Source organism: Heloderma suspectum, chromosome 13, assembly GCF_057233095.1.
Source record: "Heloderma suspectum isolate Gila_16-S chromosome 13, 16-S_ref, whole genome shotgun sequence".
Classification (NCBI taxonomy): domain Eukaryota; kingdom Metazoa; phylum Chordata; class Lepidosauria; order Squamata; family Helodermatidae; genus Heloderma; species Heloderma suspectum.
The window spans coordinates 22,692,454-22,836,632 of NC_139470.1; the positions used below are offsets into that span (position 1 = coordinate 22,692,454).

The 144,179-nt window shown below is 44.6% G+C and overlaps 1 protein-coding gene across 2 annotated transcripts; it reads left to right on the forward strand.

Annotated features, from left to right (window-relative positions):
- The first annotated feature begins 32,213 nt into the window (after window positions 1–32,213).
- Window positions 32,214–121,261, forward strand: TBX5 (T-box transcription factor 5). Of its 2 annotated transcripts, none has more exons than XM_084820298.1 (8): window positions 32,214–32,363; window positions 37,143–37,237; window positions 47,127–47,246; window positions 51,708–51,855; window positions 75,331–75,483; window positions 82,329–82,420; window positions 97,344–97,570; window positions 120,196–121,254. In XM_084820298.1, exons 1-8 carry the CDS (start codon window positions 32,214–32,216, stop codon window positions 120,780–120,782), a joined length of 1,572 nt encoding a protein of 523 aa, XP_084676424.1. In that variant the 3' UTR covers window positions 120,783–121,254. The 2 variants fall into 2 exon arrangements, with proteins under 2 accessions (XP_084676424.1, XP_084676425.1); XM_084820299.1 differs by lacking the exon at window positions 32,214–32,363 and adding an exon at window positions 36,612–36,835 and having other exon boundaries at window positions 120,196–121,261.
- Window positions 121,262–144,179: the final 22,918 nt, after the last annotated feature.

Genomic DNA, 144,179 nt, shown 5'->3' on the forward strand with positions numbered 1-144,179 from the left:
ATCGAGTGAGCATTCTTTCTTTGGGCCCGATTCACACATGCAAGCACATTGATTTTTCGACACAGACTGTACGTCCAGGTTGTAATCCTGTACACACTGACCTGGAAGCAAATTCTGAGTGAGGCTTACTTCTCAGTTGCCATGTATGAGATTGCGCCGTTAAGGACTGGTGGGTGAACGTGTGAACTGATTCCATGTGTGTGTGTGTGGGGGGGGGGGGTTCTGAGATGACCTGAAATTTCACACATGAAACTCCTCACTTGGATGTATGGTGCTCTTCCTTTGACTCAACTGTGTGTTGGTGTAGGAAGAGAACCGTTTCCATTAGAGGCAAATAAAAATTGCACGTGGGCCGCTACAATCCCAAGTAGGATTGACTATATTATGACAGGGTTGGGATAAATAATGCCTACCCGAAGAGCTGGATACTAGTGGATAGTATCCAGTGTTAGTTCGATGTAGAGTAGATCTGTTAAAATGAATGGGACTTAAATTAGGCACGACTAACTTAAGTTTCATTAATTTCAATGGGTCTACTCTATGCAGAACTAACATTGGCTACTACCCGTTGTTTACCAATCCTGTCGTTTCTCACTGCTGTTATGGCAATCGTTGTAGAAGTATAGAGTGCTGAACCCGCTCTCCCCCATATGGACAGTTTTGGGACCCCAACACAGCGCTATCCATATGTTTTGGACTACATATCCCATCAGCCTCAGCCAGCATGGCCCAATGGCCAGGCATGCTGGGAGTTGTAGTCTAAAACATCTGGAGGGCGCCACATCGGGGAAGAATCAATCCTAAGCATTATTAGCTCCTTCCACACGATTAATTCTTTATCTCGGTGAAATTTTGTATTCCAGTATGTCTGTGGTGTTGGGGTTTCAGTTCTTGTGAGACAACCCCAACCTCCTTCAGTGGTTCCGCTTCATCTGAGCCAGGTCTCTCCAGGGCTTCGCTGGGGGACTGGATTTCATGCCAGCCTTGGACTGTAAACTCCTCGAGGCAGGGACCTGGCTTAAAGCACCATGCACACTTATGGAACTAGAATAATATTATTATTAATAAGAATGATGGTGGTGATGACTTTCTTCAAGAAGGAAAAACTCTTTTGACCGAGTACAAGGGTCTCCCTCTTTAATGAGTAACCTCAGTAAACTAATTCCAACCCACAGACGCCCATGCCATCTGATGGTGTGAGGTTTTGACTTCCAGGGAGTCGAGAACTCCGGAACTTTTCTTCTTCTTCATCATTTTAGAAATCGCACCCCTGAAATATAGCATCTTTCTAGGCATTTGGAAGGGGTAAGTTCTAACCCTCTGCAAATTTGCACGCCAGACCAACCTGCGCTCGCTCGCGCTCTCTCCCTTTGCAGCTTTCCTGGAAAGTCTTGTAGCATTCTTTTCCGAATATAGCAACCCAGGCTGCGACCTCCCCCCCCCCGCTCCCCCCTATACAAACAAGCAAAGCCCACCGATCAGCAATCATGAAGCTAATAGTAATCCCAGCCATCGTCAATGGCATCAAAGAGCCATCAGTCCGGGCCAAATTAGGGGCTTCGATACTGCGACGTGCCTGTCATTTTTATGACCTCGGTCGGTGAGCTCGTTCCATCTTCCCTTCCAACACGCACACACGAGGCTTTATGATGCCGTGCTCGGGCAAAGCCAGCTGTTGATAGCTATGTAGAACCAATTTAGAATCAGGCTTGAGTTTTCCCTTGTAAACCGACCAAGAGAGGCAGCTTCCTATTCGGTGTGGGGAGGAGGAACAGGTTGAACGAGCGGCAGGAAAATCGGGTCGTCGAGGACAACGGGGCGCGGGGCTGGAGAATCTCCTTTCCCAACAACCCAGGGTTGCAATCTGACTGTCGTCCCCCCAAAAAGAGAGTTTTGGGGTTTTTTTTAAGAAGGTTCCAGTCCAGTCGGTGAAAGTGTGTGTGTATGAGACACAGAGGGGGGCGGGATAATTAGGATCGCACCAGATTTTGAAGGAGGTGAGGGCGTGGAGGGCTGTTTCTCTTTTTTTTAAGGGTGGTGTATGGAGCCGGGGGTGGTTTTTTGTTTGTTTGCTTTTTCCCAAGTTCAGATTCCATTTTCAAATTTATGTACGAGCTTCATCTGCAGCCTTCCAGAAAAGGCCTTTTTGGACCGCTGGACCCCATCCCATGTTGTGTGGAGAAAAGCGAGTACAGGGAGACATGACAGAGGTGTATGAAATTATGGATGGTGTGGGGAATGTGGATAGGGAGACATTTTTCTCCCTCTCGCATAATACTAGAACCCAGTGGGGTCATCCCATGAAGCTGTCTGGTGAGAGATTCAGGACAGATAAAAGGAAGGACTTCTTTGCACAGTGCATAGTTAAACTGTGGAACTTACTTCCACAGGATGTAGTGATGGCCGCCAATTTGGATGGCTTTAAAAGGGGATTGGACAAATTCCTGGAGGAGAAGGCTATCAATGGCTACTAGTCCTGATGGCTATATGCTGCCTCCAGTATCAGAGGCAGTATGCCTATGCGCACCAGTTGGTGGTGGAGAACATGGGAGGGAGGGTGCTGTTGCTGCCTTGTCCTGCGTCTGGGTTTCACATTGACAGCTGGTTGGCCACTGTGTGAACAGAATGCTGGACTAGATGGACCCAGCATGGCTCTTCTTATGTTCAGTGAGGCTGACTCCCAAGGAATAATGCTTAGTTTTGCAGCCCTGTGGTTTCCATTCATTTCTTTTGGGGGCCCATTCGTTTCTGTTTTTACGTCCTGTCCAAGACTTTGGACGCAGAGAACGTGAACAGCAAAGGGAGCCGAATCAGGTTCGCTCCTTAATAATTCCCACTGGCAGTTACACCCAAGTTGTAAAGGGGTTAGGAAGACTGGGGCTATTCGAGAAGGGTTGTGAGTTGTGGAGAGAGCTTTTGGCAATTGGACAGCTGAGACATGACCCCCCTCAGCTCTGAAGGTCATGATCTCTCAGCCTTGCCTACCAACCTACCTCACAGAGTTATTGTGAGGATAAAGTAGGAGTGGGAACTCTGTAGGCTGCCTTGGAGGAAAGGCACGGGTACGAATGTTGTGTGTGTGTGTGTGTCTGTGTGTGAATTATACATGATCCTGGTTTAAATATTGCCTCTGTCATGAACTCAACAGGCGGCCTTGGGCAAATTTTAATCCTCTACCTGCAATATTGGGACATTAATACTGATCGCTCTACCTTATAGGGCTGTTGTATGAACCGCTTTGGACGTTCGCTATATTTATACATTCTAACCATCATAGATTTTATGCTACATTGGTGAAAACACCTTTCAATTATTGCCTCAAAACCATTGGCCTGTTTTCGATGGATTTGGCTTCGGAGAGGGGACTTGACATGAATAAAACAAGCTTCATTATACCGAAAGGGCAAGCAGGGAACTTGTTGCTGGGACCTGTGCAAGAACATCTTTCTCAGCTCCAAGTTACTTCAATATAACTTATGCAGGAGAACTTCCCGCTGGCTTGTCTCCCGCACCACCCCTTCAATCACCTCTCAGTCCACCGATTCCAGATTGCCAGTAGAACTTTCTTTCCAGTAATAGATTTCAATTAGCCATCAATGCGTTTCTCGTTTATAGACATTTTAAAAAAAGCAAAATCCCATCTGTTGAACTACTTTAAGAAAGAGAAGTAACCAGGGTCTCAGTCATTAAATATGTGGTGATGGCGTGGCTATGTGAGAAATGTAAGTGTTAGACCAGCAGAGTCACCCTAAATCCATGCAAAGCAGCAAAAAAAACAAAACAAACAAACAAAAAACCTTATTACAGGGAGTCCAATATGTTCACAGTAAATGAATGCAAGCAGCAATTCTATATGAAATTTAATACGTGGTTTAAAAGGTCCAGTGTCCAAATTTTCTTCTTACTGAACAATCCTGTACAATGTTCCCCATATTCTATCTATCCATATTCTATCTATTTACAGTGTGTGTGTGTGTGTGTGTGTGTGTGTGTATGTGTAGTGTTGCGAAGGAAGGAGAGCCCCACCCGCTTCTCCTGACGAGAAACTGGCCAGAGCAAGTTGCAGAGGGTGGTAGTTGTGTTCGTCTGTTCGTTGCAACCCAAAAAACACATTTCAATTGGTCTACTCGGAGTGGGTCTAAGACTGGATACTCCCTAAAGAACCTCGTGGCAACCTTAAAGGAGGACCAATGACTAGAGTCCACTCCACGACGAAATGCGTTACGAGGTTACAGTTCTAGGCACCCATGACTACTTAGGAGTAAGCGCCAGTGAACACAAAGGGTAAAATCCAACAGAAGTCCTACTTGGAGTAGACTCATTGAAATGAATGGGGCATCAGTTAGCCATGACTGACCTAACTATCATTCATTCAATGGGTCTGCTCTAAGTAAGACTTGAGTTGGATTTTACCCAGAGGGACTTTTGCGTGACCACGCATAGAATCCCCAACGGAGAATCGCCCCGTAAAGTGTCAGAACCCCCATCAAACTCTACATTGAGAGGGGCTCGATCGAGCTTCGCCGAAATCGGGGCTTGTGTGGTGTGGCTTCCAAGGAGCCACGGAGATTGTATCCATCACCGCGAATTTCTGAACCTCCTCTTTTTTAACGGAGTTGCTAGGATTTCTACAGAAAGTTTGGCAGTTAATTTCGTCTGGGATCGGGGGTGGGGGGCCTTCTTAGTATGCAGAACAGGCAAATAGAACCAGGAGAAGTTTCTAGAAAAGCGATCCGCTTTCCTTCCTGACACGCCAGGTCAAAACAAAAGGAATAAGTAGGGGTGGGGGTGGGCTCTTTTTCTTTCAACGAGGCTTCCTAGTTCGTCCATAGGGCGGGGGTGGGGGAGAAGGGAGCCGACCTGAAGGCGCAGATCGCCTTAAAATGCACGAGCTTTTTCTGCACCCAGGTTATGCTTTCGAACTGAACGGGGACTTGGGGACCGGCGGGGGGTTGGGGTCGAGGGAGAGGAGCCGATTTTCGACACTGCACGAAAATCTTTCGGAAAGTTTTTTTTATGGTGGTGATGGGGAGAAATTTTAGGATGCAAATTCCTCGACGACTACCTTCTTATTATAAGCAGATTAAGGGCAGTTACGTTAACTCCGCAGGTTAAAGGAGTTTGCAATTTCTCGGAGGCTTTTTGGGGGGCGGGGGGAGGTTTTCTTCCCCTCCTCCTCTTCCCCTTCCTCAAATTTCAACCCACGGAATCTTCCCCTGGCTGGCAAAAATCGATGGCCATTGCGGGACAGGAGTTGAGGGGGTTGGTGGTGGAGGGGGCGGGAAACGGCGATTTCCCTTTTAAGTTGCGTCTGGTTTCTAGTGATTAAATTTTTCCTGATGTGTACCGGACTTATGGACAAGTGATGGAGAACACGCCATCGGGCGCCCAGCAAGGGCCTCCAGTGAGGACCCTCCAAGTCTTTTAATCCTGGAGATGCTGGAGGGAGAGGAGAGAAGAGAACGGGGGGGGGGGGAGAGACACACATCCTAGCAGCCCCCCCTCTGCTTGCCCCTATCTTTCGATGGGGAATTCTTTTCCCCCACCCCTTCTCATTTACCCAGCATTTCCTGCTAAAGTCGTAAACTTTATTTGATTTACAGTGATTCAATGAACTTGCTTAAGCTAACATGTGTTCCGTCTTGTTCCACTGAACCATTAAAACAACAGCGAAAGAAAAAAGAAAAGAAAAAAGAAAGACCAGCCACCAGAGATTCGGGCGCCCCCTCAATCCGTTATATTTTGAAGATGCTTTTAATGCGATTCAATCATTAATTGTCGTCGAGGCCCCTGGCCAGAAGCGATAACGAAACAAAACGCATACAAAGACCTTCGGAATTGAGGAAGTTGGGGGGTTGTAGAGTTTTGGGGTTTGGCCACAACGGAGCTTTTAATCCTCTCTCTCTCTCTCTCTCTCTCTCTCTTTCTTTCTTTTCTTTTCGGTAACCCCTAATTGCTTACTCATTTGGAAATGTGAGTCAAACTCAAACAGATGGAAAATAAACAACTAGTCAGATATGCCTAGTCTTTCTACACACAAATACAGAAGGCCAGGAGTGCAAACCTAAGTTTCAGAAAGGGGGGGGGGAGGGGTTTGATTCAGGACAAGGTTTAAAGGACCTTCCTTACCGTTAGATCCAGACCCAGTTATACTTATACATCCATTTTTCATTTATTACATTTCCATACTGCCCAATAGTCAAAGCTCTCTTGGTGGTTTAACAAAGATTTTAAAAACCTTAAAATGCAATATTGTACTATATATATATATAGATAGATAGATATAGATATAGATATGCATACAAACATGGAACCATGCACACATATATCAATGTTAAAATACAGCCATTCAAATGGGACTTCCCATTGATTTCAGTGGGCCTACTTGGCGTATGACTAAATCTGGATCCAAGCATTAGAATATTGCACTAATATTACACACACACACACACACACTAACAGCACAGCTACTGATGAGGATGGAAGCCAGAACGTTTAGCTTAAAATATATTTTCAATACTCTGTTGTTCTATCATATATATATATATATATATATATATATATGGTTACTGGTCTGTGACCATAATTTTATACACACACAAGCACACACACACACACACACACACACATATAAACAGACAACACATGCACACACATCAGTTTTAGAATACACCTATTGAAATGGGACTTCACATTAATTTCAGGGTGTCTACTCTGCATGTGACTGATTCTGAATCCACCCCTTAGATATATTCAAAATTGATCTGCAACTAATGTAACAGTAGTAGTAGTAACGTTTAAGTGAGGCAGTCAGGTATGGTTAGGTTTATACATAGTCATTTGTGCTGATGGATGTAATATAATAACCAGATCTATTTGAGCTCCTCAGAAGTAATTACAAGTAGTCTGAAAGGGCAGAGGACGTCTCTCCCACCCTCCTCCAATGGCTCCCACCTTTTTGCACAATACACATTCACCTAAACAAATGCTCTTTGGCATGTAAGTGTCTAGGGGCCTGGTCTATGCATACTTACTTGGGATTTCAGCTGCAATCCCATGCACACTTTTTCTAGGATTAAGTCTCCTGAAGGTGGGTGGGACAGTCTTCTGAGTAGACATGCCTAGGATAGCACTGTAAGTCCCATTACACTGAGTGGGAGTTACTTCTGAGTAGATACACCTGTGATTGGAGTGTAGCTTTAGGATGCCTTCTTCTGCAATCCTATACACACTTACGTAGGAATAAATCCCACTGAATTCAGTGGGCTCACTCCTGAGTGGACATGCATGGGATTGCACTGTAAGGATTCTTCCCTAAATGTACATGGCTGTTCTTGGTCTGATTTTATTTTTTTAAAGCCATATGTATTTCCAAGCAAATTCCAGTAAATTCCAAAGGAAAGGTATGCATGTATTTATTAAATGTATATCCCACCTCTCCACAAGAAGGTGCCCAAGGCCCCAAACAACAAGATGAACACCAACTAAATTAACAGCACAGTTGTGTGCATGTCTACTCAGGAGTAGACTTAACACTCATTGTGTTAAGTGGCACTTGCACCTAGATGATGCATGTATAGGATTTGCAGCCTTAACTTCCACATTTTACTGCTTAGTTTGTCAATCTGAGACTTGGAAGCAAATGTATTAAAACCTTCAAGCTTGAACACAACCCTAACCTAAGGAGTTAGGTTCCATCCCAATGGCAGTTACTTCCCAGTAAGCATGCCTAGGATTATACGCTTCCTGTTTGCTGTGCGACAGTGGCCTCCCTTTTGAGTAAGGTAAGTCTTGGTAGGGAGATGGCTGGTTAAATTCCTCCATAGGGTTTTGAGAGCCTTGCTTTAAACCATCCTCCTGTGCAGAACAATTTCACTTGCTTGGAAAAGGCTATTATCATCATTATCATCATCAACAACAACAACATTTCTATATTTCTCCATAGCTGAAGCTCTCTATAAACTGCCCAGAGAGCTTAAAAACCATTAAAAAAATACAGTATACAAAGTTTAAAAACCACTGACATAAAAACACACAAACAGACAGTGTATACAGATACAACATATATATATAAATGATCATAACTATAACTATGTAAGACAAATCCAGGACCTGATTAAAACTTATCATATGCTGCCGAATGCCTTAGAAAAGAGAAAAGCCTTAAACTGGTGTTAAAAGATAATAATGTTGGTGCTTGGTGAGCCTCATCAGGGACATCATTCCAGAATTGGGGGGCCACCACCAGGAAGGCCCTCTCCCTTGTTGCCACCATTCAAGCCTCCCTTAGAGGAGGCACCCAGAGGAGGACCTTAGATGCTGAGCATAGTGTATGGGTAGGTTCATGGAGATTAGGGCAAGTTCTTTAGATGGAATTATTTTCTTTAATTAGAGGGGATAGGGGGGAGTCAGACTTCATCCTACTGAAACTCAGCTCTCCTAGATCTCTTTAAGCACATGCTTAATTTTCTCTTTTTCTGACAGTGAGAGTTTATTTATTTTTTATTTATTAGTAATACTTATATGCCGCTTAATATCTAACCAAGACTTTTAAAAGTGGTGTGATTCTCTGCTAGATCAAGGAGGTCAGATGAACAGATCAAGCTGTAACCTCCTTTCCATGCTGCTGCCAATGAGTGCCTGGAGAGATGAGCTGTATTTTTCCATTTTAATTTTATAAGCTAGTTTCTAGAACCTCCTGCAACCTGGCAACCTCTGGATTTGTTGCCCTACAGTTCCTATCATCCCCATTCCTGAGGGGGCCAGGCTGGGGAAGGCTCAGAGAAGCATGCAGGCCAGATTCTACCCGATTGCCCACTAAGTGCAAACCTGTGCATATTTTCTCAGAAGTAAGCCCCACCCTGTTCAGTGGTGTTTACTTCCAGAAAAATGTGCACAGAGTTCTACATCCCTCTCCTAACTTGGAGCATCTGTTTTGTTCCGTTAGTTGGTTTTACTTTGGATTGCGTGGTGTGGTTTTGTTTCGTTTAATGTTTTGCTGTTATAATTTCCCACATCACGCAGCTGGTAGCCATTCTGCTTAGGGACCTTGTCTCATGTACTGAGACTCCGTGAGCAAAACTGGAGGCATAGAGAAGTGTGTGTGTGTGTGTGTGCACGCTCTTCCTTTCTCTGTTTCTCACTTATTTATCTTATCTCCAACCTCCCTTTACTGTTCTTGCTTTCAACCAGCTGGTGGAAAAATACAACCATATATCACATAAAGCAGATGACGTTCTGAAAATATTTAATTGAGACAAGCAGAGTGCTGCCTCCACATTCCCAACAGCAACAACAACAGTAGTAGTAGTAGTAGTAGTGGTGGTGGTGGTGGTGGTGGTGGTGGTGGTGATGATAATGTTTTAAAAAACATAGTTGGTACTTGGAACCTTTTAAAGTGATGGCCTGATCTAAAAGATATCCAGAAGATATTTTTAAAGAACAGAAAAGTGTGTGTGTGTGTGAGAGAGAGAGAGAGACAGAGAGAGAGAGAGAGAGAGAGAGAGAGAGAGGCAGACACACACAGAGAGAGATTAGCGCTAATCTTACTCCATCCCATTTTCACAATCTTTTTTTTTTAAGTCTGCAACTTTTACCACTCCAGTATTATAGTGTTTACTTCCCATCAGATTCATTCAGAGTTGATCAGTATTAGTATTAGTATTATTTATTGTTAATTAGTTAATACGAATACTCTATTAAGAGCGGAGGACAGGAAGGCCTGGCGTGCTATGGTCCATGACACAACTTAACGACTGAACAACAAGATACTGCTATTTGTTGCTGGTACTGCTGTTAAACATTGTTGCTGGTTTTATTGTTGGCTTTTATTGTTTTTATGTTTTTTTCACTTTTAATATTATAACTTTTTTTGTGTATTTTATTGCTGTAAGCCGCCTTGGGAGAGCTTCTGCCCTGAAAGGCGGCAAATAAATATTTTTAATAAATAAAAAAAATAAATTTATTAGAGTACCACAAGTATGAATCATGGGATTAAATTGACACAGGTCAGAATTAAGATTGCCAGGAGAATTATCAACAACCTCAGATATGCAGACGATACCACCCTAATGGCAGAAAGTGAAGAGGATCTAAAGAGCCTCTTGTTGAGGGTGAAAGTGGAGAGTGCAAAAACTGGTTTGAAACTCAACATTCAAAAAACGAAGATCATGGCATCTGGCCCCATCACTTCCTGGCATATAGAAGGGGAAGAAATGGAAGCAGTGACAGATTTTATTTTCTTGGGCTCCAAGACGGTGACTGTAGCCATGAAATTAAAAGACGCTTGCTCCTTGGGAGGAAAGCTATGGCAAACCTAGACAGCATAGTAAGAAGCAGAGACATCACCTTGCACATAATCAAAGCTATGGTTTTCCCAGTGGTAACGTATGGCTGTGAGAGCTGGACTATAAGGAAGGCTGAGTGCTGAAGAATTGATGCTTTCGAACTGTGGTGCTGGAGAAGACTCTTACTGAGTTCCCTGGACTTCAAGGAGGTCAAATTGGTCAATCCTAAAGGAAATCAACCCTGACTGCTCATTGGAAGGACAGATACTGAAGATGAAGCTCAAATATTTTGGCCACCTAATGCAAAGAGAAAACTCCCTGGAAAAGACCCTAATGCTGGGAAAGATTGAAAGCAAAAGGAGAAGGGGATGGCAGAGGATGAGATGGCTAGATAGCATCACTGATGCAATGAATATGAACTTGAGCACGCTCCGCTCCGGGAGAGAGCGCAGGACAGGAAGGCCTGGTGTGCTATGGTCCATGGGGTCACGAAGAGTCGGACATGATTTAACGACTGAACAACAACAAAAATGCTATCCTATGCTTGCTTATTTGGAAGAATTTTAATCTCACTCAGAAGAGCCTTGGAATCCACTAACCTAAATACTGGGACACAATCCATTTGGAAGTTCTTCTGCACAAACCCCACTGGAATTAAGTATGTCACACTATCAGGGATCGGGTAGTTTGCAGCCTCATCCTAAATATCTTTCCTCAAAAGTAAGTCCCAGATTTGTGAACTAGTAGATTGACAAAGTGCAATCCTATGCTTGTCTACTCAGAAGTAAGTCCCATTGAATTCAATGGCACTTACTCCCAGGCAAGTGTCTATATGACATAGATCAGGGGATGGGCAACTTGTGGCCTTCCAGATGTTTTGACCTACAACTTCCAGTATCTCTCACCATTGGTTATGCTGGCTAGGGCTGATGGGAGTTGTAGTCCAACATATTTGGAGAGCCGGATGTTGCCCATCCCTGATATAGACCCTGTAGCAGCCAACAACAACCTGGTGCCCTTCAGATGTTTTGGACTTCAGCTCCCATCAGCACCTGCCAGCATGGCCAATGGGCAGAAATTCTGGGAGCTGTGGTCCAAAACATCTTGAAAGGACCAGGCTGGGGAGGGATTGCGGTGGTAATTAGTCTGTAATAGCAAAAAATATCAAATATGTTTGCAGCATGACCTTTTTTAGGCAGATGGATGAAGTAGGCTGCAACTTAAAAGAGGTAGATTGGGTCCTGTAAACTGGGATCTACCAAGAATTGGCTTATTAAATGTTATTAATAATCATTATTATTAATAGGTAAGTGGAACCTCCTTTTATAATGACAAGACACCTCTGAATTGAACAAACAGTGGGGAAATCACAAGCTGTGCTTATATTATAGTATAATATGATATAAAAGTCCATCTCCACAGGTGAATTTGAAATCAATGGCAAAAATGTGAAAGATGTGTTCCTAATTCTAGGGCTGGGTTCACACACTCATCTCCATCACAGTACACCCGATGTCTGGCAGCTGCACAGTTGTGAGTTGTCTTGAGTCCCTTGAAGCACCTCTTTGGAGGTTGAGGAGATACAAATGTTCTGTTTGTGATGTTACACCCATGGTGGTGGTCCATGGGAAGTCCGCATGTGATGATGTATAGCCATACGATGATGAATGCATGTGTGAACAAAGGCCTTGATAATGGATGAAGGGATGGATGGATGGATGGATGGATGGATGGATTAATGAATGAAAAAAAAGAAAAGAAAAGGCCCCTGAAGGTCTTCAAGCAGTGGCTGGAAAGCCACTTCTTGGGGATGATCTAGACTAGTTCTGGATTTCCCACATTGAGCAAGGGGTTGGACAATCTACAAGGACCACTTTGGATTCTCTGCTGCCCCAGAGGGTGACAAGGCTAGATCTAATGCAGCCTTTCCCAACCTGGTGCCCTCAACACATGTTGGACTACAACTCCCAGCATGTCCTAGCCAACAGAGGAGGCTGGGGAATTCTGGGAGTTGTAGTCCAACACATCTGGAGGGCACCAGGTTGGGGGAAGGCAGTTCTGATGGTTTTAAGTTACAGGACGGTAGATTTCCATTGAACACTAGCAGTTTGAGAAGCTGCGATGGACTTCAGCCCTGGATTTAATGGACTTCTCCTCTTTAAATTGGAGAATCATAGACCTGGGGCTAAGCATAGGCAGAAAGTGTCTGGCTTCACTAGAGCCAATTTAAAATGTGGTAAGCCAGTCCCGCTGTGTTTGGGGGCCCTCCTGCTTCATCTGCTAAGTGTCGAGAGGGCTTTGCTTGCTTTTGAGCACTGAGCTGCTGGCTGTTGGAGACAGCATGTTGGGCTAAATAAATGTTGTACAGTGTTCATGCAAGGCCCAGAGCAGCAGGCCTAAATGCCTTTATATTCTGTTGAACGCCACAGCATTTCCTTCTAAACAGGGCCATGACCTATGTAGTGCAATCCTATGTCTGAACAGACACTCATAGGATTGTGCTGCAAATCCCACTGAATACAGTGGAACTTATCCCTCCTGATAAATATGCATAGGGCTGCCTTGTAGCTAGAAATAATAGAATAGAATTAATATAGAATAAAATAGAATTAATATAATGTACAATAGTCCATCCCCACTGGTGATTTCCTCCCTTGAAATCAATGGCTAAAATGTGGTAGACATGTTCCCAATTCTAGGGCTTGGTTCACATGCTCACCCCTACCAAAGTAATCCAGATGTCTGACAAGCGCACAGGTGTGAGCTAACATGAGCCCCTTTGCTCAACAGGACAGCATCCTCTTGGAGGTTGAGGAGATATGAATGCGAATGCTCTGTCTGTGGCACTACATCCGTGGTGGTGGTCCACTCGCCCGTGGAAGTTGTCATGTGATCATGCATAGCCATACAATGATTAATGCATGTGTGAACCAGTCCTGGATGGATGGATGGATGGATGGGAAAAAAAAGAGAGAGACTTGGTGTGATCTGTTCTTTCCCGAAACAATTTGCTCTTGAAGTGTTGGGTAGTCTCCAATGTTAGTCCTACTTAGAGTAGACCCATTGAGATGAAGGAAAAACATGCATCAGTAATAATGGGTAGCCTCCAATGTTAGTCCTACTTAGAGTAGACCCACTGAGATGAAGGAAAAACATGCATCAGTAATAATGGGTAGTCTCCAATGTTAGTCCTACTTAGAGTAGGCCCATTGAGATGAAGGAAAAACATGCATCAGTAATAATGGGTAGCCTCCAATGTTAGTCCTACTTAGAGTAGGCCCACTGAGATGAAGGAAAAACATGCATCAGTAATAATGGGTAGTCTCCAATGTTAGTCCTACTTAGAGTAGGCCCACTGAGATGAAGGAAAAACATGCATCAGTAATAATGGGTAGCCTCCAATGTTAGTCCTACTTAGAGTAGGCCCACTGAGATGAAGGAAAAACATGCATCAGTAATAATGGGTAGTCTCCAATGTTAGTCCTACTTAGAGTAGGCCCATTGAGATGAAGGAAAAACATGCATCAGTAATAATGGATAGCCTCCAATGTTAGTCCTACTTAGAGTAGGCCCACTGAGATGAAGGAAAAACATGCATCAGTAATAATGGGTAGTCTCCAATGTTAGTTATGACTTAGAGTAAACCTATTGAAATGAATGGGACTTAGGTTAGACATGACTTAGAATAGACCCATTGAGATGAATGGGACTTAGGCATTAGGTGAGGATTAACCGAAATCCCATTCATTTCAGTGGGGCTACTCTACGTAGGACTAACATTGGAGACTACCCATTATTACTTATTAGGCATATTTTGTCACCAGTGGTCATGACGCTTTGGCGTAAGAACGAGAAAGCCCGGTCTCTGCCCCTAGCAGCTTTCATTACGGTGTGAAAGCCGCCTTAGGAGGAGACAGAAGGTGGGCTGGGGAAGAAAACAAGGGGGGCAGCGAAGTTCCCAAGGGAACCCTTCAGTTACATGTATGATGTACGTAGGTTACTTTCAGCCCCTTCTGGGCTGTGTAAGAAGGGGGCAAATAGGCATACCTTTTCAGGGGCCCTTTCTTTTGAACTGAATTATTAGGGGGGTTGCCGTTGCGGTTCACCCCCTGGCCTTCCAAGGTCATTGCAAGAGAGATCGCTTTCTTGAAAGGAAAAGGGGCACCAAGGCTTTCGCCCCTTCTTCTGCGTCCCCAGAGAAGGAACCTTATCTTGGTTCGTTTTCCCTTTGAGGTGGAGGTCAGACGCTGATTGACGGGATGTTTAGCCATTGGAGATTAGGGCGGCTATTCTGGCGTCAATAGCAGCGCCCTTGTCCATTCAGTAATTGATCAAGGAAGGTGTGTGAATAAGAAGGAAAGGGAACTTCGGCCTGGGAAATGATTTTATTTTTTATTTTCAAATTTAGCCCCAAGACAGCTCAGTTCACAGCCGGTTGAAAACGAAGAAATGGTGGCATCTTTCGTTCTTTTCATCTCTGTATCTCTCAGTAGCCAGAGGTCCCTATTTGCCCCCTAGCGTCGAAATAAGCAGGCTCTCGAGTAAAGCAGAACTCTTCGGCGACCGCAATGGGTGTTCCTGGAGGCTGGGTTGTAACGAAGAGTCCAGCGTCATCCGGAAGCTAGCATGGGTCTTTGTGAAGCTGCGGAAGGTTCAATAAATGACAACATCGCTTCAAATAGATCCATCCATAAATCCATCCATCTATCTATCTATCTATCTCCTTGGGCCCATACACATCTATAACCTATCAAAATGTTGGCTGAATATTAAAAGTATGGCACATAATTCTCTGAGTAGATGGAAGACCATTGGATTCGTCTGGGGCCACTGTGCCCCAAGTGAAAAAGGATGTACAGCCCAATGTTATGTATGTTCAGTCAAAAGTAAATACCACCGCATTTGATGGGGCTGACTTTAGGACTGAAGCCTCTTAACTAATAAATACCTTTTTATTAGCGCAGTACCCATTCACAACTAGTTACTGGGTGATCTTTGTACCTCCAGTCTGGTGCCTTTCAGATCTATGGAACGGCAACTATCACCCTCCCCAGCCAGCATGATCAATGGGAGTTGTAGTCCAATTTATCTAGAGGGCATCAGGTTGAGGGAGGCTGTTTTGCTCTTTCCCCATGGAGTCCCAGTGTTCTGTTGCGTTTGCATCGGGGTAATAGGGAGTTCATACTGCAAACAGGTGAGAGATCAGCAACCTGAGCCAGGTTTTACATCTCGCACAATACAGGTGATTAGCTTTTCCTGGATTGTGCCCCTTTAAGATGCAGGCGAGAGGGCTGGTTTGAATAAACCCAAGCAAACCCTCTCCTAGCATGTAGAAAATTAGCATGTTGGCTAGGCTCACTGAAATGCTAGTTGTCTAACTACAGGGAGATATCCCCCCCCCCCCACACACACACACGGGAGCGTTCAAACAAGCACCTCTTCAGCTTGGAGAATTAAATTGGGGGGGGGAATTACCCCTTTATTCACCCAAACTATTATAGTCTTGGAGCCCAAAGAGAGATTAATTTAAATATGTCTCTAGCAGCTACGTTTATTATTTTTACTCTAGAGTAGGTGCAGCGGGCGGGGGGGGGCAGACCCAGATCTTAACACCCCACACCTCCCACGCTATGGTCCTGATCCCTATGGGGGCCCTGTGTTTACTCTGGAGTAAAACTGAAAGCGGGGAGGACGTAGCTCCTAGACACGCATTTCAAGTAATGTCTGTATTTGCCCCTTCGCGTTCGTTATGCTCTCTAAAACACGTGGGTAGGTGGACTTCCCAGTTTAAATTGAGCTTCGGGATTGCCTTTGGAGCGTTCTAGTAAATTGGGTGAGTTTAACGCCCCCCCCCCCCGCATTTTTGCCCTTCTAGGGCAAAGTTCCAAGGGAACTGGACAAGGTATGATTCCAAATTGCTCCCTTTCAGCTCTCACCCCTCATGGAGGAGGTCCAGAAACGTAGCTAGGTGCTTCTGAAAAAGTCCTCCCTCCCTCCCTCCGTAGATACAATACGTTCTTTCTAAAACGCAGGCAGGTTTAGTCTGGGCTGTTTGGGTTTCAATTTCGTACAACTCTTGGGTGGAGGGGGAGATTAATGGACTGCAAGAAGAGAGGAAAATCTATATATTAAATGGGGTTTTCATCTAAGAAAAATAAAAAGCACCTGAACCAGGCATAATAAAAAACATAGATATATATTTTTTATTTTTTTTAAAAAAAAGTGTCCACCTGTGACTCCAGAAGTCGGAGGGGGGGGGGGGAATCAAACTATCCTAGACTTTTTATTCCACAGCAACCAATAATAATAATAATAATAATAATATCAAAACCCTTGCAGGGCGGGGGCTTGGATTAGGCATTACATTGGGGGTGGGGAGCAGGAAAAGAAAGAGAAATTTCGTTTGCTCTGAAGAATCTGGACAGCCTTCAAAGCGACGACTGACATCAAACTGCCCAGGTATGTGGGGGGGGGGGGGAATCCAAATCGCAGCTGCCTCTTTTAATTTGGACCTCCACCTCGACCTAGAAAACAACAACCACAACCAAGATTTCTCTGTGAAAACCGGATCCAGTTACAGTTAGTCGTGTGACTAGAGCAGCGAATCTATGAACGTTTATCTGGGAGTGAGTCATTGAATATATTGGGACTTCCTTTCTAGTAAGGAGGCATCATAAATATCAATGGGACAAGTTGTCTAACACAGTCCTGTTGATTTCAGTACGCCATTTGTAGTATAAATCGACCTTTCTAAAATCTCCTGCAATCCTATATCTGTTTACCTGGGAGTAAATCCCACTGAATTCAATAGGGCTTACTTAGAAGTAGACACACAAGACTGTACTGCTCCTAAGGGACTTGAGGGTTGCAGCTCACGTCAGGGCTGATCTGAACTGGATTGAAACAGCTGCCTATGTGCTGAGACTGTGTATGTGCATGTATAATCTCACCTCGGATTTCAATGTGGTAAACATAAATATCACCACATAAAGACTATACTTGAAAGTTTGAAGGGAAAAATTCCGGAGGCCTTGATTCTTTGTAGTGAAGTTGGTCCCAATGGTTTGAATTGAATTTATTTCCAAGTGAGGAAATTGCAGTCATGTACTCCTTTATTTAGGAGTAGGCCTCCCTTTCTGCCAAGTAAATATATAGGCTTCGGGTCCATGGAATACTGAAAACTGCAGCCCTTCCCTTTTTGTTTCCGAGCAGTCCTAAAATTTCACTCACTCACCTCAGTAGTTCAAGAAAATATATTCAAGATCCTCGGAGGGGGGGAGATGGGGGGGCTTATTCAAACTTCTTTTGTACACTTACTTAGAGGTGAGTTTCATTGAAATCCATGGGACTTGGTTCCCATTAAATTCTGAGTAGAATATTTCCTTGTATTTAAAGGCTGTGCATGGAAGCCCTTGTGTAAATACGTGTCAATTAAATAGTGGGAACTTTAATTAGTGGGTTCCAGGCAAAGTAATATTGGCTGAATATGGGAGGCGCCCCCCCCCCACACACACACACACACGCACACACTTCCCTTTCCTCAGCCTTGATTTTACAGGCAGGATTTGTTCTTTTCTTGAAGAAAAAAGCGAGAGAGAGAAGAAACATTTAAAGAAAGCTTTTCTGTGTTACTATTGGAGACTTTCTCTAGTTGATGGCTTGCTTGAATTAAGTCTCCGATGCTTTACTATCTAGTATTTTGATGATACGATCCTTGCGTTTTCTATGGCTGGAAGATGAGTTTGAATACTAGGTGGAATAAATAAACCTACAGTCAGGTCTAGTCAAAATTCGTTTAACTCCCCCCGCCACACACACACACACACACACACACAAGGGACGGTTCAAGGAGATTGGAAAGAAGGAGATGTTCTTTGCCAAAAAGAAGGCTTGTAGTAGTAGTAGTAGTAGTATTTTAAAAAAATCAGAAACAAGGTTAGGAAGAAACGGAAAGTTATAAACGGAAAGTGCAAACGTCAACCTGTTGCATTAAGTGACAATATTCCCACTGATTGTAACAGATGTGGGCGCCCCTCCCGGCTCCACACACACACACACAGGACGCAATCCTATGCATGTTTGGACATAAACGGGTCCTACAACTCCCACCATTCTCCAACTACCATGGCTGTCTGGGGCATGCTGGGAATTGTAGGACTCCCCCCCCCTCTCAACATGCGTAGGACCGTGCGCTTAATGTCTCTATTGTGCATCTCTATATATTTAAATTGTATGGGTGGGATGCGCACCCCATTTTCACTGATCCGCTCCTTCATCCTAGCCTAATCACACTAACATAGATGTTTCCACCGATTTCACTAGAACAATTCATTTCTAAGTCACAGGATAGACCGACAGAAAATTCAGCAAACCAGGCATCTGCCTGTTGCATTTGTATACCGTGCAACTGGGGCCGCTCTGGATAACTTGAGCTCGGATTTGCAGCATCCAATAATTGGTGCTTAGGATCGGGAATATTCTGTGTAGAATGCTCAGGTCCGTTCTTGCGCAGAAACGCTGCAATCCAAGTTTACTGGGAAATTAATCCCGTTGATTTAAAAACAAAAGCAAAAAGCCACAGCCAACTATGTAGCACTACAGGTAAATAATTTTAGGAACCAATCCTATACACACCTACCAGGGAGTGAATTCCTTTGATTTAGTGGTTCGAAGTGTCGCAGTGCACGAGAGGATCTACTCGGAAGCAAGTCCAACGGATTCCAACGAGGTCGATGTGCAAGTAAGTCTGATTTAGGTTCCAGCATTACAAGAAAACCAAGAACAACCGTCAGCTATCACAGCACAGGAATGTACAGTGAGGGAGGTTAAAAGGGAGTCGGATGAGTATTCAATCCTACACATAGTTAGTCAGAAGTAAGCCCGATTAAGTTCAAAGAGGCTTACTCCCAAATAAATATGCAAAGGAATCCGACCTAAGAGAAGGAAACTACATTCTCATTAGATGCCTTGTTTCATTTTTGTGTTTCTTGGGACATTTGCTTCTAAATATATATTTTGCCTCAAGGGCAAAGAAAGGGTATGTATTTTCCCTGGGATATTTTCTATTTAAAAAAAAAAAAATTCAGTCATTTTAGTTCTTTAACTGAACGTCCGAGTTTAACCTCACACACACAATTTACTAAGAACTACGTTTAATTATTCCCCAGTGAATATCAATTGGAAAATAATATATAGATATATAAATTGCAGGAAGCCATGATGATCCGTTAGCGGGAAAGACATTTTTAAAAAGTAGGAGTACGGTAACAACTAAAACTTCACAAAATAATGACCAACCTATACATTTTACACAAAAGGCTGTATGTCTAACCACACTTAGTTAGGGAGTAAGTCCCACTGAACTTAGAGAGAATTACTTACGAGTAAGCATGCATGTATATTGGACTGAATAACTATGAAAGCAGTCGTCCAAAGAACAGCTTCTCTTGTAGCCAATGGATCAGCTCTAAAGTAAATGCTTTGAGGTCTGCAACACATTGATGTCTTTTTAGGGAGAATACATAAACTAATAGTATGACCCTAAAAAATTTTTTTTTTACTTCAACAGGGCTTACTTCCGAGTAGGTGTGTTTAGGTGCAATTCTATGCATGTTTATTATGCATGTTTACCCAGTTGAGTTCAATGGGACTTACTCCCAGGTAAGTGAATACAGAATTCCAGCCTTTACTGTACAGGTATTTTCGTAAGTAATAAGAAACTGCATATTATGGATTGTATTATAGTTTCTGTGTATGCATATTCATTATGTTCTTCCACAAGTTTACAAAATGGCTCAGGGAGAGGGGGGGATCATTAATTTCTTTTAATTTTTGTGGCATCATGATCCACCTTTCTAGGCAGTTAAAAAAAAAAAAGTGTTAATTTCCAGACAAACTGGAGCTTGTTTTTGAAATCAAGTGAAAAATAAAGTTCCTACAAAGAGGCTCCCCTGAGAAACAGCAAATCTCCATATTTGCATCAACCCCAGTGCCAGGGTATGTATTGTGGCATACCACATATAGAAGACTAGGAAATCCCCATTGACTTTGTTTTGTGTTGAGAATCACGCAGCCTAGTCCTCTATTTCATTGTAAAGTCTACTCAAGTAGTATTTCAAAAACATACTTCTGAGCCTTTATTCAAATTCTCAGCCAGTTTACGAGGCGCAACAGAAACCCTCGCGGGCTCAGAGAGAATGGCTCGGGATCTAGCCAAGAACACAAGAGACGTTAAAGCGCAAAGGGGGTTCGGAAAGGAGGAGTCCGACATGGGTTCGGGTGCGTAGAGGAGGAGAGGGACCCTTCTTTCTTTCTTACCTCCCTGCTAGATCCCGAAGCGTGCTTTTCCACAGTGGTTTTCCACAGTCTTCCGGTGGGCATTGACAGATCTCTTCCTATTGCCTTTTTGCGCTCTCTCCCCCGCTCCCTCTCCAGCCACCATGTCTTCATTTCTGTAGGGCAGACACAGTATTTTAGCAAGTGCCAATACGTTTTGAACGGGTGCAAAATTGCACAAACCTGCAAAATAGCAGCAGCAGAGGATGATATTATGTAACAAACTTAAAGAACATCTCTAACAACGTGGATAGCCTAGTCGCATAACTCACTACACTATCCATCGAGCATCAGTAATACGGATACTCTCGTTGAAGAAGCAAAGGCTAACTCTTTGAAAGAAAAACTACATTCCATTTGTTTTGAACTGCCACCTTGCTGCCCCTAACTACCACCAGATTATGAAAGATGGTTACCCTATTATATCCTATTGGGCTCGTTTAACGGAAGCCAGTAATTCTCCACCATGCATCCCGGTCGCAAAACCACCAAACTTCCGTGAATTATTAGAGAAGCAGTTAAATAGTGGATCACAAGGGGTAAGTCATCTGGTCGCATTACGTGCAGTTACCTACATTTCTTTTGTAGTAAGAGCACACTCACTAACTAAACATTTCATTAGACAATCGTTACATTATATTAGACTTGCACTGCCACTAATGCAATTTCTTTAACTGAATGAAGAAGAAGAACATGGAATATGTAGGAGAAACTACAACGGACCCAAGAACAAGATTCCATAACTACAAATCTGTAATTCTTACTAAAAGAACAACAGAACAGCTTGTTGCAAGACATTTTGACTCACCTGCACACAGTCTCTGAGATTTACAATTGTGTCCAATTGAACAACAACAACAAAAAGGACACGGACATGTTTGACAGAAAGGAAATCTTCCTGATCTACAGACTCAGAACTCTTGATCCACATGGCCTTAACTCGAAGGACAATTCATAAGCTTTATACCGCTCACACTTCCGTTTTTGTCTTTGTTTTCTTTCTTCTGAGGAATTTTCGTCTTCTAGCATTCCAGACTGTATCCATTTAACATCGCAGCTACTGATGAGGGTGATGAAGACGAAACTTTTAGCACTAAATATATTTTGAGATTACTGGGTTCTTAGTCAAACCTATCTTTCTTATAAATTATTTTAAAAAGATGGATAGATATACACACATAAACACACACACACACACACACGAGCGTATATATATATATATATATGGATCCACTGTGACTTCATCCATAGTGGATCCAGGGCCTCAGCTTTGCTGTTGTGCTGCTTTACATCTCTTCACACACACACACATAAACATACTATAATATAGGTGCATGCATACATTATGTGTGTGTCATTCCGCACACTCTAAACATTCATTGGCAGTAAATTTGGGAAGGGAAAGAGAAGAGGTTAGGAGGTCACTCTTTCCCCACAGTCAAGCACAAACACGTGTGTGTGTGTGTGTGTGTGTGTGTGCTGGAGTGAGAGACAGAGACGACGGCTCCCGACATTTCAAACCTGTGCCGATCGCCCCTGCACGCTGTAGTTCCCCGTTTTCCTCCGCCGCCTCCTACTGCACAGAACGAGGCCAAGCGCTAAGATCAGGCCGTTCAAGCGTATGGCAATTGCGTTCTCGCGGTCTGACAGTTGGACCGGTATCTCGTCCACGGGAATCTGACTTTTCCCCCCCCTCCCCCTCCATCTACCCACTCTTTGCCTGTTTACACGTGACTCTCCCCCCTCCTCCTTCCAAGAGGGCTGCATTCTTTTGCATTGCACCCCGCCAAAAAAAAAAAAAAGGAAGAAGGGAAAACTGACGGATGGGGCTTTAAAGCAGAAGAACGCAAATTAACCTTCCATTACCGCTGCACTCAAGCATGACAAAAGAGGCCAGTTTGCGTGTGTGGTGACGTTTTCCTGTCCTATAGGTGCAGGCACTGCTGAGATAGCTGCGATCGCCTCGAACCCGCTTTATTTTATTGGAGTATGGCTGGTAATAAGCAGTAATATTTAATTTGCTGGAGACCACAAATCGGTCGCTAGCCGGGAGCCTCGCTTTGACAGATACCGTACGGCGCCTCGGACGGGAGATCTCTCTCCCCACCCCCGTCCGGACTGGATCTTTTGGTCCCTCGATCTGGAAAAGGCAAATCCATTCGCGGCGCCCGGAGGTCCTCTTCCGAGACTTTGCGAAGCCAATTTGGATTTCAGAAGGTGAGAGAGTACATTTGGCAGGATTTGAGACAGGGTGTGGGCGGGGTGGTTTGTTTAGGTTTGGGTTTGGGTTTTAATTAGTTTTGAAGTGCTGTGGGCCGATGCTGGGTTGATGATCGAGCTCTACGAATCGAGCGGTCCGGCCAAAATGAAGCGCTTTGAAGTTCTAGCGATTTCAGTGGAGGACGCGATTCCAGCACGTGCTGGAATCCTGTCGAAACGGAGGGCACTGGGATTGCTTAATTTTGGCTGGGTCGTTTCTATAGATCCAGGGTTTGTTTCTCTTACTGGGGGGGGGGGGAATGGGGGAGCCCTTTGTAGAATTAGTGGGATTTAAGGGCTGTCTTCCTGTTGCACACATGTTTACACAGTTTAAATAGCAATATTTATGTTCTCTTTCTCTGTGTGTATGTGTGTACATTACTCATGCGCGCTCACATACACACACACACACATCCCTATATGTGTAATGCAGTATGGGGGGGGTATACATATAAACATACAGTGTGTGTAAGTGCACGAGTAGTATATGAGGAACTACACACACTCACACACGCTGGATCGAGCCAACTTTATTTCTCACCGGTTGGGGGACAGTATTTGGCCTCAATTCATTCTTTCGCCTGTGTGTACATATGTATATACACATATACAAGCATCCGTTTTCAACAGAAAGTACAATTCTATCTGTTTATCTGCACAAGTTGTAGACTTTGGACAAAGTTAGGGAAAAACAGGGAAAGTTGCAAGAGCAGAGAAGAAACTTTCAAAATAGTAATAATAATAAATAATAATTAATAGGAGAATACTTTGTGTACTGAAAATGTGCTGCAGAAACAACACAGTAAAACAAAACAGTCGAAGTGTAAGCTTTCTGCATGTTGCTTAGCCAATGAAGAGGGCAAGAAAGGAAAGGGAGAGTTTGTGGGGGGGGGGGCGGGCAGACTGGTTTTGTTTCTACATCAGCTCTCCTTTGAGTGCATAAATGTACCCATCTGTTGCTGGGAATTGGGAAACAAATAGCCTTGAGTTTCAGCAGAACATACTTAAAACGAACCTCATATCCATGGCATTTACCTTCAACTCAATGTGTCCATTAGGCCAAATTCCCGGTTTGGTTTCTAACATGGATTTACACATTTACAATTTATTCTCTCTCCCTCTTTCTCCCTCTGTAATGGATTTTGCCTTCCAAAGACAGCATGTAGCTCAGATTTTTCTCACACAATCCTGAACACACTTAACTGAGAGTAAGCTCCATTGACTACAGTGGGACTTACTTCCAAGTAAATGAGCACAGGATTGTGCTGTTAGCCAAGGGACAGATTGCATGATGTGTATATGACAGTGCATTCTATGGTAGAACGGAAGGGTGTGTGTGTGTGCACACATAGAGACATGCACACAACATTTATGCACAGAGATATACACACAATTATTTAATGGATGTATATATGGAAGGGCATGTATGCTATATGAACAGTACAAGCATACAGTACATGCATATGTCCTATATGAATAATGTGGATTGTGCCTATGATGCAGGGATGTGTAACACATACTACAAATGATGGAAGTTAATAGGAAGTGTTCATAATATGTATAATCTAACACATTATAGAAGGCTGGGGAAAATGTGTGTGCCTGTGTAAGCGTTTGTGTTTATTCATAATATAGCCCAGTGTGTGCATATTCCACACGTTACACATGCTGATTTTTATTTTATTTTTTGCCTTGCATAACAAGGTAATTGTGCTGCTTGCATTGCTACTGCAGCTTTTAAAAAGGAAAGAAACCACTCGGGGGAAGAATTTGGGTAAAATCCAACGTTCAGTCCTACTTAAAAGTAGACCCATTGAAATGAATGGGATGTAACATGTGCAATGACTAACCTAAGTTCCATTCATTTCAACAGGTCTGCTCTAAGTAGGACTTATGTTGGATTCTACCCTTTGTAACCTGGCGCTAGCGAACTACAGCAGACACGCCAGAGAGATAATAGCCCAGGAGTTTTTGCTTATCCCTTTCTTTCACTTCCCAGCTTGAAAAGCAATCCAGCTACAATTTATGCCTTGCTTCAGGAGTGGACAGACTTTCAGGCTCACTCTGGGTTGATTTTTTCTTTCTTTTTAAATTGGCAGTAGAATACCAGGATCCACTAACTGGAGCCTGCTGCAAAAGAGAAATAAATAAAATAAATAAATAAATCGGAACCTTGGAATTTGTTTGGAGTGCCCAAACTGAACAGAGATCATAGCCCTTCAACACACACACAAATCCACTCCTGGTTAACCCCAGGTTCCTTTCGTCTCAGCAGGATAACTGGGGCGCGCGCGCGGGGGTGTCATTGCATGCTGCTGTTATTGTGAAACAGTAGTCCTTGTTAGTCTATTGCAAATCCTTTGCACGTCTTCCACCTTTCTGCCCGCCTCTGCCATAGTAGTTGAACTTGCGAGTGTTTGGGGTCTCAGAGTTATGAAGAGAAGTGGTCCAGAGCGCCATCCTAGGGAACTCTACTCAGAAGTAGGCTGAGTTCAATGGGGCTTACTCCCAAGTGGATACCCGCTTACTCCCAGGTATCCTATGCACACTTACCTTGGAGGAAGTCCCATGAATTCAGTCGGAATTATTTCTGAGTTTCAAAATAACAAAACAAAACACCAAAGGGTTTTGTGGCACCAGAAAGACTAACGCATTTATCTGGGCATACGCTTTCGTGGTTCACTTCATAATATGCATCTGATCAGAAGTCGCATCTGATAAAGTGGTCTCTAGTCCAGGAAAGCTTATATCAAAATAGATGCGTTAGTCTTTAAGGTACCACAAGACACGTTGTTGTTTTTGCTGGAATAGACTAATACGGCTGCTCTCTGGAACTTGTTTCTTCTGGATAGACACCCATAGGATTGCGCAGTACGGTTGCAATCCTATATCCACTGACCTAGAAGTCAGCCCCATGGAACTCAACTGGACATACTCAGTAGACCTGCATACGATTAAACAGTCGGTTATCTTCAAATTCCACAAAACAAAACAACGCAATATCAAGAAAGTGAAAGGAGAACCCAAGAGATCCTTTATCCAAACCGTAATAATAAAAACAAAAACTGAGCATCACCAACCTGGCTCTCTTCAGACTCCAGAACGCGACAGGGACGCTGTTTATCCTGCTTTGACCTATTCAACTTTACCCTCGAAATAATACATTTAAAAAAAAAAGGAGAAAAAAAGAAGAATGAGAAAAAGAAAAGGGAAAGTTTGAGGCAGGGAAGCACAAGGCAGATAAAACACACACATCCTCGGGCTGCTTTGACGGCTTGATTATTTTGAGTATAGTCGCTTCTCGGAGCTTGTGTGCGTGCGTATATGTGTGTGGATGAGAGAGAGAGAGAGAGAGAGAGAGAGAGAGATTCATCCTATACATCCCGTCTGCTTGTATATAAGTGGGTGGTAGAAAAGGATAAAAGGGACGATTCTCTCTCTCTGGGGATTCATCATCATTATCATTATTATTATTAATATTATTATTGAAAAAGAAACTTTGTAATAAAAATAAGTATCGCCTTTGAAAACCAGAAAAGAGTGCCTTTGGTCCCCCCTCTTTTCCTCACCCGCTCTCAACAAGGCCCAAGAACGAGCCAAAGAATGACATTGTGCGATTTGGTTGGACACCCCCTCCCCAATACGTACATACTCTTTTTGTTCCCTGAACAAATCGCAGGGGTGGTGTTGGGGTTGGGGGTTGGAGACGGGAAGCCCTGGGTGTATGGTTTGTGTTAGAAGAGCCAACGGTCTCTGGGGGGGGGAGCGGGGGGGGAGACAGCGAAGAGCGAGACAGAGTGTGTCGGGGTGGGGAGGGAGAGGGAGAAAGAGAAGATTTCTCAAGCTTTGAATTTTTCTTTCTGGTTAGAAGATGGATAGGAGAGGGAGTGGGAGGGGAGGGACGAGGAAAAGGAGGGAGTAAAAAAAAAAAGGAGGGAGGGAAGGAATAGTCGATCGTGTCTTTGTGCCTCGTTTGCCTGCAAGGAAAAAAAAATAGGCTGGAAAAGGAGAGGAAGGAGGTTTGATGTAGGGAGAGCGAGAGAGAGCTTCCAGTCGCAGCATCGCAGCTGCCTTCGCCTCCGCGCACTCGACTGGAGACTGGCTGCTCTATCCGCCTCGACTGATCTCTCTCTCTCTCTCTCTCTCTCCCCCCCCCCCGCCCCACCGAGCTGAGAAAGCTAACCTGCTCCAGGAGGCAGTACAGCCATCGCTTCCTTCCTTCCTTCCCTCACCCACCCACCCCTCAAACTTCGTCCTCCCTCTCCTTGGATTTTGCTGTGCGCCTTTGGGATTTGTAAGGCCGAGGAAAGAAGCAACCCCCCCTCATTTTGGGGAGGGGGCCTGCTGGAGGGCCTTGCTCGCCTTTGCTCCCCCCGCCCTTCGGACAGCAAGGAGCTGTGTACGCAAAGAAAAGAGAGAGAAAGAGGAGGGCGGCCAACAGCCTGGCGGTTTCAGAGAGCGGGAGAGGGGGGGGGGGCTCCCGCTTCGTCTTGACATTTCATTGATGCCTTCTTGAGGAAAGGGGTCTTTTTTGGGGGGGGGCACCGCCGAGAAAGAAAGAGACAAGGAGATGGCTGCTGCTGTTGCTTCCCCTGCTGCTGCCGCGGCGAGGCTGGCGCTGTGAGCTCCGAGGAGAAGGGGATGCGGTGACCGCACGGATCTGGGCACGGAGAAGGTAAACGGAGTCTCTCCTCCGGAGCGCGCAACCCGGAGCGAGCCAGGGGTTCACGGGAAGGGGAGGTACGACGTGGATCTGTGCTCGCGCGTGTGTGCGCGTGAGAGAGAGATGGATTCCACTTATCCAAAGAACAAGGCCCCAATAATATGATTGCCAGCTCGTGTTTTGTTTTGGAGCCTTGGGCAGAGAGTCCAAGATGGCCCGTGGATCTTGGCGTTGCGGGGAGCGATCCAGGTTCCCTGAGTTGTGTGCCTGGGCTGTGGGAGAATACAGCCGCACAGAGACACAGACACACACCCCGGCCCGCTTTTCCTTCCTTCTCCGCAGCGCCTGGCGGAGCCTTTGCGCCGCGCGCCGCTGGCTAGGCGGGCTGCATTTTTCATCCAGCCTCTGTCGCGCGGCCTGGTTCTGTCAAGGAGGATTGTCTCTGCAAGGCTCTCGGAGGGTGGGTGCGGGGAGAAAGCGGGGGGTCCTTCCTGGTGCTCCCCCCCACAGCTCAGCTATTGCTCCTTCATGACACCCCCTCCCCTCCCAATCTACCGCGAGCCTTCTGCGTAATGATGTGGCAAAGGAGAGATGGGCGGCGAAAAGAGCGATTTCATCTTCCCGGAGACGCATTCGCCCTCTTCCAGGCTGCCTCGTCTCGCGGTTGTTTTGTTCGCCAAGACCGGCTTTGCCCCTTTTCCCAGCGCCGAGGAGGGGAGGTTCGAGGTGTGCGTGGGAGGAAATATTAGGGATCTTTTCAAATGGACAGAAGGTGACCTGGGCTCTCGACTGAGGGTGGGCTGCCTTTCTTCCCACAGCCGAGAAATGGCTAAGGACATATCCTCCCCACCCCCCACCCCCCGAGCAGTTCCTTCAACCCCCGCCCCACTTCACTACCATGAAAGCATCTGCCTCCCACTAAGTAGCCTTGGAGCTCCAACATATCCGAGGTGAGGTGGGGGAAAGAAGCTGATCTGTCTCGAAAGGAGAAAAAACAGCACCACCACCATCCTTTTGAAATGACCTCTGCAGCCCCATTAATTAAAAAAAATATATAACCACGTTTACTTGGAAGTAAATCTCATAAACTTCCAAGAGTCTAACTCCTATGGCAGTGTCCATGGGACTTGCGATTTCTTTCTGCAGCATGGATTTAAACACTATTTTTATTAGTATTTTTTTTACCCTTCATTCTAAACCCTCTCTTTTCCAAATTATATTATTAACGGAGCTCCATTAACGTTAGCTAAACGTAGCTGAGGGGTCCAGGATCTAAGATAGTAATTAATAATTATTATAATCTGATTTATCTACTATTCTTGAGGGGGAGAATAGCTCAGCTGAATTGTTCTAAATATCCGATCAATGCTATAATATACTGAAAATTCATCCAACCCGTCGTTTTGATTGTGTTTGGTCCCCTAGTATAAGTAGAATTATAGAGCAGAATATACTCTTGAACTATAGTAACAGCTAAAAGTACACCCCATCCTAAACTATTATGAAATTTTCCCAGACATCTCAATAATTCCCCCCCCCTCCAAATTGTCTGTTTTTACCCCTATCTTACAAACCAAGTGATACATTCTGTTAAACTATGGACATCCCATTGATTTAAGTGAGATATTTCTTGGAAAAAAATACTATAGTTTTTAATTAGAAATCCACCCCCCCACCCCCCCACCCCCAAGTTAATGTGTCTTAAGAACCAGCTTTTAACCACAGTTTTCTTGGAAAGTTACTTGCACTGATTTCATTGGGGTTTACTTCCAAGTAAGTGTGGTCAAGACTGCAGTCGTAACCTAAAATTTTAAACATTTACCTGGGAGTAAGTTCCATTGAACTGGATGGGACTTATTTCTGAGAAGCCAGGTAGAAGCTTGCAATGTTAGGCTTCGATTTCATGCAAGGTTACTCAGAAGTAAATGCCAATGAAATTAATGGGATTTTCTTCCCAGTAAACACATTTAGACTGCAATCCTATACACATTTACCTGGAAGTAAGTTCCATTGAACTCAATGCACCTTACTTCTGAGTAGGTTGGAGGAGGTTTCTTCCTGGATTTTCCTTCTTCATTATTTCATATTTGATTGTTAAGAAAGGGCCTTTAAAATGTTTTTTTCCCCTTTTCTTTTCCTCAAGCCAAAAGTAATTGACTGCCACATTTAAAGAACTGACACACATCTAACTTGTGGAAATATGTGTCAAAGTTTTTAAATCATTCCAAAAATAAAATCAAGGCTCTATTATTATTACTAATAACAATATAATCACTCTAAGGCCATTTTCTAAGGTGGTCTGTTATAGAGCAAACAGTTGTCTCTCTGAAGATTTCTCATTCTCTCCTGACCTTCCAGTTATAAGAGAAAATCGAATTATTTTTTTCCTTTGGAGCAAAAATTGTTTATATCATTCAGATCATGAAGCTCTAGCATTTGCTTGTTTTTAAAACAATGCAGTTGTTCTATTTATAATGAGGGGTCTTTTTTCTTCTTAAAAAAAAAAAAAAACTAACTTCAGCTTTAAATAAGGGTTTGGCATTTTGGATAAAGCAATAAAAGGCCCAAGGAGAAAGGCTCAGGCATCAGCCTGGGAACCTGTTTCCAGTGGAAGGTAGCTGAGAAAGGAAATTTGGTCTTCAATCTTTATGGGCCTTTTCTAGATATATTTGAGAAGTACCTCCTAACAGAAGGTAATCATGGTGGCCCCTAGCTAGAAGGTGGGTCTCAGCCACTTTCTCTGTTGACTTGAGTGCATTTGTATATATATATATATATATATATATATATGTTATGCACACGGGCGCATTACATGAATCTTTCTCTGTATGTGCATATCCATCTTTGTTGTATGTGAATGTATATAATATTTCTCTGTATGTATCCTAAACAGAGAGAGAGAGCGAGACAAATATGCACATTCATTTATATTTATGTATACTCACATTGTGTGTTCAGTATAGTTGGTGTGTGTGTGTGTCTGTGTGTGTGTGAGAGAGAGAGAGAGAGGGGAGGGGGCAAACAGACAGACAAGCTACAATCCTATGCACAATTACCTGGGAGTAAACCCCACTGAAAACCATGGGACTTCTGGGTAGACATGTATGGGAGTGGCCCAACAAAACAAATACAGTGATGGGATTGGGTTATGATCCTGCATACTGTTCCATTCCTTAAACCCCACTGACTTCGACTTGGTTTAAGCAGCACGATCCTATGTGCATGTATGCAGAAGTAAACCAGGTTGACTTCAACAGGTCTTACTCCCCAGTAAATGTTCAAGGACAGCCACCCCTCTCTCTTAAAAACAAACAAAGCCAAGAAAACAAAACACTGTAAAGAGGCTACACTGAAGAACATATGCACACATACATTATTATATACACATCTTCCATGCTTGCATGCACACACTGGCATACGCAGGGACTGCATATATGTATAATTATACATAATGTGGAGCATCATTATTAGTAGTATTACTACTAGTGGTAGAATAGTAGTAGTTGTATTGCTTTTTTGATGTACATCGCCCAGAGAAGTTTGGTTATGGGTTGGTTTAACAGTCGTCATTATTATTGTTAATAATTAACATCATCAGCGTCTATGGTGCTTTACACCATATTGTAAGTTTAAAAGGGCATATATCGTGTGAGCCAGCACACTGCCTAATCCTAGACATGTCTGCTCAGAAGTAAGCCCCATTGAGTTCAACGGGGCTTACTCCCAGGCAACAGCGTAGGTTTGCAGCCTCTATCCGTGTTTGTTGGGAGGGCCTTTCACCTAGAGAGAGCGGGAGCCGGGAGAGAGAAATAGAAGCAAGGCAGCACATACGTAGTCAAATACTGCTCCCATTTCACGTTCCTGTATGCGTAGTTGTGCATTTCTCGATGCGGGGGAGGGCTGGGGGTCCCCGAATAGGCTTCTGTCTTTGGGCCTCGTGTTCGCAGGGCCAGGCACGGCCTTGATTTCCAGGGACCTGAAGGACTCCCTTCTAATTTGTCTCTGTGTAGACGTCTTTACTAGGCCTGTGTCCGCGCACGATTCGGCTCCTCCGAACATCCTGCAACTTCTCCTATGGGGGCAAAGGGGGGGGGCTTCTCACCTGAGTGGTGGGGACTGCAGCGTGGGATCGTGCATGAAGAAGTGGATCTCAGCCACTTTCTCTGTTGACTTGAGTGTAATTGCGTATACATGTTATACACATTATAGGAATCTTTCTCTGTACGTGCATACCCTTCTTTGCTGTATGTCTATGTGAACGTATATAATATTTCTCTGTATTTTGCAAACAGAGAAAGAGAGAGAGATGCACATTCATTTATATTTATGTATACGCACATTGTGTGTTTAGTATATCTGGTGTGTTTAGTATATCTGGGGGGCGGGGGGAGAGAGAGGCCAACAGACAGACAAGCTACAATCCTGTGCACACTTACCCGGGAGTAAAACCCACTGAAAACCATGGGGCTTTCTTCTGCGTAGACATGTATGGGAATGGCCCAACGAAACAAGAAATACAGTGGCAGGATTGGGTTATGATCCTGCATATTGTGGTCAGATGCGATTCACGAACTCTTCTCCCTCCCTCCCTCTCTCCCTCCCTCTCTCACACACACACTCCCGTTGTCTCTTGTGTCGTCCAGGCAGTGGGGGGCTCAGTAGCCTGGAACATGGCGGATGCCGAAGAAGCCTTCGGACTCCCAGCAACGCCGATAGATTCGGACACCAAGGAGCTGCCGGGCGAAGGCAAGACAGACAGCCAGCTTGGGGGAGCCAGTAGCAAGCAACCGTCCTCGCCCCAGGCCGCCTTTACCCAACAGGTAAGCCGCATTTGGGCCTGGGATGGAGGCATGGGGGAGAGAGGAGATCTGACCATCCCCATTACTTCTCCACATTAGTTGAAAGTGAAACATGGAAGAAAAAAAAAAAAAGCAAATTGGGGAGCAATCCTATGCGTGTTTAGACAGGAGAAAAATCCTACGACTCCCAGCATTCCCCAGCCAGCTTGTAGGATTTTTTTTCCCTGTCTAGACATGTATAGGATTGCACCCATAATAAATTAATAGCCCCATTTGCAGAGATGGGCAAGGGAATCTGGCTACAGATAGGATTTCGCTATTCTACTCTGTACCAGGATGGGCGTTACTTGTGGTGCCATCAGGGTAGCACTTTGGGGCACTGCTCAGCAGAATGACCAGGAAAGGGCCCTCCCCACAAACGCAGTAGGGTTGGCAGGACACATTTTGAAAGAAGGGAAATAATGCGAATTACCACTTTAAAAGCAGCCCCCGCCCGCATTAACTCCAGAGTCCATAATAACCTCAGTGCACCACTTTTCGCCTCTGCTATTTACTAAGATAAGACACTCATCCCCCAAGGAGGGAAATGTTGGGGTACCGTTAAAGGGCACCAACATTATTTATATTTTTAATGTGGGGTTTGTGTGTGTGTGGAGGGGTGTCATTTGGATGTTCTGTCTCTGCCTCAAAACAACACGGGGCATTTCCGTGCAGGTCATCATGTGCTCATAGAATTAAATATCCTGATAACATGCTGCCTAATGCACAATTGATAACATACAGGGTTAGACAAGCCGAATAATATGGAATGTGCTTCTTGTGCGTTCCCTTTTACTTTATCCTGGAATATAGTCCATTCCGAGATCCGTCCTCACAGTCACTAATTGAGGCTGCAATCCTGCCCGTATTTACGTTGGAGTAAATCCCATTGAACTTAATGGGACTTGCTTCTGAGCTGACATGCTTGTTACGTCGATTTGAAACCTCAAGGACTTGTTGAAAAGGTGGCTAACACATTGAATATGCCACTCTTTAATTACCCTGATTGTCACATGGGCATTAAAGAAGAGTGTGTTAAAAAGTCAGGGGTAGCTAACCTGGGCTAAGCAATTCTGAGTACACTCTCCTAGATGTGTGTATGTGATGCTCACACAACCCAGATACCCATGTAAATATAGAGTTACAGCGTAATCCCATACGGATCTATGGAGAAATAAATCCATTGCGTTAAATGAGACTTCCCCCCCCCCCATAAGTGTGCATAGAATTCTACCCTGAAGCATATTTGCTTATATCCAAATGGCATGGAAAGAAAGAACCTTAAGATAAAAACTCATGTATGTATGCATGTATGCCTGTATATTCAAGACCTCCAACCACTGTCAGTCTTAAGCCCCTAAGATTTTCTGCCTTGATCTTCAGGTTTATTCTTCCTTCCGACATCCCAACATCTGTTCTCTGGTGGTTGTGAAACAGACCCCCCCCCCTTCATTATGACAAAAACACAACCTCTTGATCTTTTATTTCTTTGGCTCCTTCTCCAATGAGCAGGCTAGCTGTCTTTTCCCTGATCTCAGCCGTTTTGGCTGGAGAAGTAAAATCAAGCATCCCCCAGAAATAGAATGTATAACTTCTGTAAACTGCCCAGAGAGCATCTGCTATGGGGCAGTATAGAAATGCAATAAATAAATAAAATTGCAGAATAATAATAATAATAATAATAATTTTAATTTAGCACCAGATTGTGGTGCAACAGCCCCTCCCCCAACGGGGGGCATACCTTTAGATGCGTTCAAATAATTTATATTTTATTTTGAAAAGGCCTTCCCTTCTCGGGAACACAGAACTGGGGAAACTAATATCGGCACCTCTCTCTCTCTCTCTCTCTCTCTCTCTCTCCCCCCCTCCCTCCTTCCCCTCTCTCCCTTGTTTTGATATCCCTGGCCTAAAATGCCTTACTTAAAATTTTGAGTTCAATATATTTTGAGTTCCCCTTCCTGTGCATGTTCCATTGCCGTCAGCCCAGGTAAATATGCTTAAGCAATCCCTAAGCAATCCTCTGTCTTCTCTACATATTCCCAAGATTAAAAAACAAAACAAAACCACTACACTCTCTCTCTCTCTCTCCGTGTGTGTGTGTGTGTGTGTAAGAGAGAGAGAGAGAGAGAGAGATTTACTTTGGAAAATATGTCAAAATGACACCAGCTGCAATTCTATGCACACTTACTTGGATGTAAATACCCTCGAATTCATTGGGACGCATTTCTTCTGAGTAAACATCCATAGATAGGCTTGCATGGACAGGCTGTGCAGGTGTGTGTGTGCTATGCAGTTATTTTTTTTATTTGCTAGAACACCTAGTCAGTGTGAAACTGAGGACTGCAACCTCAAAAAAGTAGATTTATCAACTAGAGTGCTGGTTGATTAAATGGTAGACAATTTTAATTGGCCAGGGCAAATTTTGATGGGATGGCCTGAAAGCTAACTGCATACTTGTTATCACTTAAGACGCTCAGACTGTAATCCTATACATAGTTAGTAAGTAAGTAAGGGTGCAATCCTAAGCAGGTTTAGACAGAAAAAAGTCCTACAACTCCCAGCACTGTAAACCTGCATAGGATTGCGCCCTACATATGTGTAGGATTGCAGCCATGAGCTGAAATCCTTTACATACTTATCTGGGAATAAGTCTCATTAAACTACATGAGACTTAGGTCTGAGTACACATGTATAGGGTTACACTACACCATTAAAAATGGGTTTTCTAACAATGAATGGTAGCGTTTCCTTATTAAATGTGATTTTGCGCTTCATTTTCACTCTGGTTTTTGGGTTATATGCAAATACATCCCAGTTGAATCCATGTTAGGCAGACGATGATTTGACTAAGGCTGCAATCCTATACACACTTACTACTAGGGAGTAACTCTTGTTAGACTCGAAGGGGGACTTACTTAAGAGTAAACAGGGCTGCAGCCCTCCAATCTGTTGATTTCAAAGGGCTTGGGGGAGCCTAACTTTGCATAGGATGGGGCTGAAATAATTATTTAACTGGTTTAACAGTCCTTGGGGATAGCACTGCTGGGCGGCAGGGGAGTCTACAAGTGCATCTTGCATGAACCTATGTAGATGGCACTATATAAAATTGTAATAATGCAATAATAAAGTACTGGCGATGAAGATGATACACAGATGCATAAGACATCCACTGAGTGGGAGGGGGAAAGGACTTCATTTGGGCATCTTTATTCAATGTACGGTCACCACTTGGTTACTCTTGGCTGGTGTGCCCAAAGACTCACCTGCACAGCAGGCTGGAGAGGGGTGTTACTAGGCTGGGCCCATGGGTCTTCAACCTGGAATCTATTTTCCAGGGCCCCAGATCTTTTCCACAAAGTCCTGCATGTCTAGTGGTGTCAAGGGAAGGGGTCCCCCTCCAACCAGCTTAATTCCCATGTGAGGGGGGGGGATTTTCAAGGGGGACTGCAGTTGTGGGGGGGAGGGTTAACACTGTCTTTCCCACATGCTGCACCTACCGACCCACTCCCAAACCTCCCCCTGCATGGCAATTAAGTTTAGGGTGGAAAACAAAAGTCCTTTCTCCATTGGTTTGAAGTGATCTGGGTCAGGGTGCAAATGAATGAAAGCTTTTTTTATTATTATTATTGGAGACGATTCGGATGAGGAATTAATTGGCTGGCTTTGCCTCCTGTGAAATGTAAATACACCGTTTATTTCTAAATGGGCATCTATACATATACTAGAAGTTAACATATGCAGATGCATGTCCTGGTGCCTGAATATTTTGAGTGCCTAGGAACGCCAGAACCGTGGGTCAAACTCTTCCCCACCCCCAGCTTCTCACCCGCCCTAGTCCGGAGCACTTCTGTCTCCTCTTTCTCTGCTCCCCCCGCCCCCGGAAAACTCTCTGTCCTGCCGGTCCTATTATAGTCCCTTCTATTTTGATGCTCTTGGCCCGGAGCCTATCAGGCCGACTCGTATCAGAAACTTCCAAGCGGCTCCCACGGCCGCTGGCGCTGGGCAGATCTCAGGAGGGCCTAAAGCGGCGGGCCTGCTTTGAACACGACGTGACCTATCCACCCAACCGCTTTGCCTGCATCTCTCTCGCTCTCGTCCACTCCTCGCCATCTGGGGGGAAATAACGCCCCAATCCAAGCCCCGGGTTGTGCAGCAGCTCCAGCCACGTTGTAAAGGAATCGGTCGAAAGCTACCCAACCAGCTCGGTCGAGAGAGCGAGAGAGAGCAAGCAAGCAAGCAAGCAAGCAAGCAAGCAAGCAAGCAAGCAGCTCCCTCAACGCCGTTTCACACGTTACGCAGCAACAAACCTGGGTTGGCCACCGGAAGCGCGCCCCACAGGGAGCCGCCAGCCAATCGCAGCTCCCCGCTGAGGGCGCGTCTTTTCAACCCCTTTCCCCACGTTCAGATGTGACACGTTAAAGCGATAGCCCGCGCCTGTGCAGAGCTACTGGGAAGTAAGCGAAATTGAAGTCGTTGGGAGATACTCCCAAATTCAGTGTGGTTTGGGTTGCAGCCTTAAAAAAGAAAAGGGGGTCAAAATAACAAGACATAAGTGTAGACTTCAACAACAGCAACTCGTCAGGTGTAAAAAGGACTATTAGCCTTCCCTTTGTCTTCTGCGGATGGTTTCTCCATTGGGGGGGGGGGGTTCGGGGTGTGTGTGTTGGAGTAACGCGTTTGCTTTCTCTGTGGTTTGAATTTCCTCTGGTTTTATTATGATTTGGGTCTTTCTGTCCCCCCCCCTCTCCCCCCCCTCTCCAGGGCATGGAGGGAATCAAAGTGTTTTTACACGAACGAGAATTATGGCTCAAATTTCATGACGTGGGGACCGAGATGATAATAACCAAAGCTGGAAGGTAAGCATCCAGAATTTGGGGGGGGGGGAGAGAGAGAGGTTCCATAAAATAATAAACCAATACATACGTTTAATTCAGAAATGGGGGCGCGCGTAACGGCGTCTCCATTGGTCTGCATCTGGATTTAAATAGGCGGGTTGTAATGCAAGCAATGGAAGGATTTGTTAGTGGTATAGGATTCGTGTTGTGGATGTTTTTAGGCTGCGATCTGACACGCAAGGGCGTAAGAAGACCCATATAATTCAGTGGGGCTTCTTTTTAAGAAGACATGTCTGGAAATCACATGTCTGATCTGTGATTCTCTGTATCTGGTTGTTTCAGCTTGCAATCTTATGCACGCTCACCTGAAAGTAAGTCCCACTGAACTCACTGGGGCTTACTTCTGCGTAGACTTGTCTTGGATTACGCGGTGGTTTGGATTTCTACCGAGATTGCGGGTTGTTGTCGTCGGAAAATGTTGTAAACTGCCGGGGGGCGGGGGGCTCTTGTCGAGATATAGATATTTTAGGAAGTACATGGATCGTAGATTAATAAATAAATTAAATAAGACAATATTGGGCGATTTCCATCAAAAATCGGGGCACGATCCACTAGAGGGTTGTCCTTTGTGAGACCCATTGAAATGAATGAGAGCGATGGGGGGGGGACGTAAAGTAAACGAAGATATACCACGAATGAATGGGAAATATTTTCTAAGGATAATTCAGGGACCCGAAAGCATGCCTTATGAAAAGGCGGTGTGGATGCCATAATTAAGCCACGATCCTATGCACACTTACCCAAGAGTAAGTACTATTGAATATAATGGGACTTACCTCTGAGTAAGCTTGCATAGATTGCTCTGTTCATTAGGGAGATCCATCAGCTAAACGAGATCGGTACGATCAGCTCAAATTAGGTACTTCTGGGTTGCAATTCTCTCCCATTTACTTGGAAGTAAGTCCCATTGAACATAATGGAGTTAACTTCAGAATAAACAGCTATACCGTGGAGGTGCATAGCCCTCCTATTCGGGGAAAGTGCTTGGCTTAGATCAATAGAAGGATTTTTGTTTGTTTCTCCTAGGAGTTAGCTTGCTTGCTTGCTTGCTTGCTTGCTTTCCCCTTCCCTTCCCTTCCCTTCCTTCCTGTTTAGCTGCCCACTGTGAACATTTAGCCACAGTCTGTACCAAGTTAGGCTGCAGTCCTAACTCAGTTTCCTGGGAATAAGTCCCTTTGAACTCCATGGGATTTGCTTTTGAGTAGATATGCCTAGGGCTGCACCGTAAGCCCTATGGGTTTCAGTGGGAGACTTAAGTGCTTGGTTTTCTCTCCTTGAAATCAATGGAGGTTGAAGTGCTTAACTTCATGTTTAACCTTTTCCTGTATCGTGTCTGTCTGTCTTTTTCTTTAAAACAGAAATGCAAGGCTGGGGTGACCTGAAATTAATATTATCAACACTGTTAATATTAATTCCATGCACCCCTAGGGATGTGTACTCATAAGTTATTCCCCTATAAGTGTGTGCCCAGTTACTTGCTAGTACACACCACTTAACACAGTGGACTTTACTTCTGAGTAAACATGCATAGGATTGCACGACACCTTTCCATATCACTTCTTAGTGTAGAATTTTTATTTATTGTGTATTATGCATTCACATATACATGCACATGGGGGCGGGGGGATCTAATGTATGTATGGAAGCGTAAGAGGTTTGTTGTGTCTTCACCGACATCATATACACAGATCTAGACTCAATGAGCTTGAAACAATGTGATCTGGACAGGGCAGAAAATTAATCCCTTTTGCTGTGGCAATTTTGCTGTTTGCAATTATGATTGTTCATAATATAACCGGAGAAGGAGTTATCTTTTTCCTTCTTGGCCTTCAGAAAAAGCTTACCACTCCCAATCGGACCCTCTGTTTTTTTTAAAAAAGCAGCCCCAGTGTTCTGCATTTAAGATGGCCATTGTACCTCTGCTTACTCAGAAATGTGTCCTGTTGCTTACTTCTGAGTTAACATGAGCAGAATTAGACTGGAAAATAGTGCATTTGTGGTGTTGGAGTAGGATTGAATCCATGTTCTCCTGTATCTCCCCTTATATATAAAAAAGCTACTTTTCTTTGGTAGAATTAGTATTATTAACACTAATACCATTATTAGTATTATTACTACTATTACTACCACTAGTAGTATCACTACTTAGTATTCGTACTGGTATTCTGAAATGTGTACATCTGTTGCATCAGTAGTAGCTAGAAGTACAGGGAGGCATTTGCTCAGAGTGTTCTGTGCTAGTTTTGCTGGGGGTTGTTAGGGGGCTGCACTGGCCCACTGAATTTTTATACTTAAAAAAAAAACCTTCTTCAACATAATCACACCACCCCTGCCACTGTATCATAAATTGCTTTTGAAGCTCTCCTCCATTTCAAAAGCAATCGTGGGGAGGGGAGAGGGGAGGGGAGTCTAAAGCTCTCTTAAGGTGCAATCCTATGCATGTTTAGACAGCAAAACAGTTCCACAACTCCCAGAATGCCTAGTTAGGAATGCTGGGAGTTGTAGGACTCCCCCCCCCCCTTTAAGCATGCATAGGATTTCAGCCTTAGGCTCCTGGAATCAGTTCCACGGTTCCTTGGATCCTGGCCTAAGTCTGGGATGAAGTTGAAAACCCAGTCAGTTTTAAACAAATCTATTCCTGAGGGTTTGTTTTTTTTCCTGTTCCCCCATTTAGTTTGCAGAAAAGGATTTCCTATGGACCTGCCTTATTGATAAATTATGATGTGTGAGTATCTGTATATGTGTATACAAGCACAGACGCTCTCCTATAAACACTATTATTGTTGTGAGTGCAGAGTAGTTTCAAAATATATTTAGAGCCAAGTGTTTCACCTTCCACCCTCATCAGTAGCTGTAATGCTAAAATTATATGCATGTAAGTATATTTTAAATACATGCTTTATCTGTGTATATGCATAAATCAAACACACATAAACAATTACCCCAGAAGCGTAGTCTTGTCAGTCTGTTGCAGCAGAAACAACAAAGAGTCTTGTGGCTCCTTAAAGCATGATCCTATGTATATTTAGACAGAAAAAAGTGCTACAACTCTGGCTGGGGAGTGCTGAGAGTTGTAGCACTTTTTTCTGTCTAATCATGCATAGGAATGTGCCCTTAAAGACTACACAAACACACATACCCCAATTATAGCATAAGCTTCCGTGCAGTTGAGTGGACTTCACTCGCGTAAACCGTATATCTGGGAGGGGAAATTTTGCCCCTCCAGATGTTGTTGGGCCCCCAACTCCCATCCGCCCCAGCCAATGGTTATGGGAATTGTTCCAACAACATCTGAAGAGTCACAGCTCTTTAATATACTGAAACACTTTTTGTTTTTAATAAAATAATAATATCTATACGAATGTTACCTGATTAAAGAAAATGCATAGCCCATTCCTATACATGCCTAGTTTGGAGTAAGTCCTGCTGAAGTCTGTGGGGACACACACACAAGTAATTATGCAGCTTTGCAACCAGATCAGGTACATGTTTATTCAGAAATAAGTCTCACTGAGGTCAGTGGGAGTTACTCCTTAGTAAGTTTTCATAGTTTTGCAACATTAGTCAATGAATCATAAGGGTTTAAATCAATTAGTTATTACATTTGCAAACATATATAAATAATATGAATAGTTCTGATTTTTTTAAAAGCCTCTGTCTTGCCCACACTGTTTGTAAGTGTATTAAAAACAACTGATTTTTTTTTTCCAACCCCACTCCCCGGTTGCCTGAATCAATCAGAGGCAACTTTTTAATGATCCAAGGGGTTTGGGTGTATTATTATGATAAATTAATCAGCTAAATGGTGCAGCTCTAATTATGATATAGGTATAGATAGCCGTAGCAAATCTAGTATATTCTGCTACCCCTTATCTCATAGGTTTGTAAAATAAAATAAAAATGTTTCGGGCTGTTTCCTGGCTGAAGCTAATAATTCTGAACTTGAACTACACAGATCAATTGCAAACACCCAACTACATCAAGGGGTAATAAATGTCTTATTTCTGAAATAACACAGTGTTTCTCAGGTGGGCAGTGGGGCCCGATTTCTGGAGAACTGATCTTCTGCGCCCTACCCATCCACCTGCTTATTGAAATAGAGCATTGCTTGTTGGATAGTCGAAGGCAGTGTATTGGGATCATCAATCCAGTGTAGCCCATTGGTGGAGGGAGCAATCCTGTGGCCCCCTAGACATTGTCTGAGGGGCTATAGGATACTGAGGATTCCCACCTCTGAGGTCGGAAGGGGGAGTTGAAGATCCAGCTCTCTGTCCCTTCACAGCTGACACGGAAAGAATCACAGTGGCTGGCCTCCAAGGTTGGAAGATTGACCTCAGAGAGGGGGGAAAGGGGGAATTCTGGTAGGCAGGGAGGGGAGGAGATGGGCAAGGTCAGGATATGAGCTACTGAGGCCTCTCCAGCTTCCTTTCCTTTCTCTCCAGAAGGCCCCAGCTAGATGGGCCAAAAAAGCCCATCTAGCAGAAAAATGCAGGGCAGGAAGATGGGGAGGCAAAGATCATCTCCACTGCTGCTCCCACCCTGCATTGAATGATTGCAGGATTATCCAAAGTTCAGGGGCTTTGGATTATCGAAGACATGATCAATAAGATTGTGCCCTAAATGTGTAAGTGATAGCTACAGTTGTGTAGTGGTTAGAGTGCTGGACATAGAGTGGGGAGACCTGACTTCAAATCCCTGCTCAACCACAAAGGTCATTAGGTGGCCTTGGCCTAGTGACTATCCCCTTAGCCAACTCTATCTCACGGAGTTGTTGTTACGAGGATACTCCGCTGGTGAGGAAGAGTGCCGTAGGAGTATAGAAAGCTTCCTTATACCAACTCAGAGCCTTGCTCCTTCTAGTTCAGTATTTTCTGCATTCGGGGCAGGCAACCTGGTACCCTCCAGATGTCCTGGACTGCAACTCCCATAAGCCCCAGCTAGTATGGCCAATGGCCAGGGATTGTGGGAGCTGTATTCCACAATATCTGGAGAGCACCAGCTTGACTACTTCTGATCAGCACTGGTTAGAAGCATCTCTACAGGGTTCCAGAGAGTAGTCTTTCACAGTCCTATCTCGAAATAGCAAGGATTGAACCCGAGGCCTTCTGCATGCAAAGCATGTCCTCTACCACTGAGCTATGGTATTTGTTTATACTAAACATGTCACTGTATAGAATGATATGTGCTTGCATTCTTCTAAAACAGCCTTCTCCAACCTGGTGCCCTGCAGGTGTTTTGGATTACAACTCCCAGCATTCTGGACCATTAGCCATCCTGCCTGGGGCTGATGGAAGCTGAAGTCCAAGATATCTGTAGGGCACCAGGTTGCGGGGGGCCGTTCTAAAGGACATAAACTCTACATTCCCCTTCCCCCCAATAAGAGGGGAGGTGGCAATAAGACACAATTTAGCCACCGGGGTAGCCAATTCACCTTTTCATAGAATCATAGGGTTGGAAGGGGCCTACAAGACCATTGAGTACAACCCCCCTTGCTCAGTGCAGGAAGCCTGATTCCCAGGCGGTCCTCCATCGGAGTAGTAACTGGGGCTGACCCTGCTTAGCTTCCAAGATCAGATGCATAGAGCCCTTTCAGTAACTCCAAGCAACAGATAATCTATTCTCCAGGCTATCAGTATAGAAAATCCAGATTAGAATCATCCCTTCCACTAAGCATCCTCGAGAGGATGGCTGATTGGTTAATGAAAGGGAATCAGTTAAAGGTAAGCAACCAAGTGTTGCCTGTATCATCTATAATAAATGGTTTAGCTTGAACTGGCAAATCTAGCTGGGCATATGGCTTCGCTTTAATTATGAGATAATCTTGGAAGAGATTTGTTTGTTTAAAAGATGTTTAACATGCCTTTCTGGTAGAAACTGTGTAAACTCCATTCTGTCTGTGTTTTGCAGATTGTCAGGCACCTTTTGTTCCATCGCCTGCCCATTGAAGGAATCAGGGTTTTTTTGGGTTCTGAATTTGTGCAAATTTGCATGTGCAAAAATGCACAAATTCCCCCCAAATGTGCATTTTCATGTTTTAGCCTAGGGGGGAATGCACATTTTTGGACGGGTGGGTGTTTTTTTTGGGGGGGGGGTATTTTTCTATGACAAAATTTTACTCAAATTTTGTCATAGAAAAATATGCCCCCCCCCCAAATAAAACACCCACCCATCCAAAAATGTGCATTTTGGGGTAAAATTTTGGGGTAAAATTTGAGTAAAATTTTGTCTGCAGAATCTGTCCAGTGGGGAAAAGCCGGTCCTCTGAGGAATCCACAGGTCAGATCCATAAAAAATCCGAATCATTTGGTTCTGTTGAGGATTTCTCTGGCATTCCTTCTTTCAAGGCACATTGCCACTCAACTCAGAATTATTTCTGCATAAACGTGCACAGGATCTGGTTGTATGTATCTCCCCCTCCTGCACAAAAAAACAGCAAGGGAGGTGAAAGCAAAACAAGCCTAATCAATAGTACACATACTAGTGAGATATTGGAAGATACTTTTTAATTGTCCCCTGTTCTGTCACCTGCTCGCTGCCCATATTGAGCAAAGAGACTGAATGAGGATATTTTAGGCTGAAAAATGCACCAATGTCGTCCTCCCCCCCTTCAAGTTCCACTAAAACAAAAAAGGTTTCTTTTGGATTGCAGTCTTTAGAAATGATGTAGGTGAAACAATCAGAGTTTTACTATTGATTGAAATCATGGGTGGCCAACAGGTAGATGGGGATCTACCAGTAGATTTCTGAATGATTTGCATTAGAACGGCAAAGGTTTCTTGGCAACAACAAACAGCTCTCCCCACTGCCTGTAGTAACTCAGTACTTGTATATGTATGCCATCCCAGCGTAAGCATATGATGGTGCTTGCTGCGGCTGGTGGGGCCAAGGGCAGGGCAGATACTCAATATTCTACTGAGATGGTTGGAGGAGGGCAGGATTAGATCTTGTGTGGCAATCTGCAACTGCATGCCATGCGTTGGAGGAAGTGTACCTAGTTGTGGGGAGATTTTGCTGCCACAAGTGGGTGGCGGAGAGGCAGAGGGTTGTTGCCCCGTTCACCCCCAATACAGAGCCACCTCTGTTTAAGGGGTATAGTATAGCACTGAAGGGGTATACTGGTTCCAACACTTGACTCCGTTTATTGCATCAGGCTCCACCTACCCCAAGTTACTATTTTCCACCTAGCTCCCATTGGTAGACTTCAGGCTTGTGGGTTTGAATTTGTTTCTTTAGTAGAATCCAGAAGTCTCCCCATGCCTGTTTTAAATTACATGTGTCAGGGTTTGCCTTATGTCCTGGACCCCCTGAGCAACTCCTTAAGGATCTTTTGCCTCCTTAAGAGTCCACCCTTCCCCTTCCCAGTAATGTGGGGTTTAGGCTGTAGACATGAGGTGACGGACACTCTAGAAACAGGGTTTAACCCCAACAGTATACTGGTAAATTAAAGCCAGCAAATCACAAGTAAAGATATTTACACAATAGAGCTGAGTGAAAAGAAAAGAAAAATACCTTAAGAGAAAATGAAAGTTGCAAAATGATCTCGTCTGGTCTCAGAAACTAAGCAGGGTCAGCCCTGGTTAGTACTTGGATGGGGGACCGCTCGGGAATCAGGCTTCCTGCATTGAGCAGGGGGTTGGACTCAATGGTCTTGTAGGCCCCTTCCAACCCTATGATTCTATGATTCTATGAAATGCAAGTTCCTTTACCCTAGCTATACTTAGACTTCTCCAGGCTGCTTCTTCCTGCTCCCTCTTCAGGCTCTGCTCTCCCCGACTCTGCTCTTACTGCTCTCTAGCTCTATTTATATACCCCCCTCCCTCAAAACGGAAAGTACTGTTTCAAGAAGAAGAAATGAAACTTGACTGTGGAAATGAACTGAAACTTAACCAGGGGAATGAAACTACTCCTCTCAGGGATACCCCTTCCCAGCAAAAACTCCAGGCCTCCAAGCCTGCCCTTTCCCCGCCCCACCCCCCTTGCCTCTGTAGGCCACAAACCTTCACAACATGCCAGCTCCTCAAAAGTATGGGCTTGCTGAGATTGTATTATTCAATCTAAACTTAGCTGATTCTCTAATTAAATGTTTTTAATTTACTTGTACACTGCCCAGAGAAGTTTGACTAGTGGGCAGTCTAAACATATAGTAATTGCTAGGCACGTAAAAGATTCCAGGCCCAATTGGAAAGTGTGTTTCTATGCTGAGTTGCAATTCAATGGAAGGTGTTTTTCTAAACTGAATTGCAATGGGGAGGGGGATTTGGGGGAGCCAAAGTGTACAGGAAAGGGAGGGTAACCCTTCTGTCCCCAACTGAGATACCTCCAGAAATCCCTCCCATCCCTGTATGACAGCTAAGCTTAGGAAAATCCTCCCACTGGCACTAATAAAAATATTTTGTCTTAGTTTAATGGCCATGCAGGAGGGTGGGGAGTAGGGATGTCGGAGAAATCCACAAGGCAACCAAATAAGTTTGAATGTTTATGAATCTGACCTGCCAATTCCTCAGTGGACTAGCTTTCCCTCTGTCTGGTGGATTCAATGTATTTGTAGACCATGTTTCCAACTTTCCTGAATTTTGCGCAAATTTTGTCCATAGAAAAATACACATTTTTTAAAAAAAAAATGACCAGAAATGTGCATTTCCCTGCTAAGCCAAACCATGAAAATGCACATTTGGGGGAAATTTGTGCATTTTTGCAAGTGCAAATACGCGCAACTTCAGAAACGTAATCCCCCCCCCCAATTCCATCAACGGGCAGACGATGGAATGAAAGGTACCTGACAGTCTGCAAAACACAGACAGAAAAGAATTAGACAATCTGTACATCCCTAGTGGGGAGCATTGCAGCATGTGCGAAGGGGGGCTGTAACCCCCTCTTGAAAATTACCTTCTTCATGGCAATCAAACTGGGAAAAAACTTTTCCGTTGGCACAAAGCAACACTTCGGAGTGTGGGGAATGGATTCGAGGCTGTGGGTCCAGGCCTAGAAATGCCCTAATTAATTTAAGGGTGCAATGATTTGCTTCTTTAGACAGAAAAAAGCCCTACATCTCCCAGCATTCCTTGCAGGGCTTTTTCTTTTTAGTTGTAGGATTTTTTTCTGTCTAGACATGCATAGGATTGCACCCTCACTAACCCAAATCTCATGCTAATCGAGAGGAAGCAGAGATTGCAGAATCAGAATAGAACAAAAGGTAGAAGGGCAAATATTGCCAGGAAATTAGAATATCTTCAAGTATTGCAACATATACAAAACACCTTGCATGGAGAAGGCAGGCTTCTGTCTCCCATCCTCCAGGCACTTCTGCAATACATTAATTACCATGTAAGAATATGATGGCAAATGGATATACTACCTAGGTGATAGCGCTTTGCTTTCTCAAATGCTAGTGTTTTGTTTTCACCTAGATCTGCTTTGGGCTGCTTAAATTATTTGGCATAAATGTGATCTAAAAGTGCTCCATTTTGGCTGGATAGATTACACATAGGTGTGGTTGGGAAATGCTTTGAAGAAGGCAGATGTTGGATGAGGGGGGTTTTTTTCCTAAAAGAAAAGAAAAAAGCAGCATTAATCTTAAGCATATTTATTCAGAAGTTAGCCCTACTGAAATCAACAGGATATATTTCCAAGTAAATGTTTAGGATCAAGGCTATATGGATTTTGAGTATGATCCATGGGGCATGTGTAGGAGAACTTACAGGTGGATCATGGCCCTTAATAATAATTTACTCCTTGCTCCTCAACTCTTCCTATACTATGATATGCTGTAGATTTAATTTACGCCAGCACAAACTGTTTAAAGTTCAAGGGGGATCTCTGTTAATATTTATATCTTTTATTTCCTTTGTAGGCGAATGTTTCCCAGCTACAAAGTGAAAGTCACGGGACTCAACCCCAAAACAAAGTACATTCTGTTGATGGATATCGTCCCCTCTGATGACCACAGATACAAATTCGCAGATAATAAATGGTATGCAATTGAGTAGGGGGATCAGGATTAGAGGTAACAGGGGTATTATCCAGCTCAAGTTAAGCAAAAGAAAGTCCCCTTTGTTTCAGCAGTGTTCAAATTAGTGCGCGTGTGTAAAGGTATGGTGGCTTCTAGGGAAATTGCAAGCCCCATTCCTGGAGTACCCCAATTTTAGCCAAATACTGCATTCTAAAATCGGTAACTAAGGGTGCATTCCTATATGCACTTACCTAGTAGAAAGCCCCGTTTAACACATTGGGGCTGTTTGCACATAACAGCAGCAAATCCTGGGTTAATTAACCCACAATTTTCTGTGGTGCATGTGGGTGTGGCCTTTTGGAATATAATCGCCTGATTGGGCTGTTTGCCGGTTGCAGGTTAGGTGTAATTGTAGTTTAGCTGTAGGCTGTTTAACCCGCAATTAACCTATAATGTCCAGGTTTGGACATCACGTAGCAATCTCCGATTAACCCCATCAGGGGCTGAATGTTCAAAATGCCAATGGAACACGTCCATCAAATACTGTAGCAAATTGTGGCGTTATTAACCCACAGTTTGTCACTGTTACATGTGAACTGGGTCAGTGGAACTGACTTCTGAGGAGAAGTGCTTAGGATCACACTGTAAGGCTTCAGTCTTACATACCCTTAGCTGAGAGTTAACTCTCAGTGAATGTAATGGGATTTACCTTTGAGTAGATATGCATAGGATTGCACTGTAAGGGGCTCAGCACATAAAGGAATGTGGAGACCTGGGTTTGAATCCCCAGCTCTTATCCTAACTTACCAGACAGGGTTGTCCTGAGGACAGAATGGAGTGGGGGAAGAAACATATGTGCAAACCACATATGAGTTCACTGAAGGCAATGCTGAATATAAATATATCAAATTAATAAAATTAAAGGCAAGGGGCTCAACCTTCCCCGCCCTGCCTAATAATTCAATGGTTACTTCTCAGTGGAAAAGAGAGAGTGGAATCCAAGCATTCGTACTCAGGAATGTCCCACGAAATTCAAGGAGACTTACTCCCAAGTAAATGCATTTATGTATTTGTTACATTTATATGCCACTTGTCCTCTAAGGAACCCAAGACAATTCTTCGGCGCTCAGCCTTCCTTATAGTCCAGCTCTCACAGCCATACGTTACTACTGGGAAAACCATAGCTTTGATTAGATGGACCTTTGTCGGCAAGGTGATGTCTCTGCTTCTGACTATGCTGTCTAGGTTGGCCATAGCTTTCCTCCCAAGGAGCAAGCGTCTTTTAATTTCATGGCCACAGTCACCGTCTGCGGTGATCTTGGAGCCCAAGAAAGTAAAATCTGTCACTATTTCCATTTCTTCCCCTTCCATATGCCAGGAAGTGATGGGGCCAGATGCCATGATCTTCGTTTTTTGAATGTTGAGTTTCAAACCAGCTTTTGCACTCTCCTCTTTCACCCTCAACAAGAGGCTATATGATCCTCCACCCCTCCATTTTTATCCTCACAACAACCCTGGGAGGGAGGTTAGGCTGAGAATCAGTGACTGGCCCAAAGTCACCCAGTGAGCTTCATGGCTGAGGGGGGAGTAGAACCCAGATCTCCTGAGTCTCAGTCCAACACTCTCACCACTGTACAACACTAGCTGACAGGGCATAGGACGTTTTAATTCTCCCCTTGGAACCAAGAGTACTTAAAGGCTGAATAGTTAGCCATACCTACCTAGGATTAAATCCCACTGAACTCAATGGGACATATTCCTGGGAATGCACATGTAGGATCAGACTGCACAGTGATTCATTTTAGCTGGATCATGGCCAAGGTTTTTTAACCATAAACTCTCCCCGCCCTGTATCCTTTCATAGAATATTCTGTCAGTTTACACACCATGGTTTAGTGTTTCCAAAATTGCTGCATGTATTGGTTGCTGTTGTTTTGTGGGGGAGTTATTTATTAGCTAGATCGCTCTGGTAGATCGTGAGGGTAATAGATATTGCTCAATCTAATTCTGTTTGGGGGACAGGAACAGAAGAAGTGCACATGGTTAAAGGGTTAAAAAAATGAAATACAGATCCATCCAGAGCAAAGCCAAAGAAGGCAATTCATCTTCAACATGGCATGGGATTCTCTTTCTGTTGGACTAGGAAACTGTGTGTTCCTCTCCAATATATACATTAAAGATTCACAAATGAGCACAGACAGCTGGAGAGAGCAAGAGAGAGAGAAATATATAGGGAGGAAATACACCCCAGGGTGCTTCCAGACAGAGGGTTCCTACCTCTGCCAATCAAAAGACATCTTTCCCTCCTTGACAGATGTGCTGTGGTAAGAAACAAGAGGGAAAACATGGGAGGGTTACAAATGGAGCTGTCATCCGAATCCCCTGTAACTGCCGATGAATAGGGCAGGGCGATTGCACAATAAAAAGCCTTGTCTGGACATGCCCCTGGAATTAGTGTGAGTGTCATCAAAATAATCAGAGTGGTTGAACACATGCTTCAACTGCATGTATATTTACCAGGGACAGCCCCTGTTTTCTGACCCTGGTAAATCACTGTCCACATTTTTGCCTCTACATTTTTATTTTTATTTTTTGTCTTTGAGGGATGCTGTGTTAATATCCTTGTCATTTTTCAGAGTTCAGCTTCCTCTTCCGGGTCCATGGGAGTTAAAGCTGCAATTGTCTGCATACTTAGAATTAGGGATGTCAGAGAAATGTGCAATGGATTCAAATGAATTCGGATTTCTGTGGATCTGACCTGCGGATTCTGCAGAGCACTGGCTTTTTCCAAGTCATGTGGATTCTGCAGACTTGCAGACTGGCTTTTTACTGGGTGGTGGTGGTGGTGGTGGTGCACAAATCCGCACTTGTGCAAATGCGCATCAGTGCAAATCTGCATTTGAACAAGTGGAACAAGATTTTCCTACCTCCCTTGAAAACCAACCCCACCCCGCCCAAAACTGATTCTGATTCTGTCAATGAGGGGATGATGGAACAAAGACATCTGATAATCTGTGAAACATGGGCAGAACGGATTTCACAAAATCCCTACATCCCTACATAGAAACAGAGTTGGAGGGGGGCCTTGTAAGCCATCTAGGACAATTATTTGCTTGATGCAGAAAATAGTAAGAACATTCTTCTTGGTGAGAAGAAGTTGAGCAATCAGTGATCAAGTTCCCTGACCTGGCCCCCTCCAGATGTGTTGGATCACAACTCCTAGCATGGCTTGGGGCTGCTAGGAGTTGTAGTCCAACACATCTGGAAGGCACCAGGTCAAGAACATAAGAAGAATCATGCTGGTTCAGACCATGGGGCCATCTTGTCCAGCATTCTGTTCACACAGTGGCCAACCAGCTGCCTTTGGGAAACACGCAAATAGAACATGAGTGCAGCAGCACCCTCCCACCAGAAACTGGTATACATAGGCATACAGCCTCTGATACTGGAGGTACCATATAGCCATCAGTAGCCATTGATCCAGAGCTACAACATGCCCAACTGATGGCAAAGGAGAACCCACCACCCCCTTATGTTATTGGTTTCATCTCTGATCTACTCTTACAATCAAGAAGTTTCTCCTAACAGTGAACCAACACTGACTTATGCCCATCAGCACTAGTCCTGCCCTCTGGTTTAGCAAAGAACAAGCCTTTTCCCTCTACTATGTGACTACCCTTCAGGTATTTGAAAAGTTCTAACATGCTCCCCTACACACACACACACCAATCTTCTCTTCTCCAGACTAAACACACCCAGTTCCTTCAACATTTCTTCATAGGACTTGTTTGCCATTCCTCTGGCCATCTTGGTCACCCTTGTTCGAATCCATTCCAATCTTGTCTATATCTGTAAAGTTTGGCACTTAGAACTGTGCATACCTAACCTAAGAATAAGTCCCATTGAACATATTGGGACTTATTTCTGAGTAAACATGTATAGCAAGCCTTCCCCAACCTGGTGATCCCCAGATGTTTTGAACTTCAACCCCATCAGTCCCAGTCAGCATGGCCAGTGGCCAGGAATGCTGGGAGCTGCAGTCCAAAGCCTCTGGAGGGCACCAGGTTGGGGAAGGCTGATGTATAAGATTGTGCTGCACGTTTCTGTGGGGAGAGTTGAGGCACCTTGTCTCTAATGCATGCATCCATGAAAATGCACTTGTGTGAATAATGGGGTGACATTTCATGTGGCAACAGGGCTCATTTCATCTCCTCAGGATTCTACCACGTCAGTGATTGTGAGTATACAACCAAGGAACTGTCAGCTAATTCAGATTGATTTATCTCGGGATCAGTGAGCATCGGCTTGAACATAGGGGTGTTTGAGAAAGACAGGAACAGAACTGGGGGTGAAAAGCTGTTGGGCAGTGCTTCTATTCCTCGCCCTGCTGGCCATTTTGTTTTTACATTTTCAAACTGATTAAGGAGGAAAAGGGGGGAAAAACACACACACACACACACGCGTTGTGTTGCTTTTGGTTAGGTCGGTGACTGGGAAAGCTGAACCTGCCATGCCTGGAAGATTATATGTCCACCCAGACTCACCAGCCACTGGAGCACATTGGATGCGGCAGCTGGTTTCCTTCCAAAAGCTCAAGCTGACGAACAATCATCTTGATCCATTTGGCCATGTAAGTACTTGGCTGGTTCAATTTCATCTTGGCTGGTGCAGACTGACACTGGAAGCCTCTTCAAGAAAACACTTGCCTTTCAGTTGGGGCTTAATTGGATCCATGCCGCAGGAGAATTTAGCCCAAGAGCCTCTCTTTCAGTAACATATGAAATAGTCGTTGATGGCTCTGAGCACATGCAGAGTACCTGTGGTTCACCACCAAGTCATAATCACAACCAGTCTCTGAATATCTCAGTTTAGGGGTCAGGACTCCACCCCTGCAACACTTCACATTTTTAGAAATTAAACATTTAGAGCCATGATCCAACAACATGGGTGAGTTAAAGCCTGTTGATTTCACTTGCTACTGCATTAGATTTGGGGTGGGAAACCTGTGATCTGTGGGCCGCATGTAGGACCTAACATCAGTGGTGTTGGTAGGCACTCTTTTGATTCAGAGCCCAGGCCCATCCCACAGAGATCTGAATAAAATATGCATATGCATCACCATCATCATCACATTTACATCCCACCTTTTCCTGTTCTGCAAGGAACCCAAGGAAGCTTACATGGTCCTTTTCTCCATTTTATCCTCACAACAACCCTGTGAGATAGGTTAGGCTGAGAGTCTGTGACTGGCCCAAAATCTCCCAGTGAGCTTCATGGCCAATTAGGGACTAGAATCTGGATTTCCTGAGCCCCAGTCCAGCAACCTAAACACTACACCATACTGGCTCTCATTTATATCTATGTACACAAATTTAGAAATAATTACTAGACTTTATTTACATTTCACAGGAGACAAAGGCAGCCAATTAAGTTATCATCCAAATAGTCCCAAATAAAAAAACAAATTATTCAATTAATTTGCACCCTGCCCCAGATCCTCCCAAACCAATAGAAAAAAGTGTCCGCCTAACTGCCATGCAAAGGAAGGATTGGGGGCAGGGGCTGCAGCATGTGAGAAGGGGAGAGTTAACCCTTCTCTCCCCAAGTGCAACTGCCCTTGAAAATTGCCCCCTACTTTGCAATTAAGCTGAGAAAAATTAACATCCATTGACATCAATGGATCCTCAGGGCACTGTGCAATAGATCCGGGCACTGGGCAATGGATTTGGGTCTGGGGACCCATGCACTTAGGTCTAGCAAGGCCCCTGCTTAGCATAATTTGCCTCTCCAGATACCATGGATCCATTCTTGCTCTCTGGAGTGCCCCTCTGGCCTGGGCATCACTCCTTCTACTAGTTCGTGTATGTGCATGCATGCACGTGCGTGAAAAGTAGACAGGTAGAGAAGGAATGAGGTGGCTCAGAAAGAAAGAGTGATGTAATGCTTCAAACCCTGGCCACATTTGGCTCTGGTTCTGGCCACCATCAGATCTGGTAGATTCTAACTACCCCATCGGCTGAAGCCATCTCCCCATTTACTTTTCCCATGAGTCAATGGCCCTTCATAAAGGGAAAAACATTCCCTAAACCTGAGCTTGACTGATGGATCACCAATAGACCAAAACTGAGTTTTCAGTTGAGTTACGTCACTTTGCTGCAGAATTACTTTTGATGTTTCTGTTCAGTTTAAAAGCCAGGGAGGGAAGACAGGGTTGGTGGGTTTCCTCTGTTTGCAAAAGGAAGCATAATGGAACACATTCCAAGAAGATCTATGAAAGCTGACATGAGATACATTGTATTATTAATGAGGTGTAAAGTTTATAAAATATTAATATAGGAAGTATGTGCGAAGCTGTTATTTTATATGCTAACTTTCTGTATAAGGAAGGAAGGGGAGTCTCGTAATTTTCCCATTATTTCCCATTCCTGTACTTCTCTATCTCTATCTCTCTCACAAAGAGAGAGAGAGAGAGAGAGACTTCTTTGTATTATTATTCCACAATGTCTTTACTACAATGTGCTCCTATTAAAATGTAGAAGAAATCCACAATAGAATCAAATGAGTTCAGATTTCTATGAATCCAACCTGTAGATTCCACAGCAGGCCAACTTTTCCCGAGTTTGCAAGGATACTGCAGAATTGCGGAACAGGTTTTTTTTTGTTTTTTTTTTACTTTCCGGAATTTTACACAAATTTAGTAATAGAATAATATGGAAAACTAAAACAGCAGCAACAACACTGGCCCAAAATGTGCATTTTTCCTATAGGCTAAGGCATGAAAATGCACATTTGGGGGGATTTGTGCATTTGCGCAAATGCAAATACGTGCAAGTGTGTATTTCTGCAAATTTGGGAAATTGGGGGGGGGGGAATGATTCTGCCCGACTGATGATGAAATGAAAGGCACCTGACAATCAGCAAAACGCAGATGGAATGAATTTGACAAATTCCGTACATCCCTAACTCCTATGCATGTCTACTTAGAAGTAAGTCCCATTGAGTGCAATGGGTCTTACTCACAGGAAATTGTCTATAGGATTTCTCAACACAGAAATCAAAGTTTCCAGTGGTATCATCAGGAGAAGGACTTTGGGACAGAAGTCCCGGGCCCTGTCTAATGGAACAAGGGGCAGGAAGTTCTGCAAATGCAGCAAGGCTAAATCTAAATTAATGTCTAAATGGGGAGGGGAAAATGTAAGGCTGTTAAATCCAGATTCTAAAATTACCTAACTGCACTACTGCAAAGTCCAGTAGCCAGTGATACTGTTAGGTAATTTTAGACTCTGGGTTTAATTGTCCTTACATCCCCCCTCCACATTTAGATTTTAATGTGTATTCCTCAACTTTCTTCAAAATGTGGTAAGACAGTCCTGCTGTGTTTGGGGCACCTCCTGCTCATTCTGTTAAGTGGGGCTCTGGACACTTGCCCTCAAGTCCTACCCTGATGGCACTACTCACGTTCGCATGCCTTTGCGAAATAAAATGGAGCAGATTCAGTGCCTGTAGTATCAGCACCTAGATCAGCCTTCCCCAACCTTTGCCAGCGTGTGGCTGCTGTGCAAAATGCAAAATCCATGTTTGGCATAGTTAGGAAAGGAACTGAGAATAAAACCGGCAAGATCATACTGCCCTCATACAAACCTATGGCGAGACCACACTTGGAATACTGTGTACAGTTCTGGTCACCGCACCTTAAAAAGGATATTGTAGAACTGAAAAAAGGGCAGAAGTGGGCAACTAAAATGATCAAGGGCCTGGAGCAACTCCCCTTGGAGGAAAGTTACAATGGGACTGTTTGGCTTAGTAAGAGGAAACATGATAGAGGTATACAAAATTATGCATGATATGGAGAAACTGGATAGGGAGACATTTTTCTCCTTCTGTCATAGTACTAGAACCCACTGGGGTCATCCCATGAAGCTGCTTGGTGGGAGATTCAGGACAGATCAAAGGAAGGACTTCTTCACACAGCACATATTTAAACTATGGAATTTGCTACCACAAGGCTACTAGTCCTGATGGCTATGTGCTACCTCCAGTATCAGAGCCACTATGCCTCTGTACACCAGTTACTGGGTAACACGGTTGGGAGGGTGTTTTGGCAGTCATGTCCCACTTGTGGGTTTCTTGCGGGCAGCTGATCAACAGAATGCTGAAGTAGATGGACCCTTGGTCTGATCCAGCATGGTTCTTCTTAGGTTCTTAACCTGGTGCTTTCCAGATGTGTTGGACTACAACTCCTAGCACCCCTGAGCCATGCTATGAGCTGTGATCCAACACATCTGGAGGGGGCCAGGTCAGGGAACTCGATCACTGATTGCTCGACTTCTCCTTGCCAAGACGGCTTTGATTAAGCAGAGGCTGACAGCTGAAATACTGAGCTGGGAGATCTGGGCCGGTGGGGAGGGGTGGGGGTGCTTGATGGTGAATAAAGTTGGTCTTAATTTGATGGAAGTGGACGTTTGATGCATGCTGGTGGCAGTCGCACCCTGTCAACAGTTGGCTCTAATTTTGCTCAGGCTGTAGAAGTGCCGCTTGTTGCAGACACGTGGGCGGGAGATGTGAGATGAAATGGAAGACAGCAGCGCCTTGTAAACAGGATCTCTACAATGTGCTGAATGATCTAGTAACCTAGAATGAAGTGGAGCCTGCCTGGCGGAGGTTACCATTTGAATTAATCTTGACGCCTGGCTGGAGACGGACCAAAAAAAGAATTAAGAAGAAAGAAAGAAGAAACCTCCAGTATGGCACGGTTTAATATGAGCCATGCCTCACCTGGCATTCCCTCTGGAACCTCTTTATTTTTCAGCGTCAGGCCTTTAGCTGTGTAACAGGTGAGGAAATCAGAGCATGAATCTAATCAAGGATGCCCAGATGCAAAAGAGGATGGGGTTTTGCACCTTTAATAGTTGCCTAGAACAGGGCATTTCAGTGGGTATAGCTCGTCACTCCCTCTTCTGCACAACTATTAAAGGTGCAGGAGGGACATCATCTTTTGCAACTGGTCACTGTAGTCTAAGTACTTACAGAATCTCTCTCAGGAAAGTTGGAGGAATCCGCGGGGGGGGGGGGGGGTGGAACTCAACAAAGTTTCGTCAGCTCAGCCTCCTAAACTTCAACTCATCTTCCACTAGGTGGCCCAACTCAGTCTGCAGTGAGTCTAGCCAGCTAGCACATTTTCTGTATTTTTTTTATTTGCACAAATAGAGGTTTGCACAAATCTCTTATTTGCACATTTTTTTAAAAAAATGGGGAAAGTTCCCAGATTTTTGGGGGGGGGGGTGTTTCTAGGCCTATAAATGCGAGATGAGTTGGGCATGCCGCAGAACTGTGGTGAGCCCCTAAACGTCCAGATTTCCCAGTGATGGACATCCCTGCATGCGCGCTCTCTCTCTTTTACCACTGAGGAATCCTGACCAATCCCTGAATAGGTGGGACTGGGGAAAATGATTTCTAGGTGGCTTTATGTCTGACCACCTCAGGTTTCAGAGTGGCAATAGACAACCTTTTTGTAGTTGGGCTGTGCTGAAGACTGGCTATGTTCGTTAGGTTGATTGGAGTTGTAGTCTAATATCTGGAGTGCCAACAGGCTTCCCACATTAACAATGCAATTCTAGGTATGCTTACTCAGAAGTAAGCCCCATTGAGCTTCCAGGTAAGTGTGTATAGCAGCCTCTCCCAACCTGGTTCCCTCCAGACGTTTTAGACTTCAACACCCATCAGCCTCAGCCAGCATAGCCAATGCTCAGGAATCCTGAGAGATTTAATCTAAAACATCTGGAGGGCACTAAGTTGGGGAAGGCTGGTTCTACACCCTTTCCTACATCCACAGATCATTGTGTGATGGGGGGGTATTGTTCACTGGTTGCCTCCATCCCCAAAGGTTGAAATGCCTCTGCTAAGGACCAGTTAATGGCCTTAAGATCTTTAAGCTAAAATATGCTGGTATGGGGGAGGGAGGTAGCTCTACCCCCTTTGCTTTCAGCCCCTGCCCACCACATGTGGCCCCCAAGAGCTTCTCCAAAATGGAATTTGGCCCTTGAGAAAGAGGTTCCTCACAAGTGCAATATATAGAAGAGTAGCTCCTTGCCTGATGTTCTCTGCTGTCTTCCATCTTTCCAGGCTTAAGAAACAGATAAGAATAGACTGTGTGCAGGAGTAATGGACCTGTAGTAGGGATGTTGGAGAAATCCACAACATAATTACATGAGTTTGGATTTCTATGAATCCAACCCATGGATTCCACAGTGCACCAGCTTTTCCCGATTCACATGGACTCTGTGGACTTGTGGACCAGTTTATTTTTTTTATATAATTTCTGGACTTTTATGTAAATGTAAACATTCAAAAGTAAAATAATAAAAAAACACTGGCCAAAAATATGCATTTCCCCCATAAGCTAAAGCATGAAGACCCGCATTTTGGGGTGGAGGGGTCTGCACATTTTGGATGCCATTTGTGGAAGTGCAAATTTGTGCAAGTGTGAATTTGCACAAATTCAGGAAATGGGGAAAAATCTGATTCCATCAATGAGTGGATGACAGAACAAAAGGCACCTGACAATCCACAAAATGCAGATGGAGTGGATCTTACAAAATCCATACATCCCTAACCTGTGGCCATCTGGATATTTTGGACTATAACTCCCAGCCATGCTGCCTGGGGCTCAAGGGTGAATGTAGTTGTATTCAAGCAACATCTTGAAGGCCATTGTTTCCTCATCCCTGGACAAAGCATTCATCCCCAGCTGGCTTGCCTTCTTAAAATCAAAGCATAGCCAATTTGGTGGTAGTGGTGAGGTGTTACTTGGCTCTTTGGATTTGATCTCTAGGGGAGTTCTGCAGCTTTGGAGACTTCTCACTGTTTCACTGCATTTACTCTGAGAAACCCTAATCAAGCATAATTATTCAAGGCAATATGGCGGTATGCCAGTTATTCAAGGCAATATGAAGGCATGCCTGCTATTCAAGGAAATGTGGAGGTATGCCAATTTTCTTGATTCTCCAGCCATGGCTGTATCCAAAACCCTACTTCTCCATCACCCAGGGAACTTTTCTACAGAGATTAAAGGTGTCAGTAGCTGCCACATGTGTCCAAGGGCAGGAGATTAATATTGGTACAGTTATCCAGCCAGCCAGAATAATATTCTTCCCAAATCAAAATTGGTTAGGTGACACAAATCTTTTGTGTCCTGACCCTCATAGGATCTGTCAGCTTCCAGTTGAAACAGAATATTGGGATTATGAAACCAGAAGTCTGTTCTAGAGATTATATGCTTTTCCCGCTTGGAATTATTCCTTTGAATGATATTCAGTTGTGCTTAAAAATAATAATTATCAGAAACAGAGTTATGGTTAGGAATATACTCACACTAGAAAAAATCATTGTTGCACAAAACTGGCCCAAACCCAATGCTCCTAATATAGGACAGTGGTTGAGATGGGGAGAATGATGACTTATTTATCACATTTTTAGATCTCCCAATGCCCAAAGCTCTCTGGGTGGTTCTCAAAACAAAATATGAAACCATAAAATGCAATAACATAGAAAAACATAATATAAAACCTGATGTTTAAAACAGAATAAATCCAAAGCAAAAGCTAGCAGCAGTGCAAATATCTCAAAACACACTAACACATTAAAAACAAACCAATCCTGAAGGACCAGGGGTGGAGAAACTTCACCTGGTGCTAAACAGACCACAATATAGGCATTAGGTGAGACTCTCTGGGAAGGGCGTTCCACAACTGGGGTGCCATTGGTTATGGAATGGTGCATATGGCGCAAATGAGCATATTAGTTGTATATATGTAGGCAGGTAGTGGCAACTCAATATAAAAGGGTGGAGATACTTGATGGACGTTTGGAAATGTACTGATCAAACAGATGGCATGGAACAACAGATTTTAGATACTTTATAATATGCATTTCTTTTCTCTCTCTCTTCCTCCTCCTCCTCAGATTAGATTTAGATACTAAAAGCAGAACCACCAAACATCATCATCATCAACAACAACAAAAACCCATATGTAACTTTGTGTTTTTTTTTGGGGGGGGGGTCTACGAAATTATGCATGATATGGAGAAGGTGGATAGGGGGACATTTTTCTCCCCCTCTCAAAATACTAGAACCCAATGGGGTCATCCCATGAAGCTGATTGGTGGGAGATTTGGGACAGATAAAAGGATGGACTTCTTCACACGGTGTATAGTTAAACTGTAGAATTCGCTACCACAGGATGTAGTGATGGCCACCAATTTGGATGACTTTAAAAGGGGGTTGGACAAATTCTTGGAGGAGAAGGCTATCGACGGCTACTAGTCCTGATGGCTATGTGCTACTTCCAGTACCAAAGGCAGTGAGCCTATGTACACCCATTGCTGGGAACATGGCGGGAGGGAGCTGCTGTGCTCATGCCTTGCTTGTGGATTCCTGGTCGACAGCTGGTTGGCCACTGAGAACAGAATGCTGGACTAGATGGACTCTGCATCTGATCCAGCATGGCTCTTCTTATATTCTTATGTTCTTATTCCAAACTCCAATGTAGGGCAATAGCACAAATACAACCAAAATGTCATACTTTAAAGTTCTCCTGAACTTTCTCCTTAATCAGATTGGATATTAAACACAATTGGGGGAGTGTGTGTGTGTGTGTGTGGGGGGGGGGTGTCATGATGTTAAAGCCCTAACTGTAGATTGTACAGTCCCAAGTTGATTTGCAGAAGTTGTGCAGGCATACAGCCCAATCCTATGTGTATCTACTCAGATGTAAGGCCTACGGATTTGCTCCCAGGTAAGTGTGTATAGGGTTGCAGCCTTAATTAAATTAGCCTCTGCTAGGTGCAAAAGAGACTTTCAGGCTGCTGGCATGAAATAACAAAAAGGCTAATTCACGGTTTTTGAAAATATAAAATCCAGCAGTTTCCTGAATCCATCTCAGCAACACACAGAGGTTCCTTGTGAGGTTGAGAACAGACGTAAAAGAAACATCATTGTCTTTGTGTTAGAAAACCTGGAGATCAATGTTAAGTGATCGACAGAAACCAAATTGAGTCGAATTAAGTAGTGAATGGAGGGTATGTACCCCCCCTTCTTTTAAAATTCCATAAAGTTCAATAGAACTCTATGAAATTCCATTTGTATTTCTTTCTTTCTTTTTCTTTCTTCTCTTAGAGCAGTGAATGTGTCCTATCTATACTGTGCATTTTGTATACAGATTTATTTATTTTTTTAAGAGAAGGATGACACTCCCAACTCCCTGGGTGTCTGACTACTGTGTTTGAGGGCTGGGAACAATTGGTGACTTTTTCTTGTAGCATTTGGCTTGCATGAGAGATCTGGGCTTTACTCAGTAGGCAATGTATCTGGTTTTAGTCTTGGGCACACAATAGCCTGGATTACTCAGGATGGACTGTGGGGCTGACTTTGAGGGAACATGCAATGTCACAGAAAAGTATGCCTCTGAGCATATACGCCCCCACTTTCTTTGCCCCACTGAGTGACCACAGTCATTAGCTGTCCAGGCGACAGGGGTACGTGGCTTCTCAGCAGACTGTGAGCTCCAACAAGTCTGTTTGGGAAAAACAAGTTGGCTAAAATAATTTATCCTTGGACACAAGGTTAGACAGCTGATTAAAATTATTTTAAAAATTAATAGATTGATCAATCAGTCAATCATTGTTAGCTATGTTTGGTCAAAACAGAACCTCTCTATTTAGCACCAACACATATTTCATTACCCAATACTGAAGACAAACAACAGGGGATACTTATCACTATCATGCCTTGCTTTTGAGATTCACCGGAGACTGTCAGCTGGCTATTTTATTGATCTGTTAGGGTAGTATCAGATGTTAGTCCTATGTAGAGTAGACCTATTGAAATGATTGGGACTTAAGTTAGACATTAACATCAGTCTTATTCATTTCAATGGGTCTACTCTAAGTAGGACTAATTTTGGATACTGCCCTTAGTTTCCTATGGCATTGCTAGCTTTATAGTTATATTATTGTGGTCAGCAACAGGAGAACGGAGGATTTGCAGATCACATCCAGTGGTGTGTTGTTAAATTTTGGAGGCAGGTGCTCATCATGACTCTCCTCATACACATGGAGAGTCCAGAAAGGCAGGTGGCTGTGTAGATCCATATCAACACTTCCATTTGGGGTGTTTTCATCTCCACCAGGAGCAGGTTTTTTGTAAAGCTAAGGGGTCTTTGCTGCCCATTTAAGACCAAGCCAGCCCAACATCTTTCACATTACAACAGGGAACAATATATTGTTGATAGGAAAATTCACCCCCTCCCCCCACTCTCCAGCTACTGTGGATTCAGCTAAACTCAGAGGGATGAATCTTGGATCTTGGAGTTGTCGATCACAAGCTGAAAAGAGCCAACCGTGTGATGTGGCTGCAAAAAAGGCAAATGCTATTTTGGGCTGCATTAATAGAAGCATAGCTTCCAAATCCCAGGAAGTCCTAGTTCCCCTCTATTCAGCACTGGTTAGACCTCATCTGGAGTACTGTGTCCAGTTCTGGGCACCACACTTTAAGAAGGATGCAGACAAGCTGGAGAAGGTTCAGAGGAGGGCAACAAAGGTGATCAGGGGACTGGAAACAAAGCCCTATGAGGAGAGCCTGAAAGAACTGGGCATTTTTAGCCTTGAGAAGAGAAGACTGAGGGGAGATAGGATAGTGCTCTTCAAGTACTTGAAAGGTTGTCACAGGGAGGAAGGCCAGGATCTCTTCTCGATCATCCGAGTGCAGCACACGGAATCATGGGCTCAAGTTACAGGAAGCCAGATTCCGGCTGAACATCAGGAAAAACTTACTGACCGTTGGAGCAATATGACAATGGAACCCATGACCTAGGGAGGTGGTGGGCTCCCCCACACTGGAGGCGTTCAAGACGAGGCTGGACAGCCATCTATCAGGGATGCTCTGACTTGGATTCCTGCATTAAGCAGGGGGTTGGACTCGATGGCCTTGTAGGCCCCTTCCAACCCTACTATTCTATGATTCCATAAGAAGGAAGTCTGGCAGATGATGTCAGCAATCTCTGCTAATGAAAAAGTGCCAGGACTGTGTCTCTGTGAGTCCTGCGTTCAGCACACCACTGATGATCATCTCCCAGAGGCTTGCAAAGGATCTGTGTGTGTGTGTGCGCATGCATGCGCACGCACTCACACATGCACGCAGCACAACCCCACTGGTGGCTGGTGGCTCCCATTTTGGTGGGGCTATGCATCCATTCTGGGTTTCAGTCAGAACCAGCCGGGATTCTAAAGGAGCTATCCAAGGTGCTGAACCCATTTTGATGATAGGTTTCAGCACCTCAGATATGTCCTTGAGAGTTTTGACTGTTTCTGACTGAAACCCAGAATGGATTCATAGCCCCGCCACAAACCACCAGCCTCGGCTGTACAGCCCCATGCAGGATACTTGTCCGTGATCCAGATGTTGCCTTTGCTGCAACAAAGTGTGTCTGCATCCAGTGCTTTACGTGGCTTCACAGTAGTGAATGGCTGCTATTCACCTGTATGGGACCTCGTAAAAAAAGGCACATAGGCACACCGGTGTGATACAGCCAGCTCCCCATTTGTTGTTGTTCAGTCGTTCAGTCGTGTCCGACTCTTCGTGACCCCATGGACCATAGCACGCCAGGCCTTCCTGTCCTGCGCTCTCTCCCGGAGCGTGCTCAAGTCCATGTTCATTGCATCGGTGATGCTATCTAGCCATCTCATCCACTGCCGTCCCCGCTTCCTTTTGCCTTCAGTCTTTCCCAGTATCAGGGTCTTTTCCAGAGAGTTTTCTCTTCGCATTAGGTGGCCAAAATATTTGAGCTTCAGCTTCAGTATCTGTCCTTCCAATGAGCACTCAGGGTTGATTTCCTTTAGGATTGACCAATTTGACCTCCTTGCAGTCCAGGGGACTCGTAAGAGTCTTCTCCAGCACCACAGTTCGAAAGCATCAATTCTTCGGCGCTCAGCCTTCCTTATAGTCCAGCTCTCACAGCCATACATTACTACTGGGAAAACCAGTAGTAATGGTTTTGATAATCAAAATAGCTTTGATTAGACGGACCTTTGTCGGCAAGGTGATGTCTCTGCTTCTCATACCTGGTGCCTTCTCCGTTGTTTTGGACTTCAGCTCTCATCAGCCTGAGCCAATGGCCAGGGATCCTGGGATTTGTAGTCTAAAAAATCCGGAGGTCACCAAGTTGGGAAAGGTGGGTGTATTGCTCCTGGTACCTACCCTTGGTGATCCAGGGACTTCCTAAAATCGATTGTGTGTCTATTTACATAGCCCCGCTTCTTCATTTGCATAGCCCAGTCCTGGTTTCTTTTTGATGGAAGAGCTTGATGAAATTTTGGGAACCAGTTCTTATATAGTGACTAGCAAAACTGTTGTTCATGTGTGTGCGCGCACGCCTCTATGTTGAGTGAGTCTTACTTCTGAGTAGATACATAGAGGATTGTGCTGTAAGGCCCCAATCCCATGCAGACTTCCCTGGGAGTAAGTCCCACTTAAATCAATGTGTCTTACTTCTGAGCAAACATATAGAGATTGGGCTGTAAGGCTCCAATCTTATACACACTTACCTAGAAGTAGGTCTCATTGAACTCAGTGGCCTGTACTTCTGAGTAGACATGTGGCGGTTTGTGCTGTAAGGCTGCAATACTGTACACATTTACCTGGGAGTAAGTCTCAGTGAATCAATGGGTATTATTTCACAGTAGACAGGGAGAGGGTAGCATTGCAGGTCTTTAAAGCTAAACACACTTCACTGGGAGTAAGTCCCACTTCTGTCAGTGTGCCTTCCGTCTGAGTAGATAAGCTGCAGTTTATGCTGTAAGGCTGCAATTCTGTACACATCTATCTGGGAGTAAGTCCCAGTGAAGTCAATGGGTATTACTTTGAATAGACGTGTAGAGAATTGTGCTGCAGGGCTCCAAACCTAGACAAACTTCCATGGGAGTAAATCCCACCTCCGTCAATGCATCTTACGTCTGAGTAGGCAGGTTACGGCTTGGGCTGTCAATTTCAGTCCCGTCTTGATCCATATAGATTTCTGCGTTAGATGTTTTATTTATGCATGGACTAGACTGTTGCATTTATAACCCGCCCTTTCCCCCTCTTTATCATAAATAAATAATCTAAGAATGATTTTTTGCACCCCGTCCCTATTGGATGCTGGGCGGGGCGGGGCGGGGGGGGCGTGCGGGGCGAAGCGCGCAGAGGGCAAGGGGCACTACGAGACGCCCCCTCGCCTCGGCCAGCCGTCTGCCCCCGCAGGCCAGCAGCAACAATGGGAAGCGAGGGAGCGCCGAGGGGGGCGCGCAGGCAGCCTCTCCATTAGAGCCGCTCGAATGAACCCACAAGCCATTAGATCGTTCCCCGTGGATGTCTGCGGGTCTCCGGGATGTCAGAGCAATTTGGCTAAACCCCCGGGATGAGAGGGCCTCGGCCCGGCCCTGACGTCCCGGGCCCCGGGCTGGCGCGGGCCCGGCGGGGCGGCCCGAGTCTCCTGTCGCCAGCCTCCGCGGCAATCACGGTCAGGAGAGAGACCAGGACGGACGGGGCGCCCCGCCCCCGCGGGGGATTAGGCTCGAGGGAAGAGCGCCGGGGGTCTGCGGGAGGGCAGCTGCGGGGACATCGCTCCCTGCTGGGCGTGGGAGCATGTTGGCAAACTTCCCGGACGTCCTCCCGGGGCCGCCCCCCAACACCCGAACACCCCCTTTTCTCGGCATCCCTTTGACAGGATAACGGGGAGGGGGTTGGAGACGAGGTGGGGTCAGGCGCCCTAGAACGTTCATCACTCCCAGTTCTCTGTCCAAAGGCTCCGCCTCGGTGGGGGGCACCTCGCGGCCACGATTTCGCTGTCGGTGGAGGTGAAGAATATCGCACTCGCGCGCGGGCACGCAGATGGTTTCGCCTTTGTGGGACTCTAGGGAACAGCCACTGCCACCACTTTGCCATTAATGATGACGATGATGACTGATGCCAACAGCTTCCTCCTCTTCTTCTTCGTCATTGTTGTTATTATTTTGCCATTAATGATGATGATGATGATTGATGCTATCTTCTTCCTCATTATTATTGTTGTTATTATTTTGCCTTCTGGGACTCTAGAGTACAGCAACTGCCACCACTTTGCCATTAATGATGATGATGATTACTGCTATATTCCTCCTCCTCCTCCTCTTCATCATCATCATCATTATTATTATTATTATTATGCCTTTCTGGGAGTCTAGGATACATCAGGGCCACTATTTTGCTATTAATGATGATGATGTTTAATATTACACACACACACACACACACACGTAAATGTTGCTGTTGTTGTTGTTGTTATTATTATTATTATTATTTTGCCTTTGTGGGACTCTAGGGTACATCAACTGCCACCATTTTGCCATTAATGATGATGATGATTACTGCTATATTCCTCCTCCTCCTCTTCATTTATTATTATTATTATTATTATTATTATTATTATTATGCCTTTCTGGGAGTCTAGGATACATCAGGGCCACTATTTTGCTATTAATGATGATGATGCTTAATATTACACACACACACATACACACACACACACACACACAAATGTTGTTGTTGTTGTTGTTATTATTATTATTTTGCCTTTGTGGGACTCTAGGGTACATCAATTGCCACTATTTTGCCACTATTTTGCCACTATTGCCACTATTGCCACTATTTTGCCACTATTTTGCCATTAATGATGATGATGATTACTGCTATCTTCTTCTTCTTCTTCATCATCATCATCGTCGTCTTTCTGGGAGTCTAGGGAACATCAACTGCTACTATTTTGCCATTCATCATCATCATCATCATCAATCATCATCATCATCAATCATCATCAATCATCATCATCATCCCTTTGTGGGATACATGTTACTCTCATGCAAATATAGACCCAAGCCAATGTTATGCAATTACAGATATGCATTTACCAAGGAAGTAATGAAAACAGCGGAATTAAACATATCAGCCACCGTGGTGTAGCGGTGAGAGTGTTGGACTGTGAGCCAGGAGATCCGGCCAGTCCAACTTTGGGCCAGTCACAGACTCTCAGCCCAGCCTACCTCACAGGGTGGTTGTTGTGAGTGAGGATAAGATGGAAAGGAGGACGATAATGTAAGGCGCCTTGGGTAATGTAAGGAGCCTTGGGTTCCTTGCAAGAAGGGAAAAAAGGCGGGTTATAAATGCGATAGATCGATAGATAGATAGATAGATAGATAAGATAGATAGATAGATAGATAGATAGGGCAGAATCCTACACATGTTCAGACAGGAAAAAACAAAAACCCTCCTGAAATTCTCGGCATGCTCTAGCCAGCCAAGGAATGCTGATAGTTGTAGCATTTTTCTTTCTAAGTATGCCTAGGATTGAGCTCTAAGGATGCTGAAGAAAAGACGCAGATCAAGATATAGTTGAGATTATTAGTAGAAATTAAGGAAATGCATTGTCACAAGTGGTGGCTATAAATGAAATTGCATTCTTGATCACGTCCAAGCATGTGGTACTATTGATTTATTTGTTAGATTTGTATACCACCGCAGTAGCAAATGCCACTGGGGTGGCATACTGTCATAAAACCAAGCAACCACAAAACATTTCAAAATGATACAATATTAAACATGAAACCATTAAAATGTATTAGAATCGTTAAGGAGACAGCAGTAAAATAAATTAACAGAGTGCCATATTAGAAATTAAATGCCTGCTGTAAGAGGAAGATCTTAACCTGGCATTTAAACTTACAGTGAAGACACCAGGCAGATCTGCCCGGAAAGGGTATTCCAGATAGCGGGCCACCACAGAGAAGGGCCTTGCCCTGATAACTACCCGTCACACCATTGTGTGATGGGAGATTTTCTGAAGATTAGCTTAACAATTGGGCAGAACATATGGGAGATGCCTCTCCTTCTGGTACACTGATCCTAATAAGATCTGTGACTGACAAATAGGTCACTATATGAACTACAAGTGAGTTCTACAACAAAATGTTGCAATTTGATGCTCCTGTTGAATGTTCCAGCCAATCAGCCATACCCTTGCTCAATTCCCATTGGATTCTCTCACTTTCTCTACACCTAAATAGTTTCCCCTCTAAATATTTTTTTTGGTACTACTGCACACCTCCTTCTTGTGCATGGATGATGCTGTTTTGGCTGCAGGATTGGCACTGGGGAAACTCAGGTCGTGATTAGTTTGCAAACTTTGTGTTAGACCTTTGATAAGCAGTAATTGTAACCAAAATAGTGTTAATTTTGTTGTTGCTGTTGCTGTAATTCTTCAGGGCTTAGCTCCCTCCCCTGGATCTCTAGACGTTAAATCTCAAGAGGTAAATGTTTAGCACAGATTTCCCCAACTTTGTGCCCTCCAGAAGAATTGGACCCACTCTGGCCAAGGCTGATGGGAGTTGTAGTCTGACACATTCGAGGCCACCAAGCTGAGGAAGGCTGTTCTGGAATCAATGTATGTGCATGAACACCAAGGCTGCAATCATGCACTGTTGTTGTTGTTGTTGTTATTCATAGAATAGTAGGGTTGGAAGGGGCCTACAAGGCCATCAAGTCCAACCCCCTGCTCAATGCAGGAATCCAAGTCAGAGCATCCCTGACAAATGGCTGTCCAGCCTCGTCTTGAAGGCCTCCAGTGTGGGAGAGCCCACCACCTCCCCAGGTAATTGGTTCCATTATCATATTGCTCTTACAGTCAGGAAGTTTTTCCTGATGTTCAGCCAGAATCTGGCTTCCTGTAACTTGAGCCCATTATTCTGTGTCCTGCATTCTGGGATGATCAAGAAGAGATCCTGGCCCTCTTCTCTGTGACAACCTTTCAAGTACTTGAAGAGTGCTATCATATCTCCCCTCAGTCTTCTCTTCTCAAGGCTACACATGCCCAGTTCTTTCAGTCTCTCTTCATAGGGCTTTGTTTCCAGTCCCCTGATCATCTTTGTTGCCCTCCTCTGAACCCTCTCCAGTTTGTCTGCATCCTTCTTAAAGTGTGGTGCCCAGAACTGGACACAGTACTCCAGATGAGGCCTAACCAGTGCTGAGTAGAGGGGAACTAGTACTTCCCGGGATTTGGAGGCGATGCTTCTATTAATGCAGCCCAAAAGAGCATTTGCCTTTTTTGCAGCCACATCACATTGTTAGCTCATATTCAGCTTGTGATCGACAACAATTCCAAGATCCTTCTCGCTTGTAGTGTGGTTGAGCCATGTATCCCCCATCTTGTAACTGTGCATTTGGTTTCTTTTTCCGAGGTGCAGAACTTGGCATTTATCCCTATTAAATGTCATTCTGTGGTTTTCTGCCCAGCGCTCCAGTCTATCCAGATCACTTTGAATTTTGTTTCTGTCTTCCAGGTTCCAAAGTATTAGCTATCCCGCCCAATTTTGTGTCATCTGCAAATTTGATCAGCATTCCCTGCACCTCCTCCTCCAAGTTATTAATAAAAATGTTGAAGAGCACTGGGCCCAGGACTGAGCCCTGCGGTACCCCACTTGTTACCTCTCCCCAGCTTGAGAAGGTCCCATTGATAAGCACTCTTTGAGTCCGATTCTGTAGCCAACTGTGGATCCACCGGATCGTTGTTTCATCTAGCCCACTTCGAGCAAGTTTGCTCATCAGGATATCATGGGGCACTTTTGTCGAAAGCTTTTGTCGAAAGCTTTGCTGAAGTCGAGGTATATGATGTCTACAGCATTCCCACGGTCTACAAGGGAGGTTACTTGATCAAAAAATGAGATCAGATTTGTCTGGCAGGACTTGTTTTTGACAAATCCATGTTGGCTTCGAGTAATCACGGCATTGTTGTCAAGGTGCTTCCAGATGGATTCCTTTATCATCTGCTCCAGAATTTTCCCAGGGACTGATGTCAGACTGACTGGTCTGTAGTTCCCAGGTTCCTCCTTTTTACCCTTTTTGAAGATAGGGACAACGTTAGCACTCCTCCAGTCATCTGGCACTTCCCCCGTCCTCCATGATTTCTCAATTATTTATTTATTATTTATATCCTGCCTTTTTCCCAATACTGGTACTCAAGGTGGCTTTACAGTTACTCCAGAATAACCCCCATTAACTTCAGTGGGACTTATTTCTGAACACACACACATACACATAAGATTGTGGTGCACAACATACAGTGCCTGGCACACACATGGTAGACCAAAGATGGAGAACCTGTAGCCCTTCAGATGTGATTGGACTCTGACTCCGATTAGTCTCAGCCAGCATGGCCAATGGTTGGGGGTGATGGGATTTGTAGTCCAGCAACAACTGAAGGACTGCTGATTCACCACCTCTGTTGATAGACCATCCACAGTAGTATCTATATTAAATTGTGAATTTCTCTGGGCAGGGACCTGTTTCTCTAATTATTCTGTAAAGTGCCATGGACGTGGATGACACTATTTCAATAGATTACTATCATCTAGTTTTTACATTTTTTTTTAATTGTAGGTCACCTAGGGGGCCCTACTTGGGCTGAAAGATGACTCATAAATGTGTAAATAAACAAGTAAATAACATCTAATTTACTGAATAATGCTTTGTTTGAGACATGTTTTAGATATAAAACAAAACATTGCAGTGTGTCTTCACCTCCTAACATGAATAATCTTGCTCAGCCTTCCAGCCAGCCATGCCCTCCTTCTGCAGGACATTCCAACCCACTCCCATAATTTTCCCTTTTTCTTTTCCAGTTGACATTCTGTTTCCCATGGCTAAGCATGCCACTTTCGATTTATTAATCCTCCCCCCCCCCCGCCAGGGAGGGGTGTGTGTGTGAGTTTTAAAGTTCTTTACTTCTACAAACCCCAGAGTTCCACCAAAAATCCTGATACCTCCTGCCTCTTTTTTCCCCCTCAGTGGCCCTGTTTTAACTCAATTTCTGTCTGCACTCACCACCTGAGTTTGGTATTAGAGGGAGGGTTAATGCCAGTTCCCAAGGTTCAGCTAAGAAACAGAATCCAGAGTGGGGCTATGCAGATGGAGGGAGGGAGATTTGCCAGAAGGAGGAGGTTTGATTCTCAGTGCCAAGAGGCAGCAGGAATATCAGTATCCTTGCATACACCCATTTGCCATAGAAGTGAATGGTTGCTATTCATTCTTATGGGAAAAGTAAAGCACAGCATTTGGTGACACTTATGGAGATGAAAGCACCAGAAAGAGTGAAGCGGCTGGGCCAAAGCCAAAAGGACACTCAGCTGTGGATGTGTCTGGTGGTGAAAAGAAAATCCGATGCTGTAAAGAACAATATTGTTTAGGAACCTGGAATGTCAGATCAATGAATCAAGGTAAGCTGGAGGTGGTCAAACATGAGATGGCAAGATTGAACATCGACATCTTGGGAATCAGCGAACTAAAATGGACAGGCATGGGCGAATTTAATTCAGGTGACCATCATATCTACTATTGTGGGCAAGAATCCCTTAGAAGAAATGGAGTAGCACTCATAGTCAACAAAAGGGTGGGAAAAGCAGTACTGGGGTACAATCTTAAAAACGATAGAATGATCTCAGTACAAATCCAAGGCAAACCATTCAACATCACAGCAATTCAAGTCTATGCCCCAACCACTGATGCCGAAGAAGCTGAGGTTGATCGGTTCTATGAAGACCTACAACACCTTCTAGAACTAACACCAAAAAAAGATGTCCTCTTCATCATAGGGGATTGGAATGGTAAAGTAGGAAGTCAAGAAATCACCGGGGTAACAGGCAAGCATGGCCTTGGTGTACAAAATGAAGCAGGACAAAGGCTAATAGAGTTTTGCCAAGAGAACATGCTGATCATAGCAAACACTCTTTTCCAACAGCACAAGAAGCGACTCTACACATGGACATCACCAGATGGTCAATATCGAAATCAGATTGATTATGTCCTTTGCAGCCAAAGATGGAGAAGCTCTATACAGTCAGTCAAAACAAGACCTGGAGCTGACTGTGGCTCAGATCATGAGCTTCTTGTTGCAAAATTTTGGCTTAAATTGAAGAACGTAGGGAAAACCACTAAACCATTCAGGTATGACCTAAATCATATCCCTTATGAATACACGGTGGAGGTGAGGAATAGATTTCAGGGATTAGACCTGATAGACAGAGTGCCTGAGGAACTATGGACGGAGGTCCGTAACATTGTTCAGGAGGCAGCAACGAAATCCATGCCAAAGAAAAAGAAATGCAAGAAAGCCAAGTGGCTGTCTGATGAGGCTTTACAAGTAGCTGAGGAAAGAAGGGAAGCGAAAAGCAAGGGAGAAAGGGGAAGATATATCCAACTGAATGCAGAGTTCCAGAGAATAGCAAGAAGAGACAAGAAGGCCTTCTTAAATGAACAATGCCAAGAAATCGAGGAAAACAACAGAATGGGAAAGACTAGAGATCTCTTCAAGAAAATTGGAGATCTCAAGGGAACGTTTTGTGCAAAGACTGGCATGATAAAGGACGAAGAAGGCAGGGACCTCACAGAAGCAGATGAGATTAAGAAGAGGTGGAAAGAATACACAGAAGAACTATACAGGAAAGATCTGAATGTCCCTGATAGCCATGATAGTGCGGTCACTGAACTTGAGCTGGACATCCTCGAGAGTGAAGTCAAGTGGGCCTTAGGAAGCATTACTAACAACAAAGCTAGTGGAGATGACAGTATTCCAGCTGAGCTATTTAAAATCCTAAAAGATGATGCTGTTAAAGTGCTGCACTCAATATGCCAACAAATTTGAAACACTCAACAATGGCCGCAAGACTGGAAAAGGTCAGTTTACATTCCAATTCCAAAGAAGGGCAACGCCAAAGAGTGTTCAAACTACCGCACAATTGTGCTCATTTCACATGGCAGCAAGGTGATGCTCAAAATCCTACAATCTAGGCTTCAGCAGTATGCGAACCGAGAACTACTGGAAGTACAAGCTGGGTTTTGAAGAGGCAGAGGAACTAGAGATCAAATCGCCAACATTCGCTGCATCATGGAGAAAGCAAGAGAATTCCAGAAAAACGTCTATTTCTGCTTCATTGACTACGCTAAAGCCTTTGATTGTGTGGATCACAACAAACTGTGGCAAATTCTTAAAGTGATGGGAGTACCAGACCACCTTACCTGTCTCCTGAGAAACCTGTACGAGGGTCAAGAAGCAACAGTAAGAACCAGACATGGAACAACCGATTGGTTCAAAACTGGGAAAGGAGTACGACAAGGCTGCATATTGTCACCCTGCTTATTTAACTTATATGCAGAGTACATCATGAGAAATGCCGGGTTGGATGAATCACAGGTCGGAATTAAGATTGCTGGGAGAATTATCAACAACCTCCGATATGCAGACGATACCACCCTAATGGCAGAAAGCGAAGAGGATCTCAAGAGCCTCTTGTTGAGGGTGAAAGAGGAGAGTGCAAAAGCTGGTTTGAAACTCAACCTTAAAAAAACTAAGATCATGGCATCTGGCCCCATCACTTCCTGGCAAATAGAAGGGGAAGAAATGGAAGCAGTGACAGATTTTACTTTCTTGGGCTCCAAGATCACCGCAGACGGTGACTGTAGCCATGAAATTAAAAGATGCTTGCTCCTTGGGAGGAAAGCTATGGCCAACCTAGACAGCATAGTAAGAAGCAGAGACATCACCTTGCCGACAAAGGTCCGTCTAATCAAAGCTATGGTTTTCCCAGTAGTAATGTATGGCTGTGAGAGCTGGACTATAAGGAAGGCTGAGCGCCGAAGAATTGATGCTTTCGAACTGTGGTGCTGGAGAAGACTCTTATGGGTCCCCTGGACTGCAAGGAGGTCCAATCTGTCCATACTAAAGGAAATCAACCCTAAGTGCTCATTGGAAGGACAGATACTGAAGCTGAAGCTCAAATATTTTGGCCACCTAATGCGAAGAGAAAACTCTCTGGAAAAGACCCTGATGCTGGGAAAGACTGAAGGCAAAAGGAGAAGGGGACGGCAGAGGATGAGATGGCTAGATAGCATCACCGATGCAATGAATATGAACTTGAGCACACTCCGGGAGAGAGCGCAGGACAGGAAGGCCTGGCGTGCTATGGTCCATGGGGTCACGAAGAGTCGGACACGACTGAACGACTGAACAACAATGGAGATGAAGGCAAAATCTGCCTTCCATCCTTGATACTGTGGGAGGGGGCTGTCTCATTGCTCACAGTGTAAAAAACATAAACATTGTCTTGCAGGATCAAATGCAGTTGATCTGACACAGTCCATCATAGCAACCTTTCATAAACCTCAGTCTTATCAGGGACTTTGCAACCCATATCCGCAGATTAGTTACTTACAATGGACTTTGTATGACACTATCCCCCATGACAACGAACCAAATTATGGGCAGGAAAGAGGAGTGCTCTGGCCTCTTGCAAATGAAATTTAATTGAGACACATGGGTCACTTGGCCTCAGAGGCCCTAGTCATTAGTCCACCATTCAGATAGGTTAGGCTGGCAGGAACCAGAGACAGGGCTTTTTAGTGGTGGCCCGTAGGGTACGGAATTTCCTCCCAAAGGGATGTGTGATTGGCCCCATCAGTGCCAGCCTTCAAATAGGTTTTGAAGACCCATCTGTTCTCTTTGGCTGTTAACTAACACTACCATCATATACAGTCACTGAATTCAATGAGGCTTACTCTCAGGTAAGTGTGTATGCAACTGCAGCATTAGATTATTTTATTAAAGTTGCTGCCTGAATTCCATTTTGGGATCGGAGGCTGGGGGAGAGGGAATGGCCATCTGCCATTCAGCACATGAAAGAAATTCAGCACTGGGGTCCGTAGCACCTCCCTTCACATCACCCGATGATTGTTTTTCCTTAGTAAGAGGCACAGGAGGGCAGGTGGGGGAGTTGGGAGAGGCATACAGTCTCCCAGCCTATGCAGAAACAAACTTCAAAGGTACAGACTGGTGAAACCTTGATTGGGACCTACCAAAAAGTTGCAAATATGACACAGAAGTTGATTCCTTGGAATTCCATGGGGCTTACTCCTGAGCAGGCAGGCATGCATAGGTTTGCAGCTGTGCAAAATATGCCTCCTAAGCATGTGCCTTTGGAAGTGAGCCCCATTCAGTTCCAGAGGGCTTCAAGCAGAATCCTATGAAGGTTTACTCAGAAGTAAGTCCCACTGTGTTCAATGAGACTGATTCACATTGGGGAGTGTGTGTACAGGCTTGCAGCTTTACTCCCTCATGAATACATTTGTGCTTACAGCCAGGGAGAGGGACGTCTTGATGGTAGCCCCCCCCCCCCCCGAAATGTGCCTTCCAATGAAGTCCACTTGGCATCAGCATTGCCATCTTTTGGATGTCCGGTTAAGACTTCCCTTTACTTCCAAGCGTTTGACGGCATATGATGGGGCTTTTAATGGTGATTATTTTATGGGCTCCAGGTATCTTATTCTGTTTGGTTTTTTTTAACTTGATTTAAACTGTTTTTTATATTGTTTTTATGATGCTGTATTTTGGGGTTGTGATTTCTGTGATCTGTCCAAAGAGCTTTGGCTATTGGGAGGTAAAGAAATGAAATAAATGACATGACATGCAGTGCATTCCTATGCACATTTACTCAGAAGTAAGTCCTACTGTGTTCAATGTGTGTGTGTGTGGGGGGGGGTCTAATCCCTCAGAAGTGTGTGTTGTTGCATAGCTTTAAATATAGGCCACTTTGTTCTAGAAAATCTTCAGGAGGTGGCTGGTTTAGCAAGCACACACACACACCTTTGAACTCCGAAGAACGAGGGAGATGTAGTTCTTCGAGTGTTGGACTAGGACTCCAGAGATCTGGGTTCTAGTCCCCACTCACCTACGAATCTCACTGGGTGCCTTTGGGCCCATCCCTGGCTCTCAAGCTAACCTCCTTCACAGGGTTGGTGTGAGGATAAAATGGAGAGGAGGAGGGCCGTGTAAGCCGCCTTGGGTTCTCACGGGGGGGGGGGGAGGCAGGATGCAAATGTAATAATACTTAATACAGAAATAATTGAACTGGTTGCGTGCAAGGCTCCTTGCTCCCCCGACGGGGGCGGTTGTCACCCGCGCTGTGTCTGACGCCTCCCCGCTTTCCTCCCTTCCAGATCATTCTCAACTCCATGCACAAATACCAGCCCAGACTCCATATCGTCAAAGCGGACGAGAACAACGGCTTTGGCTCCAAAAACACGGCCTTCTGCACCCACGTCTTTCCGGAGACGGCTTTTATCGCGGTGACCTCCTACCAGAATCACAAGGTAAACGGCGGCCGGGCCGGGGAAGAAACGAAACAAAACAAAACCCTTTCTCCCTGATTGGAGCATGGCCGGGGCAGAGAGCGCCGGCCAGGCGACGAGAAGGCTGCGGCGCCCGCCCCGCTCTTGCTGGGTCTGACTTTTGGAGATGGGATGGGATGGGACACACAGCAGACATCGGCTGTGTGGGGTGGGGGTGGGGGTGGGGGCGGAGAGATGAGAAGATCCCCCCCCTTTTTTCCCCTGGAGACGGACAAGCGTTTGAAATTGACTTCTACAATTTCTCAGGGGTGTGTGGGGGGGGGGCGGGGGGATGTTGGGAATCCCAAAGTAGAGACCTCTTTCCCCCCACAGCAATTTGACACAACGAGGGAAGTTAGGGGAAACATCATGACCATAATCATCACGTTGTAGAGACAGCGTGGTCTAGTGATCAGAGTGGCAGACCAGGGGACCAGGGCGGCACAGCCACAAATCCCCTTTTAGTAATGAAGATGTCTGGGTGCCCTAGGATCAGTCACCCAGTCTTACCTGTCAACCAAACCCAAAGTGTCTGACGATGCAAACTGATGCATGCATACTCAGGAGTAAGCCCTTCTGGGTTCAGTAGGACTTAAAGCCAAGTATGTGTGCGCAGGATTGCAGTTTAACACTGCAATCCTATACATGTCTGTCCAAAACACAGGACTCTGCCCCATACTGAGCCAGACCCTCCGTTCATCTAGCCTAGTATGCTCGACACTCTCGAGGGTTTCCTGCAAGAAGTTTCCAGACCTACCTGGAGATGGCGGGGATCGAACCCAGGACCTGCTGCACGCAAAGCAGATGATCTATGACTGAGCCACAGCCCTTCCATATGCCCCAGCATCAGAAGGAAGCCCAGTTCAGTTCAATGGGATGTACTCCTAGGCAAACATATATAGCAGCCTTCCCCTCCAGGTGTCTTGGACTACATTTCCCATCAGCCCCACTCGTGGCCAGTTGGCGCTGATGGAGGTTGCAGGCCAAAACATCTGGAGGACACCAGGGTGGGGAAGTCCGGTGTATGAAATTACATCTTTACAGTGTAATCCAATATGTGGCCTACTCAGGAGTAAGTCATTACATTCAGTGGGACTTACTCCCATCCCAGGTAGCTGGGTAAAGGATTGCTTCTTAATAATGCCAAACATTTTCAAGATAAGTAGGAGTGTTTGTCTGCTACAGCCAAAACAAGGAAGGGTCCCAGGGCACCTTAAAGACAAATGGGTTCATTATGGCATAAGCCAGATTTCCCCAGCTTAGTGCAGAAAACAACAACTAAAATTATCAAGGGGCTGGAGCAACTCTCCTAAGAGGGAAGTTTACAACAACTGGGATTGTTTAACTTGGAGAAAAGGTGAGCAAGGAGAGACATGACAGAGGTGTATGAAATTATGGATGGTGTGGGGAATGTGGATAGGGAGACATCTTTCTCCCTCTCTCATAATACTAGAACCCAGTGGGGTCATCCCATGAAGCTGATGGGTGGGAGATTCAGGATAGATGAAAGGAAGGACTTCTTCACACAGCAGAGTTAAACTATGGAACTCGCTACCACAAGATGTAGTGATGGCCACCAATTGGGAGGGCTTTAAAAGGGGGTTAGACAAGTTCCTGGAGGAGAAGGCTATCAATGGCTACTAGTCCTGATGAACATAAGAACAGCCTTGCTGGATCAGACTATGGGTCTGCCTAGTCCAGCATTCTGTTCACACAGTGGCCAACCAGCTGTCACCCAGGAACCCACAAGCAGGATGTGAGCGCAACAGCACCCTCCCACCCATGTTCCCAGCAACAGGTGAACATAGGCTCACTGCCTCTGGTACTGGAGGTAGCACATAGTCATCAAGACTAGTGGCTATATGCTACCTCTGATGAGTGTATGCTACCTCAAGTATCAGAGGCAGTATGCATATGTATACCAGTTGCCTGGGAATATGGGTGGGAGGGTGCTTTTGCCCTCATGTCCTGCTTGTGGGTTTCCCTGTGGGCAGCTGGTTGGCCACTGTGTGAACAGAATGCTGGACTAAATGGACCTTTGTCTGATCCAGCAGGGCTCTTCTTCTGTTAGTGCCTTCCAGATGTTTTGGACTACAACCCCCATCACCCCCAGGCAACATGGCTAATGGCCAGGAAATCTGGGTGTTGTAGTCTAAAACATCTGGAGGGCACCACATTGGAAAAGTCTGGCATAAGCTCTTGTGAGCTAGAATCCACTTTGTTGGATCCATTAAGAAAGACTCCAATGAAGTTGAATCCAGAGGATCCAAAGAGGCCTCTATTTTAACCTGAGCACTGAACTGCAGTTGAGGGAAGTTCTCAGGGGTCACATGGTGAGTGGGGCCCATAAAAAGAAGAGCATATTTTAGTTTAAATCTCTTGTTGCCCAGGAACTGAGCCTTAAGAGAGGCATTTCAACCTTTCAGAATTGGGGGGAAACTGCACAAAAGCCAGGAAATCGCCAAATGATTGGAGGTCAGGAAAAGGCAAGTGAGGCCATTTAGGCAACCCCAGAAGGCCACATGGAGACTTCAGGAGAGCCAGATTTGCCCCTGGGCCTGAGGTTCCTCACCCCTACCCTCGTAGGTATCTATAAGCATGTGGGTATAGAGAAGGAGAAGTAAAATAGTAAACCATGGCTTCAAATGCAATGAAATGCAAAATGTAGGCTGGGGTTACACAACATGACAACCCAGAATATGGGGTGAGTACCGGTTGTTGTTGAATTGTGGGTTGTTGTGTTGTGTAAATGCAGCCATGCTAACAAACCATGGTTTCTTAACTATGAACAGACCCCGAAGAGAACCAATGGCTTGTTGTTGGGTTGTGAATTCTGGGTTGTTCATGGTTATCAAATCATGGTTTGTTAGCACAGCTAGGTTCACACAATGCAACACCCCACGATTCAACAACAACCCATACTCAACCTGGGTTGAGTATGCAGTATGAACCAGGTCATACAATCTGTGACAATTCAAGTTAGTGACCATTCCAAATGTCTCCCCAGGGAGAGTGTGGAGGTAGGGATGTACAAATCCCTTACCTGGTTCTGGACCAGGACTTCCGCGGTGGGGGGGAGGCGATCTGTCCCTCTCCCTGGAATCCTCCCTGGCCAGCTCTGCTCTGTGGCAAGTCCGCAGAGCTACCGGCCGGGGCTGCCCGCAGCTGGACCTCCATCCACTGCCAGGCTGCGGCCGAAAATGGTGGCTGCTGAAGCGGCCATCATTTGCGTCCCTCTGTTAGCAGTGATAGGCTACGTAAGTATTTACGTAGCCTATCACGGCTAAGAGCAGCAACGCAAATGGCGTAGTGGCTGCCATTTGCATCCCTGCTCTTTGCCGTGATAGGCTATGTAAATACTTACATAGCCTATCACAGCTAACTCAGGGAGGGAAATGACGGCCACAGACAGGGGCAGCCATCCGTGGCCACAGACCAGGGGCAGCAGATGGACTGGATGGCTGATGCCAGGTAACATCCATCCCAGGCGAGTTTCACGGGGTGGCGGGGGGGGGATTGCTCCATTCCGCCATGGACGGGGGGGGGGGCGGATTCGAAAGAATCCAGCCTCACTGGAGTCCATGGCAGAATTCTCTAACATCCCTATGTGGAGGGACCTCCCAGATCAAAAGGAGAGCCCTGGGAATCTCAGAATGCGATCAATAGCAAACACTACTTGGGCAGTCCCTCTCTGAAGCTTATTAGCTTTTCAGAATCCACTCTGGTTACCCGCCAGTAGATGGTTTTACCGTCCAAACCAAGAAAATAATGGCCGGTTGTCAACCCTGGCACAGAACCACTTTGCATTCTAACTCGAACAGTCAGCTGCCTTCCTGCCCCAAACAGCCTTATTAGAAAGCATTTTGTACATTTTTCAAATTATACTTGCATTGCAAGAAGGCATCTACTCCTCATTCCAAATCAGTCAGGACTGCTGAACATAAGGAAAAACAATTTGCCTTAAGGTTGCCAACATTTTTTTTTTTTCCTGGCCTGGTGCCTATAACTTTACAAGCAAAAATCCAATGGGTAAAACATTCTCTGCTTGTGACATACTGGGAGGAGATCCACTGCCTTTGTTTTGTTTTGTTTTGCTTGTCAGGAGAAAAATGGTGACATTCCTACTCTGCATGTGTTCAGAGGTACATGAACATAAGAAGAGCTGTGCTGAATCATGACAGTGCTTCACACTTGGTGGTAGTGGTGGTGCGTTGTTAGGAGAGTGAAGGGGCTTTGGATCTGCAGGTGCCCCCAAAATGCAGGTTGTGGAGGTTTGAGGCCTACCGAGGCAAGGAAAAGAAAAAGGACTAGAGGCCTGGAGTTTGGTGGTGGTGGTGGTGTTTGGGAGGGGGATCCCTGAGAGGAGCACTTTCATTTCCCTGGTTAAGATTCAGTATCATTTCCCCAGTTATGTTTCTTCAGGTTTGAAACAGTATTTTTGGTTTTGGGAGGAGGGTTTACAAAGAGAGAGTCAGAGATACCAGAAGAGTAAGAGCAGAGTTGGGGAGACCAGAGCCTGAAGAAGGAGCAGGAAGAAGCAACCTGGAGAAGTCTAAGTACAGCTAGCCTAAAGGAACTTGTGTTTTGAAGCTTTTAAATACTTTTAGTTGTGAATTGCTTGCTTTAATTTACCAGTCAACTGTTGTGGTTAAACCCCATGTCTCGCATGTCAGTCACCCAACATCTACAGCCTAAACCCCATGTTACTGGAAGGAGGAAGGTGGGACTCTAAAGGAGGCAAGAGATCCTTAAGGAGTTCCTCAGGGGGTCCAGGTCATAAGGGGAAACTTGACACAGGGATATATAGATGCCAGTGGAAGGATGACAGAAGGGGGAAGTTCTAGCATCTCACAAGAGAGAGAGCCAGAGACTGGAAGCGGCCTCTGAGAAGGCCCCGTCTGGCATTCCCACAGTATGTGTTTCCATTTCCAATGGCAGTGGGACTGAGAGAAGAGCCTCTCCCGAAGATCTTAAGACCTCGTCAAACTCATATGGGCAAAGGCGGTCTTTCATGTAGCCTGGTCCCAAGCTGGATAGGGCTTTATAGGTCATAACCAACACTGTGAATTGTGCCTGGAAACAGACCAGTAGCCAGGGAAGTTGTTGAAACAAGCGAGGCATTTGCTCCCTGCAGGGGTATTGCTAGACACTTAAAAGATTCTGGGACCAACATTTCCATTAACATCATTGGAAGAGTCCCCCACCCCAGCTTAATCGCCATGTGGAGGGGGGAACTGGGAGGGGAAGATTAACCTTCACCTCCCAACTATGATCACACCTGGGAATTCCCCCGTACATAGTAGCTTTGCCTCTGTACACCAGTTGCTGGGGAACATGGGTGGGAGGGTGCTGCTGCACTCCTGTCCTGCTTGAGAGTTTCCCATGGGCAGCTGGTCAGCCACTGTGTGAACAGAATGCTGGACTAGATGGACCCTTGGGCTCCAGCAGGGCTCTTCTCATGTTCTTAAGCTTGCAGGGGTCGGGGGACTTCAAATATTGGCACTAACAGACACGTAGGACACTGGGGTATAGACTTGGGGTTGTGGAGAATAGAGTCTAACAATGCCCCTGGCTCCCTGTAACCAGCCCTGCTCAATAGTCTGGCTGCAGCATTCTGAACCAGCAGACGTTTCTGAACAGTTTTCAAGGGCAGACCCATGCAAAGCACATTACAGTAGCTGTCAGGAATGAATCTGAGCATGTGGAGATGTCTGGCAGCTCAGATTCAGATTCAGAATGGGAACAGGGGGAGGCACCCTCCCAAGTGAGCTCAGATACAGCAAGACTTTCTTCCCAAGACCTTGACACATAGATAGCCTAGCCTGAATCCCCTCCCCACTTTCCTCCACCATGAGAACCCAGGTTTCAGAAGAGGAGGAGAGTGAGGGGCATGACTTGAGAGATGCTAGGGTCCATCTCAGAATGAAGCGGGAAAAGTGAGGGGCAGGGCTCAGGCGGTCCACCAGGTTGGCTGCTTATGGAAGCCAGCATGGGGGGGGCACCCTAAGGGAGGGGCATCCCTGCCAAGCAAGTCTGGCCAAGAAGTTCTTGCCCAGACTGCTGCCAACTTCTCTAACTTCCACTTCATCTCCTCTATTGATATTGGTAGCTGTGTGGATTAGCTGGTTCTATGCAGTCTGAGAGTTTCCTAGAATCTGCATTTGTAAAGAAGCTGGTTGTTAACTAATAAAGTAGTATAGCTCTAAGCCTTGTTTCCTGGAATGTGTTGACTGGGAGGGAGAGGACAGAGAGGACGAAGAAACGTGATAGTAGCATGCAAAACACAGACATGGGCAAAGCTTTCCAGTGCCCTACCAGGGATCTCTAGTGGGGGTGGGTGGGTAGTTTGATAGTTTCTCGGCTTTTGTGCAGTTCCCCCCTGCCCAATCTAAATAGTTGAAACGTCTCTCTTAAGACTAGCAGGAAGAGCTTTAAACTAAAATATGCTGGTATTTTTGGACCTGCCACTTTTTGCCTTTGGCCCCACCCCTTTCGCTTTGAGTTCCACCTACCATTGGAATGTGGCCCCGAGAGCTTTTTCGGAATGGAATTTGGCTCTCAGACTGAAAGAGGTTCAACATCTCTGATGTTGTACATGTGTTCTCCTATTGAGTTGTGGTCCATCCCAGTGGTTGCTCTGTGGTAGTGAAAGCAAGAGACTGACCGAGCCCCCTGTGGTTTGTCATTTGTGATGCTGCCATGCTTAGCTTCATTTTTTAGAGACATCCTTTCTTTCCATTTTGCAAATCTCTTCAGCTGGTTGGTTGATGGTTTTGCAGCCAAAATAAATGAAGCTCTGACTGTCCTTTTCCGGTTTCTCCTTTCAGATCACCCAGCTCAAGATTGAGAACAACCCTTTTGCAAAAGGATTTAGAGGTAGTGATGATATGGAGCTGCACAGAATGTCAAGGATGCAAAGGTAAAATCTTCCTAGATGTTGTGTATCAAGACAAAGATGGATGTCGGCTTTGAGCTGTGCCCTTGTATTCACACTCTGAGACCTTGAATGTACCTAAAGGTACATGAATTGGAGTAGTTGAATCGCTACTGCATTGTGTACAGACATACCTTTTCCTCTCCAGGGTTGAACTCCATGAAAATGGGTCTTGGAACTTTACAGCAGGAACCAGTTGTGTAGTGCTGATTGGCCCGTGTTTGTGCCATTAACAAGCCCACTTCTCCATCTTCATCCTTGGAGTGTTTTTTTTACTTGATTTTCTTTCTTTTCTTTTCTTTTCTTTTTTAAAGTGGTGACCTTTCACATGGCTGTGGTGCATGGCATCTGCAGGAATTTTGGGGTGGTGGTGGTGTTGACTAAGCTGCAAAATAGTCTGTGATTGTAACTCCCATGCATCGCACACACCACTGCAACACCCCTGTGCATTTTCCTTGTATGTGTACTTTGTTGCATAGTGTCACATTTCATGACATGTAGAAGCCTACACAGAGTAGCAGAAAATCCTTGGGATTTGATTGCACTGACACAGAAGAATTTTATAGTCAAGCTTCATGCAAGAGGTGTCATGAACTCCAGCAAGCCTTTATTTGGAGTGAGGGATATATATGAAAGAAAAAGAAAAACAGATGCACAGCACACAGCGCAGCAATCTTAAGGATGTCATAGCAGATATTGTATGGCATCACTGCCCTTATCATCACTTCAACAACTTCACATGAGTTGTCCTTAAATGATTTCCTGAATCTTAGAAGCATTGGTAGATGCTCAGTAGAACTGGAGTCTGTGGGGAGTGTTCTTTGGCATGGGAAGAAGAAAAGTACCCAGTAATAATGATCAGGCCTTGCTTATGGAAACTTCTGGCCACTTATGGTGGAACAACACAGTATGTGTCATTCCATTATTCTTTTTAAGGATGTTTTGTTTGGGTCTCTCCCCCCCCCCCCCGCTTTGGTTTTACAAAGGAAAAGATTAGTGGGGAAGAAAATGAGGCAAGTAGGAGCTAATCATAATGGTCATTGCACAATCCACATGCCACAGACAGAAACAGGATATATCTTAGTTTCAATGGGCATTGTCTCTTAAAAAAAGAAGATCTAAATGGGATGCAGGCTTTAAATGTGTAAAATTGACACTTAGGATATCTTAAAACTCAATCATAAGCATCTATCAGAGTTAACATCTTTTTGTTTTATGTAAAAAAGATTTGTGGGAGAATTTACAGAATGTCATGCATTATATTTATTATTACGGGTTTCCTAGTGGGCCCAGGGACTAGCAAGTTATTACAGGCAATAGGATCTGGGAGATGTCCTACTGTATATCATCAGGACCATCCAGGGAGCCCATATGGGGGCTCTTGTCCCAATTTGTTTTCCCATACACTACATGCACTTTACCATGCATTCCATTCTCAGCATATGCATATTTAGGCCAGCTGATGGTTCTAAGAACAGTTACCAATGGGGATTATGGGGCAGGGGGAGGGAGATGAGATAGTGTGCCATGCAGCTCCTCAGAATGTCATGTTTTCCCATCTCTTGTAGTAATAAAGAACCCTGTTGTGAAGGTACCTGTCTGTTGTGTGTTGCTTGGAGAGCAGGGTCTAGGGGTGGATTACAAGCTGAGCAGGTCACTCAGCCCCATTAACCAAAGCCCATCACCCATGTAATGGCCCTTGCAGGGGTGAAAGGAGCCAAAGGAAGAATTGACAGTTTTGGCTACAGCAGTGCCGACTCCAGGTTTGGGGCAAGACACCCTCAATGGGACCCCTCACTCAGTGAATCTGCCTTCTGAACGCCATTGTCACCAGCTGCATTGCTCCTCATCCTCTTTCTCGTCCTTGCTCTCACTTGCTTGCTTGACAGGAAGAGAGCCAGTGAGCAAGCAGGCTGTGGCATCCCCTGCTCCCCCTTCCCAGCACCACTGTTGTCTGGGCAGGGTGAGAGGCAGGCGAACAAGTGGGTTGCCATGGTGAAGAGGAGGAGCAACTCCAGGGGGTTCTTGTCAGAGGGCCCTTGCTAGGCTATGGGTCTTCTGCAGGTGCCCATCTATGCTTACCCTTGATGGCAGCCTTGAGTTGCAGGTGAGAAGACATAGACCAAACACCAGCTCTACCCAGTGAGAAACAACAGAGGGATGAGTCCTGGTACAAATTTCTCAGAGGCCAGGTGTATAACACTGACAACTTCACATGAGTGTATCTGCCTTTTTGCACCTGTCTGGTAGATCTTAGGGGTTCTTGCATGAAGGATGAGACAATCAATGCCTGCTGGTCATGATGGCTTTATGTTGCCTCCAGTATCAAAGGCAGTATGCATCTCAATGCCAGTTGCTGGTGAATATGACTGGGTTGCTACTGTTGCTAGGAATGAGTCAGAATTAATTCTATTTACATTTCAATGTGAATTTACCAAATTTGCACTTCCTGAACCTAAGCCTAAACCAGAATGCAGTTTGCTGCCCAAATCCATTATTTCCCAGTGTTTGTGTTGCAGTTCGGATCACAAGATCTGTGCAAAAATGCATACATTTCCCCCCCAAAAAAGATGTGCATACAAATGCATATATTTAAACCATGCACACAAAATGTGTATATGGGCAAACATGTGCACAGACACTTTATTCAGTGAGAAAAGATGCCTACATTTGCAAAAGTGTGTGCAAAAATGCATACAGTTGGAAAACACGTCCAAAAATGCAGAGTTTGAAATGACGCTCTTGAATGTGTATACAAACGTTCATGCAGCTGGGGGGAAAAAATCACTATCTGATGCACAATCAGGATGGAACCAACTTAGCAATGGAAAAATGAGAACCTGAGGGAAACTGAGCATGATAGGTTCTCCCGTGTCATTAAACTTATGTCCTGCATGTCGGCTTCCCACAGGTATCTGGAAGTCCACGATGGGAACAGAATATGACTAGATAGGCCTTTGGTCTGATCCAACACAGCTATTCTTATGTTCTTAGTTAGATAGATAGATAGATAGATAGATAGATAGATAGATAGATAGAAAAAACTAAAAAACAAAACAAAACATCAAGTAGATCAGAGAAGCCTGAAATCTATCTACCCTTGCTCTAGAATATCCATATGCACAACAGCTGTTCCTCATGTACGAAGCATCTCTTGTGTTTGAAAGAGAGCTCCTGGTTTGGGATATGAGAGGGCTTTGCTTCTGAAAATTCCTTTTGGAAGCAGTGTGTGCAGAGATGCCATGACATAAATCTCCTGTATCCCTAAATTATACTCTTCTCCTCTTCTTTCTGGCCATGTGAATGGCAGAGTATTACATGAGTGAATCAAAAGAGTGCAGGATGTGGTGTTGGTTATGCATAGTCCAGCACCTGACAACCTCAGCTTTTGAATTAGGAAAAAGAGCCTGTTTCTAGTACAGTTGCTTTAAGAAAGAAATCTCTACATATCCCAATGCAAATTCACCCCATCCATACCTTTTGGACCAAGGTATGGATTGGAACTTGGTTATCTACTATCTTTCACAGTTCCCAAATATTCCAGCATAGTTCTTGGCCCCTCTCAAAACTGTATCAAAATACATTGAGAAATGCATATTCGGAGAGAAAGTGTATTTTAAAAAGCATCGGCAGTAACCAACTCTGTCATTCCATTAGTGCAAATGATGTAGTGGCGCTAGTGGAAACTAGGTTCTGAACTATGCACAAGAGAAGAATCCCACTAAAGTTGACATTTGCGCAATTGGGGTTGTGCAACCAGTTGCACATAGCTCTTGTGAAACCCGCTGTACAATGGTTGTGCATTCCGCTTGTGCAACCAGTTGTGCAAGAGTAATGGGCAACTGCTTGTGCAATGGATTCAGTGGAGCTCTGCTAGCACTGTTCGTGTTTGAGGAAAGACACGGCTGAATACTGACCCATTTATTTATTTTCATAAATGCAAACTTCTTAATAGCAAATTCAGCTGAAATGGGGTTGACCAGATTTGTCTGCGAATACATGTGAAAGTGACAAGGACTGGAAATAGGCTGGTTGAGCCATCTGTAGTTTCTAGTCCTTATGAACAGAAGGATAGGCTTTGAAATATGTGAGCGATACTTGCTGAAATGTCTGGGGCAAAAAGGCTGAGTGAATAAATCTTTTCTGGTTGCAAGGTAGGGCTTCAGTGCCCTGTGTAGCTCTTTTCTGAGAACAAACAAAACCAGAACCATTAATGCAAAATTAGAGAAATCCTACACATCTGCATAATTTTATATGGGTTACACGCACCCCCACATTTTTCTGAGTGTAGTGTTTGCATTACTTTGGCCTTGAATTTTGATTTGCTTTTCATACCTTACCATTTTATGCTCACACTCATGGTGTGGTGGAAATAGGGATTACAGGGACACAGCATCATCACTTCTTTATTAGTAGGTATGCTGACATCATCTACCACCCCTGCTCAGACTTCCCTGTTCCCTCTGAGCTCAGCTGAGATCCTCACAGTAGCTGGAAGGTGGGGGGGGGGAGGAATTTTCTCAGCAACAAATACTGTTCCCTGTTGTTTTGCAAAATACTTTGGGACATCTTGGTTCTTGAATGGGTAATTAAGACTCATTAGATTCTTATGAGACTCTTATGAGACACCAAAGACCTGCTCCTAGTGGAGATGAAAACTGCTAGAATGGGTTCATTGATATGGATAAATTAGGGATGTACAGCTTGTGTAAAATCAGTTCTGTCTGTGTTTTGTGGGTTGTCAGGCGCCTTTCGTTCTGTTGTTGTTGTCTCCCTGTCGACAGAATCGGATTTTTTGCAGTTTCCAAATTTGCACAAATTTGCATGGGCAAAAATGCACAAATTCCCCCCAAATGCACAACCCCCCCATGCGCATTTCACACTTTAGCCTATGGGGGAAGTGCACATTTTGGGGCATTTTTTCTAATTGTGTATTTTCATATGATGAAATTTGCACAAAATTCCTGATGGTTAGAAAAACGGTTTACAAGTCTGTGGAATCTGCCCGATGGGGGGAAAGCCGGCCTGCTGCATAATCCATGGGTCGGATTCATAAAAATCCAAACTCATTTGTTTCTGTTGTGGATTTCTCTAACATCCCTAGGATCAACACAGCTGCTTGTGTTTTGGTCTGTCTTTGGGGCTGTGACGATGGGGGCTGTTGTGATGAGCATCTGCATTTCAACACTATACCCCTTTCAAGATGAGGCTGGACAGCCATCTGTTAGGGATGCTCTGACTTGGATTCCTGCATTGAGCACGGGGGCTGGACTCAATGGTCTTATAGGCCCCGTCCAACCCTACTGTTCTATGATTCTATGATTCTATGCTCCTACTTTGCCATTTTATTCTGTAATTTTCACACATTCCCATAGTATTAGTATTATTTATTCATTTCTATACTGACCCATAGCCAAAGCTCTCTGGGCAGTTTACAACAATTCCCATACACACACCCAGACGTGTGTGCACGTGTGTGTGTGGAAAGCAAGGGAAATAATCCCCCATCTCTTCACATCTTTCCTCACTCTGATTTCAGTTTCTTCTGGGAACAGCCGTGGAAACTCTTAAAGAGAGAATGGATTCCATTTCTGAGCTTTCTCCACTTGGCAGGTCACCAAAGCTGACATTCTGGCAGGCTTCAGGATACATCAGATGTTTGGTGTCTCTGACTGGAAGCTGTTTCACTGTTTTCCATGCCTGTTGGACAACATGGCCTCAACAACATTTGTGGTGAATGCAGAAGCAGCATTTTGATTTTAGCTCTTCCCGCTTCGGCTAATTTTTCCCCATCATGGGCCTTGTTCAATTTTACAAATAATTTGTTCAGTTGTCACAGCAATAATTCCACTCTCGTGGTTTGGGTGAGACAAAGTTGTGCCTTGATCTTACATTTCCACAGAACTCCTTGTCCTGGAGATGAGTGTGATGTCTTCATCAGTAGTTGTAGACTCCAGTGGTCCTGATTTACCAAGGGATACTCCCTATTTTCTGGGACTTGTCCCAGAACTTCCTAATTAGGTAATCGGTGGTAAATGCCTGCCTCTATTTCTGCCCTTTTGTGCAGGGTTGGGCAGAATGGTTTGTTGAAATGTTCGTAGTGTAAGTGACTGGTCAGATTTGACGTATTGCTGACTTCTGAGCTCTGCAGGGGTCAAGAACCAATCCATCCCCATAGCTGTTGCTTGGAGGCCCACTGAGGCTGGCTTTTGAACTGTAAGCTACCTGCAGCAGCAGCAAATCCATGTGCTCCCAGGAGGGGCATGTGTTTTGATGGTGTCATCTTGTAATTAAGAATTAGCATCTGAGTTTGTTATTTACTTACTTACTTACTTCTATAACTCCTAATAGCCAGAGCTCTCTGTGCAGTTCACGAAAATTAAAGCCTCAGAGTGCTACATAAAACAATATAAAATACAGAAGCTTAAAACCACAATATAACAATACAACCAGAATAAAACCTAGCAGCAATGCAGAGATTTAAAATACAGAAAACCAGATCTAGTGTGTGTCCTTCTACATGTGTTGGGCTGATGACATGTTGGGACAGCCCCATGGTTGCCATGATGGCCATGAAGTCCTGAGCCACCCCAGGTACAGCGACTTCAGCATGGAAGTTGAGATCCTCCAGAACCATCATCCTTAGGAGTCCTCAACACCAAGTCCAAGACCACCTCCATCAGCTCAGGCAGGGAGTCTGATGGGCAGTGGGGTGGGCGGTACACCACAGGATCCCTAATCTGTCGGTACCCAGCACAAGGTACAGATACTCAAGATCCACACTCGAATGAGCAGGAAGCCTAGAGAAGGAGATTGAATTCCTATAGACCATGGCCACCCTCCCTACCCAGCCCTCAAGTTGGTGCTGGAGCTGCATGGAGTACCCAGGAGGGCACAGCTGGGAGAGAGTAACCCCTCCCAGTTCCCGCACCCAGGTCTCAGTAATACATACCAGGTCATTGTCGTGTCGTGTCCAGACCAAACTCTGCTCCGCCAAAATGTAGCCACCACCACACCGCCAAGCTGCAGTTCGATCAGGTGGTAGAAGGATTAGCTGGCGCAATGCACCGTTACCAAGGTACGCCCAATTGTACAACAATCTTCAAGGAGGCTCCTTCTGCGTATCCCATACATACCAGGTCAGCCCCTTCATCCACAATCAAATCATGGATGAGGGAGATTTTATTTTGGACCATGCTGGCATTCAGCAGCAGCAGCAGCACCAGACCCAAGGGCAAGCTGGCAAGGCCATCAGGAACCATCTGGTTGGGGGAAGAACCAGAAGAGGGGATAGCTGTAAGGTATCTCTCCCTTCTTCTTCTCAGCTGACCTGTTGATCCCGCAATGCCATACCTCCCCCTACCCATGACCACAGTTATGGTGGCATCCCCCCAACCCCCTGAGTCAGTCAATGTATTTCCCAGACACATATTAAAAACGTTTTTTTGTTTTTTTCCTCCTTTCTCACAATTCATTTTCCTTATGTTATATATTTTAGATTGTAAGCCTGAGGACGGGGACTGTCATATGAGGAATCATTGTAAGCCCCTCTAGCAGCCTTTAAAACAAGGAAGGAAGGAAGGAAGGAAGGAAGGAAGGCAGGCAGGCAGGCAGGCAGGCAGACTTTAGAACGCTCCTCCCGCACAGCCCATATTAACACAGGGAGTGATCTCATCCCACAATCCTGGTGCCACCATTGAAAATACCATTTCCCCCCTTCAGAGATTCCCGTGAAGTGTTCAAAGAACACGTGGAAGGGGAACACAGGGCTACGTGCATTGGCTCCACCCCCAATTCGAATGTCTCTACAGGCTCCCCTCCCTTCCACACATTTGGGAAAGATCTGAAGCAGAAGCCTGTGCACATTCATGTCAATGAGCATAGCCTTCCCTTCAGACCTCCCATCTAATAGACTGCTTCACATGTGACGCAAATCCATGGTTTATTTAAACCATGGTTTGTTGCCCTACCCAGGGTTTGTCTGACAGATGATCAAACAAACCATGTTTTGTTTTCTCAGTCCCTGGGTTGCTTGCCTCCCTCCTCCTTTGCCCACTCCCTCCCTGGATGCCAACTGCCCTTGCAGCACTAGGGATGTTGGAGAAATCCACAGTGGAATCAAATGAGTTTGGATTTATATGACTCTGACTGTGGATTCTGCAGAGGACCCACTTTTCCTGAGTCACGCAAATTCCACGGATTTGCATAGGGATGTCAGATAATTTCTCCACGAATCTCAGGGAGGCCAAATGCCAGCGCATTTGGCCCCCCGAAATTGGTGGAGAAATGGTCTGCCACCCCCCTGCCACCCCCGGGACGGGACTTACCTTGCGCAAATGTCCCTGGCGGCGGCAGCTCCGTGGTGGTGCAGCGGTGGTGTGGCGGCGGCAGCGGCCGGTCTTCCAACCGGCTGCCGCCACCGCCATTTCCAAGTAAAAAAAAACAAAACGTGATAGGCTACATAAGATTTACGTAGCCTATCACGGCTAGATTTTTAAAAAACACCGTGATAGGCTACGTAAATGTTTACATAGCCTATCATGGCTGAGTGAAAAAAAAAACACAAAAAACCGTGAGTACGCAAATGCCTTATTTTGGCATGTGTAGTCTGCGTAAACATTTACGTAGACTACAGTGAAAATAAGGGGAACGCTATTTGCGTTCCCCTTATTTTCGCCGTAGTCTACATAAATTTTTACGTAGACTACACGTACCAAAATAAGAAACGCAAATAAGAAATGCACGGTTGTTGTTTTTTTTCACTCAGCTGTGATAGGATACATAAACATTTACGTAGCCTATCACGGCTGATTGCAGGGACGCAAACAGCAGCGGCTATGGCTGCCGCCATTTGCGTCCTGGCAGGACAGGATTCGCGGCGGGAGGGACGGGGCGCCTCCCCCCTGGCCAGAATTTTGGGGGGAGGGACGGAGCGCCTCCCCCCCCCACGAATCAACTTTTGGGTTCAGGTAAGGGACTTTTGTACATCCCTAGATTTGCAGACCATTTTTGTTTTGTTTTGTTTTTTGTTTTTTTTTGTTTTCTGGACTCTTAAGCAAATTTAGTTGTAGAAAAATATGTAAAATATGTAAAATAAAAAGAACACCGGCTGAGAATGTTCATTTCCCCCATAGGCTCAAGTGTGAAAATGCACATTTTGGGGGGATTTGTGCAATTTTGCAAGTCCAAATTTGCACATATTTGGGAAATTGGAAAAAATCTGATTACACCAATAAGTGGACAATGGAACAAAAGCACCTAATAATCTGCGAAATGCAGATGGAATGGATTTTACAAAACCTGTACATCCCTATGTTGCACTGCAGTACTTGCATGTAAAGAGGCTGGGGTTTTTGATCACTCTTGCACCTCTGTAGCCTGGCAAAACAACCCATGAACAACCCATAATTCTGGGTTCACGCATAATGACAACCCATGGTTTAAACAACCCACAGTTCACAACTGAACAACAAACCATGGGTTCTCTTCATGGGTTGTTCATGGTCAACAACCCATAGTTAACCCATAGTTCCGGGTTCGCACATAGCGACAACCCACAATTCAACAAACCATGGTTAATTAAACAAACCATGGTTTGTTGTTATGTGTGAACTGGGTCAGTGTATAGAGGTCTGTGGAGCAGAAGGATGTTGGAGTGGGGCCAGGCTATGGGGTTCCACTGTCCATTCCACATGTGCTCTGAACTGAACACATGGAGGAAGTGTCTTTATGGGGCTTTAGTCAGCCATGCCATATCCCCAACAGTGGCAGGTTGCAAAGCAGGACCTCTAAGGAGGCCCCAAATGGAAAATGTTCCTGAACATGTTCTAGTGCACATTTTTGGCTTTTTTTCCCCTGCAGAAACTTTTCCATCTCATAAATTCATTAGTAACAACATATGGTTGACAATTGCAAATACGGAATTACGTAGGCTTGGCAGTTTCAAAAGTTGTAGAAGAGCAGTTCTCAGAATGTCATGAACAGTTCTTTGCTTTGCTAAAATTTATTAGTGTGTCAATCTTTTTGTGTGTGTGCATTGTTTTTCTTTGTTTTGTTTATTTCTTTGGGTTTTCCCTTAAATGTAAACAATGTGAGGGATGTACATCTTTAAATTTTTATGGGTATTCCAATAAAACAATTCCACATATCATAACATTTAAGGGCGCAATCCCATACATGTTTAAACAGAAAGAAGTCCTACAACTCCCAGCATTCGCCAGCCAGCCGTGCTGGATAGGGAATGGTTTTTTTCTGTTTAAACATGCATGGGATTGCTCCCTAAAATCACTTTAAGATTGCAATCCTATATACACTTACTTGGGAGTAAGTCTCATTGAATGTAATGGCACTTACCTATGAGTAAACTTGTCTAGCTTTGAACTGTGTTTTGAATTTCTTCCCTCAAACATTTCAGATGTAATACTTGTGTATTGGGACAAAATATTAACAAAAGGTTTCTTGTGTGTTGTTGTTATTATTATTAGCTTTGTTGTTTACTAAATATATGTAAAACGGGCCTGCTAAATTAGATTGCACCAAGGCATCCGAAAATTTTCTGATGCAAACAGAAAATGTCCCAGTGCAAATTACCCTATTTTGCATAGGGTAATTTGTTTTGGAGAAATTTACCCTAATTTGAATACAACATTTTCCCATAAAATTTTCCATTTCAAAATTTTCTAGAAAAGCCCACATCACATGGGCAGGTGCAAAGGGCAGAAATCCGATTGTGAGAAACGTTCCAATGGTAAGAGCAGTTCGACAGTAGTAGACACTGCCTAGGGAGGTGGTAGATTCTCCTTTGCTGGAGGTAATGAAGCAGGAAATAGACAACCATCTGTTCCAGATGTGGAACTTGCAAGATTCCTGCACTGAGAGTGGGTTGGACTGGATGATCTCTACGGAACCTTTTGATTCTAAAATTCTGTGATTCTTCGAGGTACGCTGATCCAGGCTAGGATTGCACTGGAAAGCCTCATGCAATTGGCCCCTGCCCACATGCAGATCTATCTATTTATTTATTTTAAAGATTCATACCCTGTCTGTTGATCTAGATGCTCCCTGAGGTGGCTCACAGAAGACGACACAATTCAGTGCAAAAGGATTTGCTTGTTTCAGTGGTTGGGCAGCTAAATCAAAGGAGGAGGAGGATTATATTTATATCCTGCCTTTTTTTCCCCCTCTGGCAAGGAACCCAAGGCAGTTTACATGGTCTCCCTTCTCTCAATTTTATCCTCACAACAACCCTGTGAGGTAGGTCAGGCTGAGAGTCAGCGACTGGCCCAAAGTCACCCAGGGAGCTTCATGGCTGAGTGGGGACTAGAACCCGGATCTCCCGACTCCCAGTCCAGCACTCTCACCACTGCACCACGCCGGCTCTCCACTGGAGATGCAGTGTTCAAGACTTCCACCATCTCTCTAGTGTTGCTGCCACCATGGATGATTTACTTGCTAGGATTGTGGTGTATGTATGTATGTATGTATGTATTTTATTAATTGCCCATCTGGCTGGTCACCCAGCCACTCTGGGTGACGTACAATAATAAAAACAGTTTAAAACAATAAAATTCTACATTAAAAATTTAGAACCCTGGGCAAATAGTCCCCCCGCCCCGGGTGTGAGGATGTAACTGTCACTTCGGGGTGGGGCTTGTCCTCCCATGGGTCAGATGACATGCGGTTCATCTGCTGGTGATGGGGTAGCTAAAAGGACACCAGTGGAGGCTGGTCGCTTCAATGTGAGTGGGGTGGTAAATCCGCTCTGGATTTCAGTCAGAACCATTTAGAACTCCAAAGGTCCTATCCAACTCTATCTCTCAAATGGGCTCAGCACCTTGGATAGCTCTTTTAGGGTTCTGATTGGTTCTGACTGAAACCCAGAGCTGATCCACTGCCCCACTGACATCAGAGCCATCAGCCTCCACTGGAGGACACAATCAGTGATCAAACTACTAAATTATTCAATTGAAACACATATGCTTAATCAGCTAAGCCTTTTTAATTTCCCCCTTCTCTCTTTAATGAATTCAAAGCAAGATTGACTGGAATTTACGTAGTCCTATGATTCTGTCTTCGCAAAAAAGAAGCAGAAGGAGAAACTCGCTCTGTCCAATGTATAATGAGTCACGCTCCTAAGTGCAGACTATATGCAGTTTGGGGAAACAATAAAAACAAAAACAAAACCCAATTATGAACAGGTGGCCAACTCTGACTCCAACTCGTTCCTGACATAAATGCGACCATTAGATTCTGGAGTACACAATGTGTAAACGATGCCCGTGGTTCTGAGCAGGAATGGCATTGTCTTTCTGAAGACACCAAACACCACATGTTTCTAATTGGTATAAATGCTCTATCTGTGTGTGTGTGTGTGCACGCATGTGTGTGCATGCTTGTGTGTGTGTGTGTGTGTGTGTGTGTATATATATATATATATATATATATATATATTAGGTCCAGGGCATTTCCTTTTTCTTTAAGCGATGTTTTGAGAGATGATAGCCATTCTCAGGCCTTTGACAGCACAGCTGGAAACCGTATGATCCCCCCCCCGCCCCAGAATAATCATACACAATTTACCAGTATTATGGCCTATCTGCTGCTTAAGAACATAGGAAGCTGCTTTATGCTGACTCAGGCCCTTGGTCCATCCAGCCCAGTATTTTCGGCACTGACTGGCTCTCCAGGGTTTCAGGCACGAGTTTTTTCAGCCCTACCTGGAGATGCCGGGGATCAAACCTGGGACCTCCTGCATGCAAAGCAGGTGCTCTTTCACTGAGCTATGGCCCCTCCCTTCTCTTGTGGGATGGTAAATGGTTATCTAGCTGTCACTTCGCTGCCTTTCGATACGGGAACCTCTGCTATATTCAGAGCTGTGCCAAAAGTAGGAGGAACCTTTCTCTAGGAGGTGGACGGGCCCAATGGGTGGGAGTAGTAAGTGTGCTCCCAAGCAGTAACACTGGGAACCCCTCTTATGTACATGTCATGGCAGATGCCATCTTAGAAGAAGCATTCCCTCTTGTGTGCAAAAGAAGAGGGATGCCTCTTCCAGGGTGGTGCTGCCATCCACACATTTTAAAGAAGAATTTGTATGTAATACAAATATGTAATACAAAATAGCAGCAAAACTGCTAGCTAATTAATTGGGGACACTTTTGGAGTCAATCCAAAAGCTTTAATCCATGAAGCTAACCAACAAGTCAGCTAAATGTTTCAGTCCATATTAAGAAATAATTTCCAAAGTTTTGGTGTGAGTGTCAATCATCCTGTAGCAAAAATGGCACCACCCATGTAGAAGAGGAAGGGGGGGTGTCAGCAGTCTTGGGGGAGCCCTTTTGTAGAACTTCTGAAAACTCCACAAAACTTTAGGGAATAACATACACTAAGGGTGCAATCCTCTGTATTTTTAGACAGAAGAAGACCTACAACTCTCAGCATGACCCAGCCAGCATGGCCAATGGTCAAGAATGCTGGGAGTTGTAGACCAAAACATCTGGAGGGCCACTGGTTGGGGAAAGATGCCCTGAGAAGTGGGATGAGGGTAACAGCCCGATGGGTACCGAGCATGCTCAGAAGCCACGGAATACTGACTGAATGTTCGGGAGAATGGAAAGCCAGGTAGGAGGGGGAATGAAATGAAGTAGCATAAGAACATCAGAAGAGCCCTGCTGGGTCAGACTAAGGGTCCATCCAGTCCAGCATTCTGTTCACACAGTGGCCAACCCGATGGGAAACCCACAAGCAGGGCATGAATAGCACCTTCCCGCCCATGTTGCCCAGCAAGTGGTGTACAGAAGCATACTGCCTCTGATAGCGGAGGCAGCATAGAATCATAGAATAGTAGGGTTGGAAGGGGCCTAGAAGAACATCGAGTCCAACATAGAGCAATCGGGACTAGTAGCCCTTGATGGTTTTCTTCTCCAGGAATTTATCTAACCCCCTTTTAAAACCATCCCAATTGGTGACCATCACTACACCTTGTGGAAGTGAATTCCATAGTTTAACTATGTGCTTTGTGAAGAAGAACTTCCTTTTGTCTGTCCTGAATCTCCCACCAATCAGCTTCATGGGATGACCCTGGGTTTTAGTATTATGAGAAAGGGAGAAAAAAGTCTCCCTATCCACTTTCAACACACCATGCATAATTTTGTACACCTCTGTCATGTTTCCTCTTACTCACTAAGCCAAACAGTCCCATTGTAACTTTCCTCCAAGGGGAGTTGCAACAGCCCCTTGATCATTTTAATTGCCCATTTCTTCCCCCTTTCCAGCTCTATAGGGCCTATCTAGTCCAGCATTCTGTTCACACAACCAGCTGCCGACCAGGGACCCACAAGCAGGAGATAAGCGCAACAGCACCCCACCCCCATGTTCCCCAGCAACTGGTATACATATGCATATTGCCTCTGATACTGGAGGTAGCACATAGCCATCAAGACCAGTAGCCCTTGATAGTCTTTTCCTCCAGGAATTTGTCCAACCCCCTTTTAAAGCCTTCCAAATTGGTGGCCACCACTACATCCTGTGGTAGTGAGTTCCATAGTTTAACTATGCACTGTGTGAAGAAGTCTTTCCTTTAATCTGTCCTGAATCTCCCACCAATCAGCTTCATGGGATGACCCATGAAGGTTCTAGCCTTATGAGAGAGGGAGACAAATGTCATGGAGGATGGTGTTGCTGATGGGCTGGGAACCTGAGCAGGAGCCCCTTCTACACTGCAACATTTTGTTGTTGTTCCCTTTGTTAAGAAATAATTCTGGTGCTGGTTGTGAAATGTGGCCCTTCTGCTATCCAGACGATTGTTCTGTTACAGGAGGTGGGGCGGTGGTGTTTTGAATCAAATGGTGGGCATAGCGTTAATGATGATGATGACAACGATGATGATGCCTTTGTGTATGTGTGTTTTCAGCAAGGAGTATCCGGTGGTTCCCAGGAGCACAGTCAGACAGAAAGTGGCTTCCAACCACAGCCCTTTCAGTGGAGAAGCCCGGGCTCTGTCAGCCTCTTCTAACCTCGGATCTCAGTTCCAGTGTGAAAATGGTGTCTCTAGTAGCTCCCAGGACCTGCTACCACCAGCGAACCCATACCCTGTATCCCAGGACCATGGCCAGATTTACCACTGTACCAAGAGAAAAGGTCAGATCCTTTATGCTCAACTTTTTTTCAGAGGGGGGGGGAGCATGATAGAGATTCCTCAGCATTTCCTTATTTGGTTGAGACCCCCTCCCTTCACATATTAGAGCTCTCCTCCATGCATACAGTGAACACATGGATGGCAGGCAGTGGTAAGCTTAGGATGGCTATTAGTGCATTCCCCACAAAAACGAGGACAAAAGAGGGTATGGATTTGCATAAAAAATGCATATACTTCTGTCAGGATTCCCTGTATGACCTGGACCCCCTGGGCAACTCCTAAAGGATCTCTTGCCTCCTTAAGAGTCCAACCTTCCCCTTCCCAGTAATGTGGGGTTTAGGCTGTAGACATGAGGTGACGGACACTCTAGAAACAGGGTTTTTTTCACCAGTTCACCAAAATGTTGCAGTCTTAGGGGAAGTCCACCAGGTGTGGTCAGAATCAGCTTTCTGAGATACCCCATCTCTACCACGTATGACTGGAGTCAGGGCTGGCCTTACCATTAGGCAGACTGAAGCAGTTGCCTCAGGCAGCAGTTGCTAGGAGGTGGCAGCAAGGTGTTGGAGGAGAGACCCGTGTGCCATTGTTAGGGTTCTCCTTATGAAGCAGACCCCCTGAGCAACTCCTTAAGGATCTTTTGCCTCTTTAAGAGTCCCATCTTCCTTCTTTTAAACTTCTCTTTCCCAGTAATGTGGGGTTTAGGCTGTAGACATGGGGGGACTGATAGTCTAGATACAGGGTTTAACCCCAACAGTTTACTGGTAGATGTAAAGCCAGCAAATCACAACTAAAGGTATTTACACAATAGAGGTAAGTGATACAAAAGGCATTAAGAGAAAATAAAAGTTATAAAATGCAAGTTTCTTTACCCTAGCTGTACTATTATTAGAACTTCTCCGGGCTACTTCTTCAGGCTGTGCTCTCCCCAACTCTCCTCTTACTGGCTCTCTCTCTTTATATACCCTCCTCCCTCAAAACCAAAAGGACTGTTTCAACCCTGAAGAAATGAAACGTAACTGGGGAAATGAAACTGAAACTTAACCAGGGGAATGAAATTACTCCTCTCAGAGATACCCCCTCCCAGCAAAAACCCCAGGCCTCTAATCCTGACTATCCCGCCCCCTCTTTGGGTAGGCCTCAACCTTCACAGCTACTTTATACTGGTAGATGCAAATTTATAACTACTGACTGTCATTTACGTAGAAATGCAAACCATCTCCCCATAGTGGGAAAGGCTGTGCCTAGCTGACCTGTTGTGTGCCTTTTTCTTTTGCTGTCCCTGTGTGGCTAACTGTTGATAGGTAACTTCGTGGCCTGTGCTCTGCTCTTCCTTCTTAGGACACTTTGTCTTTCAACCTAACATGGACTGGAAAGCCCTTCAAATAGAGGATGCCTTCAAAAAGAGGACTATCTTTTAAATTGAGAACTGTCTTCTCTAAAATAGCACATGGACACCTGTCCTGCTTTGTAGGTCATGCTCCACTCCTTTGCATGTAAGCTCCACCTCCTTACCTGTATCAGGTGTTTAAGCATACTGCTATACATAGAAAAGTAGAACTAAGTGTGCTTTTCCAAGGTTCCCAATTACATGGATTTCTGCCTATGCACAGAAAGTTGTATACACAGACCAGACTCAGCATTGGCACATGACACCCTCAGTCGGCTTCTGGGACCCCAGTATCCTGACCAGGCCCACCACTGATGCTTGCCTTGGGATGCCAAACTTGTCCCATTGCTTTCGATGGGGCCAAAGCATGACTTAGTCTGGATTTCACCCAACATTTTTTTAATGAAATCTTGCAGCCATACTTGGGATGTAATATAATCGTTAGCCTTTTTTTTACGGTCCCATAGGCCAATTTTAAAATGCCCATCCATTTACATGTGAGAGACATTTCAATCCTATGCATGTTTCCTGGGAAAGAAGTCCCACTGAATTCAGCGGGATTTACTCCCAAGTAAGCGCGCACAGATTTGCACTTTGCATAGCAAGAGGACTTTTGAAATTCTCCACCTTACTTGTGGATGCTGGTGGTGGGGAGGGATAATTCATGGAGTTCCTTCATGGGGAAGAAGAAATTCTCCAACACTTTCTTGGGGGTAGGACTCTCCATTAACAATGGCTATAGCTTGGGATGTTGGAGAAATCTGCAATGGAACCAAATGAGTTCAAATTTTTGTGAATCCAACCCATGGATTCTGCAGCAGACTGTTTTTTCCCCTGTCGGGCAAATTCCACAGACCTGTGGAATGTTTTTCTAACCTTTGGGAATTCTGCACAAATTTTGTCATAGAAAAGTTTACCAAAAAAAGCCCGAAAATATGCATTTTCCCCATAGGCTAAAGCATGAAAATGTGTGTGTGTGGGGGGGGGGGGGGAATTTGCGCATCATGTTAGAATTTGTGCATTGTTGTACTTGCGAATTTGCATAAATTTGGAAAGTAAAAAAAAATCCAGTTCTGTCAATAGGCAGATGACAGAACAAAAGGAGCCTGACAACCCATAAAACACAGACACAGCAGATTTTGCGCAATCTGTACATCCCTGGCTGTAGCACAGCTCTTTTCTTTTTCTTCTAAGGTTTTTTTGTTTGGTTGATTGGTTTTGTGTGTTGCAAAACCATGTTTTGGTTTTGCTGCTGTTGCATGTTGCTGCTGTTGCCTGGCCACCATTTTGCATCCTCCACAATGCCCCAGACCCAGCATCATTCTGGGGTAGGGTGGCCAAGTGTCCTACTTTTCAGGAGGCAGACTTCTATTTTCAAAAGCTGGCAGAGGATAGTCCTCCATTTCATAGAATCGTAGAACAGTAGGGCTGGAAGGGGCCAATAAGACCATCGAGTTCAACCCCCGCTCAGTACAGGAGCCCTAGTCAAAGCATCCCTGACAGATGGCTGTCCAGCTTCATCTTGAATGCCCCCATATGGGAGAGCCCACCACCTCCCTAGGTCATGGGTTCCATTGTCGTATTGCTCTAAGAACATAAGAACACAGAATCATAGAATCATAGAATAGTAAGGTTGGAAGGGGCCTATAAGACCATCAAGTCCAACCCCCTGCTCAATGCAGGAAGCCATGTCAAAGCATCCCTGACAGATGGCTGTCCAGCTTCATCTTGAATGCTCCCAGTGTGGGAGAGCCCTTGTAGGGACACATTTGAAGGTGTCCCTGTAAGGAAAACAACTGGAGGCTAAATTTTCAAGGTCCCTGGTATTGGATACCTAGGCACACTTACTTTAAACAGCCTCAGCTTGGCCCTGAGGTTGTAGGTGAAGTTCCTTTGAGGACTCAAGCTAGAATGTTCACACTCACTCCAATTCACTTAAATTCTATAAGGACTAAAACAACAACACAAGCTAAATGCATTTATCAAAGATAACAAAAGTTTAACACACTTGCACTCAGCCAAGCAAAGCCATACCTACAAATAGGGTTGCAGGAGAAATCCAAGACAAACTAAAATGAGCTCAGGTTTCTGAGAATCCAATCTGTGGAATCCACTACAGAGCAACCCCCTCAGGCCGCACAGAGTCCTGGGACTTTAGGATCTTTCTTTCTTTTTTTAACATTCCCAAAATTTACGCAAATTTATTTGTAAGAAAGTACTCAAGTTTCTGCTGGTAAATATATGCAGGGAAAAGTTGAACGGAATGGGGGACAGTACTCTAAATGTTATGTACTAAGGTAAATTATGTAAATTGTTGCAGAAACCTTTATGGAATTATTTGCATATTTTTCCACATAATGGGAAGAAATCGAATCCATCTGTGAATGGTTAATGGAACAAAAGGCTTCTGACAATCTGTGAAACACAGACAAAGTGGATTTTACACACTCCATACATCCCTACTTACAAATCCAGCAGCTGTATGCCTATCATCAACACCATACTTTATCAGCAAAGGAGATCTTCCCTCACTGGAAAAGGGAACCTTCTCACAATACAAGACCTCTGTCAAGGCCCTGTAATCAGGAGGATGAACCTCACGTCCCATTATGCTTAAGCTTAAAAATATTTTCAAAATTGGTGACCTCTTTTTTTTCTTTTTTCTTTATTAATTAATCTTTTATTGTGAATTTTTACAAAACAAACTGAAAACCTAAAAAACCTTTAAAAACCTAAAAAAAGAATGAAATAAAAATGCAAGAACTTATTCAAAATCCTCAGTTTCTAACCTTACAATATTTGAGGGGAAAAAAGGGAAGAAAAAAAAAGTTTAGACATAAACTTCAGTAAAAGCAGACCAAATATGCACATATAAGTCCATTTGCAAGTCACACCTATATACCACTCTTTCAAATGTTGCTAGTGTTGTTAAGTCTTCAGTCTTAACTGAAGACTTATCACTGCGTTATAGGCAGTGAGCTTTTATCTTTCCAGTATCATAGTATCAGTCTTTTAGCAATCAAAAGGGCACGAAAAATCCATTTACACTGACCATCTGTTCCATTCCAAGAAGCAGGTAAGTAATTTAAGAGAACATTTACATCAGTAAATATTAAAGAGCTTTCCAATACAAAATTTATCCATATAATAACTTCCTCCCAAAAGGAGGTGGCCATTGGGCATTTCCAAAATATATGAATAAAAGCACTGACTTCATTACACCTCCAAGCCTTTACTAAGCACTGACTTCATTACACTTACAAACCTTTACTAAGAAGTTATGGTGGCATCCAATAGACCTGAAACAAGAGCTTTTGCTGAATAAGGCATAACTGAAGATTCATTGAAATGTCCGATACAGATGCCAAAGCGGCACTCCATTGATTAAGCAAAATAGGACGTTCCAACTCCCTGTTCCATTCCTGCTGTAAACCACTTGTGTCATCTTTATTCATTGATAATAAATGTTTATAAACATGAATTGTAGGTCAATACATCTGATCAGCTTCAATAAGTATTTCCAATAGCAAAGAAGACTCTGAGGCAGTAAAAGCACCAGGACCAAATCTAGATACCAACAGATGTTTCAATTGCAAATACCACCATTCCATTGAAGCCCGGAGATCAAATTGATCTCACAAAATTGAAAATACCAAAAACTCATCATCAGTTTTTGGAAAATACCAAAAACTCATCATCATTTAGACCACTAATTGATTTAAAGTAAATATCATCTTATCTGTCCAGGTCCACCATAAAAACATTTTCTTGCCAATTCTTAAATCTGGATTTCCCCATAAAGTCAATTTAGCATGGGAAAATGGATCAAACTGTAACTGACATGACATTATACACCAGACTTCCCTAACTGCCAAAATGGTGGGAGGAGTTCTGTCTACCTTAATATGCCGAGAACCTCATGCCGTCCATTTAAAGAGATGCTCCAGACAAGAAGGTTCCAATACTGACCACAGAGGAAAATCTAACGGAAAAGACCAAAATTTAGTAGAGGTCAGCAAATAGGCCTGATGTTACATAGCTAGATCTGGAAATCCAAATCCACCTTCATTAATTGGGAGTTGCATCCTTTTTAAAGATAGTCTTGGTGGAGAGGAACCCACAAAGAATTTACAAAACAAAGCATTGAGTTTTTAGAAATATTTGCCAGGTGTAAGTATAGGGATCCCTCATATAACATAAATAATTTGAGGTATGGTATTCATCTTAAGTGCATTTACCCTACCCCATAAACTCAACTTTAAAGATGCCCATCTATCTATATCTCATGAAATATCAACTTATTTAAATTTAAACTAATCATTTGAGATATATCTCTCGGTATAATTATTCCCAAATAAGTAATAAACTCTGGGCACCATCAAAATTGCCAGTTGGCTAATACACTAGAGTATATCCTATGTCCAATTGGCATTATTTCTGACTTTGACCAATGAATTGAATAGCTGGACTATTCACCAAAGGTATTAATGAATGTTATCAAAGCTGGAACCAATGACTAGAGTCTCGAGATAAACAACAAAGGATCATCAGCATAAAGACTAATTTTACATTCAAATCCAAAATGGATGAATCTATGAATACTATTATTTTGACTAATAGCACATGCCAGGGGTTCCAAACATAAATTGAATATCAATGGGGAAAGTGGGCAACCTTGTCTGGTGCCCCACCCTAGTAAAAAAAAGCTGAAAATAAACTGTTGGTCAATACTCTCGCTCTTGGAGCTGAGTATAAAATTTTAATCCATTTCAGAAATTCTGATGGCACAGGGACTATCTCATGCAAAAGCTTGTCCACAAAGGTAGGCAAATTTACATCAGTAGGCAGATTTTTAATCCCAATAATACGTACATTGGATCTATGCATGAAGGCCTCCAGTTGAGAAATTCTGGCAGAGATATTTTTGAAAAGAGCTTGTGTCATAATTTTATTCATTGTGAGCCTATCTTGTAGCTCGTTAACTTTCGTCTCCATTTTTTGCCAGGAAGCATTAATTAAATCCACAGCTCCTTGCAGGGCGGTGATGGAATTTTGGATTAAATCCAACCTCTTGGCTTGCTCCGCAAATTGCAAAGATAAAGTTTTTATCAAAGTAAATAATTCCCCTATATCTTCTGTTCTCGGAGCTTTTGACAAAGGTGGTATGGGAGGAGTGGGTGGTGATGCAACCCCCTTTCTTCTTCTCGGTGTAGCCATGTTTCTCTTCAAACAAATCTTGCAGGTCCTCAAATATTCTCAAATATTGTTGATATTCTTAAACCATCCCTCAGGAGTTGTTGATATTTCTTAATCCATATATTACAATGGAACACGCCAGCCCTGTTTTCTCCTATTAAATAGGAGTTTCAGCACAGCTTTTTGCAGTGGTTAAGCTCTGGGAAGATAATGCTGGAATCCACCCCCACACACACTGCCTTGTGGGGAGCGCTTTTCTCCAAGATGTTATCCAGAATGCTGCCTTGCCCCCCTTTTAATTCCAGGGGGGAGATGAAAAGATTTTTCAACCTTTTAAAAAGCTGTCTGAGATAGCGTCCTGCAGAGACTCCGCAGGATGCTGCAAGGGTGACATTGGTTCCAAGCGGAAGTCCTCAATCCATTTCAGAAATTCTATAGGAAAACCAAAATCAGTTAATGTAGTAAAAATAAATTTCCAATGAGTTTTGTCGAAGGCCTTTACTGCATCCAAGGAAATGATGGCTGCCTGATCAGTTCTTTCAGAGTTTAAAGCAACCAGATCAACAACTAGCCTAAGAATATCAGCCCCCTGTCTGTTTTTAATAAAACCCACCTGGTCTGGTCTAACCAGTACAGCTGGTTACCTGTCATAATTTATCAGACCTGTCGTAATCTATCGGCCAAGATTTCTGTTAATATTTTGATATCTACATTAATTAATGATATAGGTCAATAGTTTGCACAATAGGTATGTTCTTTGCCTGGCTTAAGAATCACAGTAATGTAAGCATCATTTAACGATGAAGAAAGGGAGCCCACTTCAGAAACATTGTTATAGAGGCGATACAACTTCAGGGCTAAAAAGCTAGAAAATATTTCTCCCATTCATTTGGGAATCCATCCGGTCCAGGTGATTTCCTAGTATTCATTTTCATTATTGCATTCATGATTTCCTCTAAATGCAGAGGAGCTAAAAGGAGCTGTTGTTGTGAAGAATCTGAACATGGACAATGAATCTGAGAAAAAAGGTGTCTGTATCTTGCACTGATATCTTATTACCGGTAATATACAGATCAGCATAAAACTTTAAAAATTGTGAGTTTATGTCTGTAGGAGAAGTATATACTTTACTAGGGATGTCAGAGAATTCCGCCACGGATCGGGGTGAGGCCGAATGCCAGTGCATTCGGCCCCCCAAACTCTGTGGCGGAACGGCCTGCCCCCTCACCCCCCGCGGATCCCCCCCGGGACGAGACTCACCTGGGGTGGATCTTCTGGGCGGCAGCGGCTCTGGCGGCAGCTCCGGCGGCAGCTCCGGCAGCAGCAGCCGGCCTTCTGACCGGCTGCCGCTGCCACCATTTCCAGGCTTGTGTAAAAAAAAAAAAAAAAGATGTGATAGGCTACGTAAAGATTTACATAGCCTATCATGGCTAGGTTTAAAAAGAAAAAAGAAAAAAAAGACATGATAGGCTACGTAAATCTTTATATAGCCTATCATGGTTAGGTGGGTTTTTTTTTTAAAAAAAACCGCGTATGCAAATGGCCGCCGCCATTTGCGTTCCTTCTTTTTACCGTCTTAATCTACGTAAATATTTACGTAGGCTATGATGGCGAAAATAAAGGGGAATGCAAATAGCATAGCGGGCGCTATTTGCATCCCCTTTTGATTCGCCGTTTTAGCCTATGTAAAGATTTATGTAGGCTAAAACGGTGAATGAAAAAAGGACGCAAATAGCGCCCGCTACGCTATTTGCGTTCCCCTTTATTTTCGCCATCATAGTCTATGTAAATATTTACGTAGATTAAAACAGCCAAAAAGAAGGAACGCAAATGGCGGCGGCCGTAGCCGCAGCCATTTGCGTATGCATTTTTGTTTTGTTTTTACCTACCCAGAGCCCTCCGCGGCCAGAAATCCAGCTGCGGACGGCTCTGGCCTGGCCGGGCCAGGCCGGGCCTGGCCAGCTGCTCCGCGGAGCTGTCGCAGAGCACAGCCGGCCGTTCAAGGATTCCGGGGAGAGGGACGGAACGCCTCCCCCCCCCCATCAACATAATCTGCGAAAGGTAAGTCACTTTCGTACATCCCTATACTTTACCACTCTCATCTTTAATAGCTGAAATAATATTTTGATGTTGGCGCTGTTTAAGGTGATGTACAAGAATCTTACTAGGACATTCACCATTTTCCCAATATTTCTGTCGTAGACATGTCAGAGCAAATCCACCTGTTGTGAAGGGATATTATTCAAATCACACTTAGTATTCTGTAGCTCTTGATAAAGTTGTGCCGTAGGGGAAGTGGCAAACTGAGTTATGAGAGATTTCAGCTTCTTATTTAAGTGTGTCTGTTGAGTGTTTTAAAGCTTTTTTAAATAGGAAGCAGAAGAGATAATTTGGCCCCTTATAAAAGCTTTACTAGCCTCCCATTCAATGGTGCAGAAACCTGCTGTACCCTCATTAGTACTGAAATATTCTGTTAGTTCAGCTAACATCTGGGTTTTAAACTTCTCACCATTAAGAAGTGAAACATTAAAACACCAAAGACCAGGGGCCCTAGGAGTATCAGAAATTTGCAGTTCCAAACATACTGGGGTATGACCTGACACTACCAATGTATCAATCTTGAAATCTTTGATTTGACATACTGAAGTTGTAGAAATAAAAAAAAAAAATAGTCTAATCTAAAGCAATTATCGTGAACTGGTGAAATAAAAGTATAGTCTCTGTCAGCAAGATGTAAAATTCTCCAAACATCAATTAAATCATATTCCATCATATGAGCCTGTAGTGCCAGTCTCACTGCAGACTGAGTCTTGGGTGAAGGTGTACTCCTATCTAACAGAGGATCTAAGACCTTGTTAAAGTCCTCACCCACAATCAAATAATCTTAGGTAATATCAACCAGTTTAGCAAAACAATCATGAAACATAGCCGGAGAATCAATATTTGGCCCATATACATTGAGCATAACAATTAATTTACCCATATACCTTCCCACCAAGATCAAAAAACGCCCCTCAATATCAAGAATCGCTGGTTGAACTAAGGTGGAAAGCTGCCTATGGATTAAAATCTCAACCCCTCTACACCGTGTTGAAGTGTCTGTGACATAGGCCTCCCTAACCCACCCTTTTGCAACATCTGCTGATCTGCAGCCATCAAATGAGTTTCTTGTAAGAAGGCCATGTCAACATTATGCTCTTTTAACTTGCTAAGAACTCTTTCCTGTTTGTTTACATTTCACAGCCCCTTGACATTCCATGAAGTCACATTAAACTTTGAAAAAAACAAAAGCCAATTGTTTGCCCCTCCACCCAAACACATCTTTCTAGATTTACAAACAACGACTAAATTTAGTCATTGGTGAACTCCTTCTTAAAGCACATTCTAAAATGTTCAGATCTATTGTCCATATAATCTTTTAGGTCATCCTATTTCCAGAAAGTCCAACCCTTTGTCTCCAAAATCACCTCCCTCCTTGATCTAAGGTGTCCAGTCCAAGTCTGGCTTACAGTCAAAGAACCGTAAGAGGAGAGACCCTGGCAGGGGCCTTGGAGTTAGCACGTGGACAACAGACTGAGCAAAGCACATAGGCAACCTCATCGGTTTTCTCCACTGTAGCTCAGCAGCAAAGCCCCTGCTTTGCATGCAGAAGGTTACCAAGGGAGGTGGTGGGCTCTCCCACACTGGAGGCATTAAAGACGAGCCTGGACAGCCACCTGGCAGGGATGCTTTTACTTGGATTCCTGCATTGAACAGGGGGTTAGACTTGATGGTCTTACAGGCCCCTTCCAACCCTACTAGTCTATGATTATAGGATTCTGTATTCTTAGAGCAAGACAACAATGGAACCCATTCCCTAGGGAGGTGGTGGGCTCTCCCACACTGGAGGCATTCAAGACGAGGCTGGACAGCCACCTGGCAGGGATGCTTTGACTTGGATTCCTGCACTGAGCAGGGGGTTGGACTCAATAGTCTTGTAGGCCCCTTCCAACCCTCCTATTCTATGATTCCATGTCTTGTACTTCTCTTTGAATTACAGCTATTATTTCTAAATTTGCACCTCTGCATATACATTTGCATGTGCACATGCGATGCAAATTGGCATCCTCTTTTTTTGGTGATGCAATTCTTCTGGGGGGGGGGATCCTCTTTTTTGGCCACCCTGTTCTGGAATGTTGTGTGTGTAGTGGGACCAGAGAGTGGTAGAGAATATTCAGAGAAAAGTCTGGGGGGGAAAACCCTCCCCTGAGAAATTTCAGCTCAGTTCTAAACGAAGGAGAAAGAGAGAGAATTTAAGTATGGAACAGAAACGGAATGTCAGTCCAGCTCCTCAACTCTCCAGGGCTTCATGTCTTCTCAAATGTACACCCTCTTTCATTCCCAGTTCTTTCCCTTTCTGCCATTACTTCTGTTCCTCAGGCTGCTCTCCAGCAAATGGGGTTCCATATCGCCCACCATTCCAACCATTTCAGTACGCATTACTGAGGGCTGCGTAGATGAAACACAGAGAGATGTCCACAGAGTTCCATAGAAGCTGAATCCACATGCAGGAAGATAACTGGTGCCTGGGATAAAGATAGCTTATCAGGCCTGGAGGCCTCTGAAAAGGATTGAGGATTAATTCCAACGCTTAAATAGCTAATGCAAGGTTATTTGGAGGGGTGAAATTTACGGCTATTTCGAGAGACTGTACAGGCTTGTCAGACCATTTGGCTACATGGCTGGGCAGAACGGGGATGCAACAGCTGAACCAACATGAAGTTTTGAAGTTTGGTGATTCCCCCCGCCCCCTACTTTTTGACACGTCCCCAGTAAAACTTTATTTGAATGGGTACTTGTTGTTTTTAAAAAGGCAACCCAAATCTTAAGTGTAATTGGTAATCAGTCCCAGAAAATAAGGTTAGGTGTATATTCGACAAATGTAATATTATTTCTTCTTTCCTGAAAACCATATGTCTAGCAGTATCCATTACTGCCAATCATCTACAAAAAGCAGGAAAAGAATGATCACTGGTTTGTGATTTAGACCTGAAAGGCTGCCTTTTCCCATACAAGCTTGCCAGGGTATTAAGATCTTTGGGGGGAGGCCTTTGTTTCGTCACGGCCACCATCAGAGGTGTGGTTGGTGGGAACACAGGACAGAGCCTTCTTGGTGGCAGTCTGTGGAACTCCCTGCCAAAGGAGGCTAAGTTGTTTCTCTCTCTGTTGTCCTTCTGTTGGCAGGCAAAGACGTTCAAGCAGGCTTTTGGATTGAAAGCTGGTCTGTTGGGTTGGGTGCCACTTTTATTGTTGTGTTTTTAACATATTTGTTTTATGATTGCTTTGGCCACTTTTTTTTTAAGTTGCAGCTTTTATTATCATCAGCCACCATGAGCACCATTTCTAGGGGTGGACGAAAGTCACTTACCTTTTCGCGCAGCTTGTTCGCGGTGGGGGGGAGGCGCTTCGCTGCTCCCCCCGCAAAGTTCAGGCCGGAGGGGGAGGCTTCCCGCCTTGCCCAGCCGGAATTCAGGCCGGGGGGGAGGTTTCCCGCCTCGCCCGGCCGAAATTCAGGCCGGGGAGGAGGCTTCCCGCCTCGCCCGGCCACGAACGCGAAAGTTAAAAAAACAAAAAAACAAAACGCCCCCTGATAGGCTACGTGACGATTCATGTAACCTATCACGGCTAGATCTGCAAAGTCAGCCGTGATAGGCTACGTCAATCGTCACATAGCCTATCACGGGTGACTTAAAAAAAAAAAGTGCGTACGCAAATGGCGGCCCCCATAGGGAGCCGCCATTCGTGTTCCTTATTTAGTTGCTGTAGTCTACGTAAATCTTTACATAGACTACGGCGAAAATAAGGGCAACGCAAATAGCGTTGCCCTTATTTTCGCCGTAGTCTACGTAAACATTTACGTAGACTACAGCGACCAAATAAGGAACGGGAATGGCGGCTCCCTATGGGGGCCGCCATTATCCGTACACACTTTTTTTTTTTTTAAGTCACTCGTGATAGGCTACGTGACGATTGACGTAGCCTATCATGGCTGACTTTGCAAATCTAGCCGTGATAGGCTACGTGAATCGTCACGTAGCCTATCAGGGGACTTTTTTTTTTTTTTCTTTTATTGCAATGGCGGCGGCGGCAGCCGGTCGAAAGACCGGCTGCCGCTCCCGCCCTGCTCGAACACCTGCCGAACCGCCGGCCGGACCCGCCGCCGGGAGGGACATTCGGCGAAGGTAAGTCCCGTCCCGGCGGGGTGCGGGGGGTGGGGGGGTGCGGAGGATTTCTCCCCGAAACTTGTTCGGGGGGCCGAACACGTTGGCACTCGGCCCCCCGAAGTTTCGGGGAGAAATTCTCCACCATCCCTAACCATTTCCTTAGTAGGAAGGTGGGGTATAAATCAAACACATAAGTGTGATTATCTCCCTTCCCCCCTCCCCCTGATTTGGTTTCAGTTCTGATCTAGAGGCACAAAGTCTGTTGTGCTCTGTTGGATACATTCACATGCCTGTTGCAGTTACTGTGTTGAGGGCAATAACGGAGGGGGGGGATAACTCACTGGTAGAGCAGCAGCTTTGCATGCAGAAGATCCCAGGTTCGATCCCCGGTGTCTCTAGGTAGGGCTAGGAAAGAATCCTGCCTGACACCCTGGATAGCTGCTGCCAGTCAGTGTTGACAATACTGGGCTAAATGGGCTGATGCTCTGATTCAGTATAAGGCAGCTTCCTAGGTTCCTAATAATGCCCATGAGCTCCCAGCCAGGCTGATTGCCAGTTCTCATGTCACTTTATTCAAGATAGTCAGTGATTCTTACCATATCAGTTTTGCATGCTGCACACGATATTGGAACACACCTTCATACATGGAGGGTGCATACCTCAGTTAGCACAGAGGTAGGGAACCTGTAGCCTTCCAGATGTGGTTGGACTCCACCTCCCATCACCCCTGGCCATCGGCCATGCTAACTGGGGATGATGCGATTTGGGAATCCGATAACATCTGGAGAGCTGCAGGTTCCCTGCTCTTGTGTTGGAAGAATAAAGAGATTTCTATCTCAGTGATAGCAATTATTTCTAAATGTGTGTCTACACTTATCCATATAGACATTTAATGTAAACCTGTGTCCTAATTTTGTACTCTGTGTTTGGTGATGCATTTTGGGATGTTCATTGTAGGCTGTGAGCAGGTGGAGATTCTGTGTATCTGTGGATGAACGCTTTTGATGCTAGTATTGGTTTTAGATTGTGTTTGTCTTTTTAATTGTTGTATTGTGGTTATTATGGTTCATATTGATGTGTGTGTGTGTGTGTTTGCCTTCTTCTTCTTCCTGTTAAATTCATCATGGATTTCTGTATTGTGTGTGTAAGTCGCTTCAAGGCTGCTTTTTGCAGCGAGAAGTGACACATACGTAATCATCATCATCAACTACTATTATTTCCCTTTTTTGATGACATATAAGTGGCCACCCCTAAGAATAAAGTTTGAAGAATAGGGTTTTATTTTAGCCTGGTGAATACCAGCTCTTGCCATGTAGGGGTAGAACCACACAAACAGCATTTGCCATACAGGACTGGTACAGTCACATCACTTTGTAGTGACTTTACCATATCTTGATCCAGCCTGAATAGCTTTTTGTTGTTGGGAAGCAGATTTGGAACTGAGAAGGCTTGATTTCCCCCATCCCTTGCTTTCTAGATTTTTTTTTTTTTAAGAGGGTAGGACACTAGATTATGTTTTAAAACCCATGATCTGTAGAGGGAAAAGCCTCCAAAATTAAAATTGGTTCATAGGTCACTTTGCAATGTCTCTGTGGGGAAATATATTTCTTAATAATAGTATTTGCATAGTGGTTTTGAGTGTTCAAAATGCTTCACATAGGTACATGAATATATTCCATATGCCTTTTTGAGGCATACATTATCTTGTGATTCTTACAACTGTCTGGCAAGGTAGGCCAGTATCCAGTATTATCCTCCCCATATTGCGGATGGCTGAGAGACTGCGTGGGTATGGTTGAGAGATTGTGGCTTCCTGAAGGCTATCTAATGAGTTCATGGCAGAGGCAAGATTCAAACTAGTCTGATACTACCTTATATGCATTACTCACAATAGTGCAATCTAGTGCATTCAAGCACAAAAACTTGCGAATACAAATGGGGGGGGTATAGAAGGGGAAAAGAGCCTTCCATTCATGTAATCACAGGTGTCTAGCAAGTGGGGGGCTGCTTACTTGTCTGAGAGTGGGATGCTTACTCGTTCCTTTTGCACCACAAGAACTTTAAAAAAGTAATTCTGGATCAGACCAAAGGTCCATCTCGTCTGGCATTCTGTTCACACATTGGCCAACCACCTGCTTGTGGGAAGCCCACAAGCAGGACATGAGTGCAACAGCACCCTCCCGCCCATGTTCCCCAGGAACTGGTACTGAGAGACATACTGCTTCTGGTACTGGAGATAGCATATAGCGGCCACCATGACTATTAGCCATTGACAACCTTATCCTCCATGAATCTGTCTAATCTTTTCTTCTTAAGCCATCCTAGTTGCTGGCCATCACTTCATCTTGTGGTTGCAAATTCCATTGTTTAACTGTGCGCTGTGTGAAGAAGTCCTTCCTTCTGTCTGTCCAGAAACTCCCACCATCGGGCGTCATGAGATGACTCTGGGTTCTAGTATTATGGGAGAGGGAAGCAAACATTTCCCCATCCACTTTCTTCATACCATGCATTATTTTATACTCCTCTATCCCATCTTCAGATGCCCCCTTAAGCAGAGGACAGTCCTTTTATAGAGTAGAATCATAGAATAGTAGAGTTGGAAGGAGCCTACAAGGCCATCGAGTCCAACCCCCTGCTCAATGCAGGAATGCAAGTAAGAGCATCCCTGACAGATGGCTGCCCAGCCTCGTCTTGAATGCCTCCAGTGTGGGAGAGCCCTCCACCTCCCTAGGTAATGGGTTCCATTGTCATATTGCTCTAACAGTCAGGAGGTTTTTCCTGATGTTCAGCCAGAATTTGGCTTCCTGCAACTTAAAAAGCCCTATGAGGAGAGACTGAAAGAACTGGACATGTTTAGCCTTGAGAAGAGAAGACTGAGGGGAGATAGGATAGCGCTCTTCAAGTACTTGAAAGGTTGTCACAGAGAGGAAGGCCAGGAACTCTTCTCCATCATCCCAGAATGCAGGATACAGAATGATAGAATCATAGAATAGTAGAGTTGGAAGGAGCCTACAAGGCCATCGAGTCCAACCCCCTGCTCAATGCAGGAATGCAAGTAAGAGCATCCCTGACAGATGGCTGTCCAGCCTTGTCTTGAATGCCTCCAGTGTGGGAGAGCCCACCACCTCCCTAGGTAAGCCCACTACCTCCCATGAGTAGGACAAATGGCAACCCTACCTCCCCTAAGTGCCACCTATAAATTCACCAGATAAGGCTAGGATTGGGTAGGTTTGGGAGATTAAAGTCACCGACCTCCCATTTGTAGAAAAATCAGCATTTCTTTAGATCGCTACCTGGAACATTTCATTTGGTATTTCACACCCCAGGAAATTCTAATCTACAAAAAAAACACGCCATGGTAAATCTATGCACCTTTGATGTCCTCTGAGCTTCTCCATTGAGGCGTCTAACCCTGGCGTAGCCACCAGCTGCTTCCCTTCCCCAGAACACCCCAAAGCGAGCCTTTGCAACAAAAGGGTGGGGCAAACTCTGATTTCATTGTATCCTGGCAACATGATGGCAATCCATCATCTGCCTCCAGCATTGCATGGCGATAAAAGAATCAACAACGGTTTCCTTCCAGTTATTGGGATTCCCACTAAGTGGGTGGCTTCCCTTCCTTTCCCCTCACCCACATTATCTAATTTCCTCGCATTGTCACAGGCAAGAGGGCTATCTCGCCCACAGTGCACTGCCACCCCCTCCCTCAGTCACTTGTGGCATGCCCGGCCCTGGAAGATGACCGAGGGTGCCCTTGTCTCCTTGCTATCTCCCCCAGTGGCTCAAGTTCGGGAGGAGGCAAAGGGATCATTTATCAAGCCGCCACATGCTTTAAGTGTAGAGAAGCTGTGCCCTGACAGATTCCTTCCGGCATGTTTTAGAAATCCACAACAGGACATCTCCAGGCCATGAGTTGGCCTCTCCTTGCTGAGCTTTTCTGCACCCTCTTGGAAAAATCAAAATCTATCCACCACATTGGAAAGAAAATAAGTATCTGTGTGTGTGTGTGTGTGTGTGTGTGTGTGTGTGTGTGTGTGAGGGAAAACAGGGCCTACTGAGGGATTTATGGTGTGGTCACAGTGGAGCATGTGGTAATCAGCCACATTCAACACACAGGGCCCAGAGCTCATCCGTAGAGCATTTGCTTTGTGCACTAAGGATTCAGGCACAACCCCTGGTATTTCACGTTAAAGGATTGGAGGTAGCAGGACTGGAGAAGGCCTTGAGAGCCAATATGGTGTAGTGGCCAGAGTGTTGGACTGGGAGTTGGGAGATCCGGGTTCTAGTCTGCACTTGGCCATGGAAGCTCACTGGGTGACTTTGGGCCAGTCACAGACTCTCAGCCCAACCTACCTCACAGGGATGTTGTTCTGAGGATAAAATGGAGAGGAGGATTATATACGCCGCCTTGGGTTCCTTGGAGGAAAAAAGAGGCGGGTTATAAATGCAATGAATGAATGAATAAAAAAAGAGACCCTGAAGACCTCTCTGTCAGAGGAGGCAATACTGGTTAGGGTAACCACTTGCGAATCCACCCCCCCACGAAAAAGAGGATGTGTATCACCATAAAAGGGGACAAAAGATGTAATGGATTTTCATAAAAATTACATATGCTAATTCATATGTCTAGATGTACATTCACACATTTATTATTATAATAAAAATAGAAATACATTACATCTCACTGTTGTGGGAAAGACTGTGACCAGGTGACCTGGGTGCATTGCTCAGTCTGATTTCCAGGTGCTGTGGATGGGCATTAGCAAAGCCCAGGTTTTCCTTCTGATAGTTCTTGATCTTTAAATCAGTCTTGAACTGAATGTCCCTTTAGAGCAAGGACACCTTCTAAATAAGAGGTGATTCCTCTGGCAGCCCTTCAAACAGAGGACTGTCTTCCATAAAGGAGGACACATGGCCATCCTCTGGGCTAGATTGACTAGTGATCTGACTGTATGTTCACATAGGGCCAAGCAGTGTCCTCGGCACTCAGAAAAATAAAAAATCGACACTGAAAGAACCCAAACTGAATACCGAGAAAAGGTGAATGATGAACTTAATTTGTGTGATTTCTTCCATTGACGCTCATCAAGACAAGGGCTAAAGAGCAAGGTCCCACCAACTCACCCACCCGACCGCTCACTCTGTGTCACTGCAAACCCTCTCACGTCTGAAATGCCACTGCCCATTGTTTATGTTGCTTTCTATCCCACAGTCTTTCTCTTAAGGGCTAGGAACCTGCTGCTTAAAGCAAATCAAAGCTGAGAGATGAAGGATGCTGGATTCTGAGCCTGGTTCTGCAATTGCTCACTCTTGGTTGTAGGATTCAGTTTTAAAAGGATTTGGAACATTTATCCAGTTTTCCACTTGAGAATTTAGTAAAAAAAGCCACCAGCACTCCAGACTTGAATGTTTCTCCATTCCAGCAGTGAACTGTTGTCCACGTTACATCGAACTGTCTATCAAATTTCAGCCGAAGTGGTAGGGAAGACCTTGCATTTACAAAAGACCTGTTCCTGGTAGAGAGGAGAACTCCTAGAACTGGTTTGTTGAGAAGAATCAATACTAGGGGTGTACGAACCCCACTCACTGTTCCGGTCCGGGGCATCCGCAGTGGGGGGGAAGCGATCCATCCCTCCCCCCGGAATCCTCCCCAGATGGCTTCACTCCACAGTGAGTCCATGGAGCCACCGGCCAGGCCTGTCCGCAGCCAGACTTCCGTGCGCTGCAGGTCTGCGGCCGCAAATGGCATCTGGCGTAGCAGACGCCATTTGCGTCCCTGCTCTTTGCCATGATAGGCTACTTAAATAACGACGTAGCCTAACACAGCTGAAGCAGGGACGCAAATGGACCGGGGCAGTGGACAGCAGCGGATGGATTAGACTGGCCAGCGGCAGGTAGGGTCCATCCGGGGAGAATTTCACAGGGTGGCAGAGGGGAGTGGTCCATTCCGCCACGGACTCTGGGGGCCTGAGGTGGACTCATTGGAGTCCGTGGCGGAATGCTCCACCATCCCTAATCAATACAGCTGCCTACATTTGGGGACTCTATTTGGGGTGCATGGCTATGGAGGCCGTTAGGATGAGTGCCTGCACTTCAGAATTCGCCACTATACCACGGATGCCACAACAACAAGAGTAGTGGTACTCCCAAGGGTTGGTGGGGGCATAGGTGGGCCTCAGCAAGTGGTGGTACGGATGTACAGACTGTGTAAAATCCGCTCCATCTGTCTTTCGAGGATTATCAGGTGCCTTTTGTTCCACCATCCACCCACAGACGGATGCGAATATTTGTTTTTCCCATCATGCAGAAAAATCCACAAATCATTATGGAAGTATTGACGTAAGTATTTACATAATTTACCTCAGTATGTAACATTTAGCATATTGTCCCCCATTCTATGCAACATTTCCTCAGCAGAAACTTGAGTATTTTCCTAAGAATATATATGCGTAAATTTCAGGAAAGTAAAAAAAAGGAAATCATCCAAAACTCCACGGACTCTGTGCGGACTGGGGGGGGGGGCACTCCACAGTGGATTCCGCAGGTTGGATTTTTAGAAATCCAAGCTCATTTTAGTCTGTCTCGAATTTCTCCAGCATACCTAAGTGGTGGTGCTCGCCAGCCAGCCAGCCAGCCAGGGAGATGTAGTTATGGCAGGTGGCAGCATGTATCAAGTGACCCTGTGGGCAGCAGATGGCTGTGTGTGATCTTCCACCCCTCCCGATCTGCTGCCTGAACCGCTCAGCTCAGTGAGGCTCATATTAGGCCTGTCCGTCAGGCCTCTGATCCATCCAGTCAATACCATGTTTTTGATCCCCCTAACATGTCCCATGTTACCACCTGGTCCTCCCTCAGTCATAGAATCATAGAACCACAGAATCATAGAACAGTAGGGTTGGAGGGGGCCTACAAGGCCATCGAGTCCAACCCCCTGCTCAATGCAGGAATCCAAGTCAGAGCATCCCTGACAGACGGCTGTCCAGCCTCATCTTGAATGCCTCCAGTGTGGGAGAGCCCACCACCTCTCTAGGTCATGGGTTCCATTGTTGTATCGCTCTAACAGTCAGGAAGTTTTTCCTGATGTTCAGCCAGAATCTGGCTTCCTGTCACTTGAGCCCATGATTCCGTGTGCTGCACTCTGGGATGATCGAGAAGAGATCCTGGCCTTCCTCTCTGTGACAACCTTTCAAGTACTTGAAGAGCACTATCCTATCTCTCCTCAGTCTTCCCTTCTCAAGACTAAACATGCCCAGTTCTTTCAGTCTCTCCTCATAGGACTTTGTTTCCAGTCCCCTGATCATCTTTGTTGCCCTCCTCTGAACCCTCTCCAGCTTGTCTGCATCCTTCTTAAAATGTGGTGCCCAGAACTGGACACAGTACTCCAGATGAGGCCTAACAAGTGCTGAGTAGAGAGGGACTAGTACTTCCCAGGATTTGGAAGCTATGCTTCTGTTAATGCAGCCCAAAATAGCATTTGCCTTTTTTGCAGCCACATCACATTCTTGGTTCATATTCAGCTTGTGATCTACAACAATTCCAAGATCCTTCTTGCTTGTAGTGTTATTGAGCCAAGGATCCCCCATCTTGTAATTCCTTTTCCTAGGTGCAGAACTTGGCATTTATCCCCGTATTAAATGTCATTCTGTTGTTTTCTCCCCAGAGCTCCAGTCTATCAAGATCACTTTGAATTTTGTTTCCATCTTCCAAGGTAATAGCTATCCCACCCAAGCTATCCCAGTCCAACAACATGTGCTAAGTGTGAAGCAGCCCCATCTGCCACTAAGAAAGGATGTCCTTCCTTTGAAAATCCAGCCCTTTGGGGGCCCAACTGATCTCTGCTGCCTGCTAGGGATGTTGGAGAAATGTGCAACTGAACCAAATGAGTTTTGATTTCCAGTAATCCAACCTGTAGATTCCGCAGTGGTCCGGCTTTCCCCCTGTCAGGCAGATTCTGCAGATTTGAGGAGCAGTTTTCTAACTTCCCCAAATTTTGTGCAAGTTTCATTGTAGAAAAATACATATTTTTTAAAAACCAACCAAAATGTGAATTTCCCCCATAAGCTAAGGTGTGAAAATGCACATCTGGGGGGAATTTGCACATTTTTGCACATGCGAAAATGTGCATTTGTGCAAAGGCGAATTTGTGCAAATTTGAAAGCAAGAAAAAATCCAACTCCATCAGTGGGCGGACAACAGAACAAAAGGCTCCTGAGAATCCATGCATCACAGCCAGAACAGATTTCTGCACAATCTGTACATCCCTACTTCCTGCCCAACTCGGCTTGCATTTGTGAGTCAAAATGTAGGCTTTTCCCCACTGCCTGGGGAACTTTTTTGCATTTTTTGTTTGTTTCTTGTCAATAGAAAGTTGCACAAATTGTGGCTGCAATTTGTGTAATTTGCAAAAATCTTGGCCAGAATTTGTGCAAATTGTGGGTGCAGCTTGCACAAATTACACAAATTATGGCTGGAATTTGCACAAATTATCCGAACTGCAGCCGGAATTTGCACAGCTTTCTATTGATGAGAAAGAAAAACAACAACAACCAGACAGAAAATCCATGAGCTGGTCCAACTCGATGCAGATGGACCAACTCATGGGACAACAAGCTGAAGTCTGGGGGGCCGAGCCGATGAAAGCTTGGTGAACTCCACCCCCTGGATAGGTTCCTTTGACTTCCCTCCCACTAAGCAGCACTGTAAAGAGAAACCATGGGTGTGAGGCAACCACAGCCACCATGAATCTCTTTCTTTTCAATACCTCTAGCCTCCACCTTTGGCTTACACATGAGGGGCAGGGCTGGGGCGGCCAATTACACATCACCCCCAAAAGAGGACACTAAGTTGCATAACTTTTGCATATGCGGTGTTACATGCATAGGTGCAAATTCAGGGACTGTAACTTGAATTAAAATAGAAATACAATCCATCTCACCTTAGTGGGAAAGATTAGGACCAGCTGACCTGTGTCCCTTGCTCAGTCTGCTATCGAGGTACTCACTATGGATGGATAGCTTCAAGGCCCTTACCTGCTCTTCCTCCTTAGGCTACTTTGAATTTAAACCAGACTTGGACTGGACAGTCCATCAAATAGAGGACACCATCAAATAGAGGAGTTTCCTCTGCCAGCTGTCCAATATAGAGGACTGTCCTCTATAAAGTTGGCCACTTGGCCACCTGGAGGCATTGAGATTAAGGAGTGTGCCTCGTGCCCTGCATTTCAGTTGCCAAGACTGGGTGAAGCAACTGCATCATCTGTCAAGGCCGTCCTCTCCCTGCTTCCTAATAATCCTCCTCCTCCTCTCCATTTTATCCCCAGAACAACCCTGTGAGGTAGGATATGCTGAGACACAGTGACTGGTCCAAAGACACCCAGTGAGCTTCATGGCTGAGTGGAGACTAGGGATGTTGGAGAAATCCACAACATAATCAAATGAATTTGGATTTCTATGAATCCGACCCATGAATTCCACAGCAGACCGGGTTTTCTGGAGTTGCATGGATTCCGCAGACTTGCAGACCAGTTTGGGGTTATTTCCAGACTTGTACGCAAATTTCATCATAGAAAAATACACCTTAGGCTAAAGGCTGAAAATGCACATTTTGGGGGGATTTGCACAAATAAGAATTTGTGCCAATGCTGGACATTGAAAAAAAGCCAAAGAGTGGACGATGGAATGAAAGGCACCTGACAATCCACAAAACACAGACAGAATTTTACAAAATCCGTAATCCCTAGTGGAGACTAGAACCCGGATCTCCCAAGTCCCAGTCCAACACTCTAACCACTACACCACACTGGCTCTCTCATTTTTACTGTGCCTCTTGTGTCTCTTGTCAGATGAGGAATGTCCGACCACAGACCATCCATACAAGAAGCCATACATGGAAACGTCTCCTCCAGAAGAAGACTCGTTCTATCGCTCCAGCTACTCCCAGCAGCCGGGGCTGAATGCCAGTGCCTACCGGACTGAGTCAGCTCAACGCCAAGCCTGTATGTATGCCAGCTCTGCACCAGCCACGGAGCCAGTGCCCAGCTTGGAAGACATCAGTTGCAACACGTGGCCCGCCGTACCATCCTACAGCAGCTGCACGGTGACTACAATGCAGCCCATGGACAGGCTCCCCTACCAACACTTCTCTGCCCATTTCACCTCCGGCCCCCTGATGCCCCGGCTTGCCACCGTCGCCAGTCATACCTCGCCACAGATCGGGGATACGCACGCCATGTTCCAGCACCAGGCCTCCGTTCCTCACCAGCCCATCGTCCGGCAATGCGGGCCTCAAGCAAGTCTCCAGTCACCTCCCAGTAGCTTACAGCCTGCCGAGTTTCTTTATTCCCATGGGGTGCCCCGGACCCTGTCTCCCCATCAGTACCATTCCGTGCACGGGGTGAGCATGGTGCCAGAATGGAGTGAGAACAGCTAACAAGGCAATTTGGGAAAATTACTGGGCTGGTTTGAGGTGTGTGTGGAATTTTCACCACAAAATTAGAGTGTTTTGCAAGACTTGTTTAACTGAATGTTCATATGTAAGCACTCAAGAGATGGACAATTTACTACCCTCTGGGCAGACCATGGTATTGTATTTCCTCTGCTTTTGTTCTTCAAGGCCATCAACAAACTGATCCACACCTTTGCCCCCTTCCACCCCACCCCATGGTCCCCCACAGCCAAACATAGCCTCACAGAGTTTGCATTGCTACCACACCAACTCGTCCCCTCGTAGCTTTTCGTTTGGTTTTGGTTTTCAGGTGGAACACGGGAGTTTTGCTGCCTTTCTTAACACAAGGGAAGTGCTCGAACAAAACAACTAGAATATTTTTTGAGCGTTCTCTTCTTTTCTTCCCCCCTCCCTTCTTTTTGGTGTTGATATTGACATTGTTATATAATAAATGATAATATATATATCTGTATCTATCTATCTATCAATATCTATATCTATATATTCTTTTGAGTCTCTCAAAAAAGAAACTGTCCCTTTTTACAGAGACTTAAAAAGGGTAGGGTTGAGGTTGATGAGTGCGTTAGCTTTCTTTTGGGGGGCAGCGGGGGGAGGAAGATAGACTTCCACTTCTATGGGCAAGTCAATTTGGTACCTACCTCTGACAGGCGCTTCTACTTCAAAATGTTTCTGGCCTGAGTTTTCCTTCATTTTGTGCCCTGTCCATTTCATGACATGCCAAATGCTAGAAAGTACCAGAACAAACTAGTTCTCAGCAAGTGAGCCACTGCATTTTTGTCTCCCCGCTTTCTAATTTAATCCTTTCCCCCTTCTTTTTCTCTCACAAAAGATGCCCGTCTCAACCTGACTGTCCCACTTACTCATGCTTTATGCTTAAGCCATAGAGTCTTGTGGCAACTTAACAGACTAAGGCTGCGATCCTATGCATGTTAAGATAGAAAAAGAGGCCTCCAACTCCCAGCATGCCCCAGCCAGGAGTTGTAGGCCTTTCTTCCATTTTTCTGCCTAAACTATGCATAAGGTTGTGCCTTAACAGAAAACATCAGTGTTTTTTGGTCTACAGCAGGGGTTGGCAACATGCTGCCCATGGATGCCCATGTGCCCCTACTACTAGACACCTTTCTTGGTGTCCACCAAGGTGCCCTATCCCTCCCATTTAAAACAATAGCAACACATTTTCTTAGTGGCAGCTGGGATCGCTGTGGAATAAGTTTCTGTTGGTGCTGAAAACTGTAGATTCAAAGGAGTTGTTCAGTGTGTCAGCACTCAGACCCCCCATCTCTGACTTCTCTTCAGTCTTTTGGGCAGGTTACTTATCCTTTGCCATGCCTTCCATAGCAGCCATTTTGTAGGGGTGCCCAGAAGAGTTCCTCCAATGGGCAAATGTGCCCACGGCCCAAAAAGGTTGTTTGCCCCAGAGTAGAGAGTCTGCGTCATCTGATTCTTTGGCCTGAGCTAGAGGTTAACACATGCCTGCTGCCCACAATGGTAGACACAGATTTGGTGCTCCGTGTCCCCAATAATGTCTGCTAGAAATTATCCATGCCCCAACATTACAATGCTCTCCCCACATGGCTGACATCACACCTGACACTTACAGGCACTTACAACTGACGTTGTAATTTCTACTAATTTTTACACATGGATGGAGGTGGGTGGGAGGAATAGACTCTTTGCTGCCATTTTGGGTGGCATCTGCACATTCAAAATGTTTAGTCTGACTCTTAGAAGACCAACACTCACACCAGTTACTAATGTAGGGGTGCAGAACTTTAGGCCTAGGGGCCAAATTTGCCCCTCCTGAGGTCCCAGCCTAGCCTACTGAGGTTACTCATGTGGCTGTGCCCCTCTGGCCTGGTCCCTTTTCCCCAGCCTCCAAGTGTCTGGTAATGTCCCAGCTTTTGTGCATTGTCCCCCATTCTAAAAGGTTGAAGTTCTCTTCCTAAAGCTTAGTTACTGGCACTAAAAGCTTTAGGGTGCAATCCTATGCATGTTTAGACAGAAAAAACAGTCCTACAACTCCCAGCATCCCTCCACCAGCATGACTTTTGTGGGGAGTTGCAAGACTTTTTTTTCTGTCTGAACATGCATAGAAATTGAAATTCAGGCCTCGGCCTGAAGGAGGTTTTGCACATTGGGTTGAGCAGGACAGAGCAACAATACTTTGTTTCTGCATGGTAAATTTGGCAACCACCAAACGGTGTGCTGAAAGCAGTTTCAGATATGACATTCATGTGGGAAATGCAATTGCATCCCACCTCCCCTTATCCCCTCAGCTCCCTCTTTCCTGAAATAGGAATTTGGCACCTTCACCCTTGCCAGAGGATGTGTAAAGTGTCTCCGTTCTGGGAATTTGCTCATTGCTGTGGATTTGAGAGGGATGCTGTTCTATTGTGGATGAGATAAGAGATGTAGTGGAACATGAAGCTCAGCTCCCTTGCCTTTCCTATTTCACTTTAATCAAGGTCTTCTAAGAAAAGGTGCATCCATCCACCAGATCAATTGAATGTGTAGGTGTTGTGACAGAGCTTCGGCGATGTTCTGTTGCTTCCACCAAATGATGGAGGCTGGCTTCTCATGAAAGAGGTCTGGGCTGGGTTCACACAACACAATAACCCACACTCAAAGGTTGAATATGAGTTGAATGAAGGTTGCCATTGAACCATGGGAAATTGTGTTGTCTGAACCCAGCCACGCCAACAAACCATAGTTTATTAACCACGAACAACCCACAGTTTACAGCCCAACAACAAACCATGGCTTCTCTTCATGGGTTGTTCATGGTTAAGAAACCATGGTTTGTTAGCACAGCTGGGGTCAGACAACACAACAACCCATGATTCAACAACAACCCACGGTTCAACGACAGTCCACACTCAACCTTTGAGCATGGGTTAGCGTGCTGTGTGATCCCAGCCCAAAACTGCTTATGTTGGGATTCACACGCAAGTGAGACCCAGAGACCCAGAGCTAGGGTGGCCATATAGACATCACCCTCCCCCAAGAGGATGAATTTGCATAAAATGGGTATATCTAATTTATAGGTCTAGATGCAAATTAAGAAATGATGACCATTGTTTAAATAGAAATACAATCTGTCTCACCACAGTGGGGAAGACACTTGTGTGCCTGCTCAGTTTGCTGTCCAGGTACCAACTGCTGATGGACAACTTCAAGATCCATGATCCTCCATCTTATGTTTTGTTTTTTAATCTTTAAACCAGATGGACTTGGGTTGGACAACCCTTCAAGTACAGTAGGGGTGGAGAACCTCAGGCCCTGGGCCCAAATCGACCTCACATGGGGTCACAATCTGGCCCACCAGGGTTCCCCATAGGGCCATGCCCCCCTTCCCAAGGCCCCACTCCCATTCCACAAACCAATGATCATTTGGTGGTTTTCTGGCTTTTTTGCAGTTTTCTCCCATTCTAGAAGGTTGGCATAGCTTTCCTAGGGCTTAGTGGCAGTAAGAGCTTTACGCTACAATATGCTGGTGTTTTTAGCCCCACCCACCACTGGAATGAAGCCCCCAAGAGCTTCTCTGAAATGAAATTCACCCCTTGGACTGATTCACCCTGGAAACAGAGGATGCCTCCAAATACTGGATGGTCCTCTCTAAATAGGACACATGGCTGCCCTACCCAGAGCCTCTAAGTACAATTGGGGGTTGGACTTGATGATCTTATAGGCCCCTTCCAACCCTACTATTCTATGATTCTATGATCATTCCAACAGCCATCTTAAAAATCACAAGTGGTTTCTTTTTCATACATTTCTGTAGAAGGCAAATCTTAGCTCTCAACTCACTAATATATTCTTTACCATGATAGGAACGGTCATTTTAATTAATTAAAAAAAGGCTGTTCCCATATCTATATGTTCTTCACATGTCCTCTGGGCCTGTCTACTCTACAAATGGATATTGGTTTTATTCCACATTAACTATTGAGGCTTCTTCCAAAGAATGCTGGGAACTGGTAGTTTAGTAAACTGCTGAGAAACATCTCTTAGAGATCCTTGCTCTTCCCCTGAGAGAACCCACAACTCCCAGAGTTCTCCGGGAAGAGGGAATGATTGTTCAACTAGTTTCTGGTTACGTCTACATTAGGGATGGGAAGAAGGTAGATCTCCAGATGTTTTGGGCTCCCCCAACCCCTGCCAGCATGGCCAATGGTCAGGAACGCTGGGAACTGAAGCCCAAAACATCTGGAGATCTACTTTCTGCCCACCCCTGGTCTCCATATGACTCCTTTCTCTACCATCCATCATATTCATGGTCCCCATGAACAAGTGGCTATTTGGATAGCCATTTTAAATTGTTGCCAGTAGTGGCATCTTCCATGTGCTGAGCTATTAATATACACATTTTTTGCCCACTTCCCCCTAATATACATCTCTTTGCATGCATTTTATGACTGGAGAGCTCCCTTGCAAAATTTAGAGAAGTGTAAATTTCAAAGGATAGCTGAGCTTCGGTTCGTATATTGATTCGAAAGTGCAAAATTTGGTAAGTTTGCATTAAAATGTGAGCCAAACAAATTTCTTCCCCATCCCAAGGATGAATGTAATGATTTTGGGTCTAGACATTTACCCATCAAAATTTTAGAAGCTGAAATCCGGTTTCTCACGGCTTTCTTCTATTGCTTTCCCCTGTTAACTGCTCTGTGCATGCAATTAACTGGATCCTGATTCTCTGCTTTTTCAACAGCCCCCTCCAAGCACGTGGGAGAGCTGTGCTCACACATTGCCACACACAAGTCATAGAATAAATCATGTCAGGAATCAATCAGGAATAGGCAGAAGATAGATGAGGATTTACTATTAGTAGGGATGAGAGAACCGTAATTTTCAAACTCCGCTTTCTCCCCAAATCACTTCCAAGTTCATTTCAGCTTGCTCCTGTTTTTGTTTTTGAGGTTTTTTGGCTTGTTTGAATGGGAAAACTGCATTTTGAATGGGAAAAGGGTGAATTTCTGTGCATATTTTTCAAAAGTGCACATTTTCACCCCATTGACTAAAGTGTGAAAATGCATATTATTCTTTAAGAAATGAGAATTTCAAGTGCGCATTTTCAAAAGATGCACATTTTTCTAGCACGATCAGAAGTTTCGGAATTTGCAAATATTTTCAGAGAATTTGTGCTCCCATTTGTGTTCTCACTCGGGGTTGGGAATGGGACATTTTAAAGTGGTTTGCAAAATGGAATGAAATTGTCATACATCCATAACCAGTAGAATTCTGGATGATTTGCAGTAGTTCAGCAAGAGTTTCTGATTCCATACTGTGTAGCAATAGCAACAATGCAACAACTTTCCCCCACCGAAATTAGGTGAGCTGCTAAAATGAAGAAATGTGGGGTAACTGGGAGTGGACTTTTGTGCAAAAGGACTGTGAGCTCCACTCAGTTCTGGTATTGAACACAATTCCCAGGTTCAGAATATGCTCAGAGGCACCCTACCTAATCTTTAATTCTGAGTATGCCTTTGACACCTGGCTTTGGTTTGTGAATCTTGTGGTTGCGAAAACAAAACAACAACACCAAAGTAGGTCTGACAAGCCTGAAATCTGCCCAGCCCTGCCTTCGATTGTATGAATATTCACTTCTTTTTTAAAAAACGTAACAAAAACTATACAGTGTAGTCTGGTCATTACCTCTGCCTGCTGGTTTTTCCTTCTTCCTGTGGCAGTTCCCACTCAGTCAGGGTGAACAGGATGCTTCATCTGATGAGATGACATCATTTGACATCAATAAATACATTCATGTGGGTTATTGCAGCCAATCAGATCTGGCCACTTGCAGATGACATTCTAGGCAAATGAGGGCAATTTCGAGTGAAAGCAACTGAGGGCAATTTAAACAAACGTTTCCACTGAGGAGTTGTTCAGCGGTGGTGAAAACTGTAGCAAACAGCAGTGACTCATTTAATTCCTAGTCTACATGTACTCATTTGAACTCTAGTGGTCTTTTAATGTCTTTTAAAAATTGAGCACCTCCAAAGTGATGATGGTCCTCCAGTGACCAATGTAATGAAATCAATGTTTTGATTCCCCCAGAGCATTGCAGACAGTAAGAAAAATATCTGAAACCAAGTTGGAAATATATATATATATATTTCCAACTTGGTTTCAGATATTTTCAGATATATATATCTCAGTCAAATCCTTTGAGTTGAATGACAAATGAAAAATCTAATTTGTACAATGATTGTTTCATTCTTTTTGTCTTCCTCTGTAAAAAGAAAAAAAATACAAGAATATTATCTGCATATGTTAAATGCGACATTAAACAAATTTGTGTTTAAAAGTGCTGAGATAGGTGGGGAGATTGTGTGTAGGTAAAAACAATCTAATTGCAGGGTTCTTTGGATGTAATATTTTACTGGTACTATTTATTGATAAATAGGTATTCTAATAAATAATAACAGGTAATAAAATCAGCAATACAGCTGGTTGGAAACTTTATTTATTTTATTTTATTGATACTCATGTTACAAGCTTGGTCTCCTCCTCCTCTTCTTCTTCCAAACTGTACTTTTAAAAATTACAAATGACCCTAATTACAAAATCAGGGTGTACGATGTATGCCTGCCTGTCAGAGAAAATGAATGTGCATGCATGTCAGTATGTATGGGGGAGTAAGATTACATCTTTGTTTCTAAAGGGGATTACATGTATGACCACATATATGTTTCTAAAGGCAGGGGAATGGAATCTACCTATCTTTTCATATTTTTGTGTGGCAATTTATGGCTAATAAATACCATGTGCTATGAAGTACAAGGTATCTGGATACATGTTTTCCCATCCACCTGCACCCATCCCCACCCACCGCCACCAAGCAAATTCACAGCCAAAATCTCAACTGATCATGGTGGATGTTTGAACACAAGAGCACTTGCAGCTGGGGATATCAGAAAAATTGACAACAGATTCAAATGAGTTCAGATTTCTATGAATCTGGCCTGTAAGTTCCATGACAAGTCAGCTTTTTCAGAGGTGTGTAGGTTCCTCGGGCTTGTGGACTGGTTGTTGTTGTTGTTGTTTTTAACTGGGGGGGGGGGTTGCACAGTTGTGTTTGTTTGCAAATGCACACTTGCACTAATGCACACTAGCACTAATGCACACTTGCACTAATGCACACTTGCATTGATGCACATTAGCCCAAGTGCACATCAACTCTAATGTGCATTTGAAATGAATGGAATTCTAGTACAAAAAAAATCAATTTCTGCCAATGAGCAGATGATGGAATGAAAGACATCTGGTAATCCACGAAACCCAGACAGAATGGATTTAACAAAAACCATACATCTCTGCTTGCAGCACAATTCTGTGCATGTCTAATCAGTAGTAAGTCCCATAGCATTCCGTGGGACTTACTCGCAGGTAAGTGTGCATAGGATAGCATATGGGAAGAACAAGACAAAGAGGGTGGGAAGGGAGAATCCACGGTGGAGGATCCACCAAATCACAAGCCCTGTTATGCTTGTGCCAGCAGGGTGGAAGGGGGTGATGGCTGAAGGGGAAATAAATATGCCAGTTCCAAAGCTGATGTACATTTTTCCCTGTTCCAGGGGCATGACTGGGGAATGAGAGACAGTGGTGTAGTGGAGCCAGCAGAGCCAGCCCTACCATCAGGCAGGGTGAAGCAGTCACTTCAGGCGGCAAACACTGGGAGGTGGCAGCAAGATGCTGGAGGAGATAGCTGTATGCCTCACGGCCTGCCCTATGCTTCCTAAGCTAGCTTGCTGCCTTCTGGTTCAATGGAGGATGCTGTTCCATCACCATTGTTGAAGGAACAAGCTAGTCAGCTTTTGTACATGAAATGGGAGAGGGTGACATCTTGTTCCTCACCTCAGGAAGCAAAATGTCCTGGGCCAGCTCTGGTAGCCAGGGCTCACATGGGCGCAGTGCCAGCACTTTTTTTTAGGGACACTGATATCATCTGCCACTCCCCGCAGACTTCCATGTTCCCTCTGAGCTTAGGTACCATCCTCATAGTAGCAGAAAGAGGAATGAATGTTCTCAACAACAATATCTAGTTGTGAGCTATCCTTGTTGTAATGCAAATTATATTGGGGTGGCCTGGTCTTGAATGAACAATTAAGATCCACTAGCTTCACAACAGACCTTCTCCTGGTGGAGATGAAAATTGCTGGAACTGGTTTGGTTGATATGGATCAACACAGCTGCCTGGATTTTTGGCATCTCCTTTAGGGACATAGCTATGGGGACTGTCCTGATGAGCGCTTGTACTTTACCACTACACCACTGATGGGAGAGCTTTGGATCTGCCAGATCCAAAGCCTCCCAGATCCATTCCTGGAACATGCCCTTTATGCCGGTACAGCATGGCAAGGGTGATGGAGGGTTTCATGCCAGCAAGGAGGCTACTAGTCCTGATGGCTATATACTACCTCCAATATCAGAGGCAGTATGCCTCTGTACACCAGTTGCTGGGGAACATGGGCAGGAGGGTGCTGTTGTGCTCATGCCCTGTGTATGGGTTTCCCAAGGGTAGCTGGTTGGCCGCTGTGTGAACAGAATGCTGGACTAGATGGGCCCTTGGTCTGCTCCAGCCAGGCTCTTCTTATGTACTTATATAGGAAGCATGTCAGGGTGAATCTCTCTCTGCCTGCCTGCCTGAAGATCTCCTTTTGCACATCATCCTAATGCCCTCCTAGGAACTCTAGCTGTGAGCTCCAATATGGTGTCTGTGGACACCTCTCTGGGCTCCCTAGCCCTCCTGATTTCTATTTTATTTCATAGATAGTCAGATAGACAGAGACAGATACAGAGACACTGAAAGGGTTTATATGCTGCCAAGTGAAGTTCTGCCCTCCAGCCCAATCTTTATTTGGGTTCAAGAGTGTGGTTTTGTGTTTTAGCCCTCAGCCCCCACTCCTTCTGCTTGAACTCATGTTCTTGTTCAAGTCACTTTCCCCTGAGTCCCACCAGTTTCCCTTCTGGGAAATGAGTGGCCATACCCACCATGGCATACATTTATGAATGGGCAAGCTTCAATATGGCAGCCATTTTGTGAGACTGCTTATCACAGGCGCTCATCTCCCAGAAGGCGAACTGAAATCCGAGGAGGAATTTGGAGAACCTCAATATGTTCGAACGTTGCATGTTCACCCATCCCTAGCAGCAATGTAGCTCTCATACTCTGATGTCCAAGGAGAATATTTCTCATACCAGCATTTGCCAACAAGCAATTCCATGACACCTCCAACCTCACACTGTGGTATGGTACCTTTCTGCATACTACCAGAATGACTTCCTCACAGAGATCCATGTGTGCGTGGTAAGGGATAACATGCAGAAACAAATGAACTTATGAACAAAGCTATGGACTTCAGCATGGCAGAATTATCAGAGTTGAGTGGTATCCAGCCCTGGCAATTTGGCACTCCAGTAATGTAGAGATGGCCCCTAAGTAATTCCAGAGATACTGAAGTCATTGTGAAAAGCAGGAACTGTCAGGCTCCATTAGTAATGTGCAAATCAGCAAAGTGAGAGCCCATCAAAGTGCTCCCAATTCCATCTCAAAGCTCATTCTGACTCATGTCTATATCAGATTATGAACTTTTCTTTTCCTTTTGCATAAACCCATGCATATTTTTGCATGTCCTTTCCTAAATGGCTTAAGTTATAGGAAGCCAGATTCCAGATGAACATCAGGAAAAACGTCCTGATCGTTAGAGCAACAGAACAATGTGTTGTGTTGGTCCCTAACAACCTAGGGAGGTGGTGGGCTCTCCCACACTGGAGGCATTCAAGACAAGGCTAGACAGCCATCTGTCAGGGATGCTCTGACTTGGATTTCTGCATTGAGCAAGGGGTTGGATTTGATGGTCTTATAGGCCCCTTCCAACCCTACTATTCTATGATTCTATTAAATGTATGCATTTTCTCCCATTGATTAAAGCATGTTTGTGCTCATTTTTCAAAAGTACACATTTTTAATGTGTATTTTTAGGGATGTCCGTCCCTTGAAAATCCAGCTTTTTTTGGCCAGATGGATCTCCACTGTCCTCCTGGCTCAGCTTGCATTCAGCTTTTCCTGAAAGCCTGGAACTTTTTGCATTTTTTTCTTTTTCTCATCCATAGAAAGTTGTGCAAATTGTGGCTGCAATTTGTGCAAATTACACAAACCATGGCTGGAATTTGTACAAATTACTCAAATTGTGCCTGCAATTTATGCAACTTTCTCTTGACGAGAGAAGGAAAAAAAAAACACTGGAAAATCTTTGACCTGGCCCAATTCAATGCAGATTGAGTTGGGCCAGTTCGTGGGTAAGCAAGGTGAAGTCCGGGGGGCGGGGGAGCTGCTGAAAGCTTGGCAAACTCCCCCCTCCCCCACCATGGACAGATTCCTTTGTCATCCCTAGTATTTTTCAAATCTATGCATTTGTCAGAAACATTTTTGATGTTGTTCTGTGAATCCCATCACAAGGTCAGAAGAGCATGGACTTTGACTGCAGATTACATCTGAGTTCACTTCCGGAAGGGGTGAGCTGGGTAAATTCTGATCAAAATCAAACTGCAACAAATTTCTCCTACATCGCTAGCCTTCATTTTCAAATATTAGCATAGGCTACCTAGAGAGGAAACAAAAGCATTAATATCACTGGGGAAAGGAGAAATAGGATTGGATGCAACATCAAGGACTATGTGATGGAGAATTACTTAACCGTGTTTCCAGGAGGGAAATGACCTTGCCTGACCTTTCACCTTAGAAGTCTTTCCACATTTGATTTCTTGAGGATTACTTCTATGCCCATTAGTGTCAATACAGCAGGGGAGAATCTTTTGTTAATTTCTACTGGAACTCAAGCATGTTTGTTGGATCTAGAGCTTAATTGAATACTGGCCTCCATCTCTTTAATTTCAATGCTAGGTAGCACATGAAGAAATAACAAATAAGATCATGACTTCTCGCATGTGTATGACATGCTCCATCACTACTGTGTAACTTGCAGGGTTCAGTGGAGGGTAAAATCTTCCAGATCACAGGATGGTGTCTTTCAGGCCCTCTTCAACCCCAGTGCTATGTTGCTTATTTAAAATGTGAATTTATTTATTTAGAAATTTCACAGCTTGCAAATTTTAAAAAAGAGAGTTTAAAATATCAGCAATGATGGACAAAAGCAATAGGACAAACACAAGCTGAAATAAAGAAGTTTGCAATTGGTCATGGCTCATAACTTATGAGTGAGCTTCCCCCTGGCTTTTATCAGAGAGGGCTTGTGTAAAATGAACTAATTGGGGCTTGATTGGGAATCAGGCCTGATTTATAAAGGTATGCACCAAGCACAAGATTGGTTTGGTTTGGACCCCACTGTGGGCATCAGTTCAGTTCAGCTTAGACTGCTTCAGAGGTTACTCAACGTGGCTTCTAGTTCTTTGTGAACAATTTGTATGGAAACATCTCACATTATAGAAGGGTCCCTAGGGAAGAAAACTACAAACCTAGGATAGGTTTGGAAGGGTGCTGATGCTAAGTTCCTTTAAGGTTAATTGGGAGGGGGAACTAAAAAGGAATTCACCCCCCCCCCATGGTTTTATGGGCAATCTGTATGTGTACATAGAGGTGCCCTGAAGTAGGTAACCAGTAAAATTTCAGAAGGGTATAGGTACAGGAAATCAACCCTGAGTGCTCATTGGAAGGACAGATACTGAAGCTGAAGCTGAAATATTTTGGCCACCTAATGCGAAGAGAAAACTCTCTGGAAAAGACCCTGATGTTGGGAAAGACTGAAGGCAAAAGGAGAAGGGGACGGCAGAGGATGAGATGGCTAGATAGCATCACCGATGCAATGAATATGGACTTGAGCACACTCCGGGAGAGAGTGCAGGACAGGAAGGCCTGGCATGCTATGGTCCATGGGGTCACGAAGAGTCGGACATGACTGAACAACTGAACAACAACATAGGTACAGAGGTTAGGGAGTTCGGATAAATGAAAAACAGTTTGGGGGGTTGGGTTTGTTTTCCTAAGTTGTCTGCTCAACTGAAAGCACCAAAGTCACATAAACATTAAGAATGTCATCCTTGATGGTGTGTATGAATGCAGAAATATATGAATGTGTGCGCTATAGAGCAGGGGTGGGTATCCTTTTTCCTGTCAAGTCCCGAAAAACCTGTCAGGGTCCATATTCCAACAATGCGTGGGGTAATAGCCAAAAGGGGACAGAGGTTGCAAAGTGGGTGGGGTGTGAAACTAAGTTGGCTCCCTGCCCTTGCTGTATAACTTGTGCACACTGTATAGTTCAATGGGAACTTTTAAAGTTCCAGTATTTTTAAAAGGGATTCCATTCCCATCCTCTTTTGTGGGGTATTTGTTGTGTTTTTGTTGTGTGACTGTTTTACACTCTCTCACTCTCTCACTCTCTCTGTCTCTCTCTCTCTCTCTCTCTCTCTCTCACACACACACACACACACACATACAGTTAGAGTAGTGCTTGGTTACTTAGTGCAACCATAAAACCCTTAGTTGCTTGTAAAGCCCTCAGATAACCCCCACATTCTTATATTCTCTCATGCAGAGGAGTGTCCTTCTCACTCTTCATTTCAGAACAAGACGCCTCACCCATCACTGGGCTTCACATGAACCCTGCTAAAATGGGGTGGCCTAAAAGGGTATCCCAAATGCATTTGACATTGCAGAGTTTACACAGAAGTAGACCTACAACATAGTGTTCCCATGGCATCATTCTTTTGCATCACCTGCATAATGTCCCCACATTTCTTACCACTCACCATTTTCTTTTTGGAAAAAAATCCCCGACATGGAGTCGAAAAGATCCCCCAAATCTATTGATTTTGCTATTGGAATGCCTTTTGATCCCCCAAACCAGGCAATGTACCGGAAGTAAGCAAATGGCCCATGGATTTTCCAAAGAAACCTGGTCTGGGCAAGCAGACTGAAGTACACAGTGTGTCAGTAGGTTGACACAAACAATGGGATTTCACCAGGAGGGGATTTCACCCACAATCCCCCCCCCCAAGGTTCTTAGTAATAGAAGTTTTACCTAAAGTTTTACTTTGACAGTTTATGGTACTTTTTGAATATTTTGAGATTATAACTTATTTCTCCTGACACCACAAACACATTTTCTTTGTGGGGGCATTTTACTAGGGCTGTTCAGGGACCCCCCGATCTGACTCAGAAGCCACAGAGTGGCTTCCAAGCCAGGCCCGACCTGCCTCGGCCCCGGACCCAAAGTGGGTTCCCCCCTGATGCCCCCACGCAACCCCCCAGCTCCTTACCTGGGCCATCACCACCTCCTCTGCTGCTGCTGCTGCCACCCCTGCCACCACTGCCACCACCACCACCCGCTGCTGCTGCTGCTGCCTCCGCCTCTGCCTCCACTGCCCACCGCCACTGCCTCCTGAGGCCTGGGTGCGCAGCGACTCTTCTTGCAGGGAGTTACCATTTTTTAAATGGAAACTTCCTGGACCTTCCAGGAGGTTGCCATTTAAAAAATGGCAACTCCCTGGAATAAGACCAGTCGCCGCACGTCCAGGCCTCAAGGGGCGGTGGCGTCATGCAGAGGCGAGACAGCGGTGGCACGGCAGCGGCGAGGAGAAGGTGGCTCAGGTAAGGACCTGGATGCACTGGGGGGGGGGCTGGGCCAGGGGCCGAAGCTCACTGAGCCCCCGGCTCACTCCAGGCCACTTTGTGCCCCTCTGTTTCTCCTCAGAAGGGGCACAAAGCGACCCAAAGCAGCCCGCTTCAACTCGGGGTTCAGGCCTTGGGCCGAAGCAGTGAACAGCTCTACATTTTACCACCACAGGATACATTGGAAAATGGCTTGGGGCAGTAAAATGCCCCACAAGTAAGTGTGTGTGTGTGTGTGTGTGACAGCAATGTAAATCAGTGTGTTGCATTGCCTGCAGTTAGCTCCAAGAAACCACTTCTTTCAGGATCACAGTTCCTAACAAAATGTATCGCATTAGACAATCGGTAACAGGCACTTCCACTAATGTGGTTTCTGAATATTAAATAAATAAATACATAAAGAAATAAATGGATGGATGGATGTCATATGCAATATGTAGGGAAAACTGCAATGGACCTAAGAACAAGATTCCGTAACCACAAAACTGTGATTCTTACCGAAAAACTGGAGTTGCCTGTTGCAAGACATTTCAACTCTCCTGTCTTTTGGATTTACAGCTGCTTTCAACAGAACAAACAAAATACACTGACATGCTTGACAAAAGGGAAAACTTCTGGAACTACAGACTCAGAACTCTTAGTCCAAATGGCCTTAATACCTCTGTTTTTTTCTCCAAAAGAATTTTCCTCTCCAGGCATTCCAAACTGCCACTCCTGGTATCCTTTCGTTCTATCATCCACCCATCAATGGAATTGGATTTTTTTAGTTTCTGAATTTGCACAAATTTGCAAGTGTAAAAATGCAAATTCCTCCAAAAAGCACATTTTTTTTGCCATTTTTTAAAGCATCTTTTTCTACAATAAAATTTTCACAAAATAAGGAAAGTTAAAAAATGGTCCACAAGTCTGCGGAACCCACCTGACGGGGGGAAAGCCAGTCCGTTGCAGAATCAGCTAGTCAGTTTCATCAAAATCTGAATTCATTTGGTTCTGTTGCAGAGCTCCTGGCCCCAGTTATCAAATGCACACAGGCACTAAAGATGGTGTGACGCCCCCCCTGTACTGGCAGCCAGAGTGAAAGTGCTTGGGGACCTTGACTCAGGTTGTGGGAGCTTGGAGGAACCTTGCATACCTGCCTACTGAGTTGGGGGTCAGATAAGATGATCTTTACTTTAGATCAATTAGTGGGGGCTGATGATGAGTTTTTGGTATTTTCAATTTTGCAAGATGAATTTGATCTGCGGGCTTCAGTGGAATGGCAGTATTTCCAGTTGAAACATCTGTTGGTATCTAGATTCGGTCCTGCTGCTTTTACTGCCTCGGAGTCTTCTTTGCTATTGGAAATACTTATTGAAGCTGATCAGATGTACCAACCTACAATTCATGTTTATAAACATTTATTATCAATGCATAAAGATGACACAAGTGGTTTACAGCAGGAATGGAACAGGGAATTGGAACGTCCTATTTTGCTTAATCAATGGAGTGCCGCTTTGGCATCTGTAACGGACATTTCAATGGATCTTTGGTTACACCTTATTCAGCAAAAGCTCTTGTTTCAGGTCTACTGGATGTAGGGATGGCGGAGAATTTCTCCCCGAAACTTCGGGGGGCCGAGCACCAACGTGTTCGGCCCCCCGAACAAGTTTCGGGGAGAAATCCCCCGCACCCCCCCGCACCCCGCACCCGCCCCGGGATGGGACTTACCTTCCCTGAATGTCCCTCCCGGCGGCGGGTCCGGCTGGCGGTTCGGCGGGTGTTCGAGCGGGGCGGGGTGTTCGAGCGGGGTGTTCGACCGGCTGCCGCCGCCGCCATTGAAATAAAAGAAAAAAAAATGTCCCCTGATAGGCTATGTGACGATTCACGTAGCCTATCACGGCTAGATTTGCAAAGTCAGCCGTGATAGGCTACGTCAATCGTCACGTAGCCTATCACGGGTGACTTAAAAAAAAAAAAAAAAAGTGTGTACGGATAATAGCGGCCCCCATAGGGAGCCACCATTCCCGTTCCTGATTTGGTCGCTGTAGTCTACGTAAATGTTTACGTAGACTACGGCGAAAATAAGGGCAACGCTATTTGCGTTGCCCTTATTTTCGCCGTAGTCTACGTAAACATTTACGTTGACTACAGCAACTAAATAAGGAACGCGAATGGCGGCTCCCTATGGGGGCCGCCATTCGCGTACGCGCTTTTTTTTTTTTTAAGTCACCCGTGATAGGCTACGTGACGATTCACATAGCCTATCACGGCTGACTTTGCAGATCTAGCCATGATAGGCTACGTGAATCGTCACGTAGCCTATCAGGGGGCGTTTTGTTTTGTTTTTTTTTAACTTTCGCGTTCGCGGCCGGGCGAGGCGGCAAGCCTCCTCCCCGGCCTGAATTTCGGCCGGGCGAGGCGGGAAGCCTCCCCCCCCGGCCTGAACTTCGCGGGGGGAGCAGCGAAGCCCTCCCCCCCACCGCGAACAAGCTGCGAGAAAAGGTAAGTGACTTTCGTCCACCCCTAACTGGATGCCACCACGACTACTTAGTAAAGGCTTGTCAAATTTGGCTAATTGTTGGAGGTGTAATGCAGTCAATGCTTCTTTTATTCATGTATTTTGGAAATGCCCAATGGCTGCCTCCTTTTGGGAGGAAGTTATTATATGGATAAATCTTGTATTGGAAAGCTCTTTAATATTTACTGATGTAAATGTTCTCTTAAATTACTTACTTCTTGGAACATAACACTTGGTCTGTGTAAATGGATTTTTCATGCCCTTTTGGTTGCTAAAAGACTGATACTACGATATTGGAAAGATAAAAGCTCACCGCCTTTAACGCAATGGACTGAAAACTTAACAACACTAGCAACATTTGAAAGAGTGGTATATAGGCGTAACTTGCAAATGGACTTATACGTGCATATTTGGTCTGCTTTTACTGAAGTTTATGTCTAAACTTTTTTTTCCCTTCCCTTTCCCCCCTTCAAATATTACAGTGTTAGAAACTGAGGATTTTGAATAAGTTGTTGTATTTTTATTTTTAATTCATTCAATTTTTTGTTTTTTTTAGGTTTTGTAATGTTTTCAGTTTGTTTTGTTTTATAAAAATTCACAATAAAAGATTAATTAAAATAAATTAATAAGGTTGTGGGAGCTTGGAGGAACCTTGCATACCTGCTTACTGAGTTGGGGTCAGCAGCAGCCACCAGCTTCACCACCACCTCAACCAACCACCCATCCAACATTTCTCTTCACCACCACTCCAGTCAAGCACCATTCTACATTTTATAACTGCTTCTGCATTCCTGACACGTTAGAAAAATGATAACAGAACAGTCTGCCAACTGTGATATAAAAAGGGATACTCTGAGCATGTGCAGTTTTGCCTTTTAAGCTCACTTCTATCATAGCATCATCAAGACTACAGGGATAGTCTGGGTGGGTCTCTTCACCACCACCTTAACCAACCATGCAACCAACATTTCTCTTCACCACTACCCCAATCAAGCACCATTCTGTGTTTTATAACTGCTTCTGCATTCCTGATATGTTAGAACAATGCTAACAGCAGAACTATTTGCCAACCATGATATAAAAAGGGATACTCTGAGCATGTGCAGTCTTGCCTTTTAAGCTCACTTCAATCATAGCACCATCCAGACTAAGGGAATAAAATAGGATCTGCTCCTACTGCCTTGCTGCTAAGCCCATTTACCTGGGAATACACATCATTTTGCCATAGACAATGATAATATATTTTAAAGGTAAAAATAATAAAATGAGCATCTGTAACTACTTACATGCCCTGGCAGCTGTCCTCTGACTCTAAAATGTTTCAAAACTAAGTTTTAAAAAACTAAAACAAAATTGCTATTGCAACCAGTCTCAGCCTGTGGGCCCTTGCTGATGCCAGGCTGATTAGCCACTGCCCCCTCCTTAAGCTGCCACTCTCAGAGTGATCATTTGGAGGGCCCCTGAGCTACAGGGGCTCTAGACTTCAACCCCAAGGTCATGTTGGGAATATTGCACCCTCATCTGCAAATTACTAGAAGCGGGCAGTGTTGCAGTTAGGTAATGCATGGGAATTTTGGCCACAGCTAGCCTTAGGCTCTTTATAGTCTACAATGTGGTTTCCTATGATTTTGCTCCTCCTCTCCCCCGCCACCTCCTCCATTGCTGGGAGCACACATGTGTTTGTTCTCTCGCTCCTGCCTGTGTAATGGAGCATAAAATGGAATGAGCAAACTCCTTTTAAAACTCTATGCTGTACCTGCATTTATATGCAAGATTATTTGTGAGTAAAACCATTTTACCTTTTCTTCATCTCTCTTTTGATTCTAAGGAAGGCTTGTGTGCATGGGGGACTGGTAAACACTAGCTCTGTTTTTGCCTTTCTTTCTTTTTCTTCTTTGCTAAATTCCCTTTCTAACCGGAGACATCATTACTAAATAATCCCATCAGGCCCCAGGGTCCAGCAATTCCCTGGCTGGGAGCTACAGCTGGAAGCTACTGTGAGCTGTCAGTCACAAAGCGCATGCACGCGCGCGCGCGCACGCGCACATACACACACACACACCTTCCTCCTCTCTGTACACTGGCATTTTGCTAATGAGAGCTCAGAGGAAAAATGTATCCAGGCACATGCTTTGTGTCTTTCTGAGTCTCTGAACTGCTCCCAAAGCTTCAGGAGGAATCAGATTCACTTTGGGGTGCTTCACTTCAGGGTGATTCTTTCACTTCAGATGAACCTCAGATCTGTCCAAATGAGCGCAGTTTGATACTTGACAGTGTGTCATATAATCAGTAACAAATGGCAAAGTTTTTCTGCAGCCTGTCCCATTTTTTTAAAGGAGCAAATCAAATGCGTATATATGATGAGGAGAAGGATGAGTTTGGAGGCTGTGAATTCTGTAATATAAAAAGAGCCTGCTTGAGGAACAATCCATTTTTCTTCCTTCCAGTATTAAGGTGAAAGAAATTCCTCGGAAAATAATTTGTCAAGGTCCCAACTGATCAAAGAAGCATATAAAAGGCCTCCATTTTTAAAAGCCAAAAATAAATAAAATAGCTTGAGGAACCCCCTCCAAGCTCAGAATGAATTGGCAATTCATTTACCCAACTGTCAAGCAGAGTAGCTCACTCCTTAACATGTCTTTAGCAGGAGCTTTTGCCAGAAGGAAGCAATTCTCTGGCCACTGTGTGTCCATGCTTGGAGTATGTTAATGATTAGAGTCTCCCCGCCCAGGGGATTCAGTAAGATATGACTCAGATTTGCAAACCCCCCATAAATCTCCCTTCTTATTATTCAAAATGTGTGCTTTATGGATTTTTCTTGGCCAGTTGAATAAATGCATAACATATCTCAGTGTGTTTGCATTTTTTTGCTCCCTGAATAAAGGCTTTCCCTCTTTTTTTGTGTAAAAGACACAAAGAACAAATCCTTCTGTGATCACTACTATTTCTTGGCTGGAGGTGAAATACAGACAACCCTTTACCAACCCTTGACTCCCTGTCCTACCAGCAAGAGCTAGTAGTTTGGTGGGTGCTATAGACAGGACTTTCTCAGTGGTAGCTCCACACCTTTGGAACTCCCTTTGGAAGGGCAACCAAAATGATCAAGGGGCTGGAGCATCTCCCCTATGAGGGAAGGTTACAACAGCTGGGATTGTTTAGCTTGGAAAAAAGGAGGGTAAGGGGAGACATGATAGAGGTGTACAAAATTATGAATAGTGTGGAGAATGTGGATAGGGAGACATTTTTCTTCCTCTCACATAACACTAGAACCCCAGGTGGTCATCCCATGAAGCTGATTGGTGGGAGATTCAGGACAGATCAAAGGAAGGACTTCTTCACACAGCACAGAGCTAAACTAGGGAATTTGCTACCACAAGATGTAGTGATGGACAACAACTTGGATGGCTTTAAAAGGGGGCTAGACGAATTCCTGGAAGAGAAGTTTATCAATGGCTACTAGGCTTGCAGGCGATGTGCTACCTCCAGTACCAGAGGAGGTATGCCTATGTACACCTGTTGCTGGGGAGCATGGGCGGGAGGGTGCTGTTGCACTCCTTCTTGTGGGTTCCCAGTCAACAGCTGGTTGGCCACTGTGTGAACAGAATGCTGGACTAGATGGACCCTTGGTCTGATCCAGCCGGGCTCTTCTTAGGTTATTATGTTCTTCCTCAGGGAAAGACGTATGGCCTCATCACTGCTGGCTTAAACAAACAAACAGACAGACAACCCTAAAAACACATTTATTCCAGTCTGCATTTGGGGTTGAAAGGTCATTAGTAGCTGCTACTGCTGTGTGTGAGTATATATGTGTTTAATTGCCATTTGTATGGCCATGTTTTTATGATATTGTAAGCTGCCTTGTAAGGCCAGTGCACCCTGAAAGGTTTGTTAATTTATAATGATCATGATAATTAATAATTATAATACACGGTAACTTACCACGATTTGTCTATCACCCCTTGGGAAGCTGGTCATCAGTATGTATCATCCTACTAGGTGGAATGGAGAGAATTGTATCACTTAATTGCTTCCCTGGATTTTGGATCAGGTCGAAAAGTGTGCCAAGACTGGTGCCAGACTGACAGCTCCTACCCCTACTTTCTCAAATTTTGCAATGCAGTTCTTGGCTCAGGGTTTTTTTTTTTCTTTTTAAATTAAATAGCATATTACAGATGGCCATTAAGGGGGAAATATGCATTTAATATACTTATACTTTGATAGAAAATACTTTTAGGATGCATTCCTATGCATGGTCAGACTGAAAACAAGTCCTACAATTCCAAGCATGTTTGGCTGGGGAATGCTGGGAGATGTAGGATTTTTTTTCTGTCTAAACATGTGTAGGATTGCACTCTAAACATGCATAGTATTGCATTCCTATGGCTGCTCTGTGAGAGTGTTTGGATCTCCCCTCCAAGGATGGACAGAAAGGTCCTCCTTCGGAGGAGGAGATTTGAACTTGGATCCACTTCTCTTGGCCCCTGTGAAAACTTCTTCAGCTCCCTGATGGCAGACTCTGATATCAGGAGAGGTGGAAAAAGGGTGGGTTGGGGGAGTGGATTGGGTGGATTGGGGAAAGCATTGTATCTGCAGGACACAAAAGGGGGCACTGGTAGCTGTGGGCCTATGATCTATTCCACAGAGCCCCACATGTCCATTGGTGCCAATGGATAGCTTTTTGCTTAGCTTAATTTCCATATAAGGGGGTGATTCTCAATGGGGATTCTGCAGCTGGGGAGGGAAGGGTTAATTCTCTGCTCCACACATCCTGTAACAAACACATCCCAAACATCTTCCTGCATGGCAATTAAACTGAGAAAAAATCTTTTCTCAGTGGGTATATAGGGTTGCAGCCTTAGAAAGGGATCTTAGGTCTTTGTGTGTGATAAGGCAATGATGTGAAGTATCAGCTTGCCAAATTACAAATGTATAATGCCTTGTTCCCAAACAAGGGCCATGGATATTTCCCAGAGAACCCATAATTACAAAGGTGTGATTCAGTTGTCTCTGTCTCTGTCATAGTCTAATTGTGAAGCCTTGGACAAGTTGCCTTTTATGGGCCCCAGTTCCCCAGTTGTTGCATGAGTATTACTACTACTACTGACACATGGCAAATCCCAACTTATCTGCCTGGCTGCATCAGAACGAGAGGTGAGACTGCAAAGTTCCTTCCCTTGGTTTGGATCAGCTGACATTTAGCTCCATCTCTCCCAGAACTGTCTCATGCAGTAGCCCTAATACCTGAATTGGTATGTGCTTGGAGTGACTTGGGAGAAAGTCAATATATAAATATAGTAAGCAACAGAGCAACCTGAATCCCCAGATCTACCAGCTAATGAGGGTTAAGATGGAGTGGAGGTGCCCAACTGCAAGTGGGGGACACATCTACCCTGGATGCCCCAGTTATGCTCATGGGAAGCACTGCAAGTGTAAAGGTACCACTAGCAGGAGGTCCCAAAACAGGGGACAGGGCAGCGGTTGGATCCAAAGCCCTTTCATTCCCCAGAGAGTTGCCTGGTGATGGCATAGTTAATTTGTCCCTAGCGTTGGTTTCAATAGGGGATTTAAAAAAATCCACTAAGAAGAAAGCCAAGGAAAGCCAATACTCACCTCCCACCCTGAAGTCGATCTGCCACTTCACTCCATGCCCCCATGTAGGATTGTTCTCTAAGTAAGTATTACCCCAGCACATTTATTTTGTTGGGTTTCCACTCAAGGCATTCTTTTTTTAGCTGCACTGCACCTTGGGAAAGGCAAATCATGCAAACTACAACTACCACAATGCACCGGGTGCCTCCAATTTTTACCTTGGCTAGCCTTAATGCAATCTATTCAAATTCCAATCATGGGGCAGTTCCCACAGACAGGTTGGATTGCCACAAACTGCAGGCAAGAGGGTGTGTTAAACATGCACAAACACACAGATACAAACACGCACGTTTCATACATCAGATAATAAAAAAAAAACTAATCAAAATCCCAGTCCACGAGGAAGGCCTCAGTGTATTTCTGGTAGGAACACCTGGAAAAGATTGATCAAGAAGTGGTCAGGGAAGGCATATGATTTATGAGGAGTAAGCCTCACTTAAGTAGGAGTTCTGTGGAAATATTGCTGTTACAATTCTGGAGGGGGGAAAGCTCACGGTTATTCTTGAGTTACTAGATTGTCAAGAAAAATCACTTGATATGGTTCCATGATTATATATATGTTGTTGGTTGCCATCCACAAAGCCTTCTTAACTTCAGTGGGGTTGAGCTGAGACTCAGGTTGCTTATTGAAGAATAACAGAGTTAAGAGTTGCAGGCTGAAGCCACTTCCTCAGAATTTAGTTCCACTGAAATCAAATGCAAGTCCAACGTCCATGTTATATATTCTGCTTTGAGGAGCCAGAATATCTGATACCATTTGGAGAGGGAGGCAGAGGAGGGGACAACATCTCAAACCATTTGGACACTCAAAATAAAGTGCTTGGATTCTCTCAGAATGAAATCCACCTTCCACTGGAATAAGGATGAATAGATTTGGTAAAATCCATTCTGTCTGCATTTTGCTGATTGCCAGGTGCCTTTCCGTCCACTCATTGATGGAATTAGATTTTTCCCCAATTGCCCGAATTTGCACAAATTTACATTTGCAGAAATTCACACTGGCACAAATTTGCACTTGAGAAAATGCACCCCCCCCAATGCACAAACCCCCCAAATGGCACATTTACATGCCTTAGTCTATGGGGGAAATGCACATTTTCAGCTGGTGGTTTGTTTGTTTTTTTAATGTATTTTTCTATGCCTAAATTTGTCTAAAATTCTGGAAAGTTTCTTAAAAAGGTCCGCAAATCCACAGAATCCATGCAACTCAAGAAAAGCCAGTCTGCTGCAGAATCCATGAGTCAGATTAATAGAAATCCCAACTCATTTTATTCCATTGTGGATTTCTCTGACATCCCTACACTGGAATAGAGAGACTGTGTGTATGAATGGTGTAGAGAAATGAACACAGAGAGGTTCTTCTTCCTCTCTCATAATACTATCCTTACTCATGTGTACAGCCTGAGGGTATGCGAAAGATCTTTGGTAGAGTGAAACCTATGACATATGCTTTGTCCTTGCTCATCCTGGCTACTTAAACCATCCAGAGGCTTAGTGAAGTGTGTAAGGAGAGTAGTGAATGCTTCCTGAGAGGAAGGTGTGGTTCCACCCAGTGTTGTAAGATGGCGGTTGTGAGACCTTTGTTGAA

What these genes read in the sequence shown, in the direction of transcription:
- TBX5 (XM_084820298.1), top strand. Translation starts at nt 32,214, where the DNA reads ATGGCGGATGCCGAAGAAGCCTTCGGACTCCCAGCAACGCCGATAGAT. An exon ending in AGGCCGCCTTTACCCAACAG is followed by an intron (nt 32,364 to 37,142) that starts GTAAGCCGCATT and finishes CCCCCTCTCCAG; the next exon opens with GGCATGGAGGGAATCAAAGT. An exon ending in ATCTTGATCCATTTGGCCAT is followed by an intron (nt 51,856 to 75,330) that starts GTAAGTACTTGG and finishes CCTCCCTTCCAG; the next exon opens with ATCATTCTCAACTCCATGCA.